This window comes from Excalfactoria chinensis, chromosome 4 (assembly GCF_039878825.1).
Source record: "Excalfactoria chinensis isolate bCotChi1 chromosome 4, bCotChi1.hap2, whole genome shotgun sequence".
Classification (NCBI taxonomy): Eukaryota; Metazoa; Chordata; class Aves; order Galliformes; family Phasianidae; genus Excalfactoria; species Excalfactoria chinensis.
In genome coordinates this window covers 44,965,892-45,110,070 of record NC_092828.1, presented here as the reverse complement: position 1 = coordinate 45,110,070, position 144,179 = coordinate 44,965,892, and the positions used below count along the sequence as shown (strand labels likewise).

The 144,179-nt window shown below is 37.3% G+C and overlaps 4 protein-coding genes across 21 annotated transcripts; 2 read left to right on the top strand and 2 right to left on the bottom strand.

Moving 5' to 3' along the window:
- Window positions 1-31,425: 31,425 nt before the first annotated feature.
- Window positions 31,426-78,803, top strand: WDR17 (WD repeat domain 17). Of its 5 annotated transcripts, none has more exons than XR_011903374.1 (31): window positions 38,284-38,528; window positions 38,693-38,760; window positions 45,626-45,754; window positions 46,841-47,024; window positions 48,720-48,950; window positions 49,607-49,858; window positions 51,233-51,355; window positions 51,703-51,890; window positions 52,890-53,058; window positions 53,579-53,670; window positions 54,750-54,832; window positions 55,694-55,780; window positions 57,372-57,536; window positions 57,860-58,062; window positions 58,145-58,294; window positions 58,438-58,568; window positions 60,202-60,327; window positions 61,865-62,020; window positions 62,274-62,338; window positions 62,753-62,885; window positions 63,885-63,976; window positions 64,685-64,784; window positions 66,537-66,676; window positions 68,525-68,545; window positions 69,737-69,848; window positions 70,350-70,491; window positions 70,579-70,681; window positions 72,062-72,163; window positions 73,510-73,574; window positions 73,775-73,958; window positions 75,547-78,803. XR_011903374.1 is itself a non-coding variant. In XM_072334576.1 (31 exons), exons 1-31 carry the CDS (start codon window positions 38,501-38,503, stop codon window positions 75,664-75,666), a joined length of 3,975 nt encoding a protein of 1,324 aa, XP_072190677.1. In that variant the 5' UTR covers window positions 38,284-38,500; the 3' UTR covers window positions 75,667-78,802. The 5 variants fall into 5 exon arrangements, 4 of the variants coding, with proteins under 4 accessions (XP_072190679.1, XP_072190677.1, XP_072190678.1 ...); XM_072334576.1 differs by having other exon boundaries at window positions 73,510-73,605; window positions 75,547-78,802; XM_072334578.1 differs by lacking the exons at window positions 38,284-38,528; window positions 38,693-38,760 and adding an exon at window positions 31,426-31,613 and having other exon boundaries at window positions 73,510-73,605; window positions 75,547-78,802.
- On the bottom strand, window positions 76,564-81,591 carry SPATA4 (spermatogenesis associated 4). Its single transcript, XM_072334580.1, has 6 exons — window positions 81,503-81,591; window positions 81,294-81,423; window positions 81,057-81,175; window positions 80,498-80,718; window positions 79,650-79,759; window positions 76,564-76,647 (listed from the first exon to the last, which is right to left on the bottom strand). Exons 1-6 carry the CDS (start codon window positions 81,589-81,591, stop codon window positions 76,564-76,566), a joined length of 753 nt encoding a protein of 250 aa, XP_072190681.1.
- A 1,710-nt stretch (window positions 81,592-83,301) lies between these two features.
- On the bottom strand, window positions 83,302-117,988 carry ASB5 (ankyrin repeat and SOCS box containing 5). 13 transcript variants are annotated; one of them, XM_072335365.1, is made up of 11 exons: window positions 117,102-117,339; window positions 115,952-116,058; window positions 109,899-110,005; window positions 107,455-107,748; window positions 91,939-92,006; window positions 89,361-89,440; window positions 88,135-88,242; window positions 86,973-87,123; window positions 86,709-86,843; window positions 84,786-84,977; window positions 83,302-83,878 (listed from the first exon to the last, which is right to left on the bottom strand). In XM_072335365.1, exons 5-11 carry the CDS (start codon window positions 91,994-91,996, stop codon window positions 83,751-83,753), a joined length of 852 nt encoding a protein of 283 aa, XP_072191466.1. In that variant the 5' UTR covers window positions 91,997-92,006; window positions 107,455-107,748; window positions 109,899-110,005; window positions 115,952-116,058; window positions 117,102-117,339; the 3' UTR covers window positions 83,302-83,750. The 13 variants fall into 13 exon arrangements, with proteins under 13 accessions (XP_072191466.1, XP_072191464.1, XP_072191458.1 ...); XM_072335363.1 differs by lacking the exons at window positions 115,952-116,058; window positions 117,102-117,339 and adding an exon at window positions 117,750-117,988; XM_072335357.1 differs by lacking the exon at window positions 91,939-92,006 and having other exon boundaries at window positions 117,102-117,333.
- On the top strand, window positions 117,396-123,987 carry SPCS3 (signal peptidase complex subunit 3). Of its 2 annotated transcripts, none has more exons than XM_072335370.1 (5): window positions 117,396-117,824; window positions 119,986-120,061; window positions 122,489-122,563; window positions 123,005-123,120; window positions 123,525-123,987. In XM_072335370.1, exons 1-5 carry the CDS (start codon window positions 117,682-117,684, stop codon window positions 123,655-123,657), a joined length of 543 nt encoding a protein of 180 aa, XP_072191471.1. In that variant the 5' UTR covers window positions 117,396-117,681; the 3' UTR covers window positions 123,658-123,987. The 2 variants fall into 2 exon arrangements, with proteins under 2 accessions (XP_072191471.1, XP_072191470.1); XM_072335369.1 differs by having other exon boundaries at window positions 117,535-117,824; window positions 119,989-120,061.
- Window positions 123,988-144,179: the final 20,192 nt, after the last annotated feature.

The window sequence follows — 144,179 nt, the reverse complement described above, 5'->3', positions numbered from 1 at the left end:
TTCCATCAATGACGGCATGATGAAATAGAAATTACACTAGTTACATTCGTATGTCATACAAATTAAGGTGACTACATTACTGCTATGATCTGACTTTTCATTTTTCCATTACAACATCTCTGCGCTCTGGAGAATGAGAGGCAAAAACCTTTAAGTTAATTATTTCTTAATATCTTTTCCACCTCATTTCCTACACATAGCTATTTTCTACATAAATATTGAATGGGACCACAGAAAAACAAAAGCGGAAAAACTGAAAGAAAAAAAAAAAATTGAGAAAATGTTTTTTTATTCAATATGTTCTGAGGGAACTAAATACACTTCAATGTTTTATTTCACGTAAAGTGATTTACCATAATAAGAAGCAATTCTACTGCTAAAAGCTTAATTCTAGATCTTTTGTTTTCCTACCTGTTACAGAAAAAAGCAGCAGAACTTCCAGTGTTCTATGAATTGCAACAGGGTCAAAGCCAAGGCATTTGGCCAGTAAGGAAAAGATACTCATTTGACACCCTTCTGCAACTGCTTTTCTGAAATACAACATTAAAAAGAACAGCATGCATTACAAGAAAACCCACTTCTAACCTGTGAAGGACTGATGGGTATCTCTCACAAAGATTTGGTTTCCAGCAGCACTTTCCACACTTGATCACCTGAAATGACTGCCAGTGTATATGGCCATCTCACACAGTCCCATCATTGCCTTGCTTACTGTTAGTGATTTCTTACAGCATGATAGTTACATTTTCTGTTGTACTTCTACTATGAAAGAAAAAAACGTTATTAAAGCTAGTTCAGTAGCTTGAAAATACAATCAGGAGATAACTCCTGAAGCTTAGTCAACTATTACTTTGAAAAAGCAGCAAGACCCTGAAGACTTGTGTTTGGGACTATCGCTATGAAAAATGAATAAACATTCTTGCACTCCTTCCCACTGACATCAAGGAGAAGTGATAAAGGGAGGTTGACAGAGGTCACACACTAATGTGAAGAGCTCTGTAGGAACATCTCTAGATCGTAATCCAGACTGACAGCTATCCTATTCTTCTTCAAGGTCTTTTCCAACCTGGGTAATTCTATGATTCTATGATTCACTGTTATGTATAATGCACACAACTTCTCCTTCAGAGTCAGAATAACCCTCTAATCTTAAATAATTACTAGGCTTCATCTAGTCTTCAGAGCTGAACCACTCATGAATCAACTATTTATTTAGTCATATGGTAGTCCAAGTGAATATGCTAAAAAATGGCTAAAGTCCTGAATGTACATTGCATATTTATGCAGTTCTAAGAGACTGGGACATCCATTACAGCTCTACGGTGTGAAGGAAATTACAAATATTAACTTCAAAGAATAAATTACTAGTGCTGAAAGTAATGTATGGATCAAGAATTCTCTGACCATCCACATAATGAGAAACTGCTTGCTGAGATGAAGACTGAGATGATCACTGCGCCATTGATTAACAGTATCAATTAGATATGTGCTCATCCACTCTAAATTTGATCTTTACTTCTTCCTTTTCACATGTATCTGAAATCTTATAATTTCTATTTCACCATACCCAATCCCAATTCAGTATTTATATACACAAGGGTAATTCCTCCAATATAAATTTACATATAAATACGTTTCATTAAATCAGGTGTATTTTTTTTTCCTGAATTCAGTTTTGTAGAAGAGCAGTGTCTACAACTCAGGTAGTAAAACCCAAGCTTTTTAAAATGGTGTTCTAATTTGCTCATGCACAGTGCTGTAGAGCCCTTCCACTTAATATAAAAAAAAATAGCATGTTATCCAATGTCTTTGATAAAGACAGGTCTCAGAACCCTTTTTTATGACAGCAGTGGAAAGTATTAATAGAAATGGTTTCTCTAGAGGAAGAGGAGAAACATCATTCCAAAATAAATAAATAAATAAATCACTGCTTCTAGGGACCTCCAAACTTTCCTCTGCCAGTAATCTATGGTGATATACTACTTCTGCAATGAAAAGAGGGATAACAGGTAGCAGATGAAAATAGGGAGAATTCAAATTTGAAAAATATATTAAAACACTTTGAATTCCTAAGGAGCTTTTTTTTTTTTTTTTTCCTCCAGAGTCTACTGAACATTTACATAACAGCAAATTGAAAGACAGTCTACTTGCTAACAATATAGTGCCATTGCAGACAAATCCATTAGAAGACTAAACACAAAGGCTGGGATTGCTCAGGGAGACCATGGTGCCACAAAGGCTTCTACACTGAACAGTTTATGCCTTCAAATCCTAAGTTTTGCCTCTTGATATTATAGATTTTCAGCCACTCTTTTACCTTTTACAACTCATCTGAATAACATGTAGCTTGCATTCCTAAGGTAAATATCTTCCTACCAATAATAACATCTCCAAAACTCTCAGAGAAGACCAAATTATACATTCTAATTTCTTCAAAATAAGGTGCTTGAAGTCCAGTGTAATACCCATTCTTTAAATGTATCTCACTCAATATTTCTTTTCAAGCTAGTTAATATCAGGCTAACTGTAAGGGGAAAAAATAAAAATAAATAAATAAAAAAAAAGTAGCATCCTATTCATCTCCTAAATAGACTTTGTGTTAGACACTTGTCACTGCCATAGGTTTTACCTGCCACATACCTTTCATGTCAATCTGTAGTTCCACTCATTTCTATTCACTGTAACAGAGACCAAGACTAACAGTGGAGAGAACTAAAGTTGAACTAAAGGAACTAAAAGTGGAGAGAACTACATTTTTCTGCTAGAGACTTGAAAGAATAAGAATCATTTCCACCAGCAGAAGGACTCATAACTCCTCTATATCAAATGCTGATAACTGCGATGCAACAGTGATGGAGTTACAACCCAGTCCAGCTGGATTTTGACATTCCAACTCATCTTTTTCAAGCATGGATATTCTGATCCCCAGATATACTTTGAACTGACCTGATGGCTTTATACACAATGAAAACACAGCATTGTGTTGCTCAAAAAGAAAAAACTACATAGGAAAGTGAATTCATACACCTATTGGAAATGTGGCTAGAGAATTAACAATCTTAGCCTTCTTCCCTATTTCTGTTTATAAATCAGAAGCAACTCAGAGTTTAAAGGAGTTAACTGCAGTATGAACTGTTGGGGGTCTAAATCTCACAAAACATGCTGCAAATTAATATTAAGACAAGGGGCCCATCTAGGAGGAAAATTAGATTAATTCTCATATGAGATACGAAAACACTTTTTCACCTCACTCCCATAACCCATCTGTTTATCTCAACAGTTTACCACAAAGTAGTCTTTGACTCCTTACAATTAGATGTTTATGTCATTCCTATTATGTAACTGAGGCCATAAATCATATGAATTTTCTGTCTTTTCTCTCTTCCCTGTAAAGTGCAGAAGGCTTAAATTCAATCAAAATGTTGCTGCATAGAAAAGCTGCAAAATAAACTGAAAAATCTGACTTGCAGATGGTTTCATGAAAATGTTTATGGTCTGGAAATTGTAATCCATATTGTGACAAGCATTCACTTTAACAAAAAATAATGTTTCTTGTGTCACCAGTGTCTCAAACAGAACTCTGAAAAATATCTACAAACATTTTTCTGAATTAGGTACTTTTCCTTGTCACAAGTCCTGGAACTCCTGTTTGACACAATGCAATACCTAAAAGAAAAAAATCAAACAAAGATACCTTTGATTTGGCAAAGACATTAAACTATTTGGGCACAATATATTCCAAACTTTGCAATAATTTTAAGCGTTGCTACGAGCTACTTGAGAAACTTACATATGTAGGCACTTGAATTCTTTAGTTTTGGAAAGTTACTAGCTGTAATTCATTACTTGAAAAGTAGAGTACAAGTTGGGTAAAAAAATTCTAGTAATAATGTTCTCAATGCTAAGGAACTTTCCTACTTGTTCCTGAGTTTTCATCATAAGAACATAGGTGTAAAAGAGTGAAAAATGAGAGCCTTGTAAGGGGATGAGACGGAAAGAGAATATAAAATATTCACTCCCTTGTGAGTATTTTGGGTCAGAATAGACATGTTGATCAACTACACTGAATCACCTTTCTATTTTATAGTTTTTATTATATCATACTTTGTGACTGGGTCCTCTCAGATCCTCTTTACAGATAAATGGTGTTCTGCATTCTTGCTGTGTTTCTTTATAGCTGATGATTTTATATTTTGCCCCAGATTCCTGATTAAAATATTTAACAGTATTTAACAAACCATTCTGTTTCTTGCTTAAAATGGATCACATAGGTGACTATACCATCTTTAAAATTAATTTGGGAGCCATCAGCCATTTCCTATTCTATTTGAACCATACCATTTTAAATTTGTATCACATCTTTATAATCAAAATGTCAAGTACTAAAAAAATTAATTCTGATTTTCACGGTCCCCTATCTGCTTTTAAATACATCCTTACAACATTTCCTTTGTCAAACAAGATCTACTTTCCATTTATCCCAGCTGACTGCATTAATTAGATTATATTCCTTCAGTTTCTGATTAACCAAATCTCCTAAGAATCATTTAATCTCTTGCCTGGGATCAGCATCACACTTGTAAGAATGCAAATATCAATTTCTTTCACTCATTTCTTTTTCAGTATTGGAACAGCTACTAGTAAGAGTTTTTCCATCATTCTCATTTTTATTAAACAAGTCTAGAAGGCTTTTTGCAGGCTATTTCACCTCTCATAAGAGAAACTGCAAAACATGACGCATGCTTTGACAGCATGGAAGGTCTCTGAACATCACCACCACCAAGCATGGAGAATAAAACTGGAATCATGCTACGAATTCATAAAAGCTGAAGTTAATTAGCACTGCTTAGATAAATATGAAAACACATACTTCCTGTACTCACTGCAATAGTAAACAGTAACTAAACAATACAAACACTAGAAATAAGTTGCTTTCTAGGTGATGCAGTTATAAACAAGAAAAGCTTTAAGGTTTGGAAATCAGTTTCAAAAGCATATACACACACTCATATTTCCTGAAGTAAAATGACAGGCTAAACCACAGAGTAATAAGAAGACCTCTCTTTTGGAAAGAGGTCAATATTATTAAGGTGGCACTGCTGCAAAGAAGAAACACTGTAAGCAGTAAGCATGAAGAAAATTAAGTTTCTGTTCCTGAGTAGATACCATATATTTAACTCAGTAAGAATGTTGGGTGATGTCTGCTGATAGTTCTGACAATACAGATACACCACAGAAGCTCAATTTCTTGAAGCATTACAGCATAATTTTATCCTAATAAAATTAGCATGTTATTAAAAGAGGCCAAGCAATTAATATGCAGTTTTCTGCTAACTGAGCTCTTAATTAGTCTAATGACTTACAAGGCATAGGAAATAAAGGAGTTAGTTTAGAAATTTTGAACATGAAAAGAATTAAAAGTTAATGTTAATCATGCCCTAAATAAAAGTGAAGCCAGATGGCATAACCTGTAAAAAAAAAACAACTCAATATTTTCCCTCTAATAGAGCCTTAATGTGAGCAGCATTTTATGTACTAATTACCAGAACCTGATGATCCCACTTTCAGTATACATGCATATGTACATGTGTAAAATATGTATTTGAGCATATGTATGGCTTTCTATAATAAATATTGATAGATATTTAATTATTTATTTTAAGTCCATATACTGCACTGGATGATGTACAAAATATAGTTAAATTCCTATTGGACCAGGAAAGTTAATTACGTACAGGGTTAGAGTGAGTCACAATATGTATTGAAATATTGTGGTGATGCCTAGAAATTCAGTGAAGTATCACAAACCTTCTGTGCCATGTACTGTGAAATGAGAAAAATCAGACATAGGCCACATCTCAGGAGGCTTTTATCTGAGCTATTAAACCAAATCCTCTGTTGCAGAAAAAGCAGAGCCATTTACATATCCCCTCAAATAGTCCTAAAAATAAAAGGTCAAGAAAAGAACTGGGAAGTAGTTCAAGAGAACTGTTTTCAAGATAAATCACTGACCTAACACAAATATCCTCTGTGGTGTCAATTGGAGTTATTATACCTTGAGATACACTCATTTGTGATTTGGTGACTAGCTAGGCTAGCTAATACAAAAATAACACTGAAATTACAGGCTTTGATTCTGTACTTCCTTATGTCTCTACAGCAAGTAGAACCACCTGTGGAATTTTCCTCTAGCCTATTATGACAACGTCCTCTGAATGGAAGTTTTTTGGGTTTTGTACAGGTATTCATAATATGCATAGAAATGTAACAAGTTTCATTAGTGTATGATAATTTGCAGCCAAAAAGTCTCATTCAGAATTGTTACAGCATTCTAGTGATTAAAAACTGCTGAGTAAGGAAGAACAGAACACTTTTAGATCATTTATGCTTTAATATCATGAACACAAACTCTTGCTATTACAGAAAATCTGCTCAGGTGAAAAACATTTGAACATTTCTTCTGGCCTTTCTACACCTATCATCTCTGTAAGCTGTACCAAAAAAATCAGCTTTGCAAACATGTACATATTTTGTAAGAAAAAGTATGACAAGATTCAACATGACCATTTCTAAGAAATACAAATGTTCAGTAAGAATCTCCATATTGAACACTACCCTTTTGCAACTGCAAGTTCACCCCAAATTTTTCTAACCTGAGAAGGCCATCGATTTTATGTACATCACTACAAAAGCCAAAGAATAAATCCAATCAGGATTTTATTTTGCTAATTAGAACTGTAACTTTAGACTAAAAATAAACGCTCATGTTAAAATACAGGTATCAGTGATTCACAATGTAGATAAATCACATTTTCTAATGTACTTGTTCCATAGGCTTCCGTAAACTCTGATCTTATAGACTATAAAGCAGTGAATCATAGGATTGTGAAATGGCTTGAGTTGGAAAGAAGCTTAAAGCCACCTGCCCCAAACCCCTGCCCTGCACAGGGCTGACAACCACTACATCAGGCACTAGATCATCTTGCCTAGGGCCCTACCCAATCTGGTCTTGAATCAAGACAAATTTTCTGCAATGAAGATTGTAACTATTTGTAGCCTGTTAAGCTTACCAAAGGCATGAAGAGAATTAAGTATGATTTGCATGATGCAAAGTTTTTCATACAAAAAATAAAAGATACTGTTGGGGTCCTAGCAATCAGTCTGAATCCTAAGCTGTCATATCTTTGTCTAGTAGTTACTGCAGACAATTATTTATTTTTACTAATTCAGTGTGGACTCCTGTGTTAAACTTCATCCTCTTTGATGGAACTACCACTGAATGTCTGTATCTCAGTTGATAATGGGAGTTACAAGCTATTTTCATCTATTTTGCAACACTAGTTGTTCTGCTTATTTCAAGTCAGTTATTATTCAGACAAGCTGTTAGTTTATCATTGGTCTAGACAAGTTTCACTCTGGTAAAGATCTGAAAACAGAATTTTACTATTAACTTCCTATGCTAGTTGCTTTAAGTATCTAGCTAACAATCTGCTTCCACTACTGCTTATCAGGACCAGAAGATTAATCAGCTCACTTTGCACTCAGCTACATCCATCCCTCATATTCTAGAAGACAACCCTTTTTGAAGTGGTGGTTGACATTAACATGTGGAAGATAACTAGTCAAACAAAGAGAGCTTAAATGTTGTTAGTCTGAACTGCTACATGGAATTATTACACTATATATCTAGCCTTGATAAATCTTCAAGTCTTCAGTTTCTGAGTAGCCAACAATTAACAACCCTGATTCACTGATATATTAGCTTTATAAACACAACACCAAATCTAACCCAGCCACCTACCATTCTACTGCATCAAGGAAAATAACAAAGAGCTACACTACAGACTTAAACTGAATGTTATCAGTACACACTAGTATATCAAGGACACCAAGCCGTAGGGCCAAAACAATTTATTATGTCACTGTAATTACCAGAAAGCTAAGCAACAGTAACCAGAAATGGGAAAAAAGGCAGATTTAATGGAGCAAGTAAAATAATTTTTTTTTTTTTTTTTAATAAGACATTTTCCTCAAATGTGCACAATAGGTGCTTGCTGGCTTTTCATTGTTGGTGTTTTTTATAATTTATATATAGTCATATATAATCCAAATAGGTGCACACAGAGTTAACGTCAATCCTTCCAGTGGAAAAATAACTTTTTATTAAAGCCAGTAATATAAAGAGCAAAGTTGTTCTTGGAATCATAAACACAGTTCATTTAGTGCTTTTGGAAAGCTGAGAAGAACAGAAGTATACCCTTTTTGATTTTAATTTCCATCAAGTCATGCTCTGCCAATGAAAATAACTCAATGGTTCTAGAAACAATAAATATTTTCAAGGTCTAATTTCACTGATCTACTTGTTAATAACATTTTTAAGGTTATTTGAGTAATCTTTGTTCAACCAATCACCTTATTCAGCATAAAAAAGTACAAGTCAAAAAATAAAACTGAATGCAAGAAAATATGGCAAATCATCCTATTTTAGACTGTAGGGCTCTATTGATAACACATCTAGTATCCACTCATTTTTAGAAAACAAGATACATTATATAGAGCATACACTATCTTAATGGAGCATGCACTATTTTAATAGCATGAGGGATTACTTTTGTGCAACAGCTCAGCACTAACACACATTAAATATCACAGAACAAAGCCACAGTAATAAAGAACTAGAACATTCAGAGACGCTTCAGTTTTCACATATTGCAAATTACTTAGGCAAGGAACAGCATCAGAAAGAAAGAGGTAATTTATTGAGGTGTACAGCATTTGCTTTTTTATCCAGCATATCCTAAGCAATCAGTCTACTTTGCTCTAGATTCAACTTTGGTGACATTCCTGGAGGCTGAATCTAGATTTTAGAACACAAAGTATGCATTCCCATCCTGCCAGATCTTGTATATTTAAAAAAAAAAAAAAGGCAAGTTTATCACAGGTCTTTAGAAATCTTTAAGTTCACCCTTGTGCACTTGGGCCAAGTGAACTCATCTAGATATTTATCAGAGTGCCACCTCCTCAGCAACAGAGAGCGACATCCCACAAGTTGTCTGGCTGCAGGATGTATCTGGCAATCCAGATTGGCACTACTCTCTACCATCACCACTCTTCTGCTTAAACCAGATATCTAGCCAAAGAAAGAAGTTGTAAAGGGCAGCTCCACACTTGCAAAATTAGATTTTAGAAGAGCTACAATGAGGAGCAGATAAGACATGTTTAGCCTGCTGTCTTCAGTATTACCATGAGAAACAGCCACAGAAAGCAATGTCTTTTGGTTATCATCACTCCTTATTCCTTAAGATTTATCACCCACGCTTGTGCTACAGAAATTTAATGAAGTTGATGGGAAATAAAAGCATTAAAAACTAACCAGGTCACTATCAACTGCATTTGAAACCCTTACACTTAGTCTGACGTTCTCATTACATAAGCATATGTAGTTAGAACACCAACTCAGACCATTTCAGTTTGAGATCAGTAAACTGCATGAAAGTTTAAACAATTGTAATTCAAGATGCTAAAAGGGTTTTCATGTCACTTTATTATGCTACAATAAAGTCCCTAAGGAACTGAAGCAGAAGGCTGTTATTCTCCTTACAGAGAGGATTTAAATAATGGCCTTCAAAAAACTACCGAAAGTTTAAAATATATATACATATTGAACAGATTGTATATTGTTGGTTTGTTCCTCATTTATGCCACATACTTTAACTGACCATCTAGCTGTAATAAGACACCATAGGAAAAAAAAAATGTCAATGGAGGTCTGAAAAAACATTCCTTCCTCAAAGAGCACTATGTGTTTTAAGTCTATTTATTAAGTCTATCTTCTCAAACACTGCAGCAAGCAGAGGAGGCAGATTATTTATAGTTTTTGTTATAGCACACTAGAAGAGACATCATGAGCAAGGCCTTCTGTCAAATAATTCTCAAAATTATTTAGTTACAATTTAGGCATGAGTGGAGCTCCTAACAGAGAGCTTTACTGACACCCCAGTGATGTTCCAGGTGACAATAAAATATGAAGTACTAGGCTGCAGAAGTGACACTGGAAATACACAGTCCTAAATAGTACTTTACTGTTACACATGCAGCATTGATTTTATCATTGTCTGTCTTCACTAATTTTAAGAAGACTAGTCATGACTAACTTGGAGCAAGTCAGACAAAAAACAGCCATTTCACTTTATTCCCATAGACCACAAAACAAGACAGCAATATTGACTGCCCTCAATGTCAAATGCAAAACACAAATTTGAGAGCCAGCTGATAATCAACACCAAGTGACATCAGCCATATTGAAAGACCTGCATTTTGCCTTATTTGCCATCTCCTGATGTTTGGAATATTATAAGTCTAATTCAGACCATAAATGTGAAGTACAATAGTCTTAGAGACAAAAATAGAAATATTGTGGAATTCCACAATGAAAGGTATTTTCAGCTGAACATAGCAGGAGATACAAAGATAACATCCTGATCCGCTGACAGAAATAACTTTCCAAGCTACGTAACTCATGTGCTACTACTTTACAATCTACCTAATCAATTAAGCAGAAAGATCTTCAAGCTCATTAAAAGTAAGAACTCTATCCCTTAAGAATCAACAAAGCTGGGTTACTCTCAACTAGTAAGCAGCTCCCTGAAATGATAAACCTCAGCTGAGTATCATCTTGCATCAGATGTGCTACATACTACTGTGTGGCAGAGATTTTCTTTAAAATCCACTGATTTGTACTCACCCACTAAGTCAAGATGAAATCAAAATAACATGTTGTCTAATCTGAAGTTGTTGTTTTTTTTTAGGCTTCCCCTGTTCCCTTCTGCCACTACAGACTTCACTATAGTGTTCTAACTTTCATTTCATAAGCATTATTCAGTCTTTCATCAGGCCACTAAGGGTGGAGAATTAAGTGTTTTACAACACATAGCACATCTTCAGCAAAAAAGTCGGATAAGAAAAACGTGGAATGATCTTGTGTTAAACAAGCAGCAGTAGAACATTTCAAATTTTTCTATTTGTTCTTTTGCAACCAGCCATCTGTTTCATCATAATCCAGATACATAAAGCAGCTGTAGTCTGAAGGCTGTTCCTGGAAAGGATAAGGCCTACGGGCCTATGATACAGATACAAGAACTCTAGTCATGCAACGAAGACAAGAAGTTAACCTGCCATATGTTAGAAAGAACCTTTATGTAGCAGAAGGGATTTGGAGATGGACGGTTTATGTTTACTTATGATTTTTAATCAGTAAATTCAACCTCAGATATTTCCTACAAACAAATAATTCTGATATCTTGTTCCAGTAAATATCAGCATCTCAGATTTATGAAGAAGTTAATGAGACTGATGTGAAACATCCCTGGGGATGTCTCAGTACTATAGCATACACCTAGAAATTAGGAGGTTACACAAGAGATAACACAGTAACCTACCTCAAGGGAAAAAAAAAAAAAAAAAGTAGCCAAACCATTAACGTTAGGCAAAAACAAAACATCCAGACAGAAACCAAGCTCAGTGTGAAGGCTGCCTGTCCTTAGCAAAAACCATAATTAGACAAGAAAAGCCTTGTCCAAAGCAAGTATAGCATTAGTATAGCATTCAATAAGATGAATACTGACAAAAAAACAAAAACAAAGAAAAACAAACAAAAACAAAAAAAAAAACAAACACAGAATCATAAGAGTTAGAAGGGACCACAGGAGGACCAAAGAAGGCTCCCTACTGCAGGTTACACAGAAAAGTGCCTAGTAGGGTTTTGAATATCTCAAGAGAAAGAGATTCCACATACCTCACCGGACATGTTCCAGTGCTCTGTAAATCTTTAAGTTTCTCCTCATGTTTGTATGGAACTTACTATGTTACAGTTTGTGACCACTAGCCCCTGCCCTAACACTGGGCACCACCAAAAAGAGCCTTACTCCATCCACTAAGCATTGATAAGATCTCACCTTTGTCTTCTCCAGGCTGAACAGCCTCAGCTTTCTTAGCCTTTCTGGAAACAGTACTCTGTGTGGCATCACCAAGGCAGATGAGAGGGTGAGGATAATCTCCTTGGATCTTCCAGACACATACTTTTTAATGCATTCCAAGATACCACTGGCTCTCTCATGAGATAGTGTGAGCCTTAACACACAATGCTGCTTTACTTCACCACCAGCACCATCCTTTTCCATCCAACGCTACTGAATGCCAACCAGCAACCAGTACCTTTACCACACTACACTTGCAAGTAGCATTTGATTCATCTACTGCTGATGTTAAACAGTTCTAACCAAATAGAAGCAAGTAATGGCAGCAGAGCATAATGTGAAGGTCCTGGTAACAGACTGCCAGACCAGTATGACCCATTAAGTCCCAAAATTGGGGCTTTTGAACCTCAGACCACACATCCAGTAGGACTTCAGACAAAGATTCCAAGTTCTCAGATGACTTTGAAAGAAAAAGTTCTAAGCACAGATGTAAAACTAAGATAAATAACTGGCATTCATAGTTCTAATAGGTACGGTATCCAGGAAAGGTCTCCATCAAGGGAGGAGCAACAACTTTCACTAATATTCATGTCAGTCCTTATTTTCTAAAGAATTTGTAGCGCATATTTAAACAGGAAAGTCTCAGCTGTCACGTATTTCCAGACAGGTACATCCACTGCTCTTTTAAATCAGTACAAAGATGTTAAACACACATACACAAATACCATTAGATGAACTGCTATATGCTAAAACCATATGGTCTTCTCCCCTTGACATAGCATAAATACATATGTTTATAAATAAATACATAAATACATTTTCAAACACTAGAGGATACTCTACACTGCATTTACAGTAAAACTCTTCACAGAAAGCCTTAAAATTCAGAATGCAATAGCATGTGGCAATTAGAAAAAATAAAAATTAAAAAAAAAAAAAAAAGGACTAGGAAAATACAGCATTATTTTAACTTGCCTAGAAGGCAGCACGTATTACATTAATGAATCAAGAATAAGTTCTATTTTACCCGTGGAATAAACTCAGCAGACTTCCACTACTTAAAATTAACACATTTATTCTTTAGAGGCAAGAAGTTTCTGAAATAGAATTTCTACTGTAAAAGCAATTTCAGTTCAACAGTTTACTGAATTTCACTTTAAAAAAAATGTTCATGCTTTGAGGCATTCAAAGTAAAATACACAAGTAAACACAACATTTTATCTTGAATATTAAAGCAATATGTTTTGACGTATACACTTACTTCCTTTTACGTACCACAAAAAATAACATAACATTTTAGAACATTCCACAGCACATAATACACCAAAAGAACTTCATTTAGTAGCTTAACAACTACTCTCACATTCACTGTCACTTAGCAATACGACTACTCTGTTCACAATACTGTTCTAGTAATTAATTATAGTAACTCTTAAAAACTTGTCTTTAAAGAATAAAGTACTTGTTGAAATTTTAAAAACTCTTCGCCTTAAAAACAGGCCCTCTAAGAAGAATTACTTAAAGTCATTACAAAATTTTGTTTAGTTACAAGTATTGATATTTATTAGTTACAGTCCCTCAGAGCACCCAAACTCTAAGGCACAACATAGCTAGGCACAGAGATCACCATCACTGTATAATGTGGTAGAAAACACAGCAATAACAGCAGAGTAAGTTCACAGGCTATGACACATATAGACTTACTTAAATAAAGCAGAAGTAGACACAGAAATAAAGAAAATACCTTCAGAAAGCCTCAGGTATGCAGTAAGCTCCAGCAAGATACTCTTACCTCCACTACCAGCTCTTAAATGAGGTCTTCAAAGGGGTAGATCCTATCTCCACACCTTCTGGTCACTCAGGTGCATGTAGCTCCCCTTTGTTGGCCCTGACTTCTGATCAGGTGCTTCATCACTTGTTCAAGCCATGACTTCATATTTCCATTACACCCTGTTAACTCAGGGACTGCCCCAGAACATGCCTACAGAGATAAGGTAAGGGTATGCTACTTTCCTGTTGAGCAGTCTATTTCTGTAACAAAAGGCATGTTTTGTATGACAGGACTACAATGACTAGGCACATTTTGTAGCTCAGACTCACAGAATAACTAATACATAGACAATACTGAGACTATGAAGGGAACATCACACCTTTGCCAACTACTTTTTGTTCAGAAATCAGGAAATAATGATCTCACTGTAAAAGACAGAAGAATATAAAGAATATAAAATATATTTTTTTACTGAAGTCCATATGAGGAATACTCACTCAAGATGGAGGACACAAATTCACTTCCATTCTCTGTCAGAAAAAATTCAAACAAGTCCTTAACAAAGCATAATTCTGTATGTGGTATGTATAGAGAAACTGTTAGGTCAGGGCTTGAACTGGTGATGAAGCACCTGGTGACAGGCTGTTTCTGGCTCAGGAAGCACAGGCACATTGCTCACACCTGCACTCCCCACATGATCAAGAGGGGGGGTAATATAAGGGCCAGCCACTGATGGTGTGATGTTTTAGGACCTAGGCTGTGTAGTTAGAGAGCTTCTTCACCAGCTGGATGAGTTTGACTCTTTTTTTTTTTTTTTCCTACATGTGACTATTAGCCTACCTGCAGTGCTTTACCTGATACTGCTAAGAACCTATCAGAAGCAATTCTGTTCCTTTGTGGAAAAACAAACAGCGTATTACCCGTTTCTCCCTCCTAATGTTAAAAAAAGCATAATAAAATATCTATAGTCCCTTCTGATAACTGTAGATGTCCTTCCTTTTGCTATGTATCGCCCATAAGACACTAAGGCTAGTTGTAGATTAAATGCTACAGCTACCAATTAGGCAATTACAGTCTTCTTTCAGTAATATCAGATGATTTCTATTTGATTCTTGCAATTTGTTACTGATTAAACATCACTTCTACTGCATGCAGTGTTTTAGGTCTGTCCCTATTAGGTGGGCTCTTACTCATCTATATCAATGAACATCCCAGTAAATAATGTCACAATAATTCAGCTTGAAATTTTATGTCTGTATTTTTCATTAATTCAGATTTTGTACCTCAGTAGTCTATTAGTTCCCACTTTGATAGTTTCCTTATGTCTTAAGCAAGTTTGCTGGGAGAGTTTGTGCCCATGGAACTTGCTGTTTGTATCTTTTTTCTTTTGACTTAAAATACAAACAATAATATTTTTGAGCTTTTGTGCTTTACTTTATCTAGTTACACTGTTTTTGAGAGTGAAAATTGTATCCAACTTCAACAGGAACTCGTCTAGGATTCCTCAATGTTGTTTCCCCCCCCCCCCCCCCCCCCACTGTCTTAAAAATCATCAGGGTCACTAAAGTGAACGCCTCTAAGATCATAAAGTCCAATCACTTACCTACCATCACTGTTACCCACTAAACCGTGTTCTGAAGTACCTTATCTCCATATTTCTTGACCACCTTCAGGGATGGTAACTTCACCACCTCCTTGGGCAGCCTGTTCTAATGACCAGCCATTCTTTAAGAGAGGTTTTTCTTAATATCCAACCAGAACTTTACCTGGTGCAACATGAGGCTGTTACTCCTCATCCTAGCACTGTTACCTGTGATTTCAAATCTCTGTCAATCTCCAAGTCCCTATCTTGACCTAACCACAAAAGGAAAGACTACTTAGGATTTCTGACAACATAGATTATTAAAAGATAAAGACATTTCAGTTAAGCAGATTGTTGCTAGACAAGAATTCCAACAGTTCCCATTCTTTTCATGCCACTTTATGTTGCAGGAACATGTTTAGGAAGATAATGCTTTGATATAGCCAGCGCTTGGGAAGGAAGAAAGAGTTGAATAAGGAAATAATTTATAACTATTATTTGAATAATAATTTAAGATTGTACACGTGCTCACACACACACGAAAAGTAAAATAACTGTTTTATTTAATAACTAATGATTAACAAGGTTTGGCATGGTTTTTGATGGCACCAAATAACAGCTGCCACTAACTTCCCTGTTGTATGTTTAGCACTTCATACATGGCCTACCTGCAGTCACTGAGCTAATTCACACTGAAATGTATTTCTACTTCACCTGCATTCTGTTTTGGAACCTGAGTCCTGGATATTTCGATATCTTCAGTTCAGAAGGTATATGTAATCTGTTCTATTGTTCTGTGAAGAAAAAAACACCTATTTAAAGAATGTATAGAAAGAATACAAAGACATTATAGACTTCACATTGACTGAAAACTATTTGAAAACCAGATGGATTTTAATGGATGCTCAGTCATACCATATAGAATTAATACATCAGCCTCAGATACAATACATTTCTTCATCGAATACACTCTCTTGACACAAATCAAAGCAGGTATATATTTAAAGACCTATTTCTAATAAAATCGAACAGGTCGAATATGATGCGCTAATGTGCTACTTCAGGAAGTGTGGTAATAGAATGGCAAAGAACAAGCTGCAAGCTGTTTGTTACTTAAGATACTCAAAGAATTAATTTTATGCAGGCATATACTGTAATTAGAAATAGCTCTGTGCATCATGATTAAACTAGTAGCTATGGAAACCAAGGCACACTAGAATAAATCTAAAAGGAGAATACTGAATATACCAACCATAAAACTCCTCTAATCTGTTTATTTTTCATCTTTGCCATAGCACAAATTGGAATACTAAGGGTAGATAGTACTTTGGTTTTTTTTAACCTTTTATGTTTGGAAAGAATACTGCTGCTTATCAAGCACATAGATTCTGTTTTCATATTAGTTTCATAGCCTACACAGCCTTAGGTGTTAAAAGCACATAATTTTAATGATCATTTTGTATTAGCTAATTGTATATAGTTATCCCTTTATTAGAAAGAAAGGAAGAAAGAAAGAGAGGAAGAGAGGAGAAAAAAAAAAAAAAAAAAAAAAAAAAAAAGAGGGAGGGAGAGAGAGAGAGAGATCTATAGTTTCAAGAACATTAATCTCCATTGTGCTCCATCCCCTTAGCCATTCTGGTAGCTCTCTGCTGATCTTTCTCTAGTTTACCAATCTCCTTATGTAAGCAGGAGCACCTTGCAATGCTGGCTACAATCACTGTGGTCACCAGGGATAGAGATACCATTACCAAATACTGGCTCATATTTAATACCGCAATTCACCAGGGCTCTCATATTCTTTTTCACAGCACTGTTGTTCAGGCAGCCACTCACCAGTATGTGCCATTGAATGAGTTTTTCCAGCCTGGATGCAGAACTTTGCACTTGTCTTTATCATATTTCACTAAATACCTTTTTGGTTCACTCCTACAGCTAGTCAAAGTCCTTCTGAATAGTAGCCCTGCATACAGTCCTATGTATAGACCACGTCTCTTCCCCACCCATTTCATTATCATTCATAAGCATGGTAAAGGGTACCATCCCATCATCAACGTCAAAGATAAAGACATTAAATAATATTTTCATCAGTAGCAAACCTTGAAGAATGTCATTTGTAACCAGCCATAAATTAGGCTTCAAGCTATTTACTTCTTCAAAAAATACAGCACAGTAGCTTTCTCAACCATCCTGTGGACTCCAGCCTGTCTCTCTCCAAACTGGCTACAGAAGTGCTACAAGATATCATGTCAAAATACCTGATTAAGTCAAGGTAAACTTCCTATACTGCTCTTCCACACCTTTGTCCACAGAGCTAGCTCCTTCATCACAGAATGTAATCAGATTAGTCAGGCATGATTTGCTCTTGGTAATCCATGCTGGCTGTTCTCAGTTACCTTCTTTACATTCCTGTGCATGAGAATGGCTTCCAGGAAGATTTACTCCATAATCTTCCCAAGAATCCAGGTTGGCTTTTACTTTGCTCCCCAGGTTTCCTTCCCATCCTGCTTGAAGGTGGCTATGCTATTTGCTTTATCCATTTGCTAGAGACCTCATAGTGATTACCTGTTTTCAGAAAAAAAGAAAGAAAGAAAGAAAAATAAAAGAGAGAAATAGCCTCTCACAATAACAGAAACTTTGGATGCACCTTCAGCAGTCCCATGTTGCTTACCCAAATTTCAGTTCATTTTTCCCCTATTACAGGTAATGTTTTTCTCCCCTAAGCTATCACACTAGGTTTAGAGGTCTGGTAATCTACCGACCTGAGAATATTTCAAGTCTCTTTTCAAGAAATCAAATTGTTTCTTCATTCTCCCAAAATGTCTTACAGTGCTTTTCTGATCTGTTCCTTATCTCTCTTCATCAAAGCAAATACTGATAAAACAATATATGCAGAGCAAACACTTAAAAGGATACAGCCTTTTATTTTTTATTTTTTATTTTTTATTTTTTGTGTTGCTTAAGCCTGTGTTTTTAATTCCAAAAGGTGTCTCTCCAACTACCAAAACTCCTCTGCTGGACATAACTGTGCTGCATCTCTGTGCTAGAGTGTGGAAATATAGAGGAAATAGCAATTTCAGTGGGACCTCATCATCATTCAACATAATGATATCAATTCAGTATCATAGCAGTTTTCCTTACACATCTTTAAATTCAATCTCTGTGGTCTACACAGTGGCTGCATTGAACATTTTTCTGCATTTGAAATTACACTCTTGTCAGTAATAGTGGATAATCATTTCACAGAATCACAGAACTGCTGGAGTTGGAGAGGACCTTGATATTGTCAAGTCCAACCTCCCTGCTAAAGCAGGTTCCCTACAATAGGTCAGACTGTTAAGCACCCAGATGGATCTTGAATATCTCTATAGAAGGACAACCTGTTCCAGTGCTCTATCACCTTTACTGTAAAGAAGTTTTTCTATATTGTTGTATGGAACTTCCTCTGTTCAAGTTTTAGGACATTACTCCTTGTCCTACCACTATGCACCACTGAGAAGAGCCTGGCCACATTCACACTATGATAAGCCTCCTGTCACCCTTTAGATATTCATAAAAATTTACTAGATCCCCTCTCAGTCTTCTTTTCCCCAGGCTGAACAGACCCAGGTTGTTCAGCATTTCCTCACATGGGAGATGCTCCAGGCCCTTTGTCATGTTTGTGGCCCTCTACTGCACACCTTCTAAGAGAATCTTGTCTTTTTTGAACTAGGGAACCCAGAACTGGACACAGTAGTCTAAATACAGCCCTACCAGGGTAAAATAGAGGGAGAGGATCTCCTCCCTCAACCTGCTGGCCACACTCCTTTTAATACATCCCAGGATACCACTGGCATTCTTGACCAAGAGGGCACACTGCTGGTTCACAACCAACCTGTTAGCCACAAGGACCCTGTTTAACTACCTGAGGCAAGTGATGAGTCAGCTGTAGGAGCACAGGTGAAGGTAATTCAGCTGTGCTCCTGGATGGGGTGGAGCTTGACTCCACCTCTCCTAGATGCCATTTAAGGGCTGACCACCACTAAGGTAGCATCTTTTTCTGGGGATTGCTCCTTTGTGGAGTGGTTGTGATGAGCCTTGACATTGGTGAGTTTCCATGTTGACTAAAAGCCTCAGAAGCCTCAGCACTGGTGAGTCTTTTCTTGGATACCCTCTGGCTATCTGTTTACTCTGTAATTACAGCTATACTTTTGTTTTATTCCAATTATACAGATCCTGATATTCTGCTTGGCAGAGCTCGTCTCCAGCAGATCATTTCCTAACCTGTACTGATCTATGCTGTTATTCTTCCCTTGGTGTAAGACCTTGTGCTTGCTTTTTTTTTTTAAACCTCTTCAAGTTTCTCTCTGTCCAACTATTCAGTCTTCTTCTCAATTTGGGGAGTGGTTACAAACATAAAATTCATTGGTTTTGCAATAGTATTTTTAACAATTCAGGGAGAAGATAAGAGTCTTTATCTGTACAAACTTTAGCCATGTTTGTTTCTTATAAGTTGTATATCATTTGCACTAAAATACGGGAAAGCGTCTCAAATTACTTTCTTTTTTATGATATTAGAATTATTTTAGTTTTAGAAACCACTTGAAAACATTTGTCTCACAGAGTTCAGGTTTGTTGCTACTGAATTTTACGTGTGGGAAGGAAACAAAAAATGCATCACTAAAATGCATTTGTATTTAGGGTAAAGAAGTTACATCTAGCTAGAATACCTGTAAAATTTTAGCAGCTTGGCTATCAAAAGAACTCCTAAACAGTTGTCACTAACAAACTATTCACTTTTTTCCTACACAAGTATCTGTTTCTTTATTCATTTGTGTTTTTATCATCCTATCACTCCCCACAGTAATAACTTCAATGATTGCTTGTATGGGAAACTGTTATTTACAGCCTGAACCTCTGATTAACCATCTGAGACAAGTGACAGGTGAGCTGTAGGAGCACAAGTGAAGGTAGTTCAGCTGTGCTCCTGGAAGGGGTAGAGCTTGACTCCACACCTCCTAGATCCCTTTTAAGGGCTGACCACCACTAAGGTAGTATCTCTTTCTGGATATTGCTCCTGTGTGGAGTTTCTGCAGCAAACATTAACATTTGCCTGAGCTGTCTTGTTCAGTATCAAAGAATATCTGACAATTTGCTGACCAGTTTCACTATTAGTAATAGGTTTTTCAACAGAAGTCAAAGAATATACCCTTAAAAGTACTATGATTATTGCAAGTTTGATGAACTACTGCTTACTTAATCTGAAGCAACTTCTGTACTGCTTCACATGCTTAAAAAATAGAAACAGCTATCTACCAGACCTAAAAAAAAAAAAAAAAATAATTATCTTGGCAAGAATCAGGGTACTTTGGCATAATGCCACCGGCACCTACTAGCAGTCAGTACCACTTACCTGTAGTAAGTCCTGGATCTCAACAGTGAGGCTTGAGCACTCATACCATGGTTCAGCCTCTACTGAGCGCAGCTCTAATGCTGTGTAGTGGCAGTTTAAAATGTACCCTTATACTGGGTTATCACTCTATATGCAGACCATGATGACTGATAATAGAAATATCTACATATTAATGGAACTATGTGCAATTTTAAAGCATTTTTTTCAGACCTGTTTCTACCAAATGTACAGAGCATACATTAGCATTTTGGAACTTCCAGTGCATGCTGACTGGCAGCAGCAGAAGCTCATCTACATGAGAGAAATCATGCTGTGTAGATGGAGAAGCTGAGAAGCACAGAATACATCATGAGGAGACTGTTCTTGAAACTGGAAAGAGCCCAGATGTGATATCAATAACACATTTGCATTTCCTTCATTGCAAGGAAACGATTTCAGAAGAACAAGCATGAGAACATTTAAGCTGTTCTTTTTAGGGTTCTGCTTTTAGAAATGACAGCTACCGTACCTTAAACAACTACTACAGTTAAAAGGAGTTTCTATTCTTGGCAGCTACACCAGATTGCACGGATATTATTTACTAGATGATGAAAAGAAATAGTTGAGTACTTGAGGTTCTCCACATACTTCAGAATTACAAATATTCCAATGGAAAAAAAAAAAATTAAAAGAAATTCATAAATTAATGAGCTTAATTTGTGTTTTTCCTCTGGGTATGGCTGATTCTGTATTTAAAATAGAACCACTGACAGGCCTGGTAAGAACAACATTGTAATTACAGTTGTTTATATTTTCCCGATGACAATATAATTTATTTTTTTGGCAGAACACAATCTGAGAGAACTTTAAGTCATGTCTTCTAAAAGATGTTAAGAACACAATTCATCTTACAGGATACATTTAAAAGAAAAAGTAATTTCCATAGATGTAGCTTGGGAAGTTATATAATGGGTTTTTTTTATTTTATTGTGGAGTTGAAGATAAAGCCGCTTAAAAATTTTCAGCCTTATGCATGTCTAGGAATGGATAACAGAGTGCTAAGCTAGTAGTCTGAACACTGTGGCTCTTCCACAACTGAAGATAGAGAATTCTTCCAATAATACTAATTTAATGTTCTATTATACAGTATTTTCTATGAAAGAAAACTGGGGTTTGAAGGCTCTCACAAATAGGAAAATAGATTCTTCACTCTATCTCCTTGTACAGGCATATGTATAAAGATGTATAAGTTAGTCCTCAGAAACATAACAGACTACAGTTCCCAAATTCCAGCCTACCATGCAGCATTTCTAAATAAGCTGGAATCAGCAGTACCTTGATTGAAAAACTGGTCATTAACATTACAAGCAATCTTCAGTCATTTATCAGAACTCTGCATTTTTACCTGAGTTGATTATCACATTGTAATCAGCTCCATAGTCTCACATCACAGTTAAAATCTCCTATAATAAAAGGGATTTGGCATACATTTTCTTTTATTTATTTATTTATTTTTATGCCGACTGTGACACTGTAAACTTATCCTTAGTCTGTATCTGTATATAAACCTGCTGACCCAAAGACCAAGGCAAAAGAGCAATCCTTCCTTGAGGTTTGTAGTGAGACTGAGATTGAGAATCTAAAGCTCTTGAAAAGACTTGCTGGAAACTAAGGGAAGCTGAACAGAAGAAGTGTGTAAGGTGACACTGGTATCAAGACAAAAGATGTTTGATATCAAAACATAATACTCCAAATACTGTGAGAGAGAGATTACTTGTGTAGCCAAGCTGTACTTCAAGTCAGCAATTAGCGCAAAGTGTCAGTTTGTGGAAGTTAACACAAAGCAACTTTGAAAAACATCTCCATTATGTGCTCTCCATAAGATCTTTATCTTATTCTTCAGCTCCTCACCAGCAGGCAGACAGTTGCAAGCACATGCAGCATGTCCTCAGTAAAACATTTATCAGCCTGACTTCATTAAAAGAAATCCTCATAGGGAAAGTATTTCCACTCACCTAAAAAGTTGTTTGTTGGGGTTTTTGTTACTTTTTTTTTTTTTTTTCAATAGTAATCATCATGGGCTAAAGTAAAGTGAAAGGAATGAAAATAATGAAGAAAAGGCAGGATGGTAAGAAACAAAAATATTCTAGATAATGTTCTCATTTTCATTTTGTTCTGCTGCTTTTTAAATGCTTTCTATCTAGAAAAGTACTCTGTTATGAATTCTCAGTAAGAGAAACCTCCCTTTAAATAAGGGGAGACATGACAAAATGGGAAGCATGTTATGAAAATGTGTACAAATGGAACCGAAGGGCAGACTTCCAATCCCGGAGCAGAAGCAGCGGCTTGCAGAGGTGCACTGCCCTCTGCTGGGTGCGCTGCCTGCTGAGGCTCTGCGAAGCCTGAGCCGCGTCTCCTGGATACAGGCGATGAGATCGCTGGGATTTGCAGGACGTAGGTGTTTATTTATTGGTGCTTTAAATATGAAGTCAGCTGTTATAGAGAAAGTAGAGAGTTGTTTTCTTTTGTGGGTTTTTATTTATTTATTTACTTAGTAATTTTTTAAATTTTATTTTTACTATATTTTTGTGTCAGTGCTTGCTATAAAAAGGGCAGCTTGCCACAAACATATTATCCATGCTTGCCTGTCGCTCTACAGGATACCAAAATAGGCAGTTTTTGGTGCAAGAGAACCCTGGTCTGTCCTCTAGGGCTTTCTACAGAAATGGAGAAGTCTCAAAACCTTAGAGGGACAGACATCAGAAAGGAGTTCTCAGGGACGGCTTTTTAACCACAGCTTTACACAGCACTCACAGCATAGAAGCTTTCATCAGCTAACTTTCATAACGATCAACTGCTCCAGCAAGCTTTTTCTTTTTATACAGATTTGAAATAGCTGCTCAGATGAATTGTGTTACTCTCCGTTTCCATGCTACAGAACATTACAAAACTGTAAAGGAGAACTGAAAGAAACCCTCCTCACTGGGCAGCAGTCCAATAAATGAACAAGCCTGAATGAGGCACAGAGGTGCTGATATACAGCCAGTAATGCTATCGCTCTTGCTGGTTTTCACAGGACCGACTACCATCCTGTTGTGCAGGTAACATAGGCAGCTTATAGGAGAAAAAAACCTATAAAGGAAAAAAAAAACAAACCGCAAAACCAAATAAATCAGAGCCAGCCCATAGCTCTTGCTGGTGCACTGATTCCTCTGAGAACAAGAAGTCAACAACTTTTATGTTGATCTTTAAGATTCCAAAAGCAATGGAAAAAAAAAAAAATCACTTATCCATCCTCTAAATAAATCTTGCTGTCTTCTACATTTCTCAGTAGTGCCAAATGATGTAACTAGCCTCAGTAAGCAGAGCTGATGAGGCTGGAAGATGAGATCTTGCAACAGCAAGACAAAAGCTTTGAATCTGTTACTGGAAAATAATGTTCTGAAAGCTGCAAGATTTGCAGTCTGAAAGGAAAACTCATTTGGCTCTTCTTTTCTGGAGCTATGAGTAAAAGTAGCAAGGAATAAGAAAGAAAAAGGGGGGAAAAAAGGAAAGGAGGAAGGAAGAAATGGATAGAGGGAAGGAGGGTGAAAGAAAAGGAAAGTAATACACATTTGAAGCAATACCATGAATGAATAAAATTGAGTTTGTATATATGACTAGTAAGAGACAGAATAAATACTATCTCTAGTCAGCTGGTTTTTGGTTCCACATTTAGAATTGTTCAGATGAAAGCAACATTTCCCAGCAACAGCACAGAAGTCCAAAAGCAGATACGTTATTTCTACTCTTATAAAATTTTGCATATAAGAAGGAAGCTATTCTTCCTATGCTTTCAAAGGTTTCAGATTTTTTTGAGTGTGCTAGTGGGAAGTTAACAGTTGGTTTTTAACGCTGATGATTAACGTGTCAATCCTAACATTCATCATTTATTTTTCTTTGGCTTTTTACTTAAGTAATTTAGAACCGTGCTCTTCAGTATTTTGGCACTGCAGTCAAAAAAACCCAAGAACTTGTGATGACTATATAAAGAAAATTGATATAGCTATGGAAAACACAGTATATTCGCTATTCTTCTAGGTTGGCAATACATCAACCTAGGATATGCTTGTGCACAAATGACAGCTTTCAAAAGGTAAGAAACTGCATACTGTAACTAGCTTGTGTCAGCCAAATTTTGAACAAATTTTGCCTTTTCCTTACTGTTTTGGTTAAGATATGAAACATGGCAGATAAAAACAGTGAAACAACCAGAATACATTTGTCTAGATTATAGTAAATCTGAGCTACTGTAGAGTTCATTAATTAGAGCACAAAAACATACAATTTCCAAAACTTAAAATTGAAATGGTACAATGCATTTATCTACCATAGAAGTTCTACTGTGCTTCCTTAGCTGTATGTTTGAGATTTCAGTAAACTTTGAAGTCACAGTGCCTTCAAAACCAACCTAAATATTCTCTGCTCCGTCTCAGTCACCTCCAAGTGAAATCCTGTCCCCACTGCAAATAAAGAAACTTTTGCTTGATATAATGAAAGGTAGAATTCATTAACCCAATATCAAAATGCAATAATCTTTCTAAAAGGCAAGATTTAAGGTGCAGTGCCTCTATGGAGACTGCTACAGTACACTTTATTTAATGTAGATATCATATTTGAAAACAACAACATCTTTGTTCTGGAACTTAGTTCAATTCCAGTTACACTCACTGTGTTGCTCTCCTGAAAAACACTGATTTAGCCTCCAGAAATGAGTAAGCGAGCATGAAGAAATTACATCTGCATGAAAGCACTTGACAAGAAATATAATATCCTACTTTATTCAATGAATACTGAAGGATTTGAGTGGCACTGAGGTGATGGGTGGTGCTAAAGAGAGCAAGAATGAATTGGAAAGAGATGAGTATCAAATGAAATTGTTGTTTAATACTTTGTTCTCTGCATATGAAGGATTAATTCTTAGACTGCTGCACTACATATAAGAATAACGTGTGAACTTCAACACCTTTTCTGACTCTTCAAACTGCCAAAGCCTGATATTGCATTATTTGAGGTTAAATATTATCCCATACTTCCAAACTGCCAGCTTTCAACCTGTGATTAAGAGAAAATGATAAAAGGAGAAAAAAATAAAAAATAAAGTAGGAGAACTCCTGCCAGAGGGGCTACAATAAGTTGGATTTAAACACTGGAAATAGCACAGTAAGGCAAGAAAGCTGAAACAAATACGTGCCTGATCCCTGAAAGGCTACTCTAAACAAACAGAATAGGACTGAAAAGAAGTATCATGAAAACAGAACAGTAGGGGACAACTGAAGTATAAGAAAGACACGGAACAGTAAAGTGATGACTTCACAGATTCAGGACAGAGATCAGACTCTAGCTCTCCCTCATGATCCAATGTACAGTCCTTGAACTCATAGGGCTATCTCAAAAACAAAGATCTAGTATAAAGGGAAAACAGACTCTATCCAATTTCCAATCTCATTCTCATGAAGCAGTGAGGTCTGCTCCTACACATGCCACAGGCTCTGCAGTGGAAGAATGCAGCACCACTGCATGTCCCCTGCACACGCTGTATGTCCTAGGGAGCTCCACAGTCTGCATGTGAATCAGTGTTAGCCATAGCACTGAATCTGAACTCACTAAATGAACCCTGTTTGGCTCCATTTGGGATTGTTAGAGCATGATGGAAAGACTTCGCTAGCAAAAGCAGTAACTTCAGTCTTTATGTCTCCAGACCGATGGATCTGGGCCTTAGCCCTGATTACATTCCTGTGTATTCCTTACATTGTTTTAATATAGCTTCAGCCTGTGCAAATATGCATAAATAAGCACTCAGAAACTGCCTTATGTGAACACACAATACAAACAAGATTTAAAATGCAAGCAAGCACCTCTGTAGCAATTTCAGTAAAGGCCAGACATTTTATCCTGAGCTGAAAACTGATTTTGCGAAAAGACATGCCACTACTGTGCTGGCTGTGTCCTCCCACAGCCATTTGAGGGTAGCCATGGTTACAGAGTGTAAAGGCACAGCCAGGCTTGTTGTCTCTTCCCCCAGTCTTCTATACCACTGTTGGGACTCACTGCACTTCACTGCACCTCATATTGCCCTGTGGCATCTTGTCTTGTCTCATGGCACCTCAAGTCTCATTTCTTGTGACCTCATCATGGGGTTACCCGAATTCGTTGTAAGCGTTAAGAGTTTACAGCTCAAACAAGGATAAATTTAAGCCAAGGCATAATAATTCCAATAGAGCTGACAATATATGCTTCATTCTTTCTACCTGCAAATACTGAAAGTGAATAAAAAAATAAAAAATAAAATAAAATAAGTGTATTGTTAAAGACCTACAATTATTCCTGTTTTCTGCCATTATCTGAGACCAAAAACATTCAGGGTTTAGTTGTCATAAAACATAAGCAACTCAGTACAAAGCTTCTGAGTCAAGAAATACTTCATAGACTTCTTTATATGTGATTTCATATTAGTTCTAAGATAGAGAAAAAGAAACTTAGCTTGCAGGGTTTAATTTAATGCTAAACGTAAGCTGAGAAAACTTGCTGATGTTTAATTTGAAATGTATGAAATAAATCATTTGAGAGAAAAGATAATTGCTGCCTGTGAAACAGGAGCTGTTTTTAGTGGGACTGAGTGATAAGAAAGTTAATACCTGTCTCTTTCTCTGTTCCTTCTTGTAAATATTAGAAGGAGAAAACAACAATAAAACAGTATTTCTTGTATAGTTGGAAAAATCTTGGCTCTTACAACTACTAGTCTGTTTACCTGCATTTTTTAATGTAATAGAGGGCAAAATATTTCTTCATCTTATTTAAGAGATCTTCTTACATTTTGTCTTTTTTTCAGAACACATCGGTACATCACATGGACTTTTATAGACAAATTAAATGATGTAAAAAATGCTTTGGAAGCAGATGCTTGCAGGAGCCACATATGATTAGCACTGACAGTTGTGTTCTGTATTTATGTGTGTTCGATAATTTTTTTAATACTTATAAACAAATTCTGATTCTGAAGAAAGGGTTATTAAACACTGGAATAGGCTCCCAAGGGAGGTGGTTGAGTCACCATCCCTGGATGTATTTGAAAATAGCTCGGTTGTGATTTAGCAGAGAGTTGTTAGGGTACTATGGTTAGGTTGCAGTTGGATTTCATGATCTTTAAGCTCTTTTCCAACCTGAGCAATTCTATGATTTTATGATCTTGTTGAAGATTCCCGTGTACCTGAGGCCTTCCAAGGGTAAGCAGGTTCTTTCCTTTGTTTTTATGTTGACAGCTGCCATATTTGAGTATGTCCTCACTTGCTGTAGCCTAGGACTTTGCTACTCTGCTGTCATTGCTGTGCTTTCCATCGCTTCACAGCATTACAATGGTTTATGACTGCTACTATTTCAGAACAACTTCCCAACAATTTGCAAGTCAGTTGTAATGTTCTTTCTGTGTCTCAGCAAGAAACATGTCTCAATATGTATAAAAAGCTATATACTATTTACTGAATAATTAGGAAGTAGGAATGCCAAATTAAGCATAAGTTCCTGCAGATGCCAAGATGGTTGAGATGTGCCACCATCAGACAATCCTCTTTGAGACAGCTTTGGCATGCTGCACAGAGTTCCAATCCATTGAGAGGTTCAGCACACCTTGCTGCCTGTAGTGCTTTTGTATCCTCTTTCTTCCCCATAAACTACATCTCTCTCAGCTAAAGGTCTTCTTTTTCCTGGCAATACAACTACTAATTTGTTATCTAAATTGTGTAAAATGCCCACAAAGGACAGGTGAAAACATCAGATAGGGCCATCTGTACACCCTTCGCGATACCTGCCAGATAGTGTAACAGGGTATGGAGGGGCGTCATTCAGTAGCCACTGAGCCTAACATGGAAGCACTGTCTAGGGAGGCTTAGTTGGGTCAGCATATCTGCCATACCTGGGTGCTTTTTTGGTTTCAAAGGCATTTGTTTTAGTTAGCATCAACATACCACTAAAGTTTTGCAACAGGCTGGATACTCCTCATATTTCTGAGCAATAAGGAGCAATAAGTAAATTAATAATTAAAAAAAAAAAAAAAAAAAAAAAAAAAACCACAAAAAAGAGGTGTTCTATACATGAGGAGTTTCTGCTCAGTTATGATCCCAGTAAAAGCTGCACCAAAGTCTGCAAAGTATAATTTAAAAGGCTATTTATTAGAGATAACAAAAATAAAGAAATAATAGTATAGATAATCTTGCCTCCGTTTAGATACTAGGAATCCCAAGTTTCATTGAATGGGCCTTCACTATCAAGGCAGTATGCTGTATGGAGTCTGTTTGTAGAAAGGGTTTCCCCATGTTGGTTATTTGAGCTACCGCAGGATTTTTCTTACAAGAAAATACCTCTATTAATTATTTCCGCTGTTAAACAGAAAAGATACCCATTGCAATTTTAATGAAAGCAAGGCCGTGCAGGTGCTATAATTGCCAGTACTAAGTGGAGGCTGCCTGTTACAATGAGGTGGTAGAAAGGTGGTGTGTCAGAAAGCCCAGCTGAAGTGCCTTTACACCAGTGCATGCAGCATGGGAAATATGCAGAAGTTGGAAACTGTGATGAACTTGGAAATTTATTATCTGGTTGCTATAACAGAAATGTGGTGGGATGATTCCCGTTGCTGGAATACCACTGTGGAGGGGTATCACCTTTTTAGAAGGGATAGGCTATGTGGGAAGGATGGGAAAGTTACCTTGTATTTTAAAGAGCAGATAGACTGTGAGCAGCTCACTCTGAAAAACAGCGAGGTGCAGGTTGAGAGCCTGTGGGTTAGAATTAGGGACAGGGTCACTAGAGGGCACCTGATCAAAGGAAGCCTCCAGCTGTAGAGAAAAGATGATCAGAGGTCTGGAGCACCTCCTCAGTGAAGACAGGCTGAGGGAGCTGGGCTTGTTCAGCCCGGAGAAGAGAAGGTTGGGTGGAAGTCTCATTATAGCCTTCCAGTATTTAGAAGGAGATTATAAACAGGAGGCAAATCAATTTTTTTATGAGGGTAGACAGCATTAGAAGAAGTGGGAATGGTTTTTAAGCTCAAGGAGGGAAGGTTTGGAAAACTATTGATAATCACCAGCCAGAAGGAATCTGCCATCTTGGGACTCCTTAGGTCATGCAGAAACTCTGTTTTCAAAACCTAGCCAGTACAGGTCCTTAAGGCAAGTGGGGCATTCTGACTTGGTCTGATCTCATTTACAAATGTTGGATTCTCTGACAAATACTCAATTTCAAAAATAAATTCCAGACAGGCATAATTCTGTAACTACCAAGGAGGCAGCTCCTATTAAGGAGCTTATTCTGGAGCATTTGAAATTGTTTATTTTAGACATAGCAAAGACTGTATGCATCTAACAAAACAAATGCACTAACTACTAAGTGTAATTTATATAATATCTTTCAAGTACTTTCTTATTCTGACACCTTTCAGTAAGCACTTCTCAGCAACAATGGAGAAAAGTAATCATTGGTATGAGTCCTACATGAGGAAGAAAATTGCTTGACCACTGCCAGGCAGCAGAATAGTGATATGATCACTCATAGGAATAGAACATTGAAAAACTAAAGGAAAATATTGTTTGCTGTCTCTCACCAGAGGTCAGTCACATCGCAGAAATGAAATGAAAGTCACCAGAGTTCGAAGTACCCGCTGATTCTATAAGCGGTGGAAAATGACACTCAATTTAAAGTTTTATTTCTATTTTTATTCATATGTAGAATGAATAATTTATGTTCTGGTTTAATAACAGGGGAAGGAGAAAATATAGAGCTCCGGTAAGGAAAAGAATGAGCTGAGGTCTTTTCCAACCTCAGTGATTCTATGAATGAAGGTGTAGTTCTGTAAATTGCGGGCTACTGCCTCACCATATGTACTGCACTAATATCAGTGACCGTAATGGTGATGCAGTAAATTGAATCAGGAGATAGTTTGGTCTGATAAATGAGTGTCTAGTAAAGATCTGTGGCTTAAAAAAGCTCATGTGAAATACCCGATGATGCCAGGGTGGTGGAGGGAGGTGCAGCAGAACACATTTTTGGACTCGTTGATGTGACTAAGAGGTTGAGGGGATACCTTATAGCTCTTATCACTCTTCAGATACCAGCAAGGTGACTGCAGTGAGAGCGGCATTGGTCTCTTCTCACCGGTGACAGGGCGAGGGTAAATGGCTTCAAGGTGTGCCAGGGTACATTTAGGTTGGAAACTGGGAAAACCTTCTTTACTGAAAGGGTTGTTGAGCACTGGAATAGGCTCCAAAGGGAGGTGGTTGAGTCACCATCCTGAATGTGTTTTAAAACCACCTGGATGTGGTGCTCAAGGACACCGTTTAGTAGAGGGTTGTTAGGGGTAGTTTGGTTAGGTTGTGGATGGATTTGATGATCTTTTCCAGTCTGAGCAATTCTGTGATTCTATTCAGTGTGGTGTCCACAAAGGAAGCACAGACGGCTCGTTGGCTCAAGAGTCATGTCAACTTACAAATGAAAGGGTCATTTCGCCTGAGGGTGTGAAACCAGCTCTCCCCTCCTGACGCAGCGCCTCCCCGCCGCCATGACAGAAGAGCGGGGAGCCCCCTACCTGGCACGGAACAACTGACGCGGAGCGGCACAGCCCGGCTCCCGCGCGCCCCTCGGCGGCTCTCCCAGCGCTGCCGTCAGCGGCTCCAATCGGCGCACGGCGGGGCGGGCCCGTCGGGTTGCCCTGGCGACGGGGTTGCTTTGCCCCTGCGCTACGGGAAGGCAGGTGAGGGCTGGCGGCTGTTAGCCAGGTCCCTGTCTCGGCGTTCCCTGCCCCGCCGCGGGCGGCGGCTGAGCTCGTTTTTCCGCGCGCGGTGTTCTGTCATCTACCTGCGGCCCTGCCGGGGCTCTGGGCGGCTGTCGGAGGTGCGTAGGGTCGTGCTGGGGAGTGGTGTTGGGCCTTGGCGTGGTGTTTGGCAGTGTTCTGCTTTAAGCGTGTCTCTCTGCAGGCGTTCTCATGTGGAAACGGGCACTTGTAAATATGGGGGTAGCAGTAGAAGTAGTAATACACCTGGAAAGTACTCGTCCTTTGCAGAAGGCAAAGAAAACGGAGCTTTGGGCTTGTTTGTGATTCAGATGCCTACCGTGCTGGGTGTGTGTGGGGGGGAACAAAAACAAGTGCGGAGAATCATAAAATAGTTTGGGTTGGAAGGGACCCTTAAGATCATCTCGTTCCAACCCCCTGCTATAGGCAGCGGTACCTTCTAAAGACCAGGTTGCTCACAGCCCCATCCAGCCTGGCTTTGAATGCATCCAGGGAGAGGGCATTCACAGCCACACTGGGCAACCTGTGCCAGGGTCTCAACATCCTCAAAGTAAAGAATATCTTCCTAATATCTAGTCTAAATCTACACTAACTGTTTTTTCAAGGAAAAAAAAAAAAGAGGCAGCGTACAGTCTGAGCACCCAAGCTCATGAAGATAAGCTTGAGACAGTTGACACTGCAAGAAAAAGTAGTATTTAAAGTTCTATTAAATTTCTCTGTTGTCTTCGGAATGCTGCTTTATGTAGAAATGGTTGCATGCAATTTGTGAGACTGTTTTTGAGGGCTTGAAAATAGGTGTAGAATCCAAGTCTGGGTTTTTTGGAATGCAGTAGTAAGCTTTATAAACCTGGATTTTAAAGTCAGTAGGGAGCTTCATGTTATTAGGAGTTGTCCTAACTACTGCAGAATATAATACATAAATAGCTGAAAACTGGTTACGTATGGTAAACAAATCAGATGTTCTTCCAAATTTAGCATGGTATTATTTTGCCCGTTATTCGTAATAAATTACAGTTCCCATTGTTTTAGATTAAAGTTACTGACCTTTGCACTTCCTAATTTTTGACAGCACTAGAATAATGGAAACACCATTAGGTTGTGGCATGTGCCACATTAGGTTGTGGCATCTTTTCACCTGTCTCTTCCCTTTCTATAGGTGTATGTGTATCAGTTACAGATGTAATGTCAAATGTTAGAAAACAAATGTCTTGCATGAATTAGTTGTGTTAACTTTGTGTTTACATTTATATATATTTTGCAAGTTAAAACTGTTCAAAATCAATTAAGACCATAGTCAATTTGGTAAATTGTTGTAACCCATATGGGGGCAAGGTGATGTAAAGAACTTGTGAAGAAACATTAGTAATATAAAACGTTAAGATAACTTGCAGGCATTGTCTGACTGGATTCATTGCTAATATATGTCATGGTTCCCTTGCCTTGACAAGGACATAGAATCATGGAATGGTGTGGAGGGGACCCTGAATGTCATCTGGTTCCAACTCCCCTGCTGGGAGTAGAGGTGTCAGCCCTTAGATCAGGCTGCCCAGGGTCCCATCCAAACTGGCCTTAATCACCTCCAGGGATGGAGCAATAAAACTTCTGTGGGCAGCCTGATTTTGTGCCTCACCACCTCCAAGAGTCCAACTGTCCACCTACCACCAATATTTCCCCACTAAATCATGTCCCTTTGTACAACATCTGAGTATTTCTTGAACACTTCCAGGGACAATGTCTCAACCACCTCCCTGGGCAGTCCATTCCAGTACTTGACCAGTCTTTCAGAGAATAAATTTCTCCTAATATTCTACCCAAAACTAACCTGTACTTGCAGTTTGTTTTTGGTGATGGAGTTTATCTCAATCCTTTTGATTTATGTTTTAAGATCCTCAGTTTTATTTCTGTCTTGGATTTAGTTGTTTCCATTACTTGCTCTCATTAGACAACACTCTTCTTAATGAAGCAGGACCTACCATACCTACTGATAGCCTGGGCCCTAGTCTCTTCTTTCTCTTCCTTTTTTAGTTGCTGCCAAGTCTCTGAAAATAGCCATGATAGGAGACTGATGATGGAGTGAAAAAGGATATGTGAAATTCCAGAGAAAAATTTCATAAATAAGTTTGTATGCTTAGCTATAAAAATTAAGACTTACTAAAGTGTGTGGTTAGTGTTGAGCAGAGCTCCGTAATCATTTGTTATTAACCTATATCTTTTTATGTCCTTAACCTGCTGGTTCTGAACACACAAGTAGCTGTATCCCTTTCAGATTTCCAGAGAATAGAGTGCAATCTTGTTGCAGATGAAGTGTTTTCTTTTCTGATGATAGGATTGTTTGGAGTATTTCCTGTTGATACTGTGGTTATTAAGAGCACGTGACCCCTGGCGTGAGCTGTTAACTCTGCAAACTGTTCTGTAAAAATTCTTAGGGCTGAAGATCTCCATGCTTTGGAAGATTATGCTGGAGACAGATGCCCCAGTGTTCAGCTGTTTTCCTGATAAAGCTATTTTTATCTCATCTGTTTCCAGCTTTACCTAATTTTCCAACCTTGGGTTATCAATTAGCCATCTATATTTTTTCTACTTAACCTGGCTCAGCTAACCAAAATCTGTTAACAGTAGTAATCATGAACTGCAAAGGGACACAGCTGAACTCTGAGGGGTATGAAATACTTGCCTCAAGTTTCACAAGTAGGCAGGATTATTTCTTTTTGTCATAGTTTTCTCTCCGACTTGTAAGTTATGTTTTGCTTGTGCTTCTGATGCTGAAAATTGTTTTTTGCTACATTCTTAACATGTTAAGATGTCTTAAATACACTAAGTGGATCTATCTCAGCTAATTTATATTTCAGTACATTTATTTTTTATTTGATAAACATGCTGGCATAGCTTACATGCTATCTGCACCAGGACAAATGCTATGGACATGGTATAACAAATAGACGTAGCATATTTCTTGCTGTATTATGTATTTTCTGACAGCCAGAAAGTGCAATACATCAGCTTTGATTACATCCAGATTTGATTTATGTGTTGTGATTATGAAATGGAGACCAGTATTTCAGCATCTAATTAGCTTTGGGTAAGGTTATAATTTTTCTCCACAGATGAACAGTGTGCCTTCCTATTTTTGCTTTATTAAGAAACTTAAAAATCAAAGATATGTAATTTTCCTTTTTCTTCAATGTTGTAGCAGCTCTTCATTGAATTTGAATAGAAATGTCTGCTAAACAGTAGTAACAGTGATAGTGCATGCATGATTATGCTCATTTATATCTTTTTCTTAATAGATGTTCAAGTTGTTTCCTTAGAAGGAAAATACAACTGAAAGTTTCGTTGGATTTGTTTTTCAAGATCCAGTTATGGAATAATCTTAGGAAGATGTGTGATCAAGTCCAATCCTCTGCTATTGTTGGCAGCTAGAGCCTAATCTTCTTCATAAACCGATAAAGCTTAGTCTTAAAGTTAGCTGCACTTTTGTCCTTATACTCTCACAGGAAGGTTGTTCTAAAGTCTTGTGCCAGCACAGTTCTAGTGATGATGATGGTGTTTCATGGGTGTTACTAACAGCTTGTTTTGATCACCGTGAGGTGGCATAGCTATTAGCTATCCTATATGTTATCTTGAGAAATCCATATAACTTGTTGGAAAGAGTAAATGAGGGTGAGAAGGGAAAGGAGAGACAACATACTTGCTGTTGTGCCATCAGTACTCTGGGAGCAGTTGGGGGGAAAGACCTAATTCCTGGCTGACCTCATATGACAGGCTTCCTGAAACCTAGGTTGGTTATGGCTTATTGCACGGCCTCACTGCAGGCATGCTATTTTTGGATTTATTGTAGGATATTGACAATAATAATTGACAATTATTACATACTTCGTGTTCTCACTGTAAAAGTTATTAAAGCACAAATTAGTAAGTAAAACCAGACGTGCTTTTTTTTTTTTTACTACAGATACTGATATACTGAGTTTACATAATGCCATACATATCATGAAAAGAAATCAGTGGACTTCTATACTGTACTAACTAAGGATTTTTAAATGGCATTTTGTTCTTTAACGTTTCTTTTTTTGTCTTTAATTCCCATCGTTAATTTTGTTAGTCAATAATTTATAGTAATATTATGGAATATATTACAAAATAATACCTGTGATGTGGATTGACAGAGAGTAATTCTGTGAAAAAGTTCCAAGTGAATTGTGGGATGAACTCATAAAATACCAATTTCTGAAGTCCAGATATTCAAAAATCATTCTTAATTTCAAAATCTGCTTAATGCTGATTTAGGGCAAGAGTATATCTAACTTGTCCGTATCGTTTCTTCAGTAGTCAAATACCTAACAATTTCTGAGTAAGATTGTAAGCAGAAACAAGCAGTTATTAGAAATGCGTTTGGAGAAATACAATAATTGATCGCTGATTTGACACAGTGTATTAAAAAATAGGAAATTTGATCACAGAAGTGATAAATCAGGATAGGGAAGTTGTAACTGTTCGTCTGGTTTTGAAGATATTTTGTCAGAACTGAAATGAATTGCTGATCGCAGCAGTTGTCAGATAGTATGGGAGAACAGCGTCAGCTTGTTAATTGCAGTGTCATTTAGATCTTGATTTTCAGATGTAATCTTCTGTCCTGTGGGTTTTGGATAAAGTGTATATGAATGTTATATTTAGGGATATGTTTTAGTGTTTAGAGATTGAGGCCACAATACTCTTCAATTTATCCCTTCAGATTCTGTTGAGGATATGTCTTTCTTTAAAGAACTTAGTCTCACAGTGAAAAGTTACCTGCAAGAAAGTGTCTGGAAGTAAGATCAATTGTAACATCACTACAAGAAAAACATTAGTTCTGTAAACTTTGGGGCCAGTCATTCATCTCCAGTAATGTAAATAAAACACTTATGTATGCCTTAAAGATGTCTGTTCTGGTCTGATCTACTCAAATGCCTTATTAACACCCAATGCTTGAACAAAAAATCAATTTGCTCTATTAGGACTTTGATATCATGGTAGCTTTTGTTGCCATTAAAAAAGAGAATGAAAGAATGATGGCTGTATGCGTATAGGAGAAATGCTGAGTCATGGCTTCAACCAGTGATTGAGTGCCTGGTGGGGAGGCAGGGCCAACCCAGGGGAGCTCAGGTGCATGCAATGTTCCTGAGTGACCAGGAGTGGAGCCAGGATACCCCCCTTCCCATATCTCATTTAAGGGCTGACAGGGGAGGCAAAGGTATCTTGCTGGAGATTCCAGTATACCTTTCATGGGTAAGCAGATTCTTTCCTTTGTTTCTGCATCTGTGTCTGCTGCATTTGGGCATATCCTCATTTGCTGCAGGTGGGGTTTTGCTACTTTGCTATCATTACAGCACTTTCCATCTCATTGTAGCACTACAGTGTGCTAAGTGGATTTTTGGTTGACTGCATGCTATGCTATTCATGAAACATAAATAACTGATGTAGGCTTTGAATGGCAACAAATCCCAGTTACTGCTGAACTAATAAGGCTATATACCATATGTAATCTTGAGCAATGTGCCCTTATCAAGAGGCAAGGCAACCTGAAAATAGTCTTTCCTAAATATGCTGCTATTAAGCTGGTTTTAATATACTCAAAGTGGTGGTTTTTAGGTTGTGAAAAGCAGTAGTAATGTGCATATGATTCATTTAGCACATCAGTGACTTCTTTATCATTTAGTCAAAGACCAAGGATATTGTTGAGCATTTCTTCAGTTGAGTGGATGTATCTGATATAAACCTGTATTTCTGATGTAGTTTGGTGTTGCAGACAATTGCAGCTTTATGTGTGAAACAAAGTCTTTAAACTCTAGAAGAATTTCAGCAGTATGGTAGGAAGCTCTTTTTTGTTCTTGTGTATGTTTCTGCTAAACTGGAGGGCTATGTAACTCCAAGCAGTCTAGTTAATCTGGAAGTGCTACTTCTCATAAACATATTGGGTGTCTTGATTTAATCTTTCTGTAGTTTGGTGCTTTGCCTTTGAGTGTCATAGTTATCGAGTAAGACATTGGAAAGCTTAAGTGTTGCTGCTTCTCTTCCCTGCTGTGTATCTGAGAACATAACTTGCTTACCTGATCACCTTCATGAAAACTCTGTGCTCAAGTAGAACTGGTAATGACACTGAGTTGCATACTGGTGTTAAGAGGGAATCCAGCTCTTTTGTGACAATAGGTAATGCTGACCGTCAGCTCCAAATTAACATGTGGCACTTCAGACTGTTATTTTCTTTCTTTTTTTTTTTTTTTTTTTTTTTTCTTGATCAAACATTTGCAATTATTCTATTAATAGCTTTAGAGAAACAATTCAGCCTAGAAAGATACAGGTTGTCTGGGTTCTGGACTTCAGAAGTGGGGATTGTGTAGTTCTCAAGGATCTCTAATTATCATGTAAATAATACAACTTCTTTACAATAAAGTCTGACGTGATACTTATTGTAGAAGTAATAGATATATGAAACTATCCTGAGGGAGAGGAAAGCGGTGGATGCATTCTGATGAATTAGTGAAAATTAGGCTTCCTAAATTTGCCAGCCACTGCTGGTAGCTGTGGCTGAGCCCTTCAGGCTGTGCACATTGCAGTGAAGATGCTTTTGCTTGCTTTTCGTTTTAATGTTGTTAAGCATAAGATGTTTTGCATTCAGTCATTGCAGCCACTCCTCCCTCTGCTAGCTGAAAGCACTCCCTACGTAACCCAGACACATCACATCATGTGACTCTGGAAGTAATTTATATTTTAATATCAGCTCTTGTGCACTGAACCACTCTTCTTACGGACAGTATATGTAGGGGGAAAAGACAAATCGTTATTGGAGACAAATAAGAATGATTCAAAGAGCAACCTCATTTTCAGAGCTCGGAAGCATTCTAAAATCAAGCTTATAGCACAAACCTGCTGTAGTTTAAAATACTGGAATGCACAATCTACTGATTTACTGTTTTAGTGCTGATTTCTGCTTCTGTTCAGAATCCAATATATGGATAACATTTATATTGCTGCTAAAGGTATCTCAAACGATAAAGCTTTAAATTCATAAATATATCATCAGCGAATTGTGACAGAGTTTAGATCTGATCTTTGGTTGGCTTGTAGTTTTCAGTAAATTTTAGCACAGAACTCGTTGTACTTGCAGGTGTTCAGATTCTGTATTTTTAATTTCCACACTCAGTCATGGCTTGGATGACTTACATTTCCCACTGGTTTGATGAAGATGATTGGTATGAAGGACAGCAACGAGTAAGAATTGCTTAAATTAATATTTTTCTCCTTTTAGTTTTGTTTCTCTTTAAGCTTCTGTTTATTATGTAACTAGTATCAATGTTTCTATGGTGGTGCAAGTTTCAATGGGATTTTTATATCATATGTAACATCTAAACTGATTTTATATGAAAATTAATGTTTCTAGGTGGATAAATTATATTGGAAGGTAAGGCAGCTGTTTGCATAATTTAATTGCTAGATTTCTTTAATATTAAGTGAGATGGGAATCAAGCATTCAAACTTACATTAATTCTTTGTGCTATGGTACTATGTGTGGAATAAACTAGTTAGATGTGTTAATTGAATAAAAAAAACAATTGGGAGATAAATTCACCTGAGGTCATTTCCAAGTTTCACTTTGGATATGTGTGCTTTCCTTTTTACTAACAATTTTCTGAAGAGGAGGTGTGGTTACTATAGCAACATCTGCTGGGTAGCTTGGATTCCTTTTTATAACCATATGCTTTGGGCAAGCTTGATCTACATCTGCTTTCATAGATTTAGGGTGAGAAATGAATATCGTATTTGTTTCACTGCATTGAGTTGTTTTACGTAACTGTAATTTCTATTTCTCGTTTTAATAGTGTGTTCTCAGCTATTGAATCAGAATGTGGGTGATGCTACTGAAACACAAAGGCCAGCAGCTTTTAAAAACATATCACGTATCACATGGTAATATCATTTATAACCTCATGAATATTAAAAAAAGGTGGATCCTTGTACTTGCACAATTCTAATATTACATGTGACTCTTGCCTTAGAATGTCTCAGAAGTGGAATAATCTTTTAGTAGCTGCTCAGCAGATACTCACAGATGAGATTGTACCTAGAGGTAACATCTTGACAGTCAGCCAGCACAAAAGCAATCTTTAGTGATTTTGGGAACTTTGAATTGCAAGATGATACTCTTATGTAGGATGTTAGGTGTTTTACACTGAGATAATACGAAGGAGTGCATACAACCATGTATCATATAATATATAGGAAAATTCAAGTTCTAGTACAAAATGAACAGTCAATACCTCTAGTTTTGCAACCAGTAAAGTATGGTGTCTCAGGCTGATTGTATGTACTTCAAGGTTCTTGATGTATTGTTAGAAGTACCAGACTTAGTCTGATTCAAACTGTAGTATTTCTATTTAGTTTGTCTTGTTCAAGTCACACTTTCAGAGATATTGTAGTGAAGCTGTACTTGTAGTGTATTAAGGAAGTGAAGAACACTTCTTCATAGGACTTCCTTGAGATCAGATTTTTTTTTTTTTTTTGTAACGTTTAATTTCTATGTTTAAAACTTAACAATAACATCTTAATGTTTTTGTTTTCAAGTAAGAGTGTTTCTGCTTTAATATTTTTATACTCGTATCCTTGAGAAGCTTCTCTGGCTTGTGGAAGAGTAAGAGTAAGAATTCTAATTGTGAATTTTGTTTATTAAAATATTATTCTTAGAGAGATCTTCATAAACAGTCAAGGTGACTGAATTAAAAATGCAGTAATTCCTATCTAATTTCTGAATGCCTTGCCTTGAAATTAGCATTCTGTTACTGTTGTTTATCTTGAATATCATTATATACTTCTTGAGAGAAGTATTTGATTTAAATTATTTCAAAGTTTTGGGTTGTTTTTTGCGTGTGTGTGTGTGTGTGTGTGTGTGTGTTTACTGCATATCCTTAGAATTGTGTCATCCGAGATGAGCAAGAATACCAGCTCACAGAAGGATAATGTTAACAAAAATTACACGTTATTATGTAATAGCCTGTAAGCAAGGGATTAGAGGAGCAACATGAATGGAAGAATCTCTGTGTGTTTGCTGAGCTGGCACCATTAAGGAAGGTGATATTTTTTTTCTTTTCCTTCCTGATTTCTATCCTAATGTTTTCTAGGAAATGAAAATGAGCTTTGTAAGGAAGCATGGCTGGTTGGTTCTGTATTTAAATAGGGCTCCTGATTCCTTTGCCGCAAATCCTGAAGTTGCTGCCTGTACCATAAAATCCAGTGTTACAGGGCAAAATGCACTTTCAGTCTGATTTAAGTCCAGACTTAACCAAACAACAGCCAGTTGCAGAACATTTCTAGGTGTCATGATGTAGAATGTTGACAGCAACAGCACAAAACCATGACATCATGTCATGTGTAGGACATCTTCCCATGTGAAGTCAGATAGTTAAGTCCGTTCTGCTAGTACTTCAGCTCTGGGTTTATTGAGGAGGTTTAAAATAGCTGTGAAAACTAAGAGAACATTATTCTTTTAAAATACTTTTTCCTGTAACTGTTCTTTTTCTAGTCAGTGTCCAGATAATCAAACACACCCATTTTAAACTTGTTAGTTAAGCATAAGTTAGGAAACTTGCAGGTGATGAGTCTAGCAAAGGATTCTGCTGTTCTAGAAGAACGGTGTTGAAATACAAAGCTTGTTTCAACTGTGGTGCATTGAAACTGGCACTCTGCCTCTGGGTATTCTGATACTCCATGAGCAGCTGGCAATGTGTGCTCTATGAATTGTGTACAGAAGTAGGAAGAAACTTGTCTGCTTCTTTTTTTTTTCTTCCTTTTTAGAGAAGCATGCAAAGTGTCCATGCAGTCAGTGGTAAGCTAGCAATCAACCTGGTGCTTTAAGAAATAGTCAGCTAGCAAGGTTAAATCCTGCTGGGAAGTATGAAGTTCTTAACTTCTTTTAACAGCACTATGTGCATAAACCTGCATAATTATCCTGCCTTGTCACTGTTGTGATATATGTAGGCAGTTTTAGGTAATCTTTTGCTGAGAAGTATTCACTTTGAAGCAGTGCACATACATCCTCAGTAAGACTGTTTAGGTACCTGCAGTAGCAACTGCAGTTTGATTCTATCAAGAATTAAAAGTTCTTCAGGATTTTGTGGTACTCCCTGCAAAGCAGAAAGGATGTGCATTTGAATGTAGCAGCTCAAATGATATCAGTATCAGTTCTCGTCTTAAGCTCTTAGAATTGCTAGATAACATTGCCCTCCATCCTTTGTTTCTAATTTCTTTTTCTATTAATCTACCTAAATCCATGGCAAGTGATCTTTGATAGTATTCATCAATTTGTCATTCTCACAGTATAAGATTTCTTCTGTGTGTTTTCTTTTACTTTGGAAGTTCTTCAAATTACATTTTAATCTTAGGGATATAGAATTGTGCAAAATACTGATTCATACAGGTAAACATTCACAAGGCTTTTCCTACTTTATGAATGTAGTAGAAAATTTAGAGAATGCACTGGCTTCTTAAATGTTTTAGAAAGGATCATTTATTTAAGTTTATGGATATTTCATTGCTGTTTAGTCTTAGATTTGATTTGTCTGTTTACTTTTAAGTTGCATGTGTAATGGAATATTTCCAATTATGCTTTATTTGATGGGTCTGGACAGATTACTAGCTATAACTTAATTTCTTAATGTGGTTATAATGTGCTTGGTGTTTTCTAGCCCCTTTGGAAGAGTACTGCTTAATATTAAGGCAAGCACAGAGAGGATGTAGATTGGTTTCTGCTGTACGTGCAGGCATGGAGACTTCTTGTTTTGAAAATCTCCATGTTTTTATCCAGAAGAATTCTTTGTCTGTTCTCTGACGCTTCCAACTGGTCTGATTAAATAGGGCAGTAGAAGTGAAGCTCTAAGGTTGGCAGGTCACATTTTTATCTCCAGTGGTGTTTCCCACAGATATGCCCAGTGTTCTTAAGGAGACCTAAAGTCTCGTTAAAGTAGGTCTTTAATTACTATATTGTCATTGACCTTGGAGCAATAGTATGGCTGAAAGATAATATCTGTATATCAAACCTACAGCTGTAGCAGCAAGCTTTTCTCATAAGGAAATGTACAGACTTAACTGGAAGACAGTAAGAATAGAAGCAGGAGACACCTAGGACCTTAGTATACATAGCTGTTCGGAAAACAGGCTTTTGATATATACAGAAGCATATTGATTTACATAAAATATACTCACTTCTGTGTTCGTGCCACATTGTAAACATATATTTGCTAATGGTATTAGTATATGATAGAGGTTGGTGCTTGATGGTTGAGCATTTGTGAATACTTAAAACATGCAAGCACATATAATAGTTAAAGGGTGCTAAATGCTTGATCTGAACAGCTATTATTAAATAAATACTGTTGTACAGTCAGAGAAAAACAAAACAAAACAAAAAAAAAACAATGAAATAAACTGAGTAGTTGAAGCAGAGAAAGGGAGGTAATGCTGAAATTGAATTTGTGCCTGTTAAAGACCTGCAGTTGCTAAGCTACTGCCACTGTGTGAGTGTTGTGCAACACAATGCTCAGTCTTTTCCCCTGCATTCCTTAGTAACTGTAGTGTTACCTGAACATCAAGGTTTAGTTCCTTCATGGTCAAGTGAAGTCATTTTATTCTACAACCAGAACGAGATTTTTGCATTTTGGAAGCAGCAGGGTCACATGGAATGATGATGGAAATTCTTAATTGATTTACCAAACATGATTCTTAGGCTAAGGTAGGAATTACCAAGCATTTATCACTAAGACTTTGATATATAGCCATGTCTATGTATCTAGTCCATCCATGTGTTATTTGTAAATAGTAATTCTAAGATGAATAGAATTGCAATTTAGTGTTTTGTCCCTATATTTAGCAACTTACTGTTGTTGCTGCTTATGCCAATTGTTGCTGCTTATGCCAATCGGGAGGGAGGGGGGAAGAACATTTTCATTGTTGTCCTCCCTCTTTTGCTCATTTCCTTGGAAACCGTAGGCATCCCTTATTGGATTTCTAAGGGGAGTATATGTGTTTTTTACATGCATAGCTTTTTTCCAGAGTATACTTGAGAATCCAATGTAACTACTTCTGTATCGTTTATTTTGCTATATAAAGAGAAATAAAAAACGGCTGCACGCCCTATTTTTGAAGCAAAACAACTGAGTCTTAATGAAAAGCAACTATTGATAGGAAACTGTTCCTAATATGTAGTGTGGTTTGTTGAAAATGCTTGTATCAATTTGTTTCATCGTGGTACTACTTAATGAGTTGAATGTTTGCACTGATGAAAATGTTTTCTTTAAAGATAGTGCTGCACTTTGTTAACAATCTGTACTCTTACAAGTGAGAATAAAGTGCTTTATAATATAGAGTTGAAAATAACTATATGTTAAAGTAATTAGTTTGCAGGGAGGAGTAAATTTTAGCAAACAATACCTTTGCAGATGTTTGTATTCATGGTATGTAAATGGATTATAGAAAAGTGACCAGGCTCTTGCTCTGTCTAGGCAGCCTTTTGATATATAAACATTAATCAAATATTGAGCTAGATTTATAATTGATCTTGCTCAGCAGAGCATTTCTTGTGTTTTTATGTTAAAGTCAGTTATCCTCTTAGTCTGAGTGGAGCAAGTAGTCTGAGATTCCTTTTGTAATATTGTTCCTTATATATATGCTTATATTTTCCTCTGGTATTTCTTGTATTATATCATTTCTTCAAGGACCTTTTCTGTTACAGCTTTTAAATTCCCTGCAAATGATTATTTCCCTCATACACTGCAGAGGAAAAAGTGTAGTTAGAGCAACTGATTTTGTGCACACATTTAATGATAGTTAGCAGAGGTGATGTAGAGGAAAACCTTGTTTCAGACACTGGAGTCATAGATTACTACAGCATTACTGTATTACTGTTCAGTAAACTTTGCTTTTTATTTTCCACAACTCACAGCAGTTAAGGAAACTTAGCTTCTCCTGAAAGAATGGTGATGAGTAATTCATACTCATACTAACCTAGTGGCGTAGAATCATGTAGGTTGGAAAAGACCTCAAAGGTCATCTAGACCAACTCAGAACACATCACCCATGCCCACTAAACCATGTCCCTCAATGCCACATCTGCACTTTTCTGGAACACCTCCCTGGGCAATCTGTTCCAATGTATTACTTTGCTTTCTGAGGAAAAAAAAAAAAAATCTTTGCAAACCCGAACCTTCTCTGGAACAAATTATGGCTGCTACCTCTTGTCCTGTCTATAGTTATGTGGGAGAAGAGGCCCATCCCCACCTCAGCACAACTGAGACTCCTTTCTCCAGAGCAAACAATCCCAGCTGCCTCAGCTGCTCCCTGTAAGACTTGTGCTCTAGACACCTCATGACTCCATTGTCCTTCTCCAGACATTCTGGAGTGGGCCTCCAAGTCTTTCTTGCACCTAAATACGGTGTTCAGTTCAAGTGTTTAAGGTGTGGCCTCACCAGTGCTGCATACAGGAGGGTGATTGCTTCCCTGCTCCTGCTGGCAGTGCTATTATTGACACAAGCCAGGATGCCATAGGCTCCCTTAGCCACCCGGCACACTGCCGGCTTGTGTTCAGCTGGCTGTCAACACCCCCAGATTCTTTTTTTTTTTTGTTGTTTGACATACCTAACACAAAAGTAATGCATGTGGTTTATTATGTCCAGCTGCCTTTATGGGGAATGAAAAGAAAATCGGAGAAGACATTATGCTTTGATTTAGAGAGTGTTCAAATCTAACTACAGAGGAAAGTGTAGAACAGCTTCAGCTCATGCAAATCAAGAACAATTCCTGTTTTCATTTGCTGTTTCCTACTTCCCCACATCCCACAGCTCTAAGAGATTCTTTTGAGGGGCATCAAAATCCCCTCCTTTTGTAATGCTGAAGGAGCCTGTGAACATTCTCTTGGCTTTACTTCTGTTATGTTCATTTATACCTCACAAATGCATGATTTTATATTTGAAACAAAAGCTAGCTTTATTTTTTTAAGGTAAAAAAAAAATAAGTTATTTATGGAGACAAGAAGTTGTTCTGTACTGTAACATGTTTTCATGTTGTATCTTAATGATTTTCTGTCTTAAAGGCAAAAATGTCATATGTTAGACAAGTGGGTCTTCTAGCTGCTGGATGTCAGCCATGGAACAAAGATGTTTGTGCTGCTAGCGGGGACAGATTTGCCTACTGTGCTACACTTGCTATTTATATTTACCAGGTAAGACTTCTTATTTAACAGAGTGGTTTTTGGTGTTGTTTTTTTGTTGTTGTTGTGTTTTTTTGTTTGTTTGTTTTTACATTGTCTGTATTACTTTGAGCCCTTTCATTGTATTTTAGTTTGGAAGTACGGATGCTGCTGAGAAGGTAACTTTGTAGTACTCAACCTCTCATTCAAGATACCTTTTCCAAATTATTTTTTCCACTAGATAGAATAGGTGTAAAAATTTGATTTAAACATTGTATTTCAAGTTTCATGTGTCCAGAATTATTTGGATAAAAAAAAACAAAAAACAAGCTCACAATCCAACAAATGCCTGAGATAAATAAAGTGCAATAATAGCACAGGTTTTGAGAGAGAAATGGAAAAAATTACATGATTTCATTTGAAATGTAAGCCTAATCTTTTAAGGTTGCTTTAACCCGTTCTGGGGAACTTCGGACATAGATATATGGAGTTGTGAATTCCTTGGCCCGCCTTTCTTTTGTTTGGTATAAGCTATTACTTGCACTGTTTCTGAACTGCAGAGCAATGTGGTCTTTTCAAGTTCCCAGTTGCTGTACGCCAACAAATAACAAAAACTGTAAATGCTGTCATGTGGAATGTTCAGACTGAGAAATACTGCAGGATTTTAGCTTATTTAACTGCACAAGTTATACTCCTAGCAGGATTAGAATAAAATTTGATGTTGAATTTTGGGACTTCTTTTAAAATTAGACTAAGTAAAATAAGAACTTAGAAGAATTTTGTACTCATTTTTGTATTCTGTCGCTTGTAGGTTAGCTATAAAGAATGCACTTTAGAGTCGTTATGTGAAAATTGTTTGAGTGCAGTTATTAAAGGAATATAATTGTGTGAAAGAGAAAATAATAATGTATGTTAATACCGTTTGAGCTGATTGAATATTTGGTAACACTTCAGCGTAAGCTAAATAGGTACAAATGTAATGTGTTGAGATATCAACTAGTCAGTTATTAAATTCATCACAATTCCATCTATAAGCCTGAACTGTTCTCCTACTCAACAGTATTTAAGATGAATTTTCAAAATATTTATTTCTAAAATGCATTTTTGCTTTTTGTTTAGCTGGATCACCAATACAATGAATTCAAGCTTCGAGCAATTATGTCTGAGCATAAGAAGACAATCACAGCCATATCTTGGTGTCCACACAATCCTGACATGTTTGCAAGTGCCAGTGCAGATAGTTTAGTAATTATTTGGAATGTGACTGAACAGAAAGTTGTGGCCAGGCTGGATGATACAAAAGGTATTTCAGACATGGAGGTCTGTTTGTTTCATACAGCTTTTCTCATCTTCAGGTATCAGAAATATTGATATGCAGTAAAATAGTAGTGATTAGTAGGCCAGGCGTGTAGCAGTTACATAACACAATATTCATGTGATCAGATTTGTTATTGTTTATGTTAGAAGACTATAATAGTCTATTCCAGAAAATTGCCCCAAACTATCCAGTAATTAGTGAACACAAAGTATAAAGGAAAAAATAAAGTACTTGACCAATTCAAGAATTTGTTGCCATTTAATTTTTACTTTATTTTTTGTTGTTGTTGAGCAAACACGTTTTTATCCTTATAAAAAGGATGAATAATTAAGATTTAAGCTTTGATCATGTATTTTCATGGTAAGCTTATGAAAACGAAAACAAATAATGTAGCAGTCAGCAGATCTGGGTGGAAAATATCCATGAATTTGAAAAATGGTTTTTATTAAAATATTCTAATGCTCGCCCAACTGCATAGTATCTCAGGGCTTAAAACTGCTGATTAGGAAATTGCAATAAATGTTTATGGTGTTGAATGTCTATACCTGTCAGCTTTTCTTGTTTAGTTCTTCATTCAGTCAAAACCAACAGGTTATATCTTTCTTTTCAAACAGTCTTCCAGCCATTTATGGAATGACTCCTACATTTACATTCTTAGAAAACAGATGCTGCCTGCAAACAGTCAGTATCTCACGTTCTTTCAGGATACTTTGGGACTCTACAGAAGAGAGTATCTAGGATACCATTAAATATCTTTTATGTCTTGCATATGCTGTAAAGGGAATAAATAGGGAAACATGAAATGATTTGATCTAATCCAAACCAAATGTTGACTCCAGTTATTCAGTAATATAAGAACTTATCCTGCTTCAACCAATAAATACATGTGAAGCAATTTTTTCTTTCTAATTTTAAACTTTCTAAAAATCATTCTTAGGATAATCTCTTTAAACCTCCTGATAATGTAGTAGTAACAAAGACAGCAAGAGTAGCATTAGAATGTCCAAATTGGAACAGTTATGAATTATCAGTTTGAGGAATCTGTTTTATTGTTTACCCCTTCAGACACACATTAAATTTATAAGGATAATTAGTGTTGGAGTTGCTAATGTTGAAATCCTTAACCTGCTGACACTGTAGGTAGGTGTTATGTGACTGAGCTAAAACTGTCAGATGTCCAGAGGTAAACGATTAAGCATCTGCTTTAATTTCCAGGCTTTCTGGTTTTGTCACAAATATGTCTCTTATCTTTAAATTTCATTGTTTTGCAAAAATAGAAAATGTAAGCCAGTATTTACTATATTGCTATTAACTTTTGCAAACAGCTTACTATAAAACCTACTAGTGAATAGAATTCTGAATGAACAGAGGCATGTTTTGTAGGATCAAGCTTATCCTCCTCCCTCATGTGTGTGACTGACAATGGCACTAATGAAATCAAGTACAGCTACCATAAATTACAGCCCATCAAAGTAGCTTTGAGATAATTTGAGAAGTATTTCTTCTTTCTGGATATATGTAGTTTATTTTCATACCATAAGGTGCTCATACAGTTTTCTAAATTTCAATCTTATGATTTGTGTATATGAGTAATTGTTTGTACAGGTGTTCAAGACAATTACTGCTACTGGGCCTGGCAGTAATGCACTGAATTTTAAATCCTTACTCTGTATGTTTCAGGAATTCCTGCATCACTAAGCTGGTGCTGGAATGAAGGTGACGCAGTTGCATTTGTGTCCCACAGAGGTCCTTTGTACATTTGGACTATCTCAGGATCTTTCAACGTGGTAACAGCACATAAAGGAGCACACAGTTTCTTGTCGGATATCTGTCTGTTTAGGTGGCATCCAAAAAAAAAAGGGAAAGTAGTCTTTGGACATACTGATGGAAGCCTGTCAATTTTTCAGCCAGGTAAAAACTGATATGGTAAAACATGTGTATGTTTTTGTTGTTGATGATATTTGTATATGCATGTAATTCTGCACTTTTTTCATTCACATTTTTATGAATGCATGCACATGTTCAAAACTTAGAGTATGTCTACTTACGTATATCACAAAAATTACTTAAATGAAAAGCACACAATGTTTTCTTTGTTGCTACTTCCTTTTGTGATAACACTGAGATTTTTGACCTGTTACAGAATAATAGCCACAAAATTCAAATGAATTGTATTTCCCAATAATTCTTTTATTCTGCATAGACCAGCTTGAATTTTTCAGCAATCTCTTACTTTGCTTCTGCACGTTTTTTTTTTAGGCTTTCTATAAGTCTGGTCTTGAATATCTCCTTTACTCATGGAAGTTACTGGGACAACGTGTATTTTCTTTCATTATTAATTAGTTAATCAAGCTGACAGCTGTTTCTGTGCTCTGCTGTATTAAAAAATAGTCATCTGCGGGACCACATTAGGTCAGATATTGCAAAGTCAGCTTCCTTGAGTTCAGTGGAGCAAACAGAAGAGCAGACTATACAATTTCAGAGGGAGACAAAACTGAAATTTGAAAAAATATATCCTCCAGATACTTAATATTACTGAAATAATCTGTATTCTTGTGCTCTTAAAGGTTCTAAAAATCAGAAGCATGTCTTAAGACCAGAGTCTCTTAAAGGAACAGATGAAGAAGATCCAGTTACAGCACTGGAGTGGGACCCTTTGTCAAATGACTACCTTCTTGTTGCGAATTTACACAATGGCATTCAACTAGTTGATTCAGAATCTCTGTCCTGTATTACAAAATTTAATTTTCCCAGTGCAGCAGCATCTGTTCAGTGCTTAGCCTGGGTTCCTAGTGCACCTGGAATGTTTATAACTGGAGGTAAGCCTTTTATTTCCCAATTTATGGAAAAGTGATAAATGTAGCATTTAGTCTTCAAAACTGCTATCAAAGTTTTGATATGTTTCTTAACGTTTCTACAAATGGAAGCACATACGTGTCACACAAAAAAGCCCCCTCAAGTATCTGAGTGCAAAAGAACAGAAAACTACTCTGAACAGTGTATGTATTTACATGGAAGTGACTTCTAACTATTTTTGCTAAATAATATTTTCCTTATGCAGACTTCAGCAATAATACGAAAGCTACTTGGGAACAAGAATAAAAAGTGTTGTGCTAGTGCATATCGCTTGCTCCTCTGCTTTCTCTCTTTTTGGGGATTTTATCATTTTTAAACTATTTCCTGCCTCTCACTTATAACATTAGAGATTAGTGTCAAGGGTGAAGAACCAGTGAATAAGGAAAGTTAGACTTCGAGAACACTTTATAACAGGAATTCTGTAGAGTATGTTTGCTGAATTTTAAATAATTAATATGATTAATTACTGTTTTTAATTGTGAAATTACTGTAGAGGTGTCTGTGCTTGCCTACAAGGTCTTTTAGGATTCTAAGTTTTTATTCATTGGGTCATCTTTGTTTGGTTTTGGTTTTCTTTGCTTCTCTTAGTTCTTAAATACAATCATAGAATGGCCTGGGTTGAAAAGGGCCACAGTTTAAACTCCCCTACCTTGTGCAGGGTCGCCAACCACCAGATCAGGCTGCCCAGAGCCACATCCAGCTTGGCCTTGAATGACTCCAGGCATGGGGCATCCACAGCCTCCTTGGGCAACCTGTTCCAGTGTGTCACCACCCTCTGTGTAGAAAAACATCCTCCTAATATAACATAAACTTCCCCTGTCTCAGTTTATGACCATTCCCCCTTGTCCTATCACTGTCCACCCTTGTAAACAGTCATTTCCCCTCCTATTTATACACTCCTTTCAAAAACTGGTAGGTCACAATGAGGTCACTCTGGAGCTTTCTCTCAAGCTAAATAAGCCGAGTTCCCTCAGCCTTTCTTCATAGGAGAGGTGTTCCAGCCCTCTGATCATCATAGTGGCCCTCCTCTGGACCCATTTTAAGAGCTCCATGCCCTTCCTGTGGTGGGTGCCCCAGGCCTGGACACAGTACTCCTGGTGGGGTCGTGGGGTCTCACAAGAGCTAAATAGAGGACAGTCACCTCCCTCTCTCTAATCTTGTCAGTCCTCTTTTAATGCAGCCCAGAACGCAGTTGGCCTGGCAGGCTGCAAGGTGCACACTGCTGGCTCATGTCCACCTTCTTATCCACTGAGACTCTCGAGCCCTTCTCAGGGGGTATAAAAATAATGTACAGTAAAACAGAGCAACTAAAAACATGTTTTTGTTTGTTACTTCAGATTCTCAAGTTGGTGTGTTACGTATTTGGAATGTATCACATACGGTGCCTATAGATAATTTAAAATTGAAGAATTCTGGTTTCCATAGCTTGCATGTGCTAAATTCTCCTCCAAAGAAGAAGTGTAAGTGTACTCTTGTTTGTTATTCATTACAATGCATGCAAGATGCAAGCTGAGAATAGTTTTTGTGAATCTTGGCATAGTCAAGTCCATCTCTGTAATTGTGTGGTTGCTCTGTAGTTCTTAGTTAAACAAAGTGTCCTCTTATGCCCCTGAATGGATCTGTAGGGTATCAAGCCCTGTATAGTGTCCTTTAGTAGGTCAGGCTTTGTACTCCCTTGTGTGTGTGTGTGTGTGTGTGTATAAATAAACTGTCTGGAATACAAAGCAGTTTCCTCTATATAACTGCTATTTATTATTGCATAAAAAAATAGAAGATAGTAATTTGTCTGTATTTTTCTTTTATTAAGCATTCTCATTTCCATCTCCTATTAACTATCCTCATACATCCTCGACAAGTGAGGCCGTTCCTCCTCCAACTTTATCACAAAAACAAGCATTTTCTCTTCCTCCTGGCCATGTTGTCTGTTGTTTCATGGATGGTGGTGTTGGCCTTTATGACTTGGGAGCCAAAAAGTGGGATTTCCTTAGAGATTTGGTAGGTCCTTTTTTCTTCTCTGTTTTGAAATGACAGTTTGGCTTATCCAGCATTTTCTTCCAACATTTGCTGTCGTTCAGAAATAAAGAGTTTTCTGGTTGATGGTGATGAGGTTTGTTTGCTGGTTTTAACTGAAATTTTATTGGTACTTCATGATCTTCTAAGAAATACTTCTTGCAGAGCTGCCCTCATATCAGCTTGTTTTGAGGGATTATTTTGCAATTGGGTTTATCACGTGTTAGGTGAGCGTTATTCAGAAGGATTTTTCTTTCTCCACTCAGTTTTCCTTGTAAACCTTAAGTAGTTTGCAGGCATGTATATGTGTTTGAATAGCGGCTTACATTCTGCTTTCTTTTTTTTTTTTTTATTTATTCTGTAAATCAAATGAAGTTTAAAATGTTCTTGTATATTTTTTGCTTCTCATGTTTTTGTCAAATTTAATTCCATGAAACTGTTTTAATAACTTAAGATGGGAAAGTTCTGAAGGGTTGAAGTATAAACTACAACATGGAAGCTTTAGAACACAGAAAGCTCACTGGAATTTTAAAAAATGTTTTAAAATAAAATGTGCAGAGCTTGACTGTTTCAGTCAGATACTCTTTACCTAAAAGGTAATGTTAATTTCTGTTTCACAGCTTTCTTTTGCTTGCTTTTGTTTAGGTTTAGATTTTTTTTAATTATTATATTTTATCAACTGAATCCCTATGGACAATGCATCCCCGGCATTGTGTCATCCTGTTGTTTTGGGGCAACATTTTTCTGTTTTTAAGAATGTTCTTGAAAAGATGAAGAGTCATAGTCTAAGCTAGTTTAATGTCTTTTGATTTCAACAGAATAGTCAAAATGTGCAGGGGTTTTTGAACTCATAATTGATCTAAATGCTTTTTACTACAGCTGATTTTAGAGTTTAGACGGAGTTCTGGTGGGGAAAAAAAAAGAACTTTAATAAAAAACAGATTTGGTAACTTTTTTGTTTGTTTGTTTTTGTTTTCCTTTAAGGGACATGTTGAGACCATCTTTGATTGTGAATTCAAACCTGATAACCCTGATCTTCTTGCTACAGCTTCATTTGATGGCACGATAAAAGTTTGGGACATAAATACTTTAACAGCAGTTTACACGTCTCCTGGTAATGAAGGGGTTATTTATTCCATTTCTTGGGCTCCAGGTAAGAATAATTTGCTTAAGGTATAAAAGTTCTTGAGTCAGCATTGCAGCATTTTGTGTGACAAAAGTATTCATTTTAGATGGAAGAATGTCTTAAAAGTTTTTAAACACAACTAAAGTGGCATATTTAAGTCTTGTAGAATCCAGTGCTTCAGTACCTGTTGAGACAAAAAAAAGTACTGTAGCATTCTGCCTGGTTTCTGTTAGCATATAAGGAACTTTAATAGTAACTGATCTACTTCAAGCTTAAAACACTGAAGTTGTATGCTTACTGAACGTTATTTTCTGTGACTTTAACTGCAAAGCTTTCAGTAGGCATTGAGAATGCTTTTTTCAACTATACAACTTTTAGTCTGCTCTTTGTTCAAAACAGGAATGTAGGAAAAAGGGTGAAACTGATATTTACCACTTGGTATCAAATACTGGACTTAAACTGTGAAAAAACTACTGGCTTTGTGCCATTGTTGACTTCTATTCATATTATGTTAATTGTGATAGCTTAAAAATGTCTTTCTTTAAAGGAGATCTGAACTGCATAGCAGGTGCGACATCCAGAAATGGTGGCTTCATCTGGGATGTCCCAAGAGGCAAAATAATAACACGATTCAGTGAGGTAAGATAAGATTTTCTTTTTTGCCTATTGAATGTAAACTAGCTGTTCTCTCTAGTATCAAATAAATATAGCATTTAAAAAAAAAACATGTGAACAATGGCCTATAACAGAAATCCATAGAAAGAAAGATGTGAGTGCCAGTTTATCTGTGAGACAGATTAATTCTTTTCTGCTTCCTTTGAATGGGTTTACGACCTGAGAATAGTGAAGAACCAGATGGTCTTCAGTATCTCAAAAGCAGTTCTGTAGTGGTGCATATCAAAATCAAAGTGGTTTCTTTCTTCAGAGTATAAATGTAAATGGACATAGACCTCCAAACTGAGGATCAAAACATAAAAAATTGAAACAGTGTTCCATATTTTCAAGCATTAAACCCAAAAAACCCAGACCAATAAAACCTCCTTTGGCAACATGCTAAAACATATGGCTTATTTCGAATCTTGCCTTATATTACTGGTAATCTCATGGGCTTGCGTGTATCCTGGGACAGTAGCATATTTATTATTGACAGAAGGAGCACGCATGCAAACAGCATTCAAGGTTTTGTAGTATTCTCGATATATAGCTCTAGTCTTTGTGTTAGACATAGTTACCTGTGGCTACATCTGTGTCAGAGGAAAAGGCTGCTGTTTAAGAAGACAAATGTAAAGAACGTCTTTAATAAAATAAAGCAAACAACCATTCAAGAACTCTAACACATCAGAAGTTTGGCATATTGCTACTACTGAAGATCTGGTTTGGACTTCTGGTCCTAATGCACATATCATTTAAGTTTTCAGTTACTCATTCTCACTGATTTCATTATTTGATGAAATAGCGAACATTTATTCAAGCTTCAGATTCATGAGTTGCTCATTCATCCCCTTAATCCAGTTTTGTCTCGTGTATCCTGGAGACTAGGACAGTTTTACTACTGTCTGTGTCTCCTATTACAGCTTTACACACTTAGGACCTCATGTGATTTTGTACGTTACACTTTACTGGGAGAAAAATAGGAAAAGAAAAAAAAGCCACGAGTCAATAGATAAGAGAAAAGGGTGAGTTATTTCTTATTGATAGGTATTTTGCATTTTTTGAAGCATGGAAAGAATGGAATCTTCTGCATTGCCTGGAGTCATAAAGATTCCAAAAGAATAGCAACCTGCAGCGATGATGGATTTTGGTGAGTGTTACTGGAAGAAAAAAAAAACAACACAACAAATGCACATCTCAAGCCAGTAGACTTTGACAACATCATCAGTGATTAATTTTAAAACCATACTCACTGGACAAAATTTGGAATATACTGATCTCCTATATTTGCTAGGATATATATTTTTAGGATCTAAAAAATTATAATAAAGGAATTGTTTCCAAAAGCAATAGTATCTATGACGTTTTGATATTGAAACCCGTTCGTAAGTTTTATTAAGCAAAGAGTATTCTTTGTTTGTTATTTGTAGAGCAGGCACTGTTCATAAGCTATTGCTCTTTATCTTCATTGTTTTGTTTGTGTTTTGTTTTTCAGTTTTGTTAGGAGTCACAATCATGGAACAGTATTTCCTATTTTATTATTATAGAAGGAATAGTTTCTTTGCAAAAATAATCAAATGCCGAGGAAGAATTTGGTGTATTGTGTTTCAGTACCTTTAAAAATCTTTTTCTTTCAGCTCTTTCAAATCTTTTTCTTTCAACTCAAATCTAAGAAGAAGAGGAGAAACTTTATATTCTAGACAAAAATAAATCCTTTTGAAATATCTGTCCATACCTGTTGTATCACCATGACTTAGATTTTGGGCTGTAAGAATTCTTTAGGGAGGGAGATACCACAGTGTAAAAATTTTACAGCTCCTCTGGAGGAATGTTTTATAAATGATGGGGCCCAATTAAATGTTTTGCTGGGAAATACATAGTACTGTAGCTGAAGGGTAGAAGTAAAAAAACTTCTTTCTACATACTTTTGTTGTTGTCTGGCTTATTTGCATAGAATCGAACTTGACTTTTGGATAGCCTACTCATAATGTTCTATTGTAATTGGTTTCAGTATTATTCGAACCATTGATGGCAAGGTTCTTCACAAGTACAAACACCCAGCTGCAGTGTTTGGCTGTGACTGGAGTCAAAACAACAAGTGAGTGGAAAAATACCCCTGATAATTAATACTATTTACTATTGAAATGGATTACCAGCAACTTTACATTCACAGTTGTGTATTTCATTGCCCAGAATGCTAATTTTTTGACAAAGACTCCTTAATAGATTCCTAAAGAAGCTATCTTTAAACTAGAAGAAGGAAAAACAAACTCTGATCATGATGCCATTTAATAGCAAACCAGTATGATTAGGCATTATGTAACCTGTCTGGGAAATGTATATACTGCGACTAGGCAGTATGGGCATGAGGATCTCTTAAACTACCATTGAACACACTAGACATCCACTAGGTTACCATATTATGCCTGGGCCCGTAAGTTTCCATCTCTCAGATGGCAATGGAAAACCATTTCAGTGCAAAATATGTCTTTCAGTTCTGGCAGTTTCTGTGGTACTGCCTTAGACGGTAGAATCATGCTGTTAGATCCTTCTCACGAAAAAGCTTAATATAACAAATTTAATGCACTTTAATACATGTCTAATTCTTGCCAACTGTCCAGGTCTCAGAATACTTAATGCTACATTGACAGTGATAAATACCCATAAATAGCTACAATCAAATTTGCACCTAGAGAATTGTGGCTGTTCTTTAAAGTGTCATTAGAAGGAGCCCAGTATGTGTCTGCACTATTTGAAGAATTGTTGATAATGCTTCTATGACTCTATAATTAATATAGCTGAATAAGAGCCGTGTATCTATTAGAGTTCTTAAATTATTCTATTAATTTACATATTTGATTTGAAAGCAACTGCCTAAAGGGAATCAAAGCTTAATATGAAGAAATTCTTATGTTAAATTTTAAAATGTTTGTACATATGCAATATTATAAACAGATAATAAGCACTGAAAAACAATGTATGGCAGCGTTTACCCTAATGACAAAAAGAGTGGTATTTGAAAAACTGAATATATTTATATAAGATTTTAAAGTAACTTGGTAAAGAATTCTTTGTGAATACCCAGAGTTCTAATAAATACTGGAGTTCGTGTGAGCGATTTTTAAAATAATGCCATAGTAAGGCTCTTCTTTGCCTCTTCCCTGAATTTTGTCAGCTTGTTTCTTGGTGAGTTTCCTAATGTGTATTTTATTCTAATGGCATCTAGGAAATCTGAAAAGAGAAGAGGCAAAAGAGGTTCTGTCTTAGGCCTTACCCTCCTTGAATGCTTTTTTCACTCTCCCCCATTTTATATGTAGAAATAAAATTTTGAAACCTGGGTGTTGAGATTAATATGAATTCTCTCAGTCAATAGGTTTCCTTTAATCATTTAATCACAAAGCAGCAGTAATTCACCTAGTAGTAGTTATATTCTGAGTTCTGAATACAATATACACACTATAATCAGAAATGCTTGATTAGACTACTGCACATCTCCATCTTTTTTTGATTTCATCTATTTCATGGCGTTATCACTCAATGGCATTATAAACAGACAGAAAACAAGCAAAAATGAATTATTTTTAAAAGTAAATTGAAAAATATGTATCATATTTATTTTTAAACTCCAAAACCATAAGGACTTAGGATGTGATTCCAGTGACTAATGATATACTCTCTTTATTTTGTAGAGATATGATAGCTACTGGTTGTGAGGATAAAAATGTTCGTGTTTATTACTTGGCAACTAGCTCTGATCAGCCACTGAAAGTTTTTACTGGACATACTGCAAAGGTGTTTCGTGTACGGTGGTCTCCTCTGAGAGAAGGAATCCTCTGCAGTGGCTCTGATGATGGGTGTGTATTTCTGAACTGTTAGAAGATCCCAAGCACAGGGCTATTAGAATGACTTTTAACATTTGTACTCTCGCTGCCACTGGCACTTTAAGGAGCTCTGTGGATAATGGATAATTCAGATCTCTCTGTAGGTCAGATTCAGAATGCTGACCATTGACTCCAGCCTCTTTTATAATTGCCTTTTGTTAAGTAATAATACTTTATAATTACTTTTGTAAAGATATTGTAAATAAATATTCTGAAGCTTAGAATATGCTAAAGTAGAGAGAGTCATATTTTGGTAGATAATTTAATGAGCATAGGTCTTTTGTATCCTGTTTCAGTACTGTTCGAATATGGGATTATACACAGGATGCTTGTATAAATATTCTTAGTGGACATAGAGCTCCAGTGCGAGGACTGATGTGGAATCCTGAAATTCCATACCTGCTGGTATCTGGCAGTTGGGACTATTCCATTCAAGTCTGGGACACAAGAGATGGAACATGCTTGGACTCTGTTTATGATCATGGTGCAGATGTTTATGGTAATATTTAAAATACACTTTATTTCTGTATTGAAATGAATTTTAAACATTTGACCACACTTTTAAATTCTATCTCCACTAGGATTGACGTGTCATCCTAGTCGACCATTCACTATGGCATCTTGCTCTCGTGACTCTACTGTGAGACTCTGGTCATTAGCACCACTTATAAATCCTCTACCAATAAATATCTTAGCAGATAGATGTTGGGATGAGGTTATTGGTAATATAGGTAAGTAAATGGCATATATAATTGTTTTGATGTTGTACATGTTATTGTACTTAAAATTATGTATATGATACATACGTATAAATTGTATATATAATGTCTATATATATAAATATATATAATTTGTAAATCTTTTTCTGTATTAGATCGTGCTGTAGAATCTGGTGCTCCTCCTTTGCTGTGTGGTAAAGTTTCCAGAGATATTAAGCAGGAAGTGGAAAAGATGATAGGAGATCCTCGAGGAGAAAAACTAAGGTGGTTTTCAGAATGTTTTTCAGTAAGTATTCTACAGACTTAAGGATCATTGTAACACCTTGAGGATGTTAGACAACATAAGGTTGACAGTTTGTCCCTCTTTCTCCTCTGAAGTCAGCCTCCAAAACAAGATTTTTTTCTTCTACCATTCCTTTCTCTCTTGAAAGGAACTAAGAATACATACAGAAATCAAATCTTTCTCTTCACAATTCTGCATGTAAAAATGTCGATGACTGAACTATTTGTCGTTTGTTAAGACCAAGCTTTCTTAAAGTGAAATAGATAGAATAGCTTAATTTTTCATAAGGATAGAAATGAGAATTTTCTGTTGAATAAAATGAAAATACGTTTTATATCAAACTATGTTGAATTTTATTATTCTAGTCTGTGAAAGGGTTGCTGGATAAGGTTTAAACTACCCAAGTCTGTATAATACTGAATTGCAATATTACCTTCTGGCAGCTGTAGATGTGAACCACTTTTGCCCCAGAGTCTGTCTATTAACCTTGTTCTGCTGCAAAATAAAATTTCCTTTAAGTCACTGCAGCTTTTTGGTGCAGTTGAGTTAACGTTATCAACTCCTGGATCCCTGTATTTACCTGCAGGGGAGCTGAAATTGAGGTAGAAAAAGGGCAAAAATATCTTATCGTGTGAGATGAATACACTGATCTGCAGGGACCTAGTTCATGCAAAATATTTCTATGCTTTGATTTCTGGCTAAATTTTAGGATATGATGCTGAAACACTCTTCCTCAATTACAAATCCTGAAATTTCCTGACCGTTCATTTGAAGTGTTCTTATACAATTCCTTGTTTGATGAAAGTGCTACATTTTTATGTCCCATGTTAATTCTAGAGCAAATCTATTTCAAAACATTAGAATTTTCAGAGAACAGATTTTTCTCATCAGCTGCGTTCAGTGGTTTTTGAGTCCAGCACCTGCTTAAACTATTGTGAGTAGGTTCCTCTGGATAGCCTCCTTCAGGTCAAAGGCTTAATGATTGTTATTTTTTTGTAAGTTTTTTTAAATACTTAGTCCCTTCAGGAATTAATTCAATATTAAGCCACCGTCTTCCTTTTTTTACAGAGGGAAAGACTGAAATACTAGAACAGTATAAATGTTTAAAATTTTATAGAAATTCCCCACAAAATATCACTGTAACCTGTAGAAGCTCGTGTGTACTGGTGCACCAGACATCTCTTTTGAGTTTTACTGTAGTAAACTTGATTTTGTGTTGAACTTTGACTATTTTAATTTATTTTATTGTTAACCAGACCCATGCCTTTCTTCCACAAAAGACAGTAAACAACTTCTTGAATAGCTATTGCAACCCACCAGATATTGTTTTATGGCTGTGCTAATTACAACAGAGCTTGTATCCACTTGGAAACAAAAGGGAAAGTTCTTATGATGCGCCTTCAGCTGTAACTGTACATAAGCAAATACTTTGATTCATGAGTCTTATTATCTTTTGTTTTCAGAAATGAAGGAGTTTTATTATCTTGAGTGTCATAGTAAATCTTCCAGTAGTAAAATGGTCTGGAGTTTTATTTCTTGGAATTGACTGTCAAGCATTTTTTAAGGTCTTTACAAGTTTCATTTCTCTTGAATGTTATTGTAATATAACTTTCTTTTTCATCCATAACAATTTCAGCCTCCAGGAGGGAGCAAAAATTTGTGGGATTTAGTTGCTGTAATAAAAGGACAGGATGATAGTCTGCTTCCACAAAATTACTGCAAAGGAATTATGCATATCAAACATCTTGTTAGATTTAGAATGGTAAGTGAAACATAAATGTTATGTGAAGATTATTAACAGTCTGTTTAGTATTTCACTCTTAAAATAGCATGTAATTTTTTCCAAAGGATTACAACTTATTTCATGTCTGAACATTTTTGTGCATTGTCAGTTCTCTACATAATACTGATCTGTTAGAACAGTGACTTCTAGGTGAGTCTGTAGTGATTTGATAAATACTATATTAAAATTCTAAGCTATATATGTTTATTTTATATTCAGTAAAGTAAAATTCTTTGGTTAGATAAATCCAGAGTATATAGTTCTGTCCAGATGAGGTACAGCGGGTATTCGTGTGTGAAAATGGAGGAGAGGCAGCAGAAATAGGCTGTCTGGAAGGAGCAGAAAAGCAAGAACCTGCCATTAATGGAGATACTCAGCTTTAGACTGACATAGACAGGAACGTGCAATTCCAGAACCAGGAATTATCTGTAGGTACATATATGAATATGCAATCAGATGTACAGTTTGTACAGAATATGGAGATGTGGTTCTTTTAGGTACTTTTCAGGGAAACTAAACAATCCCATGTTCTAATGACTGAGTTGGAAATAGAGAAAAGTGATTTGTGTGAATCAGACCATACTTAACTGCTACCTCAAAGGACTAAATACCTACTGGGTATTATGTGATGTTTGCTATTATATGCAAACAAAATGTCTTTTGCATAAGTCACAAGGCTCTTATTAAGGAGTAGCTTTCATATCTGAAGGCTCTGGTGATAGACATTTCTTATTGCAGATGTTAACTGTAATTATAGCAGCTATGTAGTAAGAAAAAGTGAGATAGTTCGGCTTGTAAGTAAAACAAACAAAATTGTTTTTCTCAGCAGCTTACATTGCCGAAGCAAACTAAAGGTAGACAAAGAACTGCAATTGCAAAGAATGGTTGTGGTTCATTCAATACTGTATATGTTGAAATATAAGTGTATACAGAGCTAAATGTGCTCTTGTGTGCATTTATGGTAGCATTTAAAAAGTGCAATATCATGAAATGTGACAGGGTTTTTGGTTTTTTGCATTTAATATTAGTTGTGATCCTTTTGCAACTTGTTTCTCAGATTCTGCCAGCTAGAGAAATTTAGTCTCACCTCCTAAACCAATATAGAAATTACAGTTGTTAGAAATACCAGTTATTTGTTGGTCGTATGGTAAGTGGGGTGTGACAGAACTTTAAACCCACTGTCTTTATTGACTTCCAAATAAAGAAAAGTAATAAGTAAGATTCCCAGTAACATGCTAGACTCAAAATAGATGTTTGTAATGGACGTTTGCTTGAGTTAGTATTGCATATGAGAGTATGGTTGAGAATAAAACAGAAATATGTAAAAGATTGAAGGAGATAAGAAGGAAAGTCTATGCTATTCTGAGAAGAATTTTTATCTTAAATTATAGCTTTTGTATTCCAGTGTAATGCTTGACTGTAATGCATTCTTAAGAAAACTTATTTTCATCATAGCAAATTAACTGGATTATTTCTTTTTTTTTCTTTACCTTTTTTCTTCTTTTTTTTTTATCAGTCTGAAGCGCATGAACTGACAGCAGTAAAAATGTCCAAGTTTGGAGGTGGTATTGGTGCACCAAGTAAAAAGGAAAGGCTTAAAGAAGCTGCAGAAATTCATTTAAGATTAGGACAAATTCAGCGGTATTGTGAACTGATGGTAGAACTTGGAGAGGTAAAATATCAGAACATTACTGAAAAAAGTTATATACAGAAGATTATGAAATCCAGCTGGTATAGCAACAGAAGGGAAAATGAATCTTGAAAAGTGATCTTGCTACAGTTATACTGTTTTTAACATACAAGGACTAATCTTTAGCTCATTACTTTTTTTAATGTTTTGACAAATGCATTATAATGGAAGAAATATAATTAAAGATACAGTTCTTTCCCATCATCAGGAAAAACATATTGCTGCTTTCTTCTAGTGGGATAAAGCTCTCTCAGTTGCACCTGGTGTATCGATGAAATATTGGAGGAAGTTGATGCAAAGGTAAAGTAATGAAAATACAGCGCTGAGTTGTAGTTTCTGTACTTAAAGTAACACCAACTAGTAGCAAGATTAAATACTAGTATTAGTACTAATTGGCTGCTGTTACAACCCTCTAGCAATATGACGTGGTGGTTTTTTTTTTTTTAGTAAGCTGTGGCCTGAAACTGTCAGGGACTTCAACAACAAATGTGGTTGTGGGCATCAAGTTAAAAAGTTAAGCGTAAACTACAAGCTTAACTTGAAACTTTGTCTGGTAGAGTGCAGTATCCTCAGAGCCTGCATCTTCTGAGATTTGGAAATGCAGATGGGTTTCAATGAACTTTATATAACCTCATCTAATACCTATACCGTAACGTTCAGTGGTCAATTATATATGTAGATCTTTCTTGTTTGTTTATTCATTTGTTTAATTAGGAGAGCTGACCAGTTAATTCAGGAAGAAAATGATGATGTCATCCCATACTGTATTGCTACTGGAGATGTGAAGAAACTAGTTGCTTTCTTTACTTCAAGAGGCCAGCTTAAAGAGGCTCTGCTTGTTGCACAGGTATTTTTACATATGCCAGTATATGTAATAGCATTTAACTATTCATTTCTGATTCTGAAGATGACAAGCATATTTAAAAGGCTACCTCTGTTCAAATTTGTAAAATTACTAAGTAATGAAACCCTATTCTTTTACTTTCATTCCCACTTTTTACTAGGAAATCATAAAAATGTATCTCATACTGATTTTTTTAAGCCTGATTCTTCTAAATAGCAATGAGGCATCTATAATTAAAACTGATGATTAGTGCCAGGTTAAAGTAAAACATATTTATAACTTGACTTTTATCAATCTGTTCTTTGAAGTCTCTGAGAGTTTCTCATGTTTTTCCATCAAAGGCTTAGTTATGCTTCTTCCTCCAGAATCTTAGGGTGAAACTGTTCAACTGCTGTAGTAGTAAATGTAGGAAATCAGTACTTGTATTAAGGTAACCTCTTAAATTTATGTAATAAAGCAATACAAGTATGTGTGTAAATGCAAGTTAAAGGGTATGAAAAACATGCAAGACTGGTAATTCATTTCCATTTATCCCTGTTCCTTTATTCTGTGAGTAATTTTTGCCTGCTTTATACAGTTTCTTAAATTGTCAAATAAACAAAAAAGGCTTTGCTTGTGCTGCTTTGGCTTTTCCAGATTTGCTGGCATGCCTACTAAATTATGTCCATGGATTTCATCCTCCAGTCACTGCCATTTGTTCCTAGGGGGAGTAAAAAGTCAAGCTAGCAGCCCTCACTGTCCATTTAAAGCTGATTCAAAAGCTGAAAGAATGGTTTACAAATTCATAGGAAGAAAGAGATCACTTGCTTTAGTAATTTGGTTGTGTAGCTGAATGAAACCAGGCTAAAATTTAGCTATGAATAGGTTTGTTGATTTAAATATTTCTTTTTTTGCTATATTTGGGTTTTAGAAGAATGTTTAGAGAACTCAGATTTATTCTTATTGAAAATCACATTATTGGTTATAATTGACATTTTAATCTGTCACTTTATTCTCTTCCAGGCAGCTTGTGAGGGAAATATGCAAATGTCACCGCTCTCCACAATGAGTGGATCTTCAAATTCTGATTTAAACAATGCAGATGATTATAACGGGTAAGTTGTTGTAGTTTTTAACTAAAATCATCAAGCAGAATAAACCTTAGTAGTTTAATTTGGAACCAGCAATACAGAATTTGACAACAAAGTATTACATCTTCTAGTATTTATCTCATGGAGCCAGCTGTCCACTAACGGATGCTATGCTGTATAATGTCCTCTGTATTGCCCCTTTCTGCCTGGTTGGTTTTATTTTTTCACATATATGTATTATAATTTCAAGGAGCTTTCTTATGTGCTTAAATATGTCTTTAAACATTTATTTTTATTTCATTAGAACTTTTGGAATATGTAGAGTAAGTTTTATTATTCAGTAATATCTGAGAGACTGTATATTTTATGCATCTTCTCTTGGAAGCTTGGAGTCTGTGTAGTTACTTCATGTACTTTCATAGGTTTTGAGCAGTTGGAGCGAAACTTAGGCAGCATTCTCAAGAGCAGGAGGAATATCCATGTTTTGTATTTCTCTTTCCTCAGTCTGAGACGTTTCTGTACTGGTGTTGATTTTGTGAAACTAATCCACTAGAATGTGCATCAGCATAGATGGATTCAGTTCAAACCAGTAACATTTTTTACTACAGCGTCAATATTTGTAATTCAGATATAGAAATTTCAGGATACAGAAGCAAACTTGTATTTAAATTCAGTGCCAAACAACTCTGACAACTCTGAGATTTTGCTGAGTTCGTATGTTTTTAACTGCAGGCTTCTTCAGAAGGTCAATGAGGAACTGGCAGAATGGTATTTCCAAGATGGCCATGCAGTGCTTGCCGCATGTTGCCATCTGGCTGTTGAAAACATAGAGGTAACTTCTCATTTCTTTTTTGTTTATTCTTATTCTTTTTAACTCTTTATTTGCAGAAAGGCCAACATTGACTTTTTATATCACCATATATTAATTATGTGGTTTGTGTTTTGTTTTTCCAAATGTGTGTGCTGCATTCTAAATTCTACCAGTTACTTTTGTTTTAGGTTTATCTTTCTTTATATGATCTTGATCTTTACAATGTTGAAGGTAGTGGCAAAATCCTGTTTTCTTTATTTTTTAAGTTCAAGATTTTTCTCATAAACACAAACGTTTTTTCAGAAGGAATGCTTCCTGATTATTTTCATGGAAACAACAACAGATACAAGGAGCACAATAGCACTGTTTGATAGAGCAAATTCTCAGCTGTGAAATGCTATTTATTGCTACCAGTAGCTGTTTTCTCCAGTGATGACCAAGAGCTTGCATGCCATGCTTGTAACAGTCTGGACTAGTGGAGGTGTCCTGCTGTTGCCACTGCTGAGAAGTCCCACACAGCTCTTCACTGTGCTAATATCTGATGTTTGGTCTCTATAAACATGCAGCAAGTATCAGTGAACGTCAATAGGTGCATTTTTTTTATTATTATTTTTTTCCACATAGAGGAATTAAATCACACATCTTTGCTTCATGTGCAATTCCATGTGAAATGCCATTTTGTCAGACTACCCCTCTGTTGATACAGAGTGAAAATGTTTCATGGGATATTGGTGGGAACATTCAACTTTTACAGCTGTATGACCAACATCTGCCTCTAATGTCATGGGACAATGTAATTAAATAGGTGACATTGTTTTCAGAGCAGCCCTCATAGTATGTTGTTGTTTAATTGAATTTTAGTAAAGGCAGTGTATTTTTTATAACAGAGCATACACTGTTCCTAGATATCTTGCATATATACATATTCATAGCATTATTGTTTACCGCTATTTTGACCTAAAAGACCTCTTTAGAATTGGAACTTCATTGTATTGTGACAAATGTGATCTCCACCAAATCTGAGATATAAGCAAAGTCAATAGAAAAAACAAAACAAAACAAAACAAAAACAAAAACAACAAAAAAAAAAACCAAAAAAAAAAAAAAAAAACCTCCCCTTCACCCCCCAAAAAAGGCTAACATAAGATTTTCATTTCTTGTGATTTTTATAAGTTACTACTTTTTCTTGCCCTCTTTGGTCTTTGTTGTTTCCGATCCAACATGTTCTTACTCATTTGGAGGAATGGAGAAGTAAAATTCAGTCCTTTCTCTCTGAAGAGCGAGTTGTCAGTCAATGTCTGTGTTGCAAAATATACATCTGAAGTTTTGCATAGTCCTACTGTTCTATGTTTTGCTGTCTCTATCAGCAACTCCAGTTACCCAGAGGATGTGTACAGGACAGATGTTCCTGGTTGTTTTTTTTTGAGACCCATTGCACCAAAAAGAGGGTTGAAATATTCCAAATATTGCTGTCCTTTCCTAGATCTTAACAAATATGATAGTGATTCCTGTATGTATGAAGTTTAATCTCAAATGAAGGAAGTATCTGCAAAAGGAAATCTAATAGATTATTTGAAAACTGACACGTGGTACAGAATTACTGACTCACTAAAGAGGCCTAAATTTTATATGAAGAGTTTATTTAATTAATGCTTTAAAAAAAAATTTCCTTTTGTAAAAAGGCAGTCTTGTAAATGAATGTCATGTGCTGAACATGGTGAATCCTCAAGAATAATTGTGTCCTTTAATGATACAATTTTTTCATTGAGCAAGCTTGCAATGGCAAACCTGATTCGTGGAAATGAACTGGAGTTGGCAATCAGTGTGGGTACTGTCTTAGGAGAAAGTGCAGCGCAAGCAACACATTATGCCCTAGAATTACTAGCAAGAAAATGTATGACAGTAACAACATGGTAAGAATTTTTTACTCCACAGTAGATTTGTTTATTCCTCTCCCTTGAAAAAATAATGGTGTGTCTCATACTGAAACTTATATACACCAGGCCACTGTGAGTAGGTAGATTTCTGCTTGAAGAAGTGCACCTGTGAAGCACAGAGAATGCAAACAGTCTACTTTAACCTCAAAATACATTGTGTGAACTTTAAGTGAGAGAACAGTTGTTGTCATTTACAGTGTGAAAAGCACTGAAAAAGTTAGGTAACTATTTGGGCTCTAATTAGCATAGTAAGTCCTAATCTGTACTGAGTAAAAGTGACTGCTTTGGACAGAATAAGTATAGTTTTGAATTACAAAGTCAAAAGTCAATGAAGTTTAAGAAGGATCTGCAAAGTGATTTTAAGTACTTGTCTGACTATTTAAATTACAAGAGACTGAGGAATTACATTATACTGATAGTGGATACTCAGCTGACAAAATTTAAAGATGAAGAGGGATTACTGTTTAATGCTGGAGGAGCAGGTTATTTCTCTGCTGCATACAAGGAAACTTCATTTCTCCTCTAGATTTTTTTTCTTCTTCCTTGTAGTGGCTTTACTTTGAAAGATATTTTTGGTCTGTTTGTTGTCTACAAATAAAACAAAATATTGCTAAGATATATTTGGCAGCTGTATGGTATTTCAGAATTAACATTCAATAGAGCATGTATTTAAACAGATGTGATCGAGCCTTAGTTTTCCTCCTAAACTAAGGATTTGCTCAGGCAAATACAAAGATGGAGATTCATGAGTCTCGTCATATTTTTTAATAGAGATACTGACAACATAGCTTAGTATCCTTTGGTTTTCTGTGTCTGTGTGATCATGTGTAGGAAAGAAGGAGCTTAAGAGCCTCTGAGCTTATTTGAAGAGCTTTCTTCCTTATACAGGTTCTTGTTTGTAAGGATAGCCACCAGCAGGAAACAATTCATTTCAGAGAAACATTGTAGATACCTCAAGGAATATCATAAGGTTGATCACTGATGAAATCAATTTCTGATGGAATGTTTTTAGAAATGCTCAAATATATAAATCCAAACAAAAACATCAAAACTAAACATGCATGTCCCTTCCCAATCTGCAGCCACAGGAAAAACATGCAGCTGTTTAGAGAGTGTGGGTTTATGAACACCATTTTAAATTTTTTTTGATTAGCACCTAAATACAGCTAAAATGAACTTTCTTTAGAAGGCTAGTAATACTTTACTTGAAATACTGAATTCAGTGTAACCTGATATGGCCACCTTGTTTTTTTTCATCATACTAAATATGTTTTTTCAATTTGATTATTATAAACTATTATATATAACACAATTTGAGGCCACTGTATGAGTGTTCCTTTGAATTTTTTAATGAACATTTAATTTCAGTTTTCAGTTGAGTAGTTTCTGAAAATTATTGCTTATACAGGTGATTATTTTTTCCAGCCACCCTGCCATAAGCAGGGTTGCCACTCACTAGGACTGACCGCCCTGGGCCCCATTGAACCCAGCCTTGAATGCCCCTGGAGATGGGGCATGCACAGCTTCTCCTGGCAACCTTTTCCAGTACCTCACTGCCCTCTGAGGTCTTGAAAATTTGTGCAATATACTGTATATTCTCACAGTCTTTTTGTATCTTGGGGAAGTGGCCATTAGGTTTGTTAGGTTGTCAAAAGGCACTGGAAAAAATTTCTAATGTTATTCAAGTAGGCTGACCTGATTCTTGGATTTTCTGTCGTTGTTTAGTTACTTCCTATTTCAATTTTCCTCTGTTTTCAAAGTAAGAATACAAAACAAAAATTTGTTCAAGATCTGTTCATTACTGTTTCAATGTCTTCCTTTTAGCTTTCCATCACTTGGATACAGGTATTTTGCTTGTTTCTAGAAAGAGAGAGAAGCGTGTAACTTTACTAATGCTGGAAATAAGTCCCATGTCCTCATTACTTAATCACAGTTAATGCTTGAATATAGGATAAAAAGCAATTATAAACATTGGACAGGAACTTAACATTTTTAAGCCAAAGACTGCATTCTGAAAATTCAAGTGAACTCAGTGAGAGCTTTTACCTTACACAGGAGCAAGTCAGTCTTGAGGGCTATAGGAGAAATGATGCTTGCATGAACAGGAGAGCCACAGAGCAAACAGAATAATCAGTTGTTAAAAGCTCAATCTAGTATTTTTTTTTTTAAATAGCTGATTAACATTGTTACATGTGCTCTCTCCTGTTGCTTCTTGTTATTGAATTAAACAAGAAGTAAAGAACACACTAGGAATGTCAGATTGCTAAAGCACAGTTTTTTTTCCATTCTGAAGCATGAAAATGGGTGTCCAGTTCCCGTGTTGCATAACCTCTTCTGTAATATTGCAGAAGTTGTAGCCATTCCAATTGACTGAGTGATGCTTTATGCTGATGTCCTGGTGCTCTAGAAGCTTTTTACCCTCCTGAGTTCTCAAAGCTTTACAGAGAATGTGCTTTCATGACAAAGTTACACTAATGTCTTTCTTACAACTTGGAATGATCCTATTCTCTCTTCCCTTCCCTGTTCATGTATTCCTGCATCTCAGTTTGAGATGGTTTTGACACACAGGTGTTAAATTCAACCAACTGAAGCCACAGAAAATTAATGTATGCTTTACCCCAAAAAAGATGAATAGATTTTTGTTTTGTTGATTGATTTTGCAAGGCAGTGACTTGAATCTTCCCACCTTGTGCTCATAAGAGTATCAGAGGAAGAGGTGATGGAGAATCACGTGAGAGATGGGAAATCAGGATCAGAATGATAGATGAATGGAAAGAGAGATAGCAGGGAAGCAAGAAGTAGATCCTCCCTCTACAGGCTTTTTTAGGAAGTTGCTGATTGGAATCTTAAGCATCGTTTATTGCACCAAAAATAGACTCAGAGGCTTAGTTGCTTTGTTGCTTTTGCTCTCATCTGAAAGTAGCTGCTTAGTTTGTTTTCTTCCATAAACTAGAAAGAATGCATAGAATAGAAGGAAAGAATTCCTTCTATTACAAGCCATTAAGAGTAACTGTATATTGTCTTGTGTTTATGCAGGGACTTAGCAGCTGATCTTCTCATGATGATTCCTGATAATAAGCTGCAGTTGATAAAACTTTGTGCTTTTTATCCTGGATGCACAGCTGAAAGAAATGACCTACATGAAAAGGTACAGTGAAAAAGAATTCACCTAGTGCTAACAGAGTTTATGTATTGATTTGTTTCTTAATTTCAGAACATTTAAGCCCAAGGCCAAATAAAATTGTAAGATGATTTTCTTATATGTTGTATACGTCATCTTGTTTTCTGCTTTGTGCAGTGTTTCCATGGCACAGGTTACTTCCATAAGTAGCTTATGATCATCAGAATTAATTGTTTGTAGGGGGTTCGTAGCCTCCCTGTCATTTACGTGTAGCCTAAACAGATCTTGGTAGGGCACCTTTATCTACTAACCTGAATTGTTTTACATCTTACAGCTCTAACCTCCTTAAATCCTCGCTCCCCATCTTTTCAGTAGTGAAGGAGTCTGCACCACTAACTCCCTTAATATTCAATATCTATTAAGCAGTAGTAACAAATTCACAATCATTAACAATGGAAACAGATATTAATCATGTTAAAGATTCTTTAAGTATTGTAATAATTCTTTAGCAAAATCATTGTTTTCTAGTGTAATCTTCCCAATGTAGAAGAATGTATGCGATTGGCAGAAACAACTGAGGCAGACGGTGATATATTTGAAACTATAAAGTACTATCTGCTAAGCAGTGAACCAGAAAAAGCACTCCCTCTTGGCATTCAGTATGTGAAAGGTACTTGAATGAAAAAAACTTTTTAAAGCATAATTAATTTGTATAGCTTCTCTCCTCAATTGTGTTCTTTTTTCCCTTTATTTATAGAACAACTCTGTGGCTCAGATTGGACTTTAGATTCAGTCTGTCCGTACCTTGACCTTCTAAGTTACATTCGCACTGAACAATTAATGTTGAATAACTGTACACAGTGAGTATGTTTTCCATATTTATAAAAGTGGAAGTTTCACTTAGAGAAACTTCTGGAACTAAGGAAAACATCTATAGGTAAAAACTGTTATCATTTTTATTGACCAGAAGAGTGGTACAAACAGATTGCAAGCAATAGGTTAATTCCCAACCTGGAGAACTGAATGTGGAATTTTCCTAGATTTTCAGGGTTTAGCAAAAAGAATGAAAGAGATTTGCCTGTTGCTTTCACGGGCATTTATAGTGGGTGAGTCAACGTTGGTCTTATTTGGAGAAGATGGTGAAGGGCCTGGAGCATCTCCCCTACGAGGATAGACTTAGGGAACTGGGTCTGTTTAGCCTTGAGAAAAAAAGGCTGAGAGGGGACTTGATCCAGCTTTATAAATACCTAAAGTATGGGAGCCATAGTGGCGAGGCTGGTCTCTTTTCAGTAGTGCGTGAGGACAGGACTAGGGGAAATGGGCTGAAACTTCAGCATAGGAAGTTCCGCACGAATGTGCGCAAGAACTTCTTTACAGTGAGGGTGACAGAGCACTGGAACAGGCTGCCCAGGGAGGTGGTGGAGTCTCCTTCTCTGGAGATATTCAAGACCTGCCTGGACGCCTACCTGTGCGACGTGGTGTAGGGAGCCTGCTTTGGCAGGGGGGTTGGACTCGATGATCTCTAGAGGTCCCTTCCAACCCCTACAATTCTGTGATTCTGTGAAGCTCACTTTGATTAGTTCTTAATTCATCTTTTTGCAGAAAAAGTGCAGTGGTACCACACACAATGTGTTTTTATGTCAAAGTGTTAAGGAAACTCAAGATGTCAGTCTTCAAATTAAATCTAAAATAGTTAGATTGCTGTGTTTCACCATTCATTAAAAGATGGCTTAAACTAGGCCTGGACGTCTGCACAGATGTATATGAAGAACTAAAATGAGCAGAAAGCTTAACTTTTATCTGTGAGGAAGATTGACAGTACTAAAAACCATACAAATATGGAGCAATTTTATTTAAATTTTAACATTTTATTGTATTGAAAGGTCTGACTACCACTGTTTTTGTAACATTATGTGACTGGGCTTATTAATGTATCTATGCTAGAATGTAGTAGCTTGGTTTAGTGGGAAATTTTGGTGATAGGTTGATGGTTGGACTGAATGATCTTAAAATTCTTATCCAACCCTGGTGATTCTGTGATTCTATATCAAAATACTGCAGATGAAATGTAATAACAGTTACATCACACAGAAACAAAATATAATTAGCAGGCGTGTATTCTCCATGGAAGATGAACTGGTAAGATAGGTTTTAAAATTACGTATTTGAATGTGAGTATAATGTTTATTTTTCCAAACACTTGAAATCATTGTTCATGATTAATACTTGTTCATTTATAGATTTCGGAATGAGTTGCTAATTTTGTGTGGTTACATCGGTGCTTTACTTGCTATCAGAAGACAGTACAATAGCATTGTACCTGCACTTTATGAATATACAAGGTAATATTATGATTTTAGTAACACTGAAACCTCATTTCCTTTTATGGTATGTGCTATAGGTAGACCACAGTTCTCCACAAATAGTGTGAGGTCCCTGTTCTGTGATAAATAATAGTAGTGTACCTTTGCCTACTGCAGAGCTGCCTTTACTCTATTTGTGCATTATGAAAATACGAGATTTTGAGTCAGTTCAGTAAGTTCTGAATTAATTATTTCAATAAAACATTTGGTTGTGTAAGAAACACTAGTCTGTAGGTGAGCATTCAGCATTACTTTCGTGCATGATTGTATGTTCTAATTTTGTACCTGTGTAGACCACGTGAGAGGACTTGCTCAGTAGCATCAAGGACAAGTGTGACTTCAGAGCTTGTGACTGTACACTTGCTTCCTTCCTTATCATGAAACCTTCTGGTACTCACTGAGCTAACGTTCTGTATCTGCAAGCTTTTTGCTTGGTCTAGCATGCTTGACTCCACTTGGTCCTGCCCAACCTAGTCATGACTTAACCTGACTTGTCCTTGCCTGCTTGTCTCACCAAGATGACCTGAGTTGAATTGACTTGGTGCATCTGATCTGATGTGACTTGGCTTAGCCTCACTGATATGTGGCCCCACCTCTTTGACTGTACCTGACATGGGCCATTTGACTCCACCCACTTGGCATCACTTGGCTCAGTTGAACTGTTAAGACCCTACTTGGCCACAACAACTTAACCCAGCCCAAGTTGTTTTTACTTGACCCGCTTGTAATTGACTGAATTAAGCCAATTCACTTGACTTGAATGGATTAAGATAAATCTTTGTTAATCTGCTAAATAAAATGCTTATATGCAGTGCTTCTTCAGAAATGTAACCACTGTTATTTCCAATAACCAATTCTAGCAATAACATCTCCCTCACAATTTGACACAATTAAATCTTTTTTATTCTTGCTGGGTAACAGAGCCACGTCCAAAATGTCATTGATTTCATAATGCAGCTTGTTTTGGCTTTGCTCCAGATGATATTGCTTCCTCTTAACTATATACATGCACTTAGTTTTAGTCAGCTTGTCATTTTTAGTATGTAAAAGCCTTAAAGTATCAAAGGGCCTCTTAAAGAGAGGCGAAAAAAAAATTACGGTAATAATCTTAAGTAAGGTATAAAGTGGGATAACTAAAGACAAGTTTAAAAGCAAAGGTATATCTTATATCTAGTAGTTTAATATTTCTGTGGCTTCATAGTGGTGACTATCATGAGGGATCAAATGATAAAGTTGTATAAAAAAATAGTTCAATATTATGTTTTTCTTTCAAGAAAATATGCATTGTTAGAATTAATTTGGTCTTCATTTTCATTCCTTTTCAGCCAGCTTTTAAAAAGACGGAAAGTATCTGTACCATTGGAAATTGAGCAGCTCTCTGAGGAATTAGGTGCGTGGAGAGCCTTCACTCAGTCAACCAAGTAGGTGGAAAATACAAAATTAGTATGATGATTCTACTAGCATTTAAATGCTTTGTTATGAGTACAATATTATCTCCCCCCATAAAATCTTTAATATAAAGTGATGTTAGTTTACAAAACAAATTATGATGTGTGGCTGAAAAAAAAGAGTTTTTTCCTTTTTTCACAGACCTACGAATGAATTGCCATGTACCCCACCATCTGAGTCACAGAAAAAGTTGTATTCTATACTGGTATCGCGAATGCAAGAGGAGCCTCTGAAAGGAATGATCGGGCCTGACTATGTCACTGGGTCAAATCTTCCCAGTCATTCAGATGTTCACATCTCTTGTTTGACAGGGCTAAGAATACAGGTACAGTTCCAGAGAGCCAAGGTAACCCATCTTGGTGTTTAAAACTGAGTATCTACGAGGTTACTAAAAATTTAAGGTACATTCTGTCATGTACAAAGAACATTTTGCTTATTGTTACAGTAGCAGAAGTTAAAGATAAGGACAAGTGCTGAGATCTGCTATATAAATAAGGCTATGTAAAGAATTCTCCACCAAATAATTGCCCAGTTTGCCAGTTCAAAACTTCTTAGTTTTCATGGGGGGGTAAAAAAAAAAAAAAAAAAAAAAAAAAAAAGCCCACATTTATTTTTGCCAAATATTCTGGTTTTTTTACATACTTATTTATTGTAAAATAAATTCTCATTTCATTATCTCATTGCAGCCTGAGTTTAAAAATGTTATGTTCAACCAAATATCAATATTATTCTGTTATTATTAATCATAATGGAAACACAGTATAAAACTTAAAATTCATTAAAGCCAGATATTAAAAATGGAATATTCAAATATATATATTTTTTTCTCTTCCATAGGGTTTTAAGATCAAAATATGCTTGCCCTTATAATGCCTTTTTTTTGTAATTCTGGAAAAGCTAGATGGGGCCGGAAAATACTACTCTATATGGCTATTTCCTCCAAGTACTGCCTCAGTGTGAAGTGATTCTTTAATATGTCCAGTGCCAGATGCCAGCCCAAAGAGTAACAGGGTTGTTCAGGGATTAAGAGGGATAGTTTTGTATTGGAAACTGGAGATCACAAAGTACTAGTAAGATCTTAAAGGTAAACAAAATTAACAACAACCTCAAGTCCAAAGGACTTGCTGCCAGTACTTCTGCATGAGACCAGTGATCTCTGCTGTGGCCCAATGGAAAATACATGCCACATCTTAGTGGTTGCTAACAGCCACAGAAAGCTGCTGCTGTTATACTCCGTTTGACAAGAATAGCAAATATGGTGTCACCAGTTTGTCATCTACAATATCGTAATCTTTGGATTAGTGACTATTATGAGTCTTTGCTTTAGGCATGCAGTTCAGCTCAGAAATTACTGAGTTAGTACTAGGGTAGAGTAACCTAATTGCTTGATTTTACAGTTTAAGTGGCAAGTTCCGAGAGCATACCACTGTAGAAATGCACTTAAAATTGAGTTACAGCTTTCACTGAATGAAAAAACTGGCAGATACTTTCTCTTTCATCATATAAATCAGTGCTTTGTCCTTCAGGTTTCTCATAGTGAGGAGTGTTCAGCAGACTCCATATTTTAAAACTATCATGGAACCTTTTGGGTTTGGTTTTGTTTTAAGATGCAGAAATCCAAAACATGACATAAGATAAAATCTAACTCTCCGATAAATGTACAGAATACAGCGATTCTTAAAAAAGGCAATGACTACAAAAATGTCAGTCTCCATATTTTAGGGGCTACTCGCTTAACAGCTGCATGTTCCTAAAGCTTTGAGCTGACTAGGTAGTATTTTCAGGTGAATTTAGATGATAGACCAAAACTTGTTTTCTACATTCTTCTCAGATACAACAAAATGTGGTAGACTTTCCACAGTACGTGTGTGCTGTCTTTTTCATTCTCTCTCCAAATATTTCTATATTTCCAGGGTCCAGTGTTCTTCCTTGAAGATGGGAAATCTGCAATTTCACTGAACGATGCTTTGATGTGGGCCAAAGTGAATCCCTTTTCACCACTAGGAACAGGAGTACGACTTAACCCATTTTGATGGCTGCGTTTTCTTCTTAAAATAACAACTGATTGTCAAAGGACAAAAAGATGGATGTCAGACTCTCTTGGGAGGCGAATACTTGGACTTTTAAAATTGTAAAATGAGAACAAAAAAAGATTTCTATAGAAATGTTTGTTGATGATCCAAAGAAGTAGTTACTGAGAATCCAAAGAAAAAAATCCTAACTTAATTGACAGCCATGTCGTCTTTTTAATAAAAATTGTTGTCAGACAACTCAGACATATTTCAGCTAAACTTGCATAAACAAATGCCTTTTAAAGCACGTAGGCAACCCTACACATCATCAAAATACAGATAAACTGTGAAGTTCTTAAGCATATTTTCAAAGGATTGTTGACTTTATGAATAGCCATTGCAACTTGATTTTAGAATGACTGGAATCACACAGTGACCACTTTTTGTTTAATTTCAGTTAGTTTTTACACAGGATTCTAAAGCAAAAGTAAAATTTCAAAAGTGCATAGATGACATTTTTTGCATTCATTAGTTACATGCATCATCAATAGCAGTGCAAAGATGTTCATAATGTTTTGTTTAGATAGGTTCGGATGTCTAGGTTATAATAGTCTATTTTCTAGTTCATCTTTGGCACCTCGTCCCCCTTATACTCTCACTGAAAGCTAAGATGTATTTATAAAACCTTTTTTTTAACAAAGCCTTTGTAAGGTACAAACAAAATGTAGTAACGTTATTAAAATACTTTATGTGCACTTCAAATGCATTCTTTCTACATTTTATATTAGTTATAAATACACATGTAGTATGGTGGGCCAGAAACAAACACTTGTGCATAGATTTTTATTTACTGACTGTCAAGCTCTTGTGATTTGTTATCAGTATTCTGCATCATAACCTCATGCAGTGCACTGGGAATTAGAGAGTGAATGCTGCAGCTCCATTCTCAGAAGGGAAGAATGAATCACAATTTGCAGACTTCACTTTTTTCATTTCCATTTTCTGTTGAGAGGGAAAGATAAAACTGACTGTAAGTCCACGAGATTGTCTGTCTTTTTGCCTGCCTTGGCTCCATGTGCCCACTGGCTGTCTCACCTACAGCATTAGATTAAGGCCTTCCGTTTTTAGATACTTTCTCATTTATTTTAATTTGCTTCAATTCCAATTATATTATCTTGCATTCTATTATTGGATCTAGTAAATTAGTTTTCTCCCTTAGGTTGTTGCCACTGTTATTGTGTTGTTTTTTTTTTCCCCCACCTGGCCCATCTCCATAATTCTCCCCTGCCCACCTTCCCTTTTTCCAGGTCATGGTCCATGGGTCTCTCCACCCCATTTGCTACAGAATCAGACCAGAACAGGGCTGGAATCATGACACAAATTCTGTGTTTTCAAACAGGAAGAAAGCTACAGCAATAGAATACAAAGAATACTTAAATTTTAAAGTTGTGTATCATACACTATTTAACCATAGAAGAAATCTTATGGTTGAAATTGCTAATCGGTAGAAAACATGCTTTGGTTATATTATTTTTCAGCTTGATGGCATACAAGCAGAAATCTACCTGACGTTCATTACAGTTCTGAGATTGAGAGCTGGTTTAAAATAAATATAAAAATCCTGCTAGTTACTTAAAATACAAAGAAGTCATAATTAGAAACTGGCAGAACTATGTGTAGAGCAATCCTTTTAAAAGCAGCAGTAATACAAGGTGGTTTTAGTAGACCTTAGCCAGCTCTCAATAGGTCTGTAAGCACTGCCCTCATCTAGCTAGAAATAATGATGTCAGCATACCAGAAGAGTAAGGTGGAGGTTAAAAATCAATCATTCCCATTCTTTTTATTTCTCTTTTAAAAGAATTACATTTTTCATATTTGGTTTTAGAGTAGTATTACTGAACTTCCAGGATAAGATATATTGAGGGGGGTGGGAGGAGGGATAGCTGCTTTGTTATGTGTACAAAAATATTTGTTCTTACGTAGGTGTTGGAAAAGCACATTTTGCTTCTTGCAGGTATTGTTTGAAAAATGTTTTCCCTTGTTCAACCTCATGGAGTTTGGAGAATTAAGAGTTGGATTTCAGAACTAAAAATTCATAGTTTGTGACAGAATTTTCCAGCATTATCTGAAGGGTTGCTTCAAAGATAAGATCGTTTCTTTTACCAAGTCATACAACTTTGTGGTTTTTACTGATATTTCATAACTTAAGGATCTTAAAAATAGGTAGTTTAATTGCATCAACTTGTTGCAAGTAAGTTGTGCCTTAACACATAATCTTAGGTAGATTTTACTCCCTCTTCCCACTAGAGGGTTAATTATTGTTTCATTGTTGAAATAAAATAAGTCATTATGAATAAAATGGTTGCGTTTTCTCTACTGCAGTTTTAACCCCGTGTGGTGACAGAAGGGAACATGCAAAAAAAGTCCTTTTATCCAGCACAGCTAGTCAAATACAGGTATTTACTGTTAATGTTTTAAGAATCCTTTGTCTTCATGTCACTGTTGAATTTGTCTGTAATGATGAGTATTTCTGTTTGAATGAAGAACTGCAGCAAGCTCTCTAGTAGTGTTTTCTAATTACTATAAATCTCAGCATACCTGAGACATTAATGCCATTTTATCCCCACAAAATCAAACTCGTTCTGTTGAAAGAATCTGACCATTAATGATGTGTTTACACGTGTTTACAGGCTGTAGCTAAATGTGAGATCCTCAAAGCACAGCACTTTCCTAGGTGGGTTACAAGATCCACGTTGTTAAACTTCTTCATAGGTGAAAAAATATGAAATCCAGAATTACAGCAACTGAACACAAATGCAAGAAAGCACTTGTCTTCTCTAAAGAACGAAGTTCAACTACCAAGTTTAGATACCTTTTTCAGAATAGATATTTCTTTTTTAATTTGAAGCTTTTACCGTTATGTAGGAATGAAAATCCGGATTCTTTGCTCTTGATTAAAATGTCTGAAAATGAAGGAAGCAAAAAAGGCACTTGTGGAGACTGTGTCTTTACATCCTAATTTTCTTCACGTACAGTTGTTAACGCTTTAGTGTAGACTCTGACGTTGTATCAGTACCATCTGTGTCAGAAACCTTCACTGATACATATCAACTCTTGTAAGAAATGAAGGTGAAACGGATGCTAGGCGGTACTATATGGGCAAGTGAAAAACAGTACTGTAGAAATAAATAAAATCTGTATTGTAAAACATGATATAAGCTATTTTTTATTATTATTATTTGGCTTTAAATGAAATAGTGCCTAACTAATGGTAAACTCAGATTTCTCTTTATTGATTATGCAGTCAACACAGTTGTGATTGAGAGAGGGTTTGTATTTAAAAGCTCCTTTCAGCAGTATCCAGATGTTTCCAAATAACTACTGTGAGAGAGGAATTGTCGGCTGTTTCACCTGAAGTTCTTTAGAATGAGCATATTTTGTCTCTGCTTTCTGATGAGTCTATATGGAAATAGGTGGGAAAAAATCATGACCATATTAAAAAACAAACAAACTTGTTTTAATCAGATTTAACCATAAAAATCTAGACTAAATTTAAACTCTGCAAGTGTCTTGTTTTCCCTTGTGAAGAAACCTTTTTAGCCCTACACAGAAAGGCAATGCAGTATCATTTTTGAAGGTCAAACTGTCTTTGATGGCAGAAAAAGGAAGGATGTACACAAACAAGCTGAAAGCTAATGAATCAATTTGTGACTATTGCCATCAGTGCCCAGAAGAGCCAAGAGGGACTTCAGCATAGTGAATGTACTCAAATCAAAGCGCTGAAAAAGGTAAGGAAAGCATTTTTAAGTATTAGAGTAATTGCTGCTGCTGCAATATTATGGAAAAACTCAAAGCAGTTTGATCTTAAAAGATCATTTTAACGCTGCTAACCCTCTCCAAGTCTCCTATGTTCTAAGATGTAAGATTCAAAGTTTTTCTATATATCTCTTACTTATGCTGTACAGGCAAGCAAAAATAACACTGATGTAATCCTAAAAACTTACATGAGGTGACAAACACTCCTTTGGGATACTGGCTGTATTCGCAGAGGGCATGATGCAATCCAAATGGTGAACCACACGCTGTCCGAAACTGGGTTTAATGTTAAACCGACCTTTAAGACAAAAATACCACGTTACCATTTCAGCAATATGTTGAGCATCTGATCAGTTTGTTGTTTAGTTCTCCAGCTTATTTGAAAACTGTTATTACCCCTGTCTCCCAGTTTAATTAAATACTCAGATGATAGTCTCTTAAATGCTGTAAAGAAGCTAAAAAATCACTTCAGAAGTGCTGGTGTATTATTGTGTTAGTGACAACACACGATGCTGCAGGCTGCTCCTGCCCCAAGAGCACTCTTCACCTTGTCTACTGGGAACCTGAGGGGACCTCCAGTGTGTCAGTCATTCCCCCATTTGCTCAGTATCCTCTGTCCCTACGTCCACATCGTTAATGAAGACACTAAGCAGCCCTAAGAGCTCATTGATGAGGGAGGTCACTTGTAATGGCCATAGCTGGACTGTGTAGAACAGCCCTTTGATCAGCATCCCTTGAATCTGACAGTCCAGACCATCTTCCATCCAACTCACCTGCCGTTTAGCCACTCACTCTGTCTTGATAGTTTTAACAATACTGCGTGTCTGTGCTAAAGGCAATGTGTACAGCATCCACTACTATCCATGTGTGCCCAGAGCATTTCTTCACAGAGCTTCAGTGGCAAATTACTCTGATTCTGATGAGTGCCTCAGCCAAGAAGAGCTAAGGAACTGGGTGGCTTCTTTCAGTGCTAATGAGTTACAGAGGGGAATGTTTATTGATAACATTAATGGTGACAGTTATTTATTACACTCACGTGGATTCTCTGCCCTCTCTTGCATCCTCATTCCTGTGTGCATGTTAATGATGGCAATGGCCTTCTGTCTATTGACGCAGATGCTGGGTTGTACCAGCACCTCTGTCAACCTGATGTTACTCCTGATGGCCGTGGAAGCCGTTGCTCTGGCAGCCACTGGTAACTGTGTCTGGTAACAGCAGTCTGTAAAGTCAACCTGCCTATCTGGGAGACTTGCGATTCTTAAAAATAAAGAAATATGTTCAGGAATTAATTACAGTAAAAAGCAGCTAAGTACTGTTTCATTTTTTACAGGTCTGTGGCTATTTTCCACATTGAAAACAGAGAAGCTCATATGCAATCAAATAGCTTGGGCAAAGCGATGCATGGAGGAGAGGCAATGGACAAGCTGACAGCAGGAGGGGCGCAGCTGTTACCCAGGGCTGTGAGTTCAGCCCACTGACCTGGAGCTTCCCAAACTTTTGTTCCAGATTCAAACTTCACTTCAAAACGCATTTTTCACTTGGCAAGCCAGGGCAAGTTGAGTAGAGGAGGCCACCTGGGGGCATCGCCCACTCACCGGCCGCTGGTCAGCGCGGCGCAGAGCTGTCGCAGCAGCCTCTCTGCCGCTCCGGGCTTAGAGTGAATCGTTCCCTCTATCAGCTCATGGGCGATGTCGAAGTCGTGCTTCGCCAGAAACTTGACGCGTCAGGAAGGAAAAAAAGGATTACAAATTAGAAGATCGGGAAAGGGCACGGTGCGTGGCTGGGCGGGGTCGCTGAGGGGGGCGGCGGGGGGCGCGCCGAGGCCCTCTCACCCGCCGCAGCCGGGACCAGTTGTCCAGCTTGACGGCCAGCGAGCAGCCGTTCCTGTAGGAGTCCGGCTGGACGTGGGCGGGGAAGCGGCGAGACAGGATTTCCGCCACCAGGTACCCGTTGGAGAAGTCCCTGTTGAGACAACGTGAAGGGCGCTGCCGTCGCCTCCCGCTGCCGCCCCCCAGACCCGGCCCGGCCCGGCATGGCGGACCTGCGGTAGTTCCGGGGGCTGACGGAAAGGCCGAGGCTGAGCAGCCAGCGGAGCACGGGACGGGGCAGCTCCGGCTGCCGGAGGGCCATAGCGGCTCAGGGCTGAGCTCGTCGCCTCCCGACACGGAGCGGCCCACTCGGGAGGCGGAGCGTGTGCGTGCTGCGGGTAGTGTGAGGTGCCGCGGGGTACTGTCTGTGTTCGTCTGCAGCGCTTTATGGCAGACCTGCGTGATGTCACAGTCGGATTCCAGTGCGGAACGGAGATGTTAGGCGATGTATGTGGGTTTTTTTCGGTGACACGAGTCAAATTCCGTGTCGTACCTCTTGTCAGGCTGCCCCTCTGCTGCCGTCTGTCACACGGCAGCAACCTACCATGGAATATTGGTGGGAAGGTTCAGTCTCTACTGCCGTACCACCAGCATCCGCCTCTGACCTGGTGTGCCAACATCATAAATAGGAGGCATTGCTTACAGAGCATCTGTTCTGTGAGAGCCACATTGTATAAACGCACAATGAGAACAAAACCAGGCCTGCTGTCTTTAATTTCCGACTCAGCACGGCATTGTGTTTCTTGAAAGAGCTTTACCAAACGCTCACGTCGTCTATTTGGTTAATATGTATGTGTGGTACGCGACATAAGAGCGGGCTGATCTGCTGAAGGCCTGTTCCACAACACAGTCCTGCCACAGCAACAACCCGAGTTCCCAGTTTTGTTTGTTCCCATCCGACCTGTCTCAGTTTGCTGAAGGGATTCTAGTCATATTATTATATATTAGCAAAAGATTAAAGGTTTAAAAGTGAGTATTACCCAAGATTCAAGTTGCAAAAATACCACTGCAGGCTGGGCCTGGGTTAATCTGCTTGTCTAATGCTCCACAGAATTAAGGAGAAAGGAGTACCCAGTAGCTCACACCACTTAAGAGGATCTTGTTTGCACTTTGGATGGCTGCTGGAATCAGTGGGAATAGCATGCAAATGGCATGACAACACAAATCCACATAGATGATGTAAGGTAGCAGGGACTCTAATGTCTAAAGCCAAACCAACCTCCTCTTTTTTTCTCATGCAGCTTTTCCCAAGTCAAGTTTGAAAAGCACTCTGTACACCTGAAGGTAAGAGCCCTAGTGATCTTACTCTGTGCGTACAAGTTCAGTAGCACAGTTGTTGGCTCGGCATTGCTGTGTTTCTTGAAGTAATAAAAGCAATGGCATCATACACAGAAAGCAAGAAATTCTTAGTTTCTGAATGGGGAAGAAAAAAACCAACACAACAAAACAAGCAACTCTCTCAGTACATGCACAGTATGGAATCCAAAGCAGTCTCTCCTACCTGCATCTGATCTTTATTTACAGGGACTCCAGAAGAGGCTCTCACTAGAGTTTTTTGCAAGGAGTAGAAGTAAATTAAGATTCCTTTAAATAAGGATAATAGTCGGAAAGTTGGATGTTCTTTATGTGGATGTGGATGGATTTTATTAGGTGGACATAAATTAGCAACTGAGGATTAGGCTTATAAGTAGAAGGGGGACTGACTTTTTGCACGGGTAGGTAGTGATAGGACAAGGAGGAACGGCTTTAAACTAAAAGAGGATAGATTTAAGTTAGATGATAGGCAGAAATCATTTACTCAGAGAGTGGTGAGGCCCTGGCCCAGGCTGCCCAGGGAGGCTGTGGCTGCCCCATCTCTGGAGGGCACAGGTAGTGAGGGAGGGTAAAGGAAGTTTCTCACTGTCGTTAATTGTTTATATAAAGAAAAGGAAGGAAACTGGCTATCTGCTTATTTATTACTTTATTTTTTTTTAATCAATGTCTGTAGTGCACCTACCACCAAGTATTTTTTCGGTACACAAACAACATACATTTAAAAACACATAAAATAATGACTCCAAGTGGACAATGTTAACAAATAAAAATGAAGGAACGCTGCAGTTCCCATGTGCCAAATAGGTTTTAAAGTAGAAATACAAAGAAAACTAACAGCACTAAAGCTAATTAGTAAGTGTTAAGCTAAACATACGCAATAATTTCCCAGAGCATCAGCACACTTATTCAATTCAGCCTTGTTAGCACCTTGGTACCAGTTGCTGAATGGCTCCCAATTATGATTACACACCAACACCAGGTGTCAAAGATTTGTGTCTTTTTAAAGTCATATGCAAAAGGCTTTATTTTCCGCCCAGCAGTTCTTTAGGTAAAATTTACAATACACAGAAGACTTGTCACTCAGCTTTCTAAAGGTTAAGTATTATGTTATCTATACTGTAAGAAATTCTTCAGTATTGTTGGCAACTGGAGTTGTGGGACGAGATGCAGTCTGGCTCTTCCTAAGTAATTTCGGATACGTAGTCGACAAAGCTGACAAAGAGAAGATGGTGTGGCTGCAAAAGGGAAAATAAACATGAGTTTAATTACATAAAGTTGAGTTTCATGCCAATAAAAGAAGATTCTGACATATTTGCTCTGGCTTCTAAAATCCCTGTAGCCTTTGATGGCCTCCAGATAGCAGCCAATGCACAAAACCAGGTGGTTTTAGGATGGGTTGGTTGGGCGGTTTTTTTTGCTTTTTTATTGTTGTTGTCATTCTTAACAGTAGACTCTTGTGAAGGAGAACACTGAGACAATGTCAGTTCACCTCTGAAGAGATGTCTGTGAGCTATTACAGTAACTTCTTTGCTTTCCACCTGTGTTTTCACCCGCGTCTTGTTGCCTATGTGTCTTGTAGCTTATATTTACCCTTACATAAAACAGCCTGAACAAATCCAGATCCTTTTGGGATATATTCATTTCCTCCCTCTCTCAGACCTTTAGAAGTTATAAGAGACTATTTGTATCAATTACTGTTTCTCAGGTACCTACAAAGTGAGCAATGTTTTCTAAATTTCATTTAAAGTAAAAAACTTCATGGTCTTTTGACATATATATCATTATAAAGCATTTCATATCAGGCAATTCATTATTATTTAATTTTAAAAGTTCTTTGTTTGTACATTCATATACAGAACTGGGAATAGACTGAAACAGTTTATAATGCTACCTTGTGAAGACCGACAAGACTTTAAGACAGCATAAAAAGCACTATAAAAAAGAACACCACCCTAAATACATTTTTAATCTGAAATTGAAGTATCCTGTTTCTTTATTGCGAGATCTGATACAGCCGATTAAAATGCAGTTTTATTGTAGTTTAACACCTAATAAACATAAAAAGATGCTTCTTCAGCGTGAATGAATTCTCATGCTGCTCAGCTGTGCATGTTTGTTTGCAATAACACCTGTAAAGCTCACCTTCATGGAGGAGCAGCAGCCTCTCTACTAAACTGCGTGGAGCAGCTAAATCAACAGGCCTCTCAAAATCTGTGTTTTTGGCATTTATGTCTGCCCCAAATTCAAGGAGTAAGTTTACAATCTCTGTGCTTGAATGCTGGGCAGCAGCATGCAGTGGAGTTTCCATATGCTTTCCTTTCTGCACATTGGCACCTGGTACGTACGCAAAGAGATATAAAGAAGAGATTAATTACAGCTGTCATTGAGTAAAAATCCACGCTGCCTGGGAAAGCAGCAGTGACTTTTGCTGTTCAAACTAATGTGAGCATCACATTTGCCCCAATTATTAAAAAAAAAAAAAAAAAAAGTGTGTAAAAAAAATTGCTACAGGTAAACTACACTTTCATTACTGAAGTCTTTAAAAACAATTCATTGAATCACAGAATCACCAAGGTTGGAAAAGACCTAAAAGATCACCCAGTCCAACCGTTCACCTATTAGCAATAGCTCCCACTAAGCCATGTCCCTCGACACAACATCAACACAGCAATTGCTAAAATAGAGTTTTCCAATTAAAACGGACTGAACTCATTTGGAGTATTACATTTATATTCATTTTTTAAAAAAAAGGTTCATACAAGATTTAAACAAAAACAGCCGGTATGGGAGAACTTTTATAAGCGAGCTGTTCACTTTTCCCCTCAAACAGAATTTCTCCAACAGTCTTCTGGAGCATCCGATTAAAAAAGAAACTTATTAAGAGAACTGATCTTTTGAGACAAAGAATTAACTTCTGTACCAAATTTTGTCACAGAATAAATGCTATTTGCCTTTTAAATTCCCGCTTGAGTTAAAGAACTCTTTAATATCAGAGGCCTAGCAATTTAATTCAGAGTCTAAATAGGTCACTTTTACCCGCATGAGCATTTTGAGAACGCTTCCGCAGTATCATTCTCTTGCCTGTTTCATTGCCTGTTAGCTTTTTACCTCCTAATACACTCCAAATAACTCATCAAATAAAAAGTTCACATTGCCATAAGTAGCTACCTCTGTTCTCAATCTACGTATCCTTCTCTGTGTTATGACAACAACAAATGCAGAATGTCCTGTTACTGCCTTTCATCTGTGCCAGCACATGAATCCCAAAACGTGCCAGTAGTATGTCTAGGTTCCTTAAACATAGAAATTCTGAACTAGAAAACTGACTTTAGGAGAAATATTTTAATTGCTTGTTTATCTTCTTGATAACCTGCAATTAACTAGAAAAACAACTGAAGTGCAGTGATAACAAAGCGGTAATTCTTCAAATACAATGTTTTGTTACTTATTCTGCAGGACACCAAAGTCTTGTATCTCATTACTTGAAACACAGCAAACAGTGCAGATGGTGTCACTGGACTTACGCTGACACAGACTGAATGTCCAACTTCTATTTTTGTTGATTAACTAAATAAAACAAGGCTTAGGATCCAGTACCTTTTACCTTCCTGCTTCTCTTTGCAGCTCAGCCTCTATGCTTTGTAAAGAGATTTATCAGAGTGTGCTGAACAGTTCAAAAGAATGGGAATACATTGCTAAAAAAAAATCTGTTGAAAGCACAGAGGTAACTGTAACAAAAAGGACCACAAAAACAAGACCTTTCTCAAAGCTAATTTGAACTTTGTTTTGCTTTGTTTTTCTAATGAGTATCTACAAAGCTGAGGTAGGTGCTGAATACTATGAATTTCTTTTTCGCCTTGCTCCCTTTTCTCCTCATATGTTTGTTATGCCAAAAAATAAACAATAAAAAAGATGCAGTGAGTGGATGTAAGAAAACATGCATCACAGTAAAGTTACAGGAGTCCTGCAAGCAAGGGTTCTAGTTTCATTGAATGAGCACTTCAGGTGAGTACAGTATGCTTAATTGTACAAACTAGCAATACTTTTATTTCAGTAATAACATACCTGCATAAAGTAGCTTTCGGATACAATGAATCTGCTGTGACACACATGCTACATATAGTGGTGTTCCTAAATGAGGAAGGTCTTGGTCAACATCTATACCCCAGGATATCAGTACCTCCAGACATTCACTGTGTCCTGTCAGTACAAAGCATAATAGTTGGTTGACTTCATCAAGTTGGCTCAGACAAAATGGGACCCATGTCCTAATGCTGCATTATTGAGATATTTGTCAACTGCTTGTCTGTCGAGCGTGTAATTTCTTACCTCTGCTGGCTGCTTCGTGAGTTGGTGATGGAAGGCAGGACTCCCACTGAGCTTTGGCACCATACTCTAACAAGAGCTCAGCGCACGCTGCGCTGCCTCTCGAACATGCGTTAAATAGAGGTGTCACTCCATCAATCGTTGTAGCATTTACCTAAAATATATGAAATCCAGGTAAGAAAAGAATTGAAAGAAAAGTAGTTTTAAGCAGAATATAGCTAGAAACTGGATGAAATTGCACTTGTCTCTTCTCACTGGTACAAAAAATCCACACCTGTTGCAGTAATGGGAATCTTCTCTCTTTAGCTTTAGTGCGACTGCAAGCTTCATATTAAGTGTGGGAATTTTTTGCCCTTCTGTGTTTTTAATCTTTCTGTTGGAGTGGTATTTCATGGAATGAGACAAGGCTACTGGGGAGAATGATGAGAAACAAAAATTGTGATGGTGCTAAAGGAAGGAACATGGGTATTTGGGGAGGGGAATCTCACCTATCCTCATACATGCATCCTCTAAACCCACTCCAACCATGAAAATTCGAGATTAGAAAATCAAATTTGTTCTTATAGATTTGTATATAGTCTGTGAATTCTCACTTTCTGTTTGGGGTAACAGGTAGAGAGTCTGTGTCGTGAATACAAAAACGAGTCAGCGCTCTTTTGTACTCACACCAAAGAATCTTAAGAGCATGTAGCACAGTGTGACAAAAGTTAGTCCAGAGATTGAAAGAACAGTCTCTTAGAAGCCACTCATTGGAAGAGGAAATCAGTAAAGGAGAGATGCATTCAGAAGTTTGAAAGATAAATGATGTAATGAAATTCTAGTACCGCTACTAGCAGATTCTCTCCAGCTGACTACATTATCTCAGCTCCTTCCCAACTCCCGTCTGTTCTCCCTGTTACTGTTCTTCTGTTTGAGATCTACTCTTTCATACACACTTAAGTAGTCTTTGTTTCATTTTTTCCATTTAGCCTAATGTCTCTACACTGATGCCTCTTTGAGCCATAACTTTCCTTTGCTAGCTTTCAGATGGCAGCTGATTCTAATTAAATCAATGTCATCAACAGAGTACAGAGAAATACCAATGTAAAAAAAATAAATCAAGGAATTTATCCTTGTCAGTTAAACCGAAGTTAGCATTGGATTTCATATACAGAAACACCCTTACATTTGCTCCTGCTTCAAGAAGGATCCTTGCACATCCTACATGATCTCCCAGGCAGGCTTCATGAAGTGGAGTTACTTGGTCAATAGTTAGTGTGTCTACATTGTAACCCTAAACAAGATATGAATGACATATGAAGATCACATGAAAGCTGTTAGGTCACACTATTTGCTATTCAAAGGAATAACACTAAATAGGCTTAAAACTCTACTTGCAGTAAGTAAATGTTTAGTGAGCTTATAAAAAAAAAATCATCAATCAACACTGACATCAGAATCAAAGTTGTCAGCTCTTCTTTTTCAAAGAACAGAAATAGTGGGCCCTGGAGCAGGGCATAAGGGGGTATAAAGACAATGGAGCCTGACTCTTGAGTTGCACCATAATCAGACAAAAGGAAAGTTGGAATGCAGTGAAATCCAATTAGTTACATGGGAAAGTATAATAATTCAGAGTGGGGGTGGTGAAAGCCTGAAACAGGTCTGTAGAGAGGTCCAAGTATCTTTATACTTGGTCATATTTAAAACCCAACGAGGCTCTTTGTTTAAATGGCACTGCAATTCTTAGGGTCTGAAATGTCTAGAGACATCAGATTCATATTAGCAAGGAGAATACTTCTCAGATTGATAAAAACATCAAGTACTTGATTATTTTTATGTTTGCAGTAGGTATTTTTCAATTCTTAGAAGCTAAAAATTGTATTCATCAACTTCACTCTTTCTTGTGGGAGCTAATATGACAAAACTAATATTGACACACAATGGTTTATAGTCTCTATTTGCTGTTAGCAAAACACTGTTTTTTCTAATCACAACTATGCAAAGAACCAGATCTTTTCAGTGCTTTCCCTCTAAACAAGTATCTTCCTGGGTTGCTATCTTCTCTGAGTGAAGCAGAGCATTTGGACTAAAGGATCCTTGTGGGTCCTTTCCAACTCAGGATGTTCCATGATTTTATGGTATACTGATTCACACCACACAGGAGGGGAACACTGATGGACATATAGTTACAGCTTTGGTAAAGATGGATTTTACGAAGCTTAAAGCATACAGATAAAATACTTTAAATATTAACTTATATCTTATTGCAACAAAAATTAGTAAATGGGTATTGTTCCCAAAAATTCTGGTGAAATAAGGACAGCAAAACATAACTAAATCTGCATTAATAATCTATGCTGAGAGAATAAGTAACATTAAAAAGTTAAGCAATTTTAAGAACACAGCCTTCACCTGTGACAATAAAGTCTTTAGAGAAAGAAGACGTCCTTGACTGGCTGCCTCATGCAGAGGTGAGCGATCTGCCCAAGAACCTATGTAATAACAACATTTATTGAGTAAACCATGTGAATAAGAACGCTTTTGGAATGCATAGAGCAAAGCAAGAAACACAATGCACAGAATGAAGTGAAATGTCCTGTGTGAATAATTCTTCCCCTGTAGAGACTGTATTTCAATTGATTCGTTTATAGATAAAGCTGTTATTAACTGCAAGCATCTGTAATAACTGATTATGTAACACAGAGAACAAAATACTGATATATTGATTTCAATAATACGATGCAACAGATGCATCTCTCTCCATATTTCCAACTCTGTTTTTCGTTGTTTATTTTTAATGGATTTTAGCAGCAAGTTTACAGGCTTTGACAAATTGATATTTAAACCAAAAACAAATACAAACCTGCCTGAAAAAGTGCTGATAATACTGAAGTATATGAAATTCAATTTGGAAATCTCTATGTACAACAAGATTAATTTCAAGCTCCTACACACACAAGAGAAATACAGTGAGAATCATAGTCCAAAAGGTTGCTATAGAAGAAACAGGATATTAAGTTCTCATCTTGATAGGCTATTAGCACTAAGAATAAGTAGTTATCAGTAATGCAAAAGCTTATATTTATTGTCCGGACTCACCACCCTCAAGAAAGAACAAAAAGAAGAGAAAAGAAAACCCACGGTGATCTCTCTACCTCATACCATCCCCAACCCCTAACTCCAACCCAGGCCCCAGAGTCAGCCAGTGGTTGAAGAGCCTGTCCTTTCCTATCGAAGCCTTGCAGCTGATAGGGTCACAGGCAAAGCTGATACCCCTTATTATTATTTTTTTGTATTAATTTTACAAATTAAGTTTTGAGACTGTGTAAGAAAGAATCATCTTCAAAGTATATTATGAATTACTGACACACCTGTAAGAAGAAATTACTGGGAATGTAACCAAACTGATACAATTACTCATGCAAAACCTGTAGCTCTCTGAATCGTTCTGATGCTGACAGATACTTTATACTTGTATAGCTGTCTGAAATGAATGCTAGGGTTTGAACTTCTTTTTCTATAACTACTTTGTTGAAGTCATACCAAATGTATGGTTGTTACATAGTATGATTTTCTCTCAGTTCTTTTTCTTGCACCATTTCTTTCTATGTTCTTCTAATATGATTTTTTTTCAGAATGATGTGTGCTAGGCTATGATAATTTCTGTGTGTGAGTGCACTCTGCGTATTCTCACAAACATTGTCCCCATGGTTTTTATTTCTATCAGGAATAACTAAGCTAAAAATAACATACCCAAATTGCTTGGAATTTTAAGGAATTTTGTACAACAAAAACTGAGCTCAGAAATACTGAGCTGATTTTAACAAAATAACAATAGTTTTCCACTGCTCTCTAGTACAGAACCAGCACTCAGGTTGTCCTAATTCAAATAAAATAAGATTCATGAAGTTCTCCTGCTGGCTGTTGCAAAATTCCTCAAAAATAATTGAAGGCTGCACCCTGTGAAATTTCTTCCCTATCTCCATAGATGAGATCTTTTCCAGGTGGTTTAGCCTACTCATAAATTAACAGGAGGAAAACAGACAAAAACCTTGACACTTGACTATTGTATAGAAAAACATCTAGTAATACTGCAAATAACATTAGTTCTTTACATCCATTAAATATGAATATAGTTTTGGCCTTTTTTGTGTGTGTGTCCATGCGTAACTATCAGAACAAAGATGCAGATGTAATGTGAAATCAACTTTGTTTCCACCTTTCATTCCATCTTCTCCTTCCCCCACGAAATGCTCCAAAGAACGTCTGTTAATATAATTATTAATGTGACATCACATTCAGTGATACCAGATCCCATTCTGAAGTCTGTATTGCATCTACACCCACCTCATCTCCTTGCCCTCACACGGAGACATCAGCAGCTAGCTGCTGAAACCATTTGAAGCCAAATGCTTGTACCATCTCTGTTACAATAAAAATCTTTAAGCAAAATACTGCAGAAAAAAAAAATGTGCAAATGAAGCTTGGGAAAAGGCTTCACATTCCTACTGATTTATTGGTAAACATAATAATTAACCATGAAATACCGCAGGGATGAGAATATATTCAAAATAACATGCAGCATTAATAAACATCATCAGAGTTGTTTTAAAATCAATTTTGTTTAGAGATTGCTGCCTTCTGCTATTCACAACCTTGATATGTCTCTTATTTAAAAAAACATTAACAGGAATATAAATGAAGAACTGTTTTAATTCAGCGTTATCTGTGACAGCAGAGTTAGTAATACAGTCTATTCCAAACCTGTTTATTTATTAATTACCTACTGATGTAGTTTCTGACAGATGCTGAGTATGTTGAATAAAAAGCATCTTTAACTATATTTACAAGCCACATTAGTGCCAAATTCTCTTGCATTCATTCAGGAAGGGTAGCCTACATTACTTTGTAAACTCTAATAAGAAAGAATAAATACAACTAATTGTAGCATTGGGCAAAGTTAAATAAATTACAAATTATCATACAATACCTAAATCTCCATCTCCCCATGGTACTTCCAAACAATTGCAATTATAAATCCTACTCATTTCTTTCAATCTGGAAAAAAAGAACACAATACATTTAAGCAAACCCGTTCTTGCTAGCTTGGCCTGTTCTTAATACACTCCTGCTATGTTTGGAAGGAGATCAGCGGCTGACTGTAATATGAACTTCCACCCTGCCATAAACACAGGTCTGAAGATACGAGCATATGGAGTTGCCAGTTTCTTTTCTTATACCAGAGTGGCCTATATTTTATTATTATTTTGTCCTTCCACATTTATTTTTTCAATTAACAACTTTGAAAAGTATCAGCATCCTTCCGAGACTGCTTAACTGGAATTTCAACTCAAGAGAAACTGATAATGAAGTCAAGAGAACCATGAGCTGAAGAAGAGCAGCAAAATGATTACCTCCCTTTTTAACCTCATGCAATTGTTCAGTATCCTCAGAAATCTAAGCAAAATGCCGCCAAATATTCCACAAGTTATTTTACTATTTGCTTATCAATAGAAAAGAAAGAAGCAGAGATCTTCTGAATATGTCATAAATGCTACCCGATCTATTCACTTGACTGGGTTTTTATTTCAGCAGTTCAGCATAGACTATTATGTTCTTAATAATCCTTGCATTGTTAAACTGGGTTTTTGATAACTACTCTAAGCGGTGAAAGACTCATTTCACTCCCAAAAATGGGAAAGTTCTGACTTTGATCCATTTCTAAGTCATCAGTGTTACTTTCTTCATTTTCCTATAGCCTTCACATCTACCTGTGTGCCCGTATACATGATGACAGTAATAAAATACTAACAGTATTTTAGCAGAAGTCATTAGCTGCAGTCATTTCATCCCTTTATTTCTAAAGATTTGTGCAGTCTTTGGAAAAAGAATAGGGAAAAAAAAGCCAGAAAGTTCCTCGCAGTTCATCACCGAGATGGAAACCACAGACTATTTGGAAACTCTTGCTGAAAATATTTATTTCTGCAGAACTAGCAAAGAGTAACTATTTATCGAGCTCACTGCTGTTACCTTTCAGCTTGTGGCAACAGCTACAGATATGATCAATACCTACACTGAAAATAACAGTAACAGCACAGTACAAAGATCAATGGACTCACTTTGCTCCAGTTGATAAGACATCCTGGCATTTTATACATGTAATTAAGTTGTTCCAGATTTTTACTGCAGCGCTACCTGCATTAAAACTGTCCAGTAAAATAGAATTGTGCCAGCTACTAATTGATATCTGATAGTAAAGCGTATTGAAAAGAATCTAAGTCAAGCCTTTAAAAGCTGGGAATTCCATCAGTGATGCTTAATATGACCAGGTCTGACCAGCTGAATGGCAGCCACTTCTTTTTAATAAATGAAATTCTAGCAATCAACACTGAAATATTCCTAAAGGATCAGAAATTAGGTTACAGCTAAAATGTGTTTGAGAGAGAATATAAAGCTTAAATGCCATTTAAGTCTTTCAATATTTTAACCCGTCTTTGCTTTAATTTGACTTTATATGTTACAACAATATGTAAGTATACGTACATAAGCCTGTAAATACACACATACACAAAAGAAGGGGGAGGGAAGGTAAGGGAACAGAAGAAAAGAGAAAAAGAAGCCTTGACTGATCCAAACAAATATTCTTTGTGGAGATTTAATGCCCGAACCTAAAGCCAGCAGTACCCAACTCCTGAAAACCAGGCACAACTAAATTTCTTTCCACACAGTTCTTTATGTACATTATTTTCACCATTCTGGAGTCATGCTCAATGAGTTATATCTCCATGTCTAATAGGATACCTTAATCCATTCTGCTTATAATATGTTACAATATTTGGTAATGTTGTATTTCCTTTTTCATAGTATTCTCCCAGTATCATATAAATCTTTTGAAACTCTTATGTAATCTATCTTCATAGCATCATCCACTCATGTGATTTTATGATTAAGGAACCAAAAGGCTCATTTTGTAGAACTGATCTAATAACGTATTGTTTTTCCAGAGTACTTATGCGCTGGGGCATGCATTGAAAGTTTGGTTTAATTATGCTTATAACAGCACTGAACTGGCTTAGTAATAATAACCATGATCCACCAAGAGACGTTCAGTTCTGATTATTGGTCTTAAAACACAGAGTGGCCATGGCAAAGAAATGAATAGAATTTTCTTTTAGAGACAGGGCTCAGTTAACCCTTTTTTCTTGTGGATTCCTATCATTCAACTACATGCTTCCCAACCTTTGGAACCTACAAGAATATATTTCCATATACAAAACTAACACGTTCTGACAGCACCATCCATCTTGCACATCATAGAAGGAGCTCTTTGGAAAAGGACAGCAGGTGACCATGTCATCAAGTGCTGCATTATAATGCATTAGAAGGTCAAATCAGCATGACACAAGCAAGACTGCTTTTAACAATTCCTAATTGAGTGCTTGGCATTGCAATTCCACAAACTTTACACACAGAAACATGAGACACTAAAGTACTTCAGAATCCTATTAAAACAAAAACAAAAACAAGGGTGCCAACAGAAGCACTGTTATGCTACGTGAAGGCAGTGGTAGTAACGATGGCAGCAGCAGCAGCAGTTGTTGCTGCAGGCTCTGTGCCAGACCTTGCACACAGAGGAGGAAGCGTGTCAAGCCTTCTCCTGTCACATGAGAGCACAGCAACAACTCCCCTGTCCATTACTCACGCACAGTTTGTTTTTTCCAGCTTCTTGGAGGATCAGCAGCTGGCTGGTTATTTTTCTAGCCCAAAGTAGCTTGCAAACTCTATGTGCCATAGCTACAGCACCAACACCTAAAACCACATTAACCTCTAACAGGGTAACCTTTAGATACTGTTAGACACACATCAGGTTTGACTTAAACCTGTGGAACAGCTGGTAGTGCTCTAAGGCTGCTACTGTTTCCTTAGACTAAAACCAAGTATGTTGCAGCAAGCTGTCAGGGGAGGAATGCTGACAATCCGAGTTTACCTGAGGCTTTGAAGGATTTCTGCCTGAATAATTCTGCTCCTCAAACACAGTCTCAGCCTCAGTCCAGACTGAGAGCCATTTTCCCCAAGGTGTGCTCAGATTTCTCTGTATTTTCCCAGTCTGCCAGAGCAAATGCAGTATGCGGTATAATTCCTAGCCATAAAGGCAGGATCCTGCTGGCTAACAAAGCTGGGGAACCGTATGCTAAATATATTTTCTGGCATCCAGGAGATTTTGCTAAAATAGTCTGGTTATGGACCCTCATGCTGTTAAGGCTGAAAAGTTTTTAATAGCCTGGCTCCACCTTTTTTTCCACTTCTGCCAGATCTTGCTGTGACATATTCCCCCTGCTCCCCCCATCACTTCTAGCCCATCTTTCAATTTGTGTAATTTATGAGCTGATACACGACTCCCTTCTGAGGAAAACAAAGTCTGATTTGGATAGCGCCATGGACAAAAAGGAAGGAAAGGTGCATCCTTCAGATTTGTTATTAGATCCATTTGTTACTCAACCAGAGGCATCGGTTGCAACAGGAGTCTCTTGGTACTTCAAGACGTCAATCAATACATACATGGGCGTGATTTGTCAGTCACAAGGAGGCTTTAAGTAGCTGGACCACATTAAGATGATTTCTTCAGAAAATGTTGCTTTCCGTATTTTGATACACTCCTGGGTTGTTCAAAACATGGCTATCTGGGGCTAATTCTTTGTAAGAATATTGAGAGCCGATATTTTAGACAGAACATTATTAAGATTTACCCTCAGTCTTGTGAAGAATGTCCTTGTTTTTCTGGAAACAGGTAACTAGATGAATCATTCACGTGTATCAGATTGGGAAACCATCACCCACGTGGTGAACAATAAGAAAGTAAATGGCACACTGCATATTAAAACCAATCAATAACTGTAACAGGACCGTTGCACTCAAACAGCTACTTGGGAAGCTGTAATTGTTTTGTAAATTCTCGAATGTTGCTTAGTTTAGAACTGTCAGTACCAAAAATTATCTTTATAACACATGCCTCTTTTTTAAATGGCAAATTCATAATTACTTTTATGTGTAATATAATCAAGTTTCTTCTTCCTGTCTCCCGTGCCTTTAATACCCTCTTTTTTTCCTTGACTATTTTAACATCTCCACTTTTGAAACGCTTTAATCTGATATCATAATAGCAACAAAATCACATTGGGTTTTTGGGGGGGGGGGGGGGGGGAGGGGGTTGTGTTTTTTGTTTTTTTGCCTCACTCAGTATGTGATCAATATTAATTAGAACTATGATCACTTAAAAAAAAAATCCTATTAGGCTTTAGATTGTCACAATGATTTAAAGAATTAGTCAAAGATCCCTTTTACACACTTGTAATATGAAAAAAAAAGAAAGAAAAAAAATAGAAAAATACAGCTCAGATAAGAGCAGGCCAAAGCAAGTGTTTTATAACACAGTTTGTGTTGCATTGCTCAAAATGTCTGTGCCCAGTAATTTCATTTTGTCTTAAGTACTTCCCTGCGTAAATCCTTACAGCTGTAACTTTGTCCTTATACCTCAGTATAGGACACAATAATTCTGTCACCTATACTTCTTATATTGTCTCCTGTTTCATTTACCTATAAACTGTTCTTTATATATTAAGCTACTCCTCCCCCTTTCTTTCTGTTTCTCCCTTGTAAACAATTAGCCTTCAGTATCCAGTTACCTTGTGGCAGGAGAGCAAAAGTCAGGGTAAGTCAAGCCTTAAACACATAAAACAAATAGGGCAGATAAACACGAAAAGGTATTTTAGATCAGCTGATAGAGCGCAGAAAGAACAAAAATAGCTTCAACACCCTTCTGTTAACCCATGCAAGACAACCGAGTGCCGTTAACATAAACATGCATTTATATAACAGCTAGAAAGAAAAAGCACAGAACAGTTTAGAGCAAGAATATCATAAACTGGGTCAGTTTAGCATATTTCAGTACAGTTTCTGAAATGGCTGCTGTACTAACCTTGGCTGGTCAGAATACCCCAGCTAGATTTTCGTTTCGCAGGACACTCCCCTATACTTTCTAGGCGTCTTTTGGGGAGATTCTGGCTCCTCTGAACAGCAGTATTTGTTGTCATTATTTGTTTCTTGAGGAAAGCCTGCCTATCATTGGTGCAGGTGCTGTGCTCTGACGAACATTCACAGATGGATTTCTACTACCTTTTTTTCTCCTCGCGGTTTTTCACAAAGGCTCTTCTTGTACTTACTGTAGAATGGCTACAACACTGAAATCCATTCAGTAACATTTACTAGCTTGGACTAGTGAGAACATAGTGGGGGAAGGGAAGGATTGCTCTAGCATTTTCTATTTTTAAAGCAGAGAAAGAATCAGCTTAGCTACAGCATGTGTCTTAATCATTTACACAATTTAAATGGAAAGAATGTGTTATTTTTTCAGTAATTAAATCAAAAAAGAAACAGATTCTTAAAGCATAAGTACTCAAGGTTTTGTGGCATGAATAACAAGCAACCTAAAACAGGAAAATTGTCTTTTTATCAGACTGGCAATTTTTATAATAAAAGATAAAAACAATGATTATATAATTATATATATGTAATTTTCAGTTAAGAGAGAGATTAGGGAATCCAAAAGAATCCATGAAATCATGAAACACTTTTTGTTTTGGTTTTCTTAAAAGGGGGAGATGGTATCCTATAGATATCAACTAGAAACTACGACCTGAATAATAATAAAAATAGCTTGGCTTGACTACTTCACTGGTTAACCTGAAAGTCTGAACACATTATGAAAGAAAGACTGCAGACGTGTTATATGAAGCCTAGGTCACTAAACAAGAGCCACTAACTGCTAGTAGATTTTGCTGTGTGTTTTTATGTGGCATGTGGATACCGAAAGACAGAACCATAGAAATCTGCACGGAAAAGCAAAGCACAATAAAATTCCTGCACGGATAAAAAGAACAGTGATTTCTTTGTTAACATGCTGCATTTACCCCCTGCCTCCTTTCCTTATAAGTATTTCTTGACTGTCCTCTTTTACTGATAAAAAAAATTAGCCATCTCCATAATTTTTAAAGGAAATTCATATTACTGGGTTTCATTAGTACTATTCTTTCCAGGTATTTAACACAAATTAACAGTTGACTGGAATAATACACATTTATTTCATGTAATCTTTCTAGATTTCCCCATTTTCTCTTTAAGAGAAAATCGGAGACAAGTTTGTAGGTTAAGAGAATGAAGGAGGAGCAACCACAGTTTTTCACCTTGAAATTACAGCACATGGGAACTGCCCTACTGGAACTGTATGCTTATAGAACAAAAGTAGGTGAGCTACCTCTAATAAGAGAGAAGAAAACTGCAATCTCCCAGGGATTTTCTTCAGATTTTATCTAGCTGAATCAGCCACAATAACTCACACGTACAGCACTTCTATGTATCCAGCAATCAGATTCTGCAAGTAAAAGCTGGAAGAGATATTTTGCAGTAGTTCATGCACATCATAAGTTTAACTCTAGGATTGCTTGTGAACTCACATTATCTTCATCAAGAAAACAAATACATGAAGATATGACGAATCAACAGGAAATCTTATTATGCACATGACTGTGTCAGGAAAATATCAGCACTATTTTCCAGGTATGAAATAACTGATGACAATTTCTATACTCGCCAGGGTGTGGGGGCTCAACTCAAGTTTGATTTTTCCTTTCCATTTGGAATGGAATCCCAGGACTTTCAGAAGAAGGTGGTAAGGATTAGGATCAAGCAAAGCATTTTGGTCTGCAGGGCGGGTATTGACAGTGGACTGAGAAGACCTGCATGTTTTTGTAGGACTTCTGTGGGTGAGGCTGTCAGCTGAGAATGAAGCTGGGTCCTTCCAGTGGAGAGGCACTGACAACATAAAAGTAGTTCATGCTACTGCTTCCCACAGATTGCAGCCCCCACGTTATTATTATTCTCACCATCCACACAGGTGTGACCATGCAGCAGCAAGGAAGATAGCAGATACAATTACAGCTGCCCTGGCTTGGGAGAGGAAGACTCTAGTCCATAGATACTTGCTGCTCATTGACTTATTTTGAATACTCTGGAAGACATCAAAACTCAATGTATAAAAATATTTCTTTATGCTTTAAAGAAGGCAAAGCTTATCCCATTCATCAGGCCTCTAGACAGAACTTTGCACTAAATGCTGCTAGACACAACTCTTCATGTTCTGGACAGAAGTTTTGTGCTTAAAGGAACTTTTCTTTCTCTCCCATTGTGACGTCTATCTCGCATAGGTTAGACTTAGAATTCACCATTCAAATCTATCAAGCACATAGAAACAGACCCCAGTCCACAATGCTGAGCCTTTAATGCTTTTCTCTTTAAAATGAGAGCTAGACTATCATCAAAAATTAACTAGGAATGTATTAAAATATAACTGAGATGCTAATGGACATACAATTATAGTAAGAGTGAAGGCTTCATTATTTCATTTCCACCTATAACATGGAATTGCCATCTGGTCTTGCTCAAGTCAGCCATCCATGCATGGTGTAACATGAACTTCAAAATAAAAAGCAGTACCCCTCTATCTCATTAGGTAAGAACAGTATTTGAAACTACTTAGGTTCGGTACTCAGATTCTGTTCTTCAGATTTACTTTTTTTAACAGAAGACGTTTAATCACTCCCAAAACCCCCCTGAAAACCTGTCATAAAAATCTAAGTAGATACTTGACAACATGGTAAATATGGTAGACCAATATTCTGCTGTCCTGCTACACAAGCAATTACAGACCATATTCACATTACATATGTGCTCATTCATATATTCAGATGGAAGCATTGCAGATAATCAACCAAAAAAACAACAAAGGGGGGAAAACAACAACAACAACAACCAGCCCACAAGAAGATCTGGACTTTATCCCGATCTTTATTAAAAAACAAAACCAACAATAACAGAAAGTACTGTTTCAACACTTCTATGCCAGCAAATAGCTCCAAGCTTACTCTACAGAAGCAACAGTTGTAACAACTAGGAATGAAAATGAAAGACATTTATGTTCCTCCCTTTCCATGGGGAACTCATTCTATTTTCAAGGCTGTTCTTAAGGCCACAGAGATGCAACTTCACTAACAGACAAAAAGCGTTTAATGGAAATAATCAACTAGAAGAAAAAAAAATCTACATATGATGAAGCTCAATGCAGTACAGTCTAAACTCCAATTACACTGATTTATCTTAAGGAGAAAGAACAAAACTGCACTACTTTCAAACAGCCCAGAACAGTGTTCTTGTATCTGTACACAACCCTCATCAAGTTAGCCAACTGATGTACCATCTAGCTTCTTAAACTGTTTTGTACTGAATCTCTTTTTACTTGCATCTTCACTATCACTTAGTTGGAAATTCAAGCTATTGTTATTAAAATAGCAACAGTGTATGGAAGGCTACTATTTGTTCTACCTCTTCTGCTGAGATTGTTACCATTTGTTAGGCCTTACATACCTGGAGGCTGGAAGCATAATGGAAAGGCTTACAATTGTGATGTTATAAGTGCTCTGTCATCATGGAGTTCCAACACGGAACGCTGATCTACTTATTCTATTTCTTGCCTTGTGGATTTCCTGTGCAGCTGCCAGATCTCTTCACGAAGATAGGCAGTGATAACTCAGAATATTTTCTAATATGTGAGTCAAGTTAAGACAAATCAAAGTAACAGTGCTGATTAGATTAGCCAAATCAGATACCAAACAAGCCTGGGCTTCAGATATTGACAGAGTACACAAAGAGACATGGCCAAGAGGCCAACTGTCCACATGGGAATGGTACAGTGCACCACAGAGTTAATCTTCAGCCAAGTACAATGAGAGAGCACAGCCATAAAGAAAGAGATCAGATCTACTGCCAGAAAGACTCCAGACATAGCAAAAAGTAACGACCACCAGTGCAACAGATGGAACATGCCATAATGGATTTATGACCAGCCAGGCAGCACTGCTGCTATCACAAATAAATCTCAGCCCTTAGGCATGTAATGCATTCCCCTAAAGCCATCATCATCAAACCCTGGCAGAAGTTCACTCGCTGTTTGCTTGCATTGCAAATGTTTGAGAACATCTCCTACAAGAGAAGAGTGCGAATAGCAGAACTCTGGCTATAGCAAGTCTATTGGCAGGGGAAGGAACATCACCTTCAGGGAGATAAGCTATTTTGGTATTCCCCTGGTGCCTTATGCACCACAGCTGCATAAATGACCACTGAAAGTGGTACATTTGTGTCGGCCTCAATCCATTACTGGGGTTTCATAATTACTTTTTATTTCTAATTTATTTATTTATTTAAACAGTTTTCTGTAAGGCCTTGCAAGTAGGCTGCTCTATGCTTTCTTTACTCCAGGATTGCCTTTCGGTCTTACTGCTATGCACTTTTAAAACTCAGGTTTTAAGCAAGCTACATCGACGTTCGCAATGATTCATTTGTACTGTTTGCGGTTTGAAAGCTTCTTATTCATTCCACTGAAAATAAATAAATAAATAAAGTATATAAACTGATGAAGGGAATTTCCATGAGTTAAATCAGAGTACGCAAATCAAGCACGCCAATAGGATCAGTGTGTGGGACAACTTAATGTCCACCTTCAGCAAAGACACTTAATAGATGGTGCACATGAATAATATTGATCATAATATAGAACCTGTGTTCCTCTCAAGGAGATCTCAGTGTACAATAATAAGAAGGAATCTACACTATACGATATCTCAATTCCTGTCAGGAAGGCAAGCATGCAAACAGTCCCCAGCAGACATCTACACTGGAAGTTCCTGTAGGACTCAGAGATTTTCTTTATGGTTAGGGAAGGGTCTGTGCTCTACAAGAGACGTGCTTGGTTTTTGCTGCTGCAGATAGGTCAGGACTCTGACTTCATGAATTTCCATGCCAGTCTAATTGCATCATGTAGCCCTCACCGAAATGCCCTTAAGGTAACTTATGCTCTTTGGGGGAGAACAGTTCTGGTATCAGGTTGATACTCAGTGAGATTTGTTCCATTCTGTGCAAATGTCTAGAATCTTGGGATGGATTTTTAAGTATGGCTCTTCCTTAGCAGATATTTTTCACATGAGGCAAAGTTATTCAGCATGTAAGAGGGAGTGACAAGCTCCATCGTAAAAATCACCCTTCTGAACTTTTCAGAAAGAACATTCACACTATCTTAAGCATTTTTACACCACTAGCTTACGTGCTGCATATGAAAAACAAATGCTAAATGTGGCGCCTTACACTGAGTGGTATGGTGAATAGGTATGACATACAATATTCCTATCATTACTAAATGAATCTCTATTGTATCCAGGAAGCAAGGAGAGGTCTTATATGGCTTTTATTAATAGAACTGTGATCTCTGTGGAATGCAAGTTGAGAAAATGCCTCATGCCTTTCTTCCCTACCTAACAACTGTTGCTGAGTGACATTATCAATCGCAACTTGTTAGAACAGAATAATAGGAAAAGTCTTCTGTAATCACTCACCGCACTTAAAAATGTAATCAAGCTTTCTTTAACAGTGTAACATAGCATTATTTCCTATTTCTGAGTCACATTCAGTGAACCTGGTATATTGAGTCTGCCCAGCAGTAGTCAGTGTACAAGAAAAAAATGGGGAACAGAAGACCTAGGCTATTTGCCAGTCACATAATACCAAAAGATGGGAGGCTCCATTCTTAAGCAGCATGCACTCAGGAGCCATGGATGGCTTCATTTAGGGTAACTAGGAATAACTAAAGTACTGGTCATTTCTACCATGCATGGCTAAGGCAGATAAAGCAAAGAAAGATTGCTGTGTTCATTCGAGTGTAAAGATGTCCTAAAAAATAGGCAGGAGGGTTGGAACTAAATGACATTAAAGGTCTCTTCCAACACAAACCATTCTATGATTCTATGATCTCCATTTCTGCAAAAAAATCATAGAATCAGAGAATGGCTTAGGATCTTAAAAATTAACTCAACTCACCTAGTGTACTTAATTTTTTGTTATGCATAAGGTGATACTCTATGAAGATCTATGCAGAGTTTGACATAATTAATATTAGGGTATTAAAAACAAAACATTTCATGTTGTCAGAATTACTTATCTTCTGTACAGACCCCACACATCTGTATAAGTGCATACATCAGCTTCTACCAAATGATTCTTTCAGAAGAAAGTGCTTCTGCAACACTTTCTGCTTGCAGCTACAAGCATTCTGATAGTTACTGAGTTTTAATTTTGATAAAATATTTTGCCCAGTATGCACTTATGGGAACTGTAATTGCAACTTCTATTAAATTACAATCAACCTCCTACTTCATCTTAATGCAAAGGAAATACAAATAGCAGCTGAACCTTCAACTCAGCACTTGTATACGTGGAGTGCTTTCATGCTATGGCCAGCTGGTTGGAATAGTAGGAATAGGCTAAAGGTTGCTTTTGATCTTTCAGTTTCGATCAAGCAGCAGCTGCACAAAAGCCCAAGTTATTAACTCTCCACAGGTCTGGAAATACAGGAAGAGAATCTTACTGCAGGTCACTGTCACTGTAGATAGCCTATTAAGGAGCTAATTATACCCCAAATTAATCTGCAAGTAAGTTCATTTCTGTAGGTCACTTTATAGGGTGCAGAACTTTAGAAGTAAATAAATATGTGCTGTGACTTTTTTTTTTCTATAAGATAAATTAATAGTGTGTTGGCTGTCATGATTCTTGCAGAGTAATGAATAAATACAGTTTCACTTCAGCACAATATAAAAGAAAATCTAGGTATCACAATTATAACTTGGCTGTAAGACCCTGACTGTAAAGCACTTAGTTCTGAATAACAAATCAGTCCCTTTCAGTTCAATGGGGTATGTGTATATGAGTAAGTGTTTACAAGATCAGTGCCAAAGTTAAAAGTGATACAGTAAATGAAACCTTTACAATAGAATGGATTCCTTTTTCATTTAATTATATTGCAGTAGTAATACTACAACTTCACTGGAAAAAAAAAATAATCTGATAGCTTATTAATATATAGCTTGTAATGCACTTTAAGCAAAGACTGCAGTTATCTCCTGCATTTGGTGCTATTCAGTGTTTTAACACTGTAGATGATGATAGACTACTGTGTTTGTTTCTGAAATCAGCATATGACACTGAACTGCAGGTGCTCCAACTGCTCAGAGGGAAACAGTTCAAAATAGATCTGAGTGCAATGGAGAAACCGTCTGCAGGAAGTTAGCTAAAGGCAAGTATAAAGGAAAAGGCAAATGCATATGACACTGTTATAACATCAAGTTTATAGTTGGATACAGACTGAATCCATAATATTATGCTGTTGAGGGGGGTGGGGGGGAAAGGAAGAAAAAAAAAAAGCCTCACTCCAGGAGGTAATACACAGGTATTTAATACATATCATATAGATGGCACATGACATAACTGTCCCACTTTTATACAACTGATATGTTCACTGATTGCACTAATAAAGTCTCAGCTGGAGCACTCAATTTAGCATGGGACATCATACATCAATAAAAATGTCTGTGAACTGTATTTGAACTAGCACAAGTCCAAACAAGGAAACCACAGTAATTCCAGGTCTAGAAAACAAAGCTTAGGAGCACAGACCAAGTTAAATCTTGTCCTCTCTACTCCATAAAAGTATAGAGGTGGAAAGACGCACGCTAATAGTTTTTAAACTGATCCCTTTTCCTATTTGGAGAAAAAATCCGGAATGCTTTAATTACATTGTATATACTTGGTTCACAGAAATAAAGATTTAGGTAGATATTGGGTTAAGTGAGAAGCATTCTACTGATGAGAACAGTAAAAATCAGCACTGGTTGCATAAGGATACTGCAGAAATCACTATTACCGAGTATTTTGGAAACAGGTTAGACAAACATTTGACAGGCAATCCATGTATATTTGGTACTAGAGGATCCAAATTACCTCTCAAGGTGCCTTTTAGCTCTACACAAGTGCTATTCAGACTTGATCTTCATAAACAAAATACATGACTTATAATTAGTGTAGATTTTATACAAACATTTCTGGACTTACCTAATGCTCAGCACTGATCTACTTCTTATATTTTGATGCCACATAAACATTACTGATTAACTATGGGCACTGAGATTTAAAGGATAAATTTAACACAGTAGCCTGGTGACTATCCAAACTAGAGACAAAATATTTATGAATTATCAAGGAAGACAATATAATGTTTCACTACTTCTATCTAGCAACAAGACTACATAGTTCTCAAAGCCTGCACTGATCTATACACCTGCAGTATAATAAAAGGAGTTCCATCAAGTACAACTACACGGTGCACAAAATGTCTGCAGTTACACAAGCTTTGCAAAAAGCGAGGTTTATTTCAGTTCAAGAGCTCAGGTTGGTAAAGCTGCAATAATACCTGTGGCTATTAAGACATTTTCAAAGGATCTTTCCTTCTTCAATACTACAGCATTCTATTGTAGCCAAATCGTTTTAGTAGCAAAAAGTAATTCTGTAGTATTACAAGGAAACTGAACATTCCAGCACTAACAGGATTTTAAGAGTACGTAATCAAGTTAAAACTAGAAAATGAAAACTAACATTTCCTCTAATGGGAGTTAATTTTGAGATACTATAAACTTCAATTAGACAACGATAGGCCATTTTTTTGTTTTGTGGGGAGGTTTCCTGCTGAGGCTTCTCAGTGTGCTTAATAAAAACACGTAACAGGATCATAATTAAGTGGATATTCAATTCTATTATCATTTAATAGAAGTTGTAGCTTAACATAATTTATTGAACATCTTCTAGACATTTGAGAAGGATTTTTGTTACATGGTACTGTACAGCCTCTACTGAGGCATCTCCAAAATGTACTTCACAAACATAAACAAACCCAGTGCCACAGCATGCTGTGAACAGAGGCAGTATCATGACCCCTTCTACAAACACAAACAAAGGTGCAGACTGCAAGATAAGGGAAGACCAAATGCCTTCCAACTTGATGCACTTTATTCTTTTCCCTCTACTTTTCTCTCAGTCCTTCTCCTTCCTTACTCAGATTTTCTGTCAGTCTTCCCAGACTGATTCACCTTACAGTGAGCCTGAAGTTTCTAACAAAAGGTTCTTCCCAATTTCAATCAAAGACTAAGATGTTCCCTCAGAGTGTTTCTGTCAGTGGGACAGATGGTCATTCCTTGCCATCCCACTCTAGTGAATACGTGTACATGCATACACCCACACATCCATCTATACAGTTATTAACACAAAAACACACACGCACAGCAATGGAATAGCTCAGATGTTCTGATTAACATACTCAGATGTAAAAGCCATGAGCCAGAATTTTCTAAATTGTGCAGAGAAGACATAATATAAATCTACCTAAAGTAAACCTGCATCGTAAGGTAATCTCTGCTTTGTCCCAGTAGAATAGAATAGAATAGAATAGAATAGAATAGAATAGAATAGAATAGAATAGAATAGAATAGAATAGAATAGAATAGAATAGAATAGAATTGAATTGAATTGAATTGAATTAAAAGATCTTCAGATCTGTAGCTGTTTTTGGCATATTTCTACTGTTCCCACTTTGCATTTAACTCAGGTTATTTCTTGATTTTATGGTAGTGATGAGTGGTGAATGTGCTAAGAGACAAGACAACCCTTTCTGTTATACCAACTTAAGGTTTCTGTCATCGCAGAACGTAAGGAACCACAAAACACTAGCAAGGCAGCAAGGACCCCATACTGAGAAAAAGTATGTCTCAGTTGTACAGTAGGATAGCATAATCAAGAAAACATTTTTGTGTGTTCTGTGACCCAGAAGAATTCAATGAAAATGGCATTGGCTCAGCAGAGATGAGCTTGTGGAAACAGCAATACACAGCTCTGCCAAAATTCTGCTTGAGCAAACAGGAAAAAGAATTTTACAAGAGCTTTCGACCCAGTAAAATGTGGTGGGTCACACAGACACCCAAAAGCTCAACTTGACAAGCATATAGCTTCCTGATGCCTGCCAAGATGCAAACTCAAAGGAAGCAGAAGGACTATATAATCACAAATAAATCAGAGGAAACCCCTAATCAAGAAATAATTCTCATTAATACATGGATTATTTTCACTGGAGTACTGCAAAATAATAACAGACAAATGTGGGAAATTTCACCCACATATGGATAAGTGGGATCAATTTTTAAAGCAATTAGAAATAAAAAAAGAGTACTACAGTGGAAATATATGTCAGTCAAAAGTACAGTCATCTTAAGTATAGGCCTTTCTTTTAACAAGACACTGACTATAATACTTCAGTATCATTCTGAGCATGTTTTCTTGCAAAAAAATACTACTAATAATAATTTGCTTGTAAAAATCTAACACTGCTGCTTCAGATTTTCGTTAGAAATAACAGAGAACTACAGAAAAATTTGCAGATAAGCAATTGCCTGAAAAAAATAAAAACAAAAACACACAGCAACAAAAAAGCCGAACAGTAGTGATTAGATAGTAAATATAAACATACCTTGTCCTTGAGGAACTCCGTAAAATTCAGCAGCTATCCTTGCTGCTTCCTTACGGTTCCCTTTTACAATGTAGAAATGACTAAGTATAGCAAGGCTGATCTTCACGAAGAGTTTAAAACAAAAAAGTGAAAGTATAGTAAAATAGACATTTGATAGTTGCTGGGCAAAAGGGCGACTTTCTTCTATGACAGTCATTGCTGCACGAAAATCTCTCTCAGTGTTTTGGGTAGGGCTCTCAAATGTGTTGATAAGATCATATGGCTTCAGCCACGCACTCTTGGGAACAACTGGTCCTGAGGAAAGAAAATATCAGCTGGTCATGATGCTTGCTGCTCAAAATATGAGGATTATTTATACTGTACATAGTATTAAGTTCACTACCACTCCTGCTAGCTTGGCAATAGCAAGTGGGTCAGAATATAACAGAGAGAGGTTCCAAGACCCTGGATTGCACTTGTTCCTCTTACAAGGTCTGTTTCATTCCAAATTATGCATTTCTAATTCATTTATTTATCCTATTTATACATGTTTTAAAAGACTGCCAAAAAAAATATTATTTTAAACTACAGTTTCATATTCTAAAACAGTAACTGAGGTAAATAAATCAGTTCTTACTAAAATAAGTTGTCCTGCTTAGTACTTAAGTTGTACTGCTAAGTACAACTGCTCTTTTATGTGTATTTTATATCAGGACAATATCTTTCTTACAAAAACAGAACCACGTCACTAAACATTTGAAATACACTCTAATGAAGAAACAGATTTAAAATAGGCCACCTCTTGTTACTTTGTTCAGGCTGAGTGAAAATAGCCAGTATACATGGCTTTTAGCATTATACAACAATGGCATTCGGAGCAGATGATTGGAATTTAACAGCAATATATTTTTATAAACATGATCACTATACAAGTAAAATTAACCCATAAAGGCATCATATAGCACCGAACATTTTTAACACTTGTGATACACATTTAACTGTGCAGTTTTGTATTATTTTAAACCAATGATGTGATAGGCTTTACTTCTTGGCCAGTTTTAGAGAAGGGAATCAAAGTTCCTCAGATTCTTTAAGAATTAATTAGCTTATTTACCAGAAGCTCATTACTCACAGTTATCAGAAGTTACACACAAATTGTTCCACTAGTGTATAATGAGTAAGTGCTGGTGTCACAGCGTGACACAAACTGAGCAGCCACAGGACAGAGCTAGATTCCCCAGTAAGCTATATCCCTAAAATAAAGGATTGTGGCAGCATAAGTTAGGATCCTGTTCTACTTCCATTACACTTCCTGTTAATTAAAAAAGAAATAGTACATTTACTTATAATTTCAAATATTCTACCCATGGATTCAACTTAAACTAAAACACCCTTTCTCTTCTTCTCTGGATTCTCGTGTTTGATTGTCTAAACAAAACATTTTAGAATGTTGGCAGCTGCCCATGGATATGATCCAAATGTCACTGCATCCAAAGATCCCCCTGACTTTAATGAATAGCATAGCAGATATGATACAAAAACATATTTATAAAGTAAAAGTGGCAAAATAAAAACCCTCTTATCACCTGAATCCAGGAGTGATTTATTATAGTAAGAACTACTATTTTCTGAAAGCTACACTCAAATAAACATTTATAAACGAAGAAAAGAACAATAAAAAAAGAAAGAAAATAAGTTTAGAAGGAAAAAAAATCATAATTTATTAACAGACAGGATCTAAATTGTGCTCATCTTGAGAAAAGCAGACATTCAGTTGTTACTCTTGGCAGGAAAGAACCCACTGCGTAGAAAACAGTAACCACAAAAGGCAATAACAAAGTAGTTTACAGTGTAAAGTGTATTGGTCTGTGAATAAAACATATGTATCAGTTTTCTCCTAAATTTTGTTTATAGACCTTTTCTCATCCAGCTAGAATAGGAACCGCTCTCCTTGTACCATAGTTAGAAGTAGAAGTGAGTACTTAAAATGCCAAATGAAAATCCTTTTTTTATATTTGGCACATTGTTATCTGACACTGAATTGAGGTGTCATGTTTTCCATAAGGATAAATAGGCATTATGTTCTGAGCAAGCACTGCCAATTTCCGTTTTAAGCATTAGCAGAAAGGATATTTCCCTTAATAACATATTCAGCATATGAATTTCATTTGTCTTCCCTGTTTCTCCTTCTTCCATATTTTTCATAATTCCCAAACCACCTGAACTACCTGTTTTTGCAATGCAGAATAAGGAAGAACCAATTCCCACCCTCCCACCCCTCTTTTTGTTTTCAACCTGACTGCTTAGTGTTTAATCTAATAGGTGTTCTTTCTCAGCTGGACTTCTCCCATGTTTTGTTAAATAGCAAAAGAGAAGAGCCTTCCTTTGTAGAGGCAAAAATCCAAATAGCAATTACTATAAATAACAGAGTTAACAGCAGCGTTCAGAGTTAATCATCCACTTACAATACTGTTTTCATGCTTCTTTTAACTGTGGTACATAACTGTGGTAGATAAATCACTCAACAGAAAAATTTCTCAGCCTTTAGGTGTCTTCCCCAGGTTGATTTTTTCTGTAAAGAGCAAAAAAATAATGAGCGTCTTTAGAAAAATAAGGTTATAGATGCATGGAATGTTTATAAGCGATTTCTTAAAAAATTCTCATTGACCTGTAAATCTTCTGCATTTAGACACAGCAAAAAGGAAAAGAAAGAGCACAATTATTATGGCAGTGGTAAATGTTCCAGATTTTGTAATGCATGGCAATGTGAAGCAACTGGAGGCTGATCTGCAGCAGTGCAGAATAGTGATAGCTTTCAAACAGAGATCAATACGCAACATTATAAAAATATGAAAGCACTTAAAACAGCACGGATTCAATCTGGACATTCTGATTTCCTCAATAATTTTGGCATCTGAGAAAGAAATTGCTTTGTGTCTCAATTTGTCACTTCAAAAATGGGTTTAATAGGACCACTCGGTAGTAGTATTCTACAGATGACTTCACTGCTGTAAGCATAACACTCAGGGTATAAACAATAGGTGAATAGCAAAAACTAATTAGGTACATAATTCTTCTTTTAATGCAAAATTTGGATAACATGAATAAAATCAAATACTGAATGATAACTCATTTGATGGTTCCAAAAAGGACAGCGTGTACAATTATTCTAACATTTAAAGGGCTTAGCACACCCCAACAGACAATGCACACAATCAATAAAACCTTTAAAAACACTAAATGTTCTTTTGAGCTGTATCCTTAGTAAGTGACACCTCCCAGCTTAAGCACCAGAAAACAAGCAAGCCACATTTCTCTAATAGCTAGGAGTTCAGAAATTGGAGGGCATGAAACAGCTGCTGGGACCAAACAGGAACTCAAGCCCAGTAGAACAACCCAGACACCACTCTTCTTTGTAAAATACAAAGAGATGGTACAGATGTAGAGCTACTGTTTTGGAGGAAGGAAAAAAAATGGTAGAACACAAACTTTGGTCCAGAGAAGTGTAACATTGTCCCAGATCTAATGTTTTTTCGCTGGTACCTGTTGTCTATCCTTAAAAATTCTACAAATTTATTCAACATATGACAAAGTTGATTCTCCAAACAAAAATCTCAGAGTTGTGTTGCCAATTGAAGCAAATGCAACACTGTAAAAATAAACAAATTGACAGCTTACATCTTTTTTCAGATCTTCTTTTCATCCTCAAATGCCTAAAGGTCAAGTCTATCAAGCATCTACACATATAGTGCAGAGCAACAGAATAACAGAATGACCCGAGTTGGAAGGGACCTCAAGGATCATGTAGTTCCAACCCCCCTGCCTGGCAGAGACACCGAACTTCCACGTTTACTAGATCAGGTTGCCCAGGGCCCCATCCAACCTGGTCTTGAACACCTCCAAGGACGGGGCATCCACAACTTCCCCGGGCAGCCTGTTCCAGGACCTCACCACTCTCCTAGTAAAGAACTTCTCCTTAACATCCAACCTAAATCTTCCCTCTTTCAACTTAAATCCATTTCCCTTTGTCCTGCTATTATCAGCCCTTTCAAAGAGTTTACTCCCCTCCTGATTATAGGTTCCCTTCAGCACTCGGACTTGCTCTGCCCTTACAGTGGGTAGGGATTTACCTCCCTGGTCCTCCACATAGAGGTTTGGGGATGCAGGGCTCAGCGATGTGAGAAAGACTAGAATCCTGGCCGCCAGTGAAGACCAAGGCAACGTTGTATCTGATATCCAAAGTTACACTTTCTTAAGAATTCTACAGTTACAATAGTTTCTGCTAATCTCTTTCTTTTCCAAATAATGCAATGTTTTGTGTTTAGACACCATTCATACTCTCTTAAGACTATGAAGACATCAGTTCATTTAAAAAGCTTTAATGCAACAAGATTTGCCTTCAGTTTTGTTAGATATCCAGTTTCTCTGTATACTTTGCTATAGAACATTACTGTGACAGTTCTTGACTTGCTCAAGAAACTCCAAATCCACGCCTTCAGGTGCGTATTTTTACTCTTCCCACTATATTAAAAATCAGTATTCTGATAGAATTTAAATACTATAAAAATCAAGCTCTTTCAGTACTGAATCACAGGAATGATGCAACTTTGCATCTGTAACATCATGAACATTTTATTTAATCTATTGCTAAATTTTAACTAATTTAAATTGATTTTATTCCAGGGTTTGGTCTTTGGAATATAGTTCCGACATTCAGACATGCAAATCTGGATTTACAGAGGATGGAGTTACTGCTTTAGGATTTAAACATCAATCAATACCTTTTGACATTCCAGATGCTCTTTGCATAATATATATTTAAAACCATAAAAAGTAATTCAGATATTTAAATGACTCTGAAATTCCAGTTTCCTAACTCTCTTAATGCTTTGAAAGAACATACAGAGATTTTGAAGCCGTATCACTTTGTTACACACCCAGTCACAATGGTGATAGATTCCACTTCAACTGTAAGTCTAATATCAAACAATCTCTGCTATCAGCGATGTTATTTTGGACACCACAATATAAGACGAATGTGAAACTATTAGAAACTGTCCAAAGGACAGCTACAAAGATGCTACAGGACCTACAGGGCAAGACACATGAGGGATAGCCAAGGTCCTTTGGCTCGATCAGCCCAAAGAGAAGACAGAGAGGAGGCATCATATGTTAGCCTATGGCTTCTTCATGAGGTGAGCAAAGGGGCAGTTGCTGGTCTCTGCTCTCTGGTGACAGTGACAGGACCCAAGGGAATGGAAAAAAACTCAGAAGGATCAGGTTGAATGTCAGAAAAACCTTCTTCTACGTGATGATAGCATGGAATGAGCTCCTGAGGGCAGTGGGCATGGCCCTGAGCAGCTAGAGTTCAAGGAGCATTTGGACGATGCACTCAGACATAGGGTTTGAATTTTGGGTAGTGCTGTGTGGAGCCAGGGGTTGGATTCCATTATCCTTGTGCGTCTATTCCAACTCAGGATGTTCTGTAATTCTATAATTATCCTATGAGCATGTTTGATCTGCTTAATCACTTCATCTACTCACTGACAGTAAAGCTGATTACCTACACTACAGAAGTGAAGAGTGTATAACTGACCTGTATACAAATAAATTCAATCTGAATTCTGCTAAGAAATGTTTCACATTTATCCTACTATATTTATTTCAGTCCACTTGGACAAGTGAATTACTAAGAGCACTACAGCAGAAGATTCCAATGGAAGTCACGTATCTACTCAGAGACATTACTAAAACCAGAAACACGTCAGACAGCAGACACACACAGACTGTTGACAGATAAAAGTCTTGCCCCATAGAAATTCTAAAAGTTAGCACATCCAGCTGCTCATTTCATTCCTCCACTCTTAAGTTCTTGCCATTCTCTCTCCCTTCCTGGAAATTAACAGGAAGGAATGTATATTGGCATTTAGCCACTTCAGTTCAAAATCTGGCAATTTAATTTTAACTTCTCAATAAACTAACCCACTGGACATTACACTGAAAAGCACCTGCACACCTTATCACCCATTCTGCTACAGAGATAGCAACCTCCAGTTGAAGAGTAGCAGACAATAATGTCAAAACTCATGTACAAACTCTCTATTAACAAAGAAGTTTAGCTGTAATTTTTGACAGCTCGATTTAGAGATATAGCTGTATTAATTAATCTTTGAAGAGTCCCCCAAAAATGTCTATATACCTTCACAGCTCGCTTCTTCCACAACTAATTCACCTTCTTTCAGAGGGCTGTAGTACTACAGCTGATATACTATAATATACTTTAGATATTTGAACTACCTTGACAGAACTAACTTCGCTGTTTCTCTAGTAGACAGCTCAGTAATCTGAGCTATCTACTAGAATACAGAATCTATTCACATAATCTAGTCCGGTGTTTTGCAGTTTTTACAGTCAGTCTTCTCTGCAATAACAGCACAATCTCATATTAAATAGCCATCTCTATTTAAAAATAAATAAACAAGTCAGCAACATTCAAATTCCAGAAGACCCGTGATGTGAAGACTTGTTTTTCATCACAAATAAGAGTTAGTATATGCCTGAAAAATAGAACCATTGGAAATTTTGCTTCAGAGGACAGCTTTCAAATGATCATATTTGCACCTGTAACTAATGCCTCTCCACTATTTTGTAACCTATACAAACCTCAGCTGTACGAATTCATATTCCCCAGAGTTAATAAACTATTTCAGATCTACAGAAAATCGATATTCATTTATTTATGTGCAAGGGCTTCAAATCATGTTGTCAAGATAACAAGGATTTGATTATTCAAAAGTCAAAAAACCTGATTGAAATAATCTATCTGAGCTGTGAATGTTTCTTGTCACCAATCTGAAATCCCTTCATAATTACTAATTTTTATTCTACATTATGGCCTGTCATTTAATTTTGCTTTAACCTTTTAACTGATTCTCTCTTATAAATATCTTCTAAAAGGAGTGAAATCATCTCTTTCTTTTATCTTTATACTCTCTTTCTTCATTTTTAATTTATTATTATTATAATTATAATATTAGGCCAGGATTTATTCTAGACCAAGTAGAAGTGGCTTAGTTTATCTCCTTTTTGTGTAAAGCATATTTATGGTGCCTATGAATGGTCTTAATATAATGAAACTGCTAAAGCAATTTAATGACTTGGAAACACTGAGAGTGAAAAGATCATACAGCAAGCAGATATCCAGGAGTCACTACACCCTGACACTCATGGCTAGTGATAATATCAGAAAGGTTTTCCCACCCACTAAAATTGGTATCAGTTAAATGATATCATCATGGCAGAGCTGGCAAAACATTCTTTTCCACAGGCTGAGGCATGACAGTCTCTGCTTGGTGCTTTTACAAGAGATGTAGAAGCACTTTGTGATGAAGAACTTGTGAATGACTTAGAGAATGAGGTAAAAGTAAAGTGAGGTGGATCAGTAGCACACATGCTTGACATCACAGAATGCAAAGCACAGTGCACAGAGAAAGCTTCAGCTAAACCACGGGTGCATGACAGAACTCCGACTTACGTGGCTTTTTATGTCACAGAATGGGTGATAGCAGGTCTGCTAAGAGCCATAAATGGGTGCCAAAACAAACAGCTGGTTTTGGAGCTCAGACTAACTGGTCCAATATCCAATACAACATACTTATGCAGTTCAACGAAACAATGTTCAATAAAACATCAAGTTCATTCATTTTGAGTTCCCTGACATTTTATTGCTGAAGCATAAGGAGCAGGAATATAGATGCAAGTGAAAGTTTATGTTCAGCTATCACAGTATTCTCCATAATTTTTAGGTCCATCATGGAAAAAAAAAAAAATGGATGTGGAAAGAAGGTTAGAAACAAAAACTCTTTGAAGAAGTCCAGAACCACGAGTACTTTTGGCCATGGTCTGTCCACACCGGCTGTAAAACTGACCAGGTCAGAACAAGTGCAAACTGAAAGGGGGGTGTTGCAACAGTGACAAAAATGACCCAACCAGCTCGTGGCCACATTTACTGTAATATTTGACAAAGTGTATTTTAATTTTCATCTGCATATCCAGTTGCCTCTGTGTGTTCCTGTTGCCTATTGAAGAGCTAACGCTTCAAGAATCAATAGGAAACAAATTCAATAAAGGATTTAGAAATTTATGGTGAAATTTAGGAATCATATGCATAGCCTTAAACAAAAATAAGTTACCTATAAAGCCTTCATTTAACTACTTAGGCATCAAAGATGCCATAGGCACTTAAGCTTTCATCCGTATGAGCGATTAGAAACTTAAAGACTGAAAAATCGGAAGGTTTTACTGCTGAAGCAAAGTGAGCTCTCCCTCTTCACCTGGAGTTTGCAAAGCATACACCCAAAATTCAGTCACTGTGAAAGATCTATCTAAGCATACCCAAAGCACAGTGCATTCCAACCAACTTTACTTCAGCAGAAAAAGTACTCACAGCAATCTTTGCTGACGCTCAGTGGCAACACTTGCCACATTGTTTATACAGATACTTAAAGGAACAACTCACAAAGCTGAGCATCAAAGTAGAACATCTTATCCAAAGTTCAAAGCTGTTTTCTCTCAGAAGACCACCATCAGCATGAGCTGCTCACTGGGATCAGTCCTGCTGAAGTGCTGATACCACACAAAAGGAGCATATGATTAGTACATCAGAGAGCAAATACTGCCACTTTTAAGTGACATTTAATTAAAGGTTCTCTCTCTTAAAATACATTCACAACTACATGAGTAACAGCCGTATTTACTCATTTCTCTTAAGAACACAGAGCTAACATGAGGCTGACGAGACCTTTTGATTTCAACTTTCTACATGTACTCAACTACTGCTTTGTAAATGTTACTATTTTACTCCTAAAATTTCTGCCCCAGATACCTATGTTGAAGTGAAGTTCTCTAATATCTGATGAAAAGAACTCTAAACAGCAACTCTAAGAACTACAGATACAAGAAAACAATACTGTTATTATTTGGAACTATCTTTTCCATTCTAGCAGAGGTTTTGTTACTTCTGGAATGTTTAATTTCCCCAGTTTGCAGCAAGTTTCCTTTTTACTGCTAAGCCTTCAAATATTTTGGTGGAAAATATCCACTTTCCAGTAACAGTTATCCAAGGTTTCAGTAATATTCAGTTCTAAACCATAAATCATAAAACCTCTATCTCCTGACTACTGATGCTTTGAATAGCAAATCAAAACATCAAACCAGCTGATACACGCCTTTACACAAGAAAGCCTGAGCACCATATTTCTGGAATTATTATTATCACAATGCAAACCACCAGCTTCTGTGCCAACCCCTTGCATTCATCTTGCTGGAATAGTAATGTTGGGAAGTTAAATATAACTGAACCACTGCTGACACCTGTTGTCCACCCTGAGGAATTGGTATTAATCAGCATACATAATACAGTTAAACACACAAATACCACTGTACAGACTCTATAAAAACAAAAGCATTTATCACTCAGGCTTATTGTATAATGCTTTAGAAGGAAATTGAGAGGAAACGATACACACTGTCCCTCTCCTGCGACTCACAACGCCGCAGGTCCATGGGGCAGCAACGTGCCCTGAGGAGGGGTCTGCAATTATGGCGAATGAACCACCACACCGCATAAACCCCATCGCGCTGGCACCAACCCGCGGTGGAACACCAACCTACACACTAGGCCAGAGGACGCTTTGTGCTGCAAACGGTGTGTGATCACGGAGTGCGTTGGTAAGGAAAAGCATTGTAATGACATGATGACCTACAAAGCCCTCCTCGGGCACCGCCTCCATCACACGCAGCTCAAGAAGAGGCAGGCGACCGCGCCTGAGCGCCGCCGTCCCTCTCGAGCTGGGCAGCCGAGCTGTCAGGCCGTCCCCTCAACACAGAAAACAGACGCACAAAACCCCACCCACCGCCACGCCGAGCGGGCGGGCCTTTCCTGCCGGCATCCTTTCCTCCGGCACACGGCGCTGTCCGAGAGGCGGAGCCGGGCCCTACGCCAACCCGCCGCCGGCGCCCGAGGGAAGCGCGGCGGCCCCGCGCGCAGGCGCAGTGCAGGCGCAGGGCGTGCTCTCGGTGGGGCCGCGCCTCTCCCTGCCGGCCGCGCGCCCCTTCCTCCGCGGCCCAAGGACCGGCGCCGCCGCTGCCCGCCTCTGCCGCGGCCCAGGACCGGCGGAGCCGCTCCCCTACCCCGCCCCGAGCGGCTGCAGCCCGGGAGCCCGCACGGCGGGCCGAGCGGGGGGGGAGATGAACACGGTGCTGTCCCGGGCCAACTCGCTCTTCGCCTTCTCGCTGAGCGTGATGGCGGCGCTCACCTTCGGCTGCTTCATCACCACCGCCTTCAAGGAGCGCAGCGTGCCCGTCAGCATCGCCGTGTCCCGGGTCACGCTGTGAGTAGGGGTCGGGAGACGGGGCGGGCCGGGTAACGCCCTGCACCGGGACCCCTGCGGGCGGGCCCTTCCGCTTCACTCCTCCCCGTTAATCCCCCGTTTTCCGCCCGGCGGCCGAAGCGGCCGCGGCCACGGGGGGCTCCGCTTCCCCCGGCGGGGCCAATGAGGGAGCCCCACGACGGCGCTTCGTCGCCTCCCGCCCCGCCGGGCGGGGTTCCGGGAGGGCCGGCGGCCGGGGCGTGTCCCACAGCGGCGGGCGGCTGTGCCGCAGAGCGACGGCGGCTCGGCCGGGCGGTCGGTGCGCGCTCGGAGGCTCCTTGTCTTGAGGCTGCCCGAGGGCAGGTGGGATGAGGCCCTGGCAGCGTGGTCGGGTGGGTGTCGGCCAGCTTGGGGGGCGTCACGGTCTTTTCCGCCTCAAGCCGAACTGGATCTGATTAAAATGGAAACGCGTTCTCTTTAGACTGGCTTGGGTATTTTGTCTTCCTGTGAGCCATGTAGAAATCCCCGTGCCCACCGGACACAGCGTGCTGGTGTAACCTTTTTTGGAGAGTTTTGGCTTTTTATCTTCTTGAAGGCTTTGTCACAGGAAGCTTGCATCGAGTTCACTGTGCCCAACATGGAGGGCTGCGGTTCCACCAGCAGCCAAGTGCCTACCACGGAGATCTCAAGGCCCTGACTCCTGTTCCTGGTGGCGTGGTACTTTGCCAATGTTGCACCTGAGAATAGGAATCACTGCATACTGTTCTGATCTGCTTCAACTTCCCTTTGAGTCAAAAAATGTTTTGTTTTGGTTTTTTTCTTCTTTTTTTTTTTTTTAATTTTTTATGGGTTTTTTGTTTGTTTTTCTCCTTACTGAGCTTGTTTTGGGCCTGGTCAGTGAGTTAAAGCAGCTCTCGGAGCTGCAGAGCCACCCCAAGGCATGTGGATGGTTGGCAGCAGCTTTTGGAAGGTGAAATGATCCCAAATAGAGTGGGAGCTCTGCCTGACCTAGATGAAATGTGTGCTGCCCGTCCCTTCACTGATGCATGAATCTGTTATGAATGAAAGAAGAGGCATTGTACCTGAGCTGTTTCTGGTGAACCTCTAATAAGTTCCTCAGGCCCCCAGCTTAAGGCCCATTACCTCAGTTATTTGGAAGTTATTTATTCCTTTGCATAGGAATAGGAATTCTTAACAAGTATGAAACAGCTAAGTTTGGCTGATGGCTTTTCTTAATTACTGTATCCAAGAGTGTGTTTTTTACTGGTTGATACTTTTTTTTTTTTTTCCTCTGAGATTAATTTCATATAAATTAAATTCAGTACATTTTAACCAACTAATTTTAATAGCAGAATAAATGTAACTAGTAAGGTTCCTAATTCCCAGGGTCCTTGTTACACGAGGAATTAAGGTTCATGGTTCATTGCCATCTTGCTTTCTGCTGCAACGTAAACTTGTAGCAGTAAGTTTGATAGGCTGGTAAGTTTTAACAATATACATGTAAATATACCTGTGTTATTTTCCAGTGTCTATCTTTTTAACCCAGTTTACTATGGCAATAAGTCAGATAATTTCTCAAAAAGTGGATTTGTAGCAAAGTTTTCTAACACTTGTGTTTAATTTTCACTATGTTAAAGGAAGTGTTTTCCTCCTACTGCTTCTTAATGGCTGAACATGCCAAGGAGAAACTCTCTAACTTGTTTAAACTGCAAAATTAATGACAGTTAATCAGAATGGTTGGAGTGTTTTGTATGAGACTAAGAACTAGAGGCTTTCTAGTGTAGTCAATAAATATTGTTTAAAATGATTGCCTGCTATAGAGCCAGCCTTCCAGTCAGCTTCCCATATTTGGGGATGGGGATAGGTAACACACGCTTTGCTAAAATGGAATGTAATATTGTTTAGGTGTGGAGGACTGCAAGTTCTTGTTAACTGGAAAATAATTACGGGCTTTTTGTGTAATTTATATAAACTCCTGTGTGGGTAAAACCCATCGTTTAAAACTGGGGCTCTAAACCTTCTGGAAGGTGGGCTTTATTGCATAATGTGGTTATGTTTTAGCCAAATGCTTTTGTAAGGAAGTACGGGGAACACATGGGGAAAGTATGCAGCAAGAATAATAATGTGTAAAGTGTGTGAGAGAAATAAAGAGGAGATAATCTTGTGTTCTGTTTTATCTTAGAAGAAATGTAGAAGATTTCACTGGACCTAGAGAAAGAAGCGATCTGGCTTTCGTCACGTTTGACATTACTGCAGATATCCTTAATGGGGGGAAAGAAATGGTTTGGGAACATTTTGAAAAAGGATATTGATGTTTATTTTTGTTACTTTATCATCTTGATGTTTGGGACTTGAAGAAGGACAGAAATTTGTCTTAATCTGAGTTTAAAGCAGTGGGAAATAGTATTTTGAATATCTAGGGCATGAAAATATAACCTGGAATAGTTGTGCTGTAAATGCCATTACAGTATCAGTATTAAGTGAAGGTGGTATTTGTGTTTTGAGGTGTGAACTAGTTGCAGGGTTATATAATGCAGTGTTTAGTCTGCCATACTGAATCTAGGAACTCTGATGTAACTTTGAAGCTTATTCTATGGTGAGATTTTCAGAATTCCAGCTGCATAATAGTTGTATGCAAGTGTCTGTCCTTTAAAAAGAAGTGGCATTTGCTTACTTTCATACATGTTAAACTATCAAATCTCTTAACATGCAGCACCTCTCAATTCATTGGGAAGCACATGGGGTGCAAAATCTGTTGCATTTATTTTTGACCTCTTGCTTATTGCTGGTAACTTTGTCAATGAAAGGAAATCGTTCTTGAAATTAAGATACAAAAATCCCATTATTTTCCCTTGCTGAAATCAGTACCAAATATAAGGCAGCATGTTTTAGCTCAAGTGATTACACAGAGCTTTGCTTTGCAACTGGGTTGAAATTCCTGTGATTTTTTTTTTTTCCCTGTCAGCTGTTTGTCACTGTGTTAGACAAGACACACATTTCCCCTGCGCTTCAGAGGAGATTGATACACTGAGTTAAGCAAATCGAATAGAGTTCTTGAGTGGATGTAAAAGCTGGATAAACAGGTGAACTGGATTTTTGCCTGCGTTTCTTACAAAGGAGCGAAAAGGTTCTGTTTTATCAACTGAAAGCAGGAGAAGTAAACTCCTTTGTCTACTTTGTACATCTGAAATGTTCATACTTATTAAAACCAGAATCTAAAATGCTTCTGAAGTAGATTAATTGAATTGCATATGGGGAAGGGGCAGGGCAGGACCTCTGCAGGTGTTCTCATACAGTGTCTGCAGTATGTGGGTATTAAAGACTCCATGTTCTATTAACATTTTTATTATTATTATTTTTAATACTAGCAGAGGTTTTAAATTTACTTAAGAAAATCTTGACTTAATCTTTGATGCTTGACTTAAACAAGACTTAAACAAATCTCGCAGTGTGTAGAGTTGTAAAATGTAACTTTCTTACATAGGTTTCTTTGGGTAAAATCTGTCAAAAGATACCAATGCACTGGCTCCCAACTAATGGATGTGAATTGTTAGTCCCAATGTAAATTAAATACACTGACTGTTAGAAGATGAGAACTCCCCTCTCCTTCCCCTAGATTCCAAAGCTGTCTTGGTTGTACTTAGTCAGTGGCTGGCTTTAGGAATTGCTCTGGAAATCTTTTCTTGTGGGGTTTCTTAACTTTATGGTTTTGAGTTAGCTGGAGCTGTTTTACCTGACTACTTTAGTCACCTGTTCTTGTAATAACAGATGTGATTATTTAATTCTCTCCTTCCTTTGCTTTTGAACTTGTCTTAAAAATGTGATTCAGACTTGGGATGAGTGGGACAAGATAGATTCTCCGATCAGCATCAAAATCTGTTCTCATTCGTGTTTCAAGGTAGAGAAGAATAGAATAAAAGGATGACATTCTTGTAGGCTGGAGGAATAGAACATCACCTTAATCTTTATTGTTATTAAAGAGGTATTTTCCTTAGCAATCACAGTGCGTTTCATTGCTAAATGAACAGCAAAGGTTTAAAATATCAGCTTTATTATACTGATTGTCTCAAATGGTGCTTATCGGTATTTTACCATTGATTAGAAGTTATGGACAGAGTTCTGTAAGTTGAATAAGCTGATGTTCTTTGTAGAGAGTAGATAATTAAATTTGATATTTCCAGGTGTCTGTTCCAGTATGATAGAATTTTAGTCTACTGACTTGTCTAATGTGGATATTATAGACTCTTTGAACTCTCTGCACTCGTAAGTTTTGTATTCTGTACTGATTATTTCTGTTATATCCTCATCCACATTTGGATGCTAGTGTTCTTTGATGTGTAAATGATAGTTATAAAGGGTTGCTGAAGAATTCTGTATTGCTTTACGTTTAAGATTTGATAATAGACTGACTAGCAATGGACCACAGTTACTGACTTGCAGTGTCAAATATAGAACTCCTAAATCATTAGATAAAATAGCTTTTTTTTTTTTTTATCTGACTTATGAAATCTGTGGCTCAAAAGTGATTGAAGAATATGCTGGAACTTTTGAAAAAAACCTGATTTGTAAGTAAAATAAGGTATATTGAAATGTAGGAACTTAATGTAATCATCATAGTTTGGATAGATCTAGTGAAAATAAAATGAACTCGCAATGTGATAAACCTTTCCTTAACGTACGTACATTTGCAGAGTATATTTGACTGGAATGTTAAACAATTGTTTCTATATTTGTCTGCAGAATATTCAACAAAAAACAATGTGAGTATGAAAGAGACAGCTGAAGTAATTACCCATTTTATACTGCATTGATTTTTTTTTTTAACGCTTTGATATTCTGCTGGGAAGAGCTAAGGCATGAGAGTTTCCTACTGGCTTGGACCATTTTCACTGGCTTTAATGGTTATTTTCTTGACAGTTTAACTGCATGTTGGGAAGCCTTTTGACTTGATATGTGCCTTGTAGACAGAAAGAAAAGTAACGCATACCTTACAATTGAATTAATTTCACCTGTTTGTGCTGTCTTACGTACCCCAACTTTCTGCAATCAATTTCTGTTACAGATGGGATGTAGTGGCCTTTGGTTTGGCCATGTTTCGTGGGTTTTCTGGTCACTGATTGCATTACTAATAGCTTTGCTGATATCATAAAGATATAGTGAAGGAACTGATCTTGCTAATTTAATTATAATTGTATTTTTAGGCTTTGAACCAAGTGGTCCTTTGGGACAAAATCATTTTGAGAGGAGATAATCCAAGGCTGTTCTTAAAAGACATGAAGTCCAAGTACTTTTTCTTTGATGATGGAAATGGTCTCAAGTAAGTAAATCACTTGTGTTGTTTTATTTTTAATCCTGACATCTTGATTTACTTGCATACTTCTCATTTTACATGTGTCTGTGTTGCTATGATAAGCTATGTATATTCCATCAGTATTGAGTCTTTGTACGTGTATCCCAAGGTCATGCTTCTGACATCCTTGCTCTATCAAATTGGTTCTGTGCTGCACCCAACTCCAAAAGAGTATAATAATTAAAAAGTACATAAATTCTGAAGTGTAAAACAGGGAATATTTCATGAAATTATTACATAAAACTTAAAATCTTTTTTTTTTTTCTTCTTCTGGATCGTGAAAATTAATCCTGCATTATTTTATGTTAGTATTTGTGAGGTAAGTTGCTTAATTTCAGTACTTATGCTGTTCTTCTTTCATGTTTTTGCAGGGGAAACAGGAATGTCACTTTGACGCTCTCTTGGAATGTTGTACCAAATGCCGGCCTTCTACCTCTTGTGACAGGATCAGGACATATGTCTGTACCTTTCCCAGATACCTACGAAACAACAAAAAGTTATTAAATTATAATACTGAAGCAACATATTTTTATACTTGTATATTGTGAATAAATTTTATCGCGGTTTCTTCACGCATCCCACACAACCCTCCTGTGAAAGGTACTTAATTTCCTCAGGTTCAACATCATGAAAAAAGGAAAAGATTCAATTTTTTTTAAATAAAACATTGAAACTGAAACCTTAAGGAAAGGTAAATTGTGGAGTTTTTTGGTGTCGGGGGTGGGAGGGGGGGGAAACAGTTTTTTGTGTTGTGTTTATTTTTCCATTCATTTTCTTTTCTTGGCCATCTGGGTATAGATCTGCCTTTCTTTTAAATAAACATTTTTACACCAGAAACTGGTCTTACTCTGGTGGTGGTGTTTTTTTTAAGGTAGTCATCACTGTAGTCATCCCACAGATCTCCTTTTGAGTGTCTCTGATACGTGGCATATCTGCAATTCTGTATTTAAAAGCATTGTAATAATTACTTGTAATACAGATAATGCACCTAATTAGAATAGTGCAAAGAAATTGTTCAGTGTTTTGAGTTTAAGTCTGGGAGGGAAGTAGAAGCTTTCATTAAAAATGACCGTTTTATTTATTTTCTTTTGCTATCTGCTCAACAAAGGAAACAGTCCCTGGTTTCAGAGGGGCCTGGAGCAACTATAGCACTGAGGTACCCTTCATCACAAGGAATGAGACAGGTGTTCTGCATAACAGCCTGTGAGAACACCTAAGAAATATGATCTCCAATAGGAACAGCGTGTGTCTGTAAGTTTTCCTGATCTTACATAACCAGGAAAGTGAGCAGCAGTTTCAGCACCTCTGTCAGAACTGTTGCAGTTACACATTCTGCTCTTCCCTTTTTCAGCTACAGGCGCAAATGATTGTAGCTGCAAAAACTGAAAGGGAAAAAAAAAACAACAAAACAGTGTTGGGATTATCTCTTGGCAGTAAGAGTGCTTTATGCCACTTGTAGGGGAGCTGTTAGGACATGGCTTGAGCTGGTGATTGAGCACCTGCTGAAGGGCTGTTGCTGGCTTAGGGAGAACAGGCAAATTGTTTGCACCTGTGCTTCACAGGTGACCAGAAGGGGTGGACCCAATGCAGAGCCACCCTAGGCTCATATTAGAACCAGCCACAGAAGGCGAGAGCATCTCTTGGATGTAGGCTGTTGTGTGAGAAGGAATGCAGTGTAGCCAGAAGGCCTCTTCATCAGTTGGGTGAGTTCAGCTCTTCTTTTTATATAAAACTGTTGGCCTACTGGGGAATACTTTGCTTGGTATTGCCAAGAATCTGTCAGAAACAGTTTTGTTTCTTTGTGTGCAGAACACCAATCTTGGGAGTGCATTGGGAGTTCTCAAAAAGAGCAAGCAGAGACTGAGTTGGAGGACTTCTTTACTCTTTTTTTGTTTGTTTGTTTTTGTTTTTTTTTGTACTGGAAGTAGCACATTTTTTATTTGTCCCCTGCACGTTCATGTGAGTTTCACGTAATCAGCACTCTGCAGCGTGTCCTATTTTTTTCCATGCTTTGATAGGAAATCAAAGTAGGTGCCTTAGGGGCATGAAGAAGAAACCAATGTTCCTGCATTTATACTCAAGTTCTTAGAGGGAGGAAATTGGGTTTATCTTGAGGGAAAGTCAGCCTTGATGAGCACTTAAATGGTGCTGTAATTAGTTCTCAGCTGCAGAGGAGCACCATCCTCTGTTCTCTTCTTTATCCAGGCAGGTAAATTTGTTGGCTGGTGCCTTAAAAATCCTTCAAAAAGTAAAATTACTGCTGTAGTTACTGGTGGGGGAAAAAAGACCCCTCTTGCTGGGAAACAAATGGCTTGTAGCTCATCTTGTCTCAATGCATCTTATAAAAATCAGTGTTGCTAGCAGCTGGTTGTTCTCTTATATGTGTCACTAACTAATGCTGTTTTTGTTTTGTGGTGTGTACAGAAGATGTGTTCTTTAGCAATTGATTCACTTCATGGGAAGGGGCCTGAAAACATTTCATAGGACATCTGAACTAAAAACACTTCTGATGCATTTCAGATAGCAGTTTATTGAGGTACAGGAGATGGGAGTCCTTGTTGAAGGATAGAAAGAAAGAAAGCATCCTTAAAGCAGCTTGAGTTTCCACTTACCAATCAGAGCACGCAATACAAAATGGAAAGTAATACAAGCATGAAACAAAAGTAACGGTTGAAAATTTCTATTTAAACTTCTACTCTCCTGCATATTCAGCCTTACTGTATGAATTAGCACAAGAGATACTGAACGTAAAAGGTCATGTAGAATATGAATTACTGTTCCTTCTTTACTTATTATAAGCTCCTCCTGAACTATTAAACTGAAGCTGGTAGTTATATTACGGGAGATTCCTGTGTTGTAGATTGAAATATATATATATATGTTTTTCAATCTACAACATAGTAATCTCCCACAATACATATATATATGTGTGTGTATGTGTATTTCAGTTGCCTGAAACTGACGTAGGCTTTCACAATTTAGTTGGCGTAGTAGTCTGAGCTTAGACAACTATTCCACTATCATCAGTATTGGAACAGGCTGCCAAGGGAGTTGGTGGAGTCACCATCCCTGAAGGTGTCCAAGGAAAGTGTAGACATGCCACTGGTTAGAGCTGTCACAAGCATTGGTTGGTGGCTGGACTAAATGATCTTAGTGGTCTTTCCAACCAGAACGGTGCTACAAATTCTTCAGATATCTGTAGTTGGTATGACTTTGTAAAATGCTTTGGGTATGCAGTCATAATTACTACCTATAATGTTAGGAACGTAGAGCTGTTAGCAGCAGCTCTGGGCTCTGAGAACATAATCTGAGAAATACATTTCAAACCAAAGCTTTGTTATCTTTTAGTTTTGGGATAGCCAGGGGAGAATGATGGGTGGAGGAATTATTGCCAAGGGAACACTTTTAGTATTACTTTTTTACTACTTTCTAGATTTAAAAATTGCATACACATGTGAAAACAGAACGTAATATCAGATAACAAAAGTAAGTTGTTTTATGAAGCACTTGGGATTGAGCATTTATCCTTAATTTCCCCCATCCTATCCAATTAATCTTTATTAGAAATCTAAGTACTAATGTCTTGAACGACTGATTAAATGAATGGCTCTGTTTTTATAGCCTTTCTGATGCTTTATGGTAAATTGATAATTTGTTGCTCAGTAGGATTGGATATTTATTGCGGTTACTGCAAGGCTCTTTTATTGCATTCAATTTAGTCTTGTTGCTTAAGTCCGTGCAATTAAGTACAAGAGGAATTGTATCTGCATCATCTGAAGTGCAGATCAGAAACTGGATTTCTATTGAATAACTTAGTGAGGTAATTGTCCTGGACTGAGTAGGAAGTGTTACAGATGCGGCTTTTGAAAAGTGTTCAAGTGCTTGTTGCCAATAAACGTTTTCAAAGGGAACTTTCTGCTCTCAAGCTGCAAGTGTTGGGAAAGTTTGTTCTGTCTGATTTTTAGCATATGTCACCAAAATAGTTTGTTCACTACAGGCAGGAATTCACATAAATGAGTCCATTACATATTTTACACCTTTCGTGATTGTGGTGTGTCACTGCTGGGATTAGATCTAAGGAGTGCTTTGTTTATGATAGGAGTCCATGAAGGCAGGTGGGATAACAGTTCTGAGCAGCTTCAAGTGAAGCAGCCTTATCTCTTGTAAAAGGGGCACAGTAGTCAATGGTTCTGGCATCCAGAATTGCTTCCTTTCCGTCAAAATAAAAGTATAAATATTTGAGTTCTAGAAACTAGCTTGGACTAATGATGCTGTGGAAAGTCCATAATCATTCTATATTAACTGAATAGCTGTATGACGGAGCGGTGTCAATTTTGCGTGAAAGAAAAGGATGCTTTTATACTTGGTTGAAAAGTTTAACAGCAGAAGTCTGTGCTGAGTGAAGAATATGGTGCCACTTAGATTTAGAACTGAAAATAACATCTTTACAAAAGATTTCTGTATCTTTGATTTTAATGCTTTCTCCATCAAGTTTATTTTTCATGAATTTCCTTTTATGTAAACAACCTCATCCTATTTACAGTTTAGAAACACATAAGTAATGAGTAAAATAAAACCTTAACAAATCAGAAACTCTGGAAAAGCAACTCTAACAAGCTTTTTCATGTGTGTATTCTTCCTTTTTCCCCTGTTTTCTGGCTGCTGGCTCCTTCATGCACAAAACTAGTTTATAAATTATAATTTACTAAGACATGGTGTTACACAGTTGCTTCATAAAATACACAGGGCCTTGGATCTGTTAGCAAATATATATCAGGATAGGATTTGATCACTCCTGCAGGGAAATTTGGTTGACTTTCTCGTTTAACAATTTAAAATAATTTTTGTGTAGAGTTTTGTAGTATAGTTTTGAAACTACATCACATCTAGAGCATAGGAAGTTCCGCACAAATGTGCACAAGAACTTCTTTACAGTGAGGGTGACGGAGCACTGGAACAGGCTGCCCGGGGGGTTGTGGAGTCTCCTTCTCTGGAGATATTCAAGACCCGCCTGGACGCCTACCCGTGTGACCTGGTGTAGGGAACCTGCTTTGGCAGGGGAGTTGGACTTGATGATCTCTAGAGGTCCCTTCCAACCCCTATGATTCTGATATTATGTCATGAGTATAATAACTTAAACATCATCTTATTTGGATACTAAAGCATCTCCCTTAATCTGAAAGTTGACCTAAAGATGGTTTGATTAAACAATCCAGTTTACATAATTACCAGCAGATGTCAGGGATTCACCTTGCAAAACAACTGAGCTTGAAAAGTGCCCCTCTTCACAGAATGGTATAAGAAGCTTTCATTTTCAATTTAGGCTCGTAGCAGTAATGTGCAGCTTCTTACTTGTTACTTGTGAGTGAGTTTAATAACAGCAGTCGAGATGGTCTGTTTTGCTATTAACTGACAGTCTCTACAGTTAAAGCCTGTGCGTGAGGTCAAAACAAAAAACCTGGGATATTATTCCTGACCCTTTTTTTTCATCGTTTTAATCTACCCAACTTCAGCAACTAAAAAAAAAAAAAAAAAGGACCAAAATTACTGGCCTAAGAAAGTATTATGCTGAATGTATGTTTGACAGAAAAAAAGAAGGATAATGTACGTTGGTTACAGTTGTACTTATCCTAGAAAGGTGAGCTTTTATTTCTCAAGCACAAGCATGAGAACGACTTTTTGATCAATAACAAAATGGAAAAACAAAGTCTAGCTCTGCTATGAAGTAGTGATGAACAGTGTTTGTAAAGTCTTTAGAAAGTGCAGCACTGTAGTTAAGCTCAGATAAGATATGGTATAAGGTGACTTTCTGTAAATGTTCTCAACTTAGAAGGAAACCTTACACAATCTTTTCACCTAACATACTGGCTCAAGAGCAGATGCTCCTCCAGCATCCAGTAAATGGTGGGGAAGAACTTACAGAAAACACACTGTTTTGCTCTGAATGAATAAAGCAGGTCCTTTTCAGTCATGTAAAGAGAAGCAATTATTGTCTTCTTAAATCTGTGCTTCACCGAATCCCAATTAAGACTGTTGGGACCTCTTGAAACCGTCTTGTCCCACCCCCATTTTCTAGTGGGTCCTCCCAGGAGCAGACTTCAAGGCCTCTCTGGGCAGGCTGTGCCCCATCACCTGAGCAGCTCAGAAGTGCTGCCTGAGTTGCATGGGTCCTGGTGGTAGAATGGGGCTGGCTTCTACCCAAAAGCAAGGCTATGACCCAGCAGCAGTGCTGATTCACACTCCCTCAGGTCTTATGTTTATAATTATAAGAGTATCTGGTATTGATCATGGCGATGGCACGTGAAGAAATGAATCATGATATTCCCTTTTAAATGTAATGTGTGTAGAAATGCCTGCAACTGTATTGAGCACTATCAGCATAATCTGCAGCCATGCAAATAGTCCGAATAGCGAATACACCAGCTCCCGCTTCCCGCTGATATTAAGCTATTTCTCATTATTAATATTGCAGTATACCAATGGGACTAAAGAAGAACTAACCATGAAAACACAATCACACAGGGAAAAACGTTCTAAAATGGATCAAGTAATTTCATACATTATTAAGTTACATTAATGGTTCGAATAATATTTTATTAATGCCTTCTATTAATATACTGAGCAAAAATTGTTTTAAAAAGCGATTGAGAATTTGTTCTCAGCAGAAAACAGCCTTGAAGAGCACCGCTAGATGGCACTCTTACATAGAGCGCCGGGAAGTTAGTGTTAAAGCTAGTTTATAACACCTGGAGAAATTGGCTTTTTAAGACAGCTTTTGCAGATAGAAGAACGGCAAACGAGAAGAGTTAATCCTATCTCAGCACTGTTCCCTAAAAAACATGTCTTTAAGATCCTGAAAATAGACAAGTGATAGTGGTGCTCGTGGTCAGTGAAATAGAAATTACACTAGGTGTCTATGAAGAGCTGACGTTACAGTGTTCCTTCATGAAAAGGCAAACTGAAAGATATTGGCGAGTGCTGCTCCTAGTAGCTCAGGAACACTGTGTCCAGCACTTGTGGCTTATTAGAGCATGTAAGGCCATTTTGTTACTGTTTGTTTGTTGAGTTTTTTCTTATCGAACTTCCAGACCAACTTTTAAGAGGATCACTGAGACAGTAAGAAAGCAGCACTTGGCAGAGCTCGATGTGAGAATATAGCGCAAGTGTCATGCTCAGGAATTCCACTGGCATCAAAGAGAGCTCCACAGACAAAGCACATGAAGGGTCCACAAGGCAAAGACTGTATGCAATGAATTATAGAGAGGAAACTGAGCTCTGCAGTCTCCCTCGTTTATCCCAGTGTTACACTCTGTTGCACAACAGATGGGGTCAAGTGACCTAAAATGCACATACAGACCAGTATCCATTAATCTTGAAGGGAGTAAAGATTTCATGGTATGTAAAGGTTTTTTTCCTCTTGTGCTGACATACAGACAGACAATGGGGAAATGAAGTCTTGATGGTACATTCATTTTGTATAAATGTCATATTATTTTAAGATAAAATCATATTTTCCTTTTTATTGTAATGGGTCATAAAACAATGTTGTGCAAGATAGGTGAATTTTATCTGCTGCTATGAGGTCATGGTGTTTAAGTAAGCTCGTATCAAACAGGGAAACAAAGTTCTTAATTCCTGCTTATAGTCCAAAACATTAGCAACTAATGTTAAATGTATACTTTGTTGACAGGACGTTGAAAACCTACTGCAGCAGTTTTCTCAGTCTTTATTATCAATAGGTTTGTTTCCATTACTATTGCTCAGTCTTGAGAACAAGGGAAATGATGCAGGATGAGCTGGTGAGAAAATTTAGAGGAAACAATAGTAATGACTCACAACTGAAGCCTGTGCTTTAGAAATTCCCACCTTTCAAAGAAGGTCTGCTAAGGAAAACTTGAAGCAATGTTCCAGCAAAGTCAAAATTATATTGAAGAAATGCTATGGCATGCAAAGCATTGTTTTCAAAAAGGCAAACCAATTTGCTTGCCTCTTTTCTTTTGAACTTTTTTTAGGTTGATGGAATGCTAAAAATTGTTTGCCTGCTACATTGTCTTCAGAGACAATCTTTCTTTGAAGACTTACAGGAGCTGAGTTCTACAAATAGCCGGCTGCTTTCTCTGAGGTTAAGTTTCTCCACTCTTTGCAGTTGTCTTTTGAAGCGTATAGCAGAACATGCTTAATACTTCAAAGGCTTAGATATTTAAACTGTCACATTCAGTACAACAGCATTGCAGAAAGTAGGGCTAAAATGTGAACATGGTGGACAAAAGACAAATATGCATCTCAGTGTGATAAGCAATAGACGGTGATGGATTTCTGGTGTAAAGTGCATGACAGCAAGAACATTTATGAGGAAGGAGAGGCTTTCATGCACCATTCTCTGTTTGTTTTCTGACCCCTTCTCCCTCCATGTTCTCTGTAAAAGACTTTTTCCTTGCTAGTGTGCACAGTTCTTCTGGAGTTTTCCAAGCATTCCCCACTGTGGCTACGCTTAGGAACAAACTAAGTTGCACGTTTTGTTACACTAGTGACAAATGTAATCACATGAATAATTGTTCTTTTGTGTTGGAAAACGAGATGGTGTCATATCTTGGGGAAATCAAGTTCAATGTAGCAAGATTTTTATCTGCTGTTGGTATGTGCCTCTGCATATGGCTCCTGTTACGTGACTGCTTGGAGGATGTATTTTCTCATGAGTGCTTCTAGCTGTCATGTTAAAGGAGTCTTTTGTTTATCTCAGAGTTGAAGTTCGAATTACAGAAGTTGTATTTTTAGTGGTGACTTGATGTGTATATAGCACAGAGAACACTAATAGGTTAAAGTTATCTGTTAATCCACTAAACAGAAGACATACCATGTCGCACACAGTCATTTTCATATTAATTTATCAGTGCTCCTTAACTGTGTCTGCCAAACTCTTGAAACTGCCATCTGGACAAGTTATTCCTAAAGTATATGTGTTCCTTTTATTTCTATAGTAAAAGCCACAGTGAGCCTTTTCTTTTATACTGGCATATCAGTGTTATCACATTAACAGATATTTCCTTTTCTTGTCTACTTAAAACCATTAAATATGTTGTGAATCGAGTGACAGTAAAAATACAGCCTCGGGCCATATATATATATATATATTTAATAAATGAACTGTACGTGAACTTTCAAATGGATATTTACAGATGTGTTGAAATGCTACGTCATTCTTAGTTAAGCTGCTCAACAGTAGAGAAATGAAATAGAAAACACAAAACGCTCCTCAGATGCAAATTTTAAGGAAATGTTTTTGGAAAGGAAATGTCTTAAAAAGCATCCCTGATTCTCTGGGACTATTCAGATTCTTATGCATCAAAGCACTGCAATGGTAAATACAGGAATCGTAGTGACTGCTTGAAATAAGACTTCATATCATTTAAATCATGAAAGTACAAGTGGTGTATGTGATTGTGAAAGGAAGGATTTATTAGTTTTTTTCTGAATGCAGAATTAAGTAAAAAAATGATAACAAAAATGAAAGCAGTTAACTTTCATTTAGCCTCTCCCCATTTATTGGTGTGCTGCCATAAACAACTTTGAAATGACCACACAGACACTCGATTCTAAATGAACAATCTTCAGAAACAAAAGTAATGGTAAGAGGACTGAGTGTCACCCAGGTTTTGCTCTTCAGGATTGTCACCCAATTTTTGTATTTAAAGAAGAGATGCCTTCATGTCCATCTCTGTTTGCCACACGTGGTATTGTGCAGTGTCTTATGATTCCATCATGCTCTTTTAACTGATCATTTCTTTACTGTTAACTACTTTAAGTAAATAAGATGATGTTTGCTTTCTTCTTGGTCACAATTTGCTGATGAGAGATATCTTTCCCAAATGTGTTGTTTTATGCCACCATCTACTGTGGTGCTGGTCTTAAATAAAGCTGAAAGCTTTGTACTTAAGGCTATCTCTAAAGTAGAGGTTGTACTAAGGTTTCAGTTCCTACATAGTAGCACAGAGTGTAAACTCTGCTAGAGCATCTCAGTGTCTCTTCCTAGCTCCTCATATACTCGGGCTATCTTCAACAAGATTAAACATGCAGTTGATCTGCAGCCTATGCTGTGCTTCTGGATGCAATTTGATAGCATCAAAGGTTATCTACCAGGCAATATACTACTAAAGTCTAAATCATTTAGGCTGAAATTGTATTATGTAGTTAAGTGTCCAACCTAGCAAAATTACTTCTTGGCTGTAGCAGGTAGTAGAGGGTGGTGGGAAGATATGTTGCAGATGTGAAGGCTGGTTTTGTCACAGCCTAGAAACTCTCTGCAATAAATCTCCGCATTACTGATAACTCATTTTTGTGCTAAAGTACCTGTCCTGGACTCAGCTCAGGGATTTCTGCACTGCATTATATTCTATGATTTATACGTTATTCTGTTCCCTTGTGAGGTTTGTCTGTGAATCTGTGCTAAGTGTGCTAGCTGGAAGGAGTAAGAGACTGGTCCATAGTTTCTACCAAGAAGCACAGTGGGAAAGAAGACCTTAGAAGGAAACACGTAAACGTGGAATCTGGTATTCTGTTTCTGGAACTACTGAAGTTTCTTTGCGACTTCAGACTAGTAATTTATCCGCTATCTTTATTTACTCATTTGTGAAAGAAGGATGATAATTATTTACCTCATTTGAAGTTATGATGGTTCATTAGCTTGTTTCCCAAGAACTTCTTGACAGCTGAGGCTGACCAGCACACATAGACAGAAATGTCCCATGGTCAGGGCCTAGCAGTTCAGTTATGCTGAGCCTTGCCCAGCCAGCTGGCTCCACTTCTGCAAGAAAGCTAAGGCTGGCCTTCAGCTAGACACCTTTTCTCTCTCTCTTTCTCTCTCTCTCTCTTTTTTCCCTCCCATGGATGTGTTAGATTTTTATATGCATGTTTTCCTACAGAACATGCTCTGTGGTGTCCCCTGTGAGTGTTCCCCAAAAAGCCTAACTGAATTAAACTGAACAGATTGCTATAGGAAAATAGTCATGTGTAAATGAAATTTAAAGCCAATAAAGAACTGGGGTTTTCAAGAGGTGAATGATTCAGTTTATGTAGTAGAAACATGTCAGTTTGATCTGCTTGCTGGGAGGGACTAGCTACTGGTTATAGCAGAATGAAGGTAAACAGGAATATCACTGGAGTAGCAAAGTTATCAGGATGTAAATAATAGCATCGTTCTCTGTCATGAGTGAATAGAAAATGAGGAATAGGTCTAGGTGGGGCATATTTTATTGCTAGGTGAATGAAAATAAAGATGGGTTTGATTAGCAGACTGGGCAGGGTTTGCCTACCTGCTTGGAAATGCCATTTTCCAGGTAAGATATATATGCTGTACAGATGTTGGAATCATCCATCACATCTATGCGCCACAAAAACCTATACCTGGCCTGTCAGAGATTACAAAAAAAGAAAAAAAAGGAAAGCTTGAGTTTACCATATTCAAATTACCTTTCTTGTCAAATGTGGATATGCAGATTTAAAACAAAAAATGAAATACAGCTTTGTATGTTTTTTGAAATATTTGCTATTTTTTTGTTGTTTTCTTTTTTTTTTTTCCTCTTACAAATGGGACTTCAGGGTATAAATAAAAGATAGTTTCATTATTTTGTCTTATTATTAAAAACAACAACAACAACAAACCATCAGTGCCAGGAAATGTTTTATTTTTTTTCCCCACGAATCTGCTTTACTTTTGACAGTCAGTTCTGGAAATTCGCCTCAAGGTATTCAGCAAACCTGTAAATGAAGAAATACAAGCCACAGCAAGCACTAATTGATGATTTCCAAAAGCCATAAAGTGAAAATGTGTTATTGATTAAACTGTGGTACCCAAATCAAGCTGATTTCAGATGAATATTAAGAAACAACAACAACAAAAAAGCAATTGCGATTCTTTGCTGATGTGATACACCAGATGTTTGCTTGTCCCATACTTCAGATTATCTAATGAAATAATTGTGGTTACAAATAAGCTTAAAAGTTACTGAAATGTTAGTATAAAAGGAGCAGTGATTGATTTTTTTTGTATTTTCTTCAGTTCTGTAAAAGCTGTCCTTAGGTTCTTTTCAATGTGGGAAACTGGTGAGATAGCACCGCAAATTCTCACAGCTGTAAGTGCTTCAATTATTTTTCATACATTGGTTAAAACAAATATTATCTTTTTCTTCTGACTTAAGCCAGTTGGTTTACGTAAAGTGACATAAGGCCCTCTTCTTCCCTGCTCTTCTATCCCTTTGGATTTTAAGGTCTTAACATTGCTTCAAAAATAGGGAAACAGAATTGGTCCCCCGGATCAACTCTGTCATTTTTGACCTTGATCTGAAGTTCAGTATTCAAGTACATTCAGAATGTACTTGAATATTCCTGACAACTGTAATAGGAAGAAAAATACAAGTTTAAAAAAAAAAATAAAATTAAATTAAACCCTATTTTATGTCATGAGGTTTCTACTGGCAGTGTTTTTGTATATTTTATGTGACTTCTACAGGACAAGTTTTTGACTGCCACTTCTGAACAGAATAGTCTTAGGATTTTATCAGCCATTTACACTGCATAGAAGTTTAGTAACAACATTCGCATTTGAAATATCTTCAGGCTGAAAGGTAATCGGTAGAAGTTTGGTAACTGTTCATTAATCCTTCCCTCTAAGAGCGAATTCTGACCTCTCCCTGCCTTTGTACACAAGCATTATACTTTTAGGATTTTCATAGACGTATTTTTGAGTTATTCTTACCTAATACTATGACTTTTAGAAGTAATTTTCTCACTTCTCACTATTTCTAGAATGCTGAATCCTTTGTTTACATAGTGGTTAATTCTCTGTAATTTCATAGCCCTATGCTTTAGAGATGTTTCAGCTGGAAGCTGTTTCCAGAACTATTTGCAGAACAAGGACTATGCTCATGAGTGACACAAAAAAGTATTTGCTTGAGTTCAAGGGGTGATGGATAAGTAGTTGAAAAAAAGATTTGTACATACCATTGCTAAACAAAAAAATACACCATACTTGGGATAAACTTTGAGACTAAAATAATTGAGAGGGCTTTTGCTTGCACAAGCTTGTGTATATCTGCTCTGTTCTCATTTCTTTTCAACCATGAAAGATTAAGATACTTGTCTATGTGGACTATCCACAGTTCTTGAACACCTCCAGGGACAGTGACTACACTACTCCCTGGGCAGCCATTGAGCATCCCAGTGCCTCACAGCTCTTTATGAGAAGAAATTTGTTCTTGAAGCCATTCCCTCTTGTCCTATACTTTTACATGGGAGCAGAAGTTGATCACATCTTCCTTTCAGGCGGTTGTAGAGAGCCATAAGGTTTCTGCCCCGAGCCTTCTCCAGACTAAACAATGACTTGATGAAACCAGAAACATCCACAAAACTATTGCAAAATCTGCAGCTGCAGGCCTTTCAAGTGAGTGCATATTTTATTATCCATTACCTAAAATGTATGCACTTATCATAGGTGTAGTGGTGTGTGTACACATGCATATGTAACTTTCTGAAAATATTTTGTAAGAATTTCAATTGCTCTATGAAATCTTAAGTGCAATTACTTAAAGATTCGATAATTATTCTTTCGTCTTAAATATGTCTTCCACTTCTTCCACGTGAAGGTATTTATTAAAAATATGTGCTGATAAATATGTTTTATAATAACAATTAGAAATAAATACTCTCCTGTTGCAAGTCAAGCAATTGCACGTGAAATGCAGTTTAGGTGTTACTGCTGATGGGATTTGTCTTGCACCATCTTGCAGTTAAATATTTTCAAATTCCTCTCATTTGTTTTTTATTATTTCTTATTCAATCTCATTCATTTGAACTGGAAACTAGGCATAAAACCAACTGTTTAATTGGTGCGTAGAAAAAGAAAAGCATTTTTGCTTATTAGTTTTTGTCATCAAGTGAATAAACTTAGTAGGACTTAGATTCACTTCAGATTTTCTTCCTGAATAAATCCTTATTAGATTATGATTTGCCTGGAATATGCTACAGCAATGCAAAGTACCAGTTTTAGGAGGGGAGTGTGGAAGTGTACTAGTGAAATACCACCTTTTCTTAATCCCTGAAAGATACTTCTGAAGACTTCTATGGCTGAGATGCTTTGCACTATTGGGGTTGGTACTGGGAAGGTTTATAGATGGACAACACTGGAAATTTTGGAGGCCAATTATCAGCAATGAAAGTTCAGAATTTCTGGTTGAATACACACTTCATAAGGGGCAACCTAAAAGCACTCTTGCGTATGGCTGTGTGGATTACCTAATACAGTCTCAGACCAGTTTGTAAGCCATTACTAAGTATAGTATCCATTGTTTCTCCTTGCATAGGAGGATGTGAATTAGGCAGAGAAAAACTGAAATCAGTAAAATTTTTCTACCTGTAAAATGGGTCGAAGAAATTTCCTTCCCCCCCCCCTTTTTTTTTTCCTTAAAGTACTTTGAGATCTTGATGAAAAATAGTGTACAAAAAATAGAACAAAATATTAGTGTTATGAGTTAATAAAACCTTAATCAGAATTATCATTTGCTTAAATTTGATTGGCTTTAAAATCTCACTGCAGTAGATAAACAAGACAAGAAGCAAAAACATCTCTTATTTTGTTACAAGTAATTGCTCAGACTGTTCCCTTTGTAATGAAATAAACAAAAGGTCACGGGTTAACAATAATCAAAATTGAAAGTTGTAAATGCCATAATTCAAAAAGCTATTATAGATATGACCTTCTATTAATTGAATTTCTTTCTTTCAAGAACATGTGATAGTTCATAGCTGTAATGCAGAAACACAATGTTTTCTGGAGAAGCTTTTGTGCCAGATGCTGTTTTCTTCATTTTAAAGGTAGATAGAAATAAAGCAGATAACCTGCTAAGGATTTACTTATTTAGGAAATAATTGTTTGTAGAATTACTTTAAGATATAAACATGTTTGCATAATTGCTTTAGCTCATATTAATTGTAACTAACATTCTGAGCACAAACTTGAATCCAGTGTACTAAAAGAATAAGTACTTTTGGACAACCTTAATTAGGAGGATTAGGTTATGTACTGCAGTTTTCAAAAGGAACTTTCAAAATACACCAATTAAGGCCAGAAATGCAGTGACTTTGATTTAAAAATAGTCTACATGCTTACAAGAGGTATAGAAAAATGTATTTTGGTGATTTCTTTTTTTAAGCTTTCTATAAATTGAAGATTTATGTAAATATCTGGCCCCATTAAATTATAAAAAATAAATACAAAGTTCCTTGGCAGCAGCTGTACAAGATGACCTCAAGAGGGTCCTAAGAGATTTTGTGATTTCTGTATCTTAGGACTTTGATAAGATGAGGGCTGCTCCAAAAGTAATGCCTCTTATTTTATGGCGTTGGTCCACCGAACGTCATACACAGATATTGCTGGTACAACAATAGAGACTGAACCTCCCCACCAATATTCCATTATGTTTTGTTGCTATGTAACAGATGGCAGCAGAGGGGCAGTCTGACACAATGGTATCTGACATGGAAGTACATATGAATCAAAAGTGTGCCACTGAATTCCTCCATGCAGAAAAAAATGGCACCCACTGTCATTCGCTGATGCTTGCTGAATGTTTCTGGAGACCAAAGAGCAGGTATGAGTACAGCGAGGCAGTGGGTGGTACATTTCAGCAGTGCTGACAGTGATCACCTCTGCTGGTGCAGATTGTTATAAAGGTAACACGCAGCCTCTTGTTCATTGCTGGTGAAAATGTTTAGCTATTGGTGGCGACTATGTTGACAAGCAGTGCTTTGTAGCTGAGAAACTGCTCTATCAAATAGCATAATTGTACTCTTCAAATCTGTTCAAATTACATGGAAATAAATAGAAGACATTACTTTCAGGGTGACCTGCCTAAAATATGCTGTCTTGAAGTAATGGAATTCCTAAATAATTCCAGGTGAAGGAGGCTCAAACTTCCTATCTAAGAAAAGTCCTCTTTAACGTTAGGTCAGGTGATTCATGATGTCCCATGGCAGAGACATCTCACCCCCTAGCTGGGGAGCAGGGTGTCCAGGGGTAGCCCTGTGTACTGGTCACCTTATTGGAGACAGACACCTTTCAGACTGCAGGTAAGGGTGAGGATCAGGCCCTGTGAGGAGAAGAGGTGTCAGACATTGCCCCACAGTTGTTGGGGCAGGGCCATGGGGTCAGGGCATGTAGGCTGGCACAGTTTGCTGACAGCAGACATTTGGGCAGGCTCTGGCCCAGAGCAGCTGAAAAAGGCAGCTTTCCCTTGGCTGTGCACTCTGTGTTGGCCTTTTTGATGGTCTTGCCCAGTTTGCCCATTTCCTGGTATGTTCAAGGGAGCCCCACAGCCCTGGTTGCATCTCTTGTCTGTATCTACGTGCCAGTGGCTTATTTTAAGATGTAATACTTCTCAAATGTCTTTTTAATGTAGTTAGGTCTTCGTGCTGCAAGGTATTGCTGAGTTGTAAGCACAGTTGCTGTCTGTGGTGAAGATGCTATTTAACACGATTCTGTGAGCTAGTACACAGGAACTATAGTTCAGTTGACTTCAAAATCTGAAGTCTTCGCATTAAAATTAAGTTGTTCTGGCTTGCCTCTATTTGACCTGTTTTCTTGAAACTGAAGTAGCTTTAAGGTGAAATCTGTTTATGCTAAAATTATAGTAATTGTAATTATATATGCTGTACCTCCTATCTCTGACTGGCTGAGATATCTTTAATTTGGACTGTAAAACTCTTAGACTTTAACGTGTTGCAAATGCAGACCTCCCTTTACAGTGGGGTCAGGATTTATGTCTGAAGTGAGAAACACATGTTTTCTCCAGGTGGTTCTGTTTCCTGCTGTGGACTGTAACTTCCAATTAAGTTTAACTTCTTACAGCTGTCAGTCCATTCAGGTTGGAAGAGGTGGTTTTGGTCTGTGATATAAGTGACAAGTGCATCATTCATGCTTGAAGACATGAGACTTCATGGGAAGTTATTTACCTGGAAACTTTCAGAAGAGACAGTGACAAAAAGTACTTGTCCTTTTTCTTACCTTCGATGCCTAATTGCTTTGGTTTTGTAACATGTTATCTGCGTAATTTTCCATTGTATTCTGGGTGTAATTCGATGTGCTTGTACTGGGTGGATTTTCTCCATGCACATGTTCAACTGTGAATTAGCCTTCAAGTTAAAAATAAGACGTGCAAGTTGTTTTGTTTTGCCAAGGCAGGTAACAGCGCTTCTCAGTTAGAATGAGGATTAGTTTTTCTGTTTGTACTAATCATTACACCTGAGAAAGGCTAACAGTGCCATAAAGGGTATGTACCATTTGGGGCAAGAAGTGGAAAATAAGACTGTGCAGTTGTATTTCTGGGCTGTGTTTTGTCAAATACATGCTTGTAACGTTAAATGTGCATAAAAGCCACAGCATCTAAGCTGGCTTGGATTTGTAGGGTTGAATATTAATGTTCTTTGTTACATTCATTGTAAACTATACACATGAACTTTAAAAAAATATATTAGAGATTTTTAAGATTAGTAAAATGAATTTTCAGCAACTTTGTGCTGGATGTTAATGTAAAATTATTACTAATCTTAAAAATGAACAACAGTGGAGTACAACTTGTCTAACTAAAACTGCTAAAATTCATTATACTGTGGTTCGCACTGCTGAACTTTAACATGTTTTGTTTCTACCTACAAACTACAGATATGATGTGGAATATATTTGTGTGTTTATTTTTTTAAGATCATAAACATCTTTAAGACATCCAGGATAGTTTTCAGAATGTTTGTGCCAATTCAGCTTAATTATATTACCTTTTAAATCTGCGATGGAGGAATATAATTTTCTCATATAATAGATTTTGGATCTTTCTCTTTCAATACGTACACACATGGTCTGTTCATAATACAGAAAGGTAAAGGCTTTCTGGTGCTTGCTTATACACTTTTGATATAGCTAAGGTGCAGCCTTCAGTGATTAGCATGGTATTTCTTGTTTCCTAGAGACCAAGTGCTAAGTCTATTAGACATTTCCTGCTATTCTTTTGAATTGTAAATACTATTCTTCTAAATTGAAAAGGCCAGCGTGGGGAGATACTCATGCAATTTCCCATCTATTGAAGATGTAGATTTGAGAATGGAGAAACAATAAAATGCAGTTTTTCATAGAAATTAAGGCAAACTACAGATGGAATTTCCACTCTGAGCATTTACTGGGAGCAAATATTTGGAATGCCAGCATCGATTACTTTCCTTTTCTCATGATTTGTTTGAAGCAAATATCAGTGCATTATTAAAGCAAATGGTCAAATGCTGACCTTAGCTATCCCGGAGGAAAGTCTGTAGCAACTCTTTTTAGCATCAGTGAAAGTATTCAGTGACATAAGTGAGATCAGAATTTGGACTCCTGCTTTATCTTTTCAGAAAGTCCTTCGGTATACAAATGCAGATGTTGTAATTCTCAAATTAAGCGATGTGGCTAGCATTTGGAATAACAGCCAGTGAGAACACTGAGAGCTTACCACCCAACAAACATCGTTGGTAAGAATTAATGTTTATAGCCACATACAGCTGATCCAACCTCAGGAGAGAATGAAGGCAAAGGAGGCAGAGAAAGCCGATTGGGGCAGAGGGAGAAAATAAGAAAGTCCATAGAGCGAGAGAGAAGGGAGAATGAAACTGCAGAATCTACTGAATGTTAGCTGTGGGCCTCAGGCAGAGAGGAAAAGGACCACCCATGGGGAGGACAAGTGATCCTAACCTTTGCTTGGAATCCTGCCTTCTTCCAAATGCAGGGTCCCGCAGAGCAGCTGCAGCTAGAAGTGTTAACTAGCCTTAAGTGCAGGTATAAACTTTACCTTGTCCAGACTTAAAGTGCATCCTGTCAGCTGTATTTATATGTGTTGATCTCATTCATATGACATTTACTGGGTGCAGTTAATCTGTATGGATGCAGGAGAGCCCAGACCTGCACATCCCTTCTGGATTATTTCTTTTTTCAAGGATTCTGCCAACAAGGAATGGGGTTACATTTCAGTTTATGTTCATAAACACTTACTGGGGATCTACAAAGTTTCCCTGAACTGCCCTGCTTCTTGAACACTGAATCCAAGATACTTGGACACTAGCATTTCCAGTTAGGATTTGTATCAGTTCTCTCTTTTGATGTTCTTTCAAAGTCTTCCTTTTCCTAGGCAGATTTTTGAGCCCTTTAGATCATTTTACCCTTGTGGCTGCAGAGACCACAGAGCTAAAACAACTTCAAGTGGTTTGCCAGGAAACTATCAGACAATGTACAGGATTTAGCTACAGATTAGGGGGGCATGACTGTAGTATGAGGGCAGAGGGGGCAGAACTATAGCATGTTCTGCTCCGATAGTTCCTTGACTATAAAAATATCTAAATAACTCACTTTAATCTGTATCTTTTTCTACTGTTTTGAGGTGTTACAATAGGCCTATATTTATTTTCTTTTTCTGCCTGTCTGAAACAAAATGATTTGAGAAGATGGTTGCATTCTCATCTAGAATTCCTCCACATCAATTACAAAAAGGCAAAATAAATTGTAATGAAAGAAAACGGAGAGCGTTTTATTTTCTCGTTGACAAGATTTCATTTTCTTTCACAACTTTCGCTTCCAGGCACTCCGTTAGAAAGCTTTGGAGCAATGCTTGTGCTGCAGGAGAGAAAGCTTGCAGGTGCAGCTGTGTTTTCTTTTCAAAGTTTTGATGGTGAAAGCAACCACTTTCTTTCTCCTACTCACAATGGATATGTGCTGTTCTTAAAAATAAGTGTTGTCTGGTTTAAAGGAGAAGAATGTTGTGTTTTTTTTCTGTTTCTTTTTTGTCCTCATGACTAGCTGTGAGGCCTGGTTTGATGATGCCAATAGTTCTGTCTCCATCTGCACTTTCATTTCCCACAGTGGCAGAACAGAGTATTCTTGTACGTCTCCTCTGATGGAGAGAGAAGGAGACAGGAAAAGGGAAGGCTTTCAAGAGGAATCACATTTTCATTGACAGAGTGCTTTGCTATCCTACTAATAAAAGTCCTCTGTGCAAGTCTGTAGGCTTCAGCTCAGGCTGTCTTTTTCACTTGTGCAATAAGGCATACTTTAAATGCAGAGCATAGTATTTTATTGTTGCTGTTTTCCATACTTTCAATATATTGAAAATGTGCTAGTACCCGAACCCTTACCACAGCTGGCCTTGATGAGTAAGAGTTGGAGGTACTGGAGTAAAGCCATTGTCGTACTCGCATTGTGTATTTGTGTACATAGTTTGAAAGATGATATATCTGCAGCTGCTACACTTTCTTTTTAATTGTAAAAATCAGCATAGGCTGAGGGATGGGCTGGCTAAGTTCACTCAATAAAAGACTATTAAAGGCAGAGATGACATCAGGAAGTCACTACATCACTATTTGGTTGGATGCTGTGAGAGCACTCAAGAAAACTATGGTGAATGGTTGGACTGGATGATCTTTTAGGCCTTTTCCAACCTTGGTGATTCTATGATTCTATTGTTATACACTTGTATTGTATTATTATACACTTACTCTTTCCAGTTAAGCTGACCAGTCTTTGAGAAAGAGGATACTTTTCCTGATGGTCCTTTACTCTAAGCCTGTACCCTTTTGTCTCCAGAATCAAAATAGAAGCATCATATATGTCAACAAGAAACTGTTCTGATTGTATAACCAATGGAGAAATCTGTCTAGTCGGAAGGCTGATTTTGGTTTTACTCTATTATAACACATTTTGTTTTTCAAGGCTACAACCTGACTTTGCTTTTGAAAGTCTAATAGAAAATATAATTATGAGTCTGGGAACTGCAAGGGAATGCTTTTATTATGGCATGTTTTAAAAAGTGAATAAATAATCGTTGTTGCAGGCGCTGTGTACTTGTAAACCTTTGGGGCAGTATGTGAAGTGGAAAGCATAGTACAGTCTCAAATTGGTGCTTACAGCAAATCCAGCCCTAATAAATCAGTGCTGGGAATGAGGCATAGTTCCAAACTAGAAT

Excerpts from the sequence above, each read along its gene's own strand:
- WDR17 (XM_072334576.1), top strand. The coding sequence starts at position 38,501 with ATGGATAACATTTATATTGCTGCTAAAG. Across the intron at positions 60,328-61,864 it reads ATCTTGTTAGATTTAGAATG|TCTGAAGCGCATGAACTGAC; the intron begins GTAAGTGAAACA and ends TTTTTTTATCAG. Across the intron at positions 69,849-70,349 it reads GAAATGACCTACATGAAAAG|TGTAATCTTCCCAATGTAGA; the intron begins GTACAGTGAAAA and ends ATTGTTTTCTAG.
- SPATA4 (XM_072334580.1), bottom strand. The coding sequence starts at position 81,591 with ATGGCCCTCCGGCAGCCGGAGCTGCCCCGTCCCGTGCTCCGCTGGCTG. Across the intron at positions 81,424-81,502 it reads AGCCCCCGGAACTACCGCAG|GGACTTCTCCAACGGGTACC; the intron begins GTCCGCCATGCC and ends TTGTCTCAACAG. Across the intron at positions 76,648-79,649 it reads AGGAGTGTTTGTCACCTCAT|AAAATGGAAATGAAAAAAGT; the intron begins GTAAGTTTTTAG and ends CCCTCTCAACAG.
- ASB5 (XM_072335354.1), bottom strand. The coding sequence starts at position 107,650 with ATGACTGTCATAGAAGAAAGTCGCCCTTTTGCCCAGCAACTATCAAAT. Across the intron at positions 88,243-89,360 it reads TAAAGACTTTATTGTCACAG|GGTTACAATGTAGACACACT; the intron begins GTGAAGGCTGTG and ends TATCTTGTTTAG. Across the intron at positions 87,124-88,134 it reads TTCTTGAAGCAGGAGCAAAT|GTAAATGCTACAACGATTGA; the intron begins GTAAGGGTGTTT and ends CATATATTTTAG.
- SPCS3 (XM_072335370.1), top strand. The coding sequence starts at position 117,682 with ATGAACACGGTGCTGTCCCGGGCCAACTCGCTCTTCGCCTTCTCGCTG. Across the intron at positions 120,062-122,488 it reads CGTTTGACATTACTGCAGAT|TTGCAGAGTATATTTGACTG; the intron begins ATCCTTAATGGG and ends ACGTACGTACAT. Across the intron at positions 122,564-123,004 it reads AATATTCAACAAAAAACAAT|GCTTTGAACCAAGTGGTCCT; the intron begins GTGAGTATGAAA and ends TTGTATTTTTAG.